We start from the raw sequence: 141,845 nt of genomic DNA on the forward strand, positions 1-141,845 counted from the left end.
TGCTGTGTTTTACTTGCATGTATTTGAAAGACTGAGTGTAAACACAAAAAATATTTTATTTTATGTGCTGGAATGTGCAGAAAATAGGTTTAAATGTTAACCTAATTTATTCAAGTCAGAGAATAGTGCATATAATTAAATTTTTGCTTGATGCATAAAGTTAAAAGATTAAAACTGATAAAACAAGTTAAAAAAAGAGACTTTTCCATTTGATTACATTTTGTATGATGGATTATGCAGAAAAAGTAGAATTGGGCTGAAAGATCTATCGCTTTATCACCTCTTCAGGTTGTAAATCGTGTTTTTAAAAAGTAACTAAGTATCTAAGTAATTAATTACTTTTGAAAATAAGTAATCAGTAAAGTAACGGGATTACTTTTTTGGGGAAGTAATCAGTAATTAGTTACTGATTACTTTTTTCAAGTAACTTGACCAACACTGGTGGTGACCATCTCCCACAAGGATCAAGGTTCAACAAGCCCCAGACTCATTCTTTCCTTTTTGTCACTATGTAACAAAACTTGGTTTATATCACTTTATGGAATTCCAGTTATTTTGACTGTTGTCGAAGTCTGATTACTGTGATTTTAAAATTGGGTATAACCATAATGACTGACAGAAACTTAAATAAAACCATCAGGCCCCACCTCTGACTTAGATACTGTACTTGTAGCTGCTGCCTTTTTCCCCCAAGGTACAGCCACAGCATCCAGCACAGATGGGTCACACACTTGATTTTGCGTAGTTTTTATATTGGATACCCTTCCTGACAAAATGCTCCCATTTATCAGGGTTTAGAACAAGCAGAAAGGGTACACTAGCTTATGACCCATGAAGCGTTTTTGTTTCTTGAATTATTATACTATGAAGCCACTAGGCCTTACCTCTGGAGTAAGGAAAGTCGGCAAGTTTTTACTTATTTCAGAGTAGCCTAGACTAACTGAGTTATTGTCAAAATTTAAGTTTATTAAATTAAATTTAAGTTCATAGCTAAAAATATACACATACAAGAAAAAATGCCACACTGACTCTGTTTTAAGAAATTTAATTAAATAATTAGTGACTTTCTTGTACTGTTGATATTTTGTGTTATATTTTTGTATTAAACTTTATTTACTATCAAACAGGAAACTGTATATCCACTGTAACCACTTTTTACTTTCATTATATTCGTGAAAATAATGTATTCATGTGGATTACAGAGAAACACATCAATATACTAAATAATATTAAAGAACACAACAACACAGACTAAAACCATTCATAGATGGGATTCATACTGTTTTCATCTCTAAAATAGCTTAATAATATACTTTTTAGTCTTTGCACATAAACTGGAAATACAGTGTCAAAAATATACAAATAATTACATTTCTAACAAAAGTGAAATATATGTCCACATCCATGATGCTATAGAGCTTAATCCAGCTCAAGAGCCTTGACATCAGTGTAGATGCTCTCTTCCTCTGCAGGTTTTGTATCCTTTGTCCCCGATTTGCTCGCTTTTTTAAAAGTTGGTGCCGAATAAACCAACAAGTCCTCATCTGTCTGAGGAAGCAGCACATGTTAATATTTACACAGGTAAACATGCTGGAAGCTTATGGCTCTGTTTGTCCTTATAATTACCTGCTGATTTTCCTGGTCACCACTTGAAATTACATTTGTTTGCAGGGCAACTGCATCTGTATTGTCATTAAAAAAAAAAGCAGTAAAATTAGGTTATATTTTCCTAGTATTGATTGCTTGATGTGATGGGAGTGACTTTGCTTACCATTAGAATATACATATGAGCTCTTCTTTAGCTTCTTGATTGAATAAACTAGACAGGCTATAACAATCAGGCTTATTGCCAAAGCGACACACAACAGATAGAGAATTGTATTGTCCTTCTTTGAGCAGCTTTTCTTGACTGCTGACATAAAAAAAAGAAATAATGAAAGTTAACAGTAATTAAAATTGTTACCAAAAGTATTTTTTTTAGGCATTATAGAATAGATAAAAAAACTAAAATGTAACAAAATGCACAAATCCTCTAATTGCTCCATTATATAAAAATACTACTCAATTACCTTCAGCATCGCCTGTTGTTTTATTTCGAGAAAAAGATTCCACACATGTGGCCACAGCACAGTAATACGTCTGAGAATCAGAAGAGCTGAAGTTTCTGAAGTAGCTGTAGAAACATGTTTTTGTGGAGAGTGCCTCTGAGTTCCTTTCATATTCATCTCCACCATTTACATGAGTATAATTAGAACCCGGGTTAGATTGATGTGGTTCTGCGCTCAAACAGAACACGTTGTCATCTACTGGACATGTTTTATTCTGGAAGTCATGGAGGACCAAACACTGAAGATTGACTGTGTGTTCCTGATGGACAGAATCAGGTGGAGGAGTTGTAGTGAAAGGAGGCTCGGGTCCTAAGTAATTATAAAGAATGTGCAAAATCACTTGTTATTTTAGCAAAATTCAATATTTATTTATATTAACTATTTGGTGTTCACATGGTGGTACGCCTATTCATACCTCCATGCACAAATGAGCAAACAATCAATGTAAATTTACAAATTTTACAGGAATCTACAAACATTCTTCAGGTTTTTGTCTACTTACCTTGAACTTTTAAGTAGGTTCCATTCAAAAATGTTAGTTCTCTATTTGCTGTTTTCATACAGATGTAAACTCCTGTATCACTCTGCTGTGCTTTTGTAATATACAGATCAAATATTCCAGGATCTGTTACAGTTCTAATGCGCTGATCAGCACTCTGAGAGCTAAATGATCTTCCTAAGATTTTAGGAAAGTCTCCAGAAACAAGCTTGATCCAAAACAAGGTTCCTACATCTCTACGGGGGCACGTCAGGTTAATATTCTCCCCAACGTAAACAGTCTTTGTCTCGAAAGTCTGTTCATCTGAGCAACCTGACCAAAAACAAAAAACAAAAAGGGAAAAAAATCAGTCCACTCAGTCATCATTAATTTTGTTTGTCCTTTTAAATTTCTTAAATTTCATTACTTTAAATATATATTTGCAGTAAATATTATCTCTCCATATACTTACGACCAACATTGAGCATCAGGAATAAATAAAACATAACCCTCATTTCTGGTGTTTTGACTTGATACTGCTGTAATAAAAACGTAATTTAAATGATCCATCTAAATATAATCATATGAAGTGGGAGGAAACACTCTCAGTGCAGTCTGATTGGCTTCTCGTTTCGTTGGTTTTTCACTGCATTACCGTAGTGGAAACAATATGAACCATCTTTCCAACCTAAGCACATGAAACAACACCAAATGTAGGTTGTGTCATTTCATATTTAAGACTTGTTGTGGGTTTCTCAAAATGAAACTTACAGAAAGAATACATGAAAGCATAATTTTGACTCTCAGCTGGAAAGAAATGTGCAAAAACATTTTTTATAACTTTCATATTGAAATTCACATTGATATTGAAACTAAAGAGCCACAATTATATTTCCAAGTGAAACACATGAACATTTTAAGACCCAAAGACTAAAAATTAACAACATTTTAAATCATTAATAAAAGTTATTGTTTGATTATTGATTACAGGTTTTGCAGATTGAAATTGTCTGCAAAAAACATGTTTTCTAGTCTAATTAAGGTTAACAATACATGTTGATTATGCCTAGCTAAACAGCCAAATAAAGTTGTGATCCATTGGAATTTGATCAATATTGCACCTGATTGTTGTGGTAATTAACATTCACATGTTATTTAAGAAACCAACAGAAGAAAACTAATTACAGAAAACGGTTTAGTCTACTTGCTAGATTGTTTGAGAGGTGTATCCCTGCTGCATAAAGAAATTGAAATATCACACAAATAACATGGAAAATAATTTCATGATGCAGGCTCGGTCATCCAGTTAAGGAAGTGGTAGTGAAGGACATAATGTTTTCAGTGGGAGAAACGGTGAAACATTTCTCATTTAAATTTAAAATATTTTGAAAATACTGCATAAGTGTAATTTTTGATCATATGAAAAATGACACTTAAAAAGGGAAACTACAAATTCCTACAAATTCCTGAGAACTCCCAAAGAAAAGACAGATCTAATGAACATTTTAAGCACCTATTTAAAGCTTAAAAAACTACTGAAAAGAGTTCGTGATAAGCTTGTTTTAATTTTCAGAACAAAAAAAGTTCTTTCCATTGTTGTAATGGAAAAAACATTAAGAAATATAACTTTATGTTTTCAACTATCATTGAACAGCATAACCAGAATCAGTGACACAGAATCTCATCTGCATCCTGATCGTCAAAGTTCATAGTTTATTGTAATGTGTGAACTACAGAAAGAACGCCCCGCCTTCCTAATGTGTGAGCCAACCAATAAGACCACACCCTCCACAATGATGACAGGATATAAGTGCAATGCAATGTGTGGTGTTACGTCTCATCTAGGGGGTTGTGACCCATGAAAAAGCATAAATTTTTCCCAAGTTTCAGGCAGCAATAGAACCAACTTATCAACAATAAATATATGTTATATTTATTATCAACAGATTTAAAACCACAGGCATTTAGCATAATGTTAGAGTGAACTAAGGCCAAACTTACAAACAAATACTGATATAAAAAATAAGATACTTATGAGAAATGGCCTAGTGAGCCGTGCCAAGCTTGAAGTCAAAGTTTTCTTTGCAACAAAAATATCTATATTTTATGGTTATGTTACAAGTTTTGATTCACATTGGCTGGACGTACCACATTTTCATTAATTTTCCTGTTTATTTACAGCATGTTTTAAACAAGATATAGATTCTCTGTTTGGGGAATATGTTATCTCCAACTGGGGTTTTCGATCTTGGCTCCTTATGTAGGGTATGGTCTTCAGGCTACACCCTACATAAGGAGCCTTTTAATAATCTGCAAGTTGTAGATTGACCACACCTCTTCACACACCCCCGTTCTCTGTTAGCTATTGTGGTGGAGGGGCTGGGAGGAGGAGTTGGCCATCCGATTGGGGTCTGGGATGCAGGGCCTTCGTGCTACTATCTGGTCTCCACCCCAGGGAAAAGGGTAACAACTCCTCGGTCTAGGTCTGGGGGTGGCCGTGCCTGGACCTGGGGTCTAGAGTAAGTTTGGGGACTGTGATTTTGTGTACAGTGTCCATTTGTGTCTGTCTCTACGTAGGGTGAGTGCCGAGTGTTTGTTTTCTGTGTGTGCCTGCTTGTCTGTGTCTGTATGTCAGGTCAGGTCTTAGACTCCTAGATCTCCCCTCACCACACTCCCTGTGTTGGTGGTTCTTGGTGTCCGGGGCTGGGCGCTCAGGTATGTACTGGCTCACTCCCGGTGGCTGCTTGGCAGGGCCAGGCACCTGTTGCTTGGTCAGTCCACTCTGGCACAGCTGGCTGCCAGCAGAGCCTGTGGGCACATCGCTGCAGTCCGCTCAGGCTTCTGCTCCATGGCTGCTGGCTGACCCATCGTCTGGGGCTCTCCTCAGCTCTTTCCAAGAGGGTGTCACGGAAGCCCCTCCGATGGTTGTCCTTGGGTTCTCGCACTCTGGGGTTCTGAATGTCTGGGGCTCCTCCATACCTGCTTCATGCCCTGGGGGACAAGGCCATTGCTCCCCACACCCTCAGACCATTACCTGAAGAAACCTTTTGAATGCAAGCACGCTCATCCACACAGGTGTGCACACAGGTGTACACATGCATGGGTGTTCACAAACACAAACTACACCTTTCTTGGCTGCTATCTCAAAGCACATTGTGCGCTGTCGGTCTTGCGTGCTGCACAAAAATGTTCAATATTTAGTATTTACTGTTATTTACACTTAGCTAGATTTTTGCAATGGTTTTGTGTTTATTATGTTGCTCTCTTCTTTGCTTGTTTTCTCTTTTTTTCTTCTTCTTCTCTCAACAGTTGATCCAGGTGATTTTTTTTGGTAAGTGCTTCTCACTGTCCCTCTTTCCCTCTGTCTTTCTTTCTCCCTTTCCTATACCCCAGTCATGTCTGGCCCGTCTGTAACAACTGAAAATAAAATAAAATAAACAAATAATAATAACAAAGGTCAAACAAAAGGACCAATACGGCAAGACTGTGATGATCCACTTGGTAAAGTAAATCTGTTGGGTATCTTTGTTGGCCTACAGATAATAATTCTGACTGCTAAAGAACCAAATGGGAAGGCAAAAAAAAAAAGATTGACAACACCAATCACAGCTGGGCAGCTGCACGTTTTATTTCTCTTACTACACAGGTCTTTGCGTAAAAGAAGGGAAACACCTGTTGCACAAAATGACAAATATGACAGCTGTGGCAAAGCAATATTTCAAGACATTACATTAATTTCATTTTGTGCCTAAAACAAGCTATAAACATCAAGAACAGGTAGGGAAGAGTAAGGGTTGACTTGGCTGCTAGGGGTCAGCTAATATGAGTAATACTGAAAAATATTGAATTGAACCTTTTGTTTTTAACTGAAAATAGACTGATGTTGCACTGGCTAACAACTCTGATTAGTGAGACTTTAACACAAGTCGCTTGTGTGTTAAACCAAAAATAAAAATTGTAAGACACCTGAACCCACTGTAGTCTGTCTTACCTTCTCTTTAATGTGTCAGAGAAATGAAAGCAACAGGGTTAAAACTACCACTGAAAAGCAGTCCACTATAAATAGCATTAAAATGACCCAAATTGTGTGTGTCAGTTTCAAGCAGAACTATTGTACACCTAGTGACAAAAAAAATGTCAAAATTGCTGCAGTCTGTGTCAGAGTAGGATATTGTGCTCAGTGTTCTGGTCTGTTAGTGGTCTAATCAGGGTCAACGTATTGTGGACCACAAGCCAATACATGTTGGTCTGACAAAGATGTTCTTAATATGGTAGCACAAAACCACAATGTCACTGGTTCAAGTTCAGCCTGGGCTAGAGATCAATGTGTTGCATGTCACAGCCCCCTCTCTGAGGCCACATTTCCTGTCTGTTGCTTCACTGTTCATGCCTGCAACGAGAGAAAAAAAACTGCACAGTGCAAGCAGCGCTGGAGTTTTGTCAAGCAATAAATGAGTAATTCCCTGAAACAATGCTGTGCCCAGCTTCTGTACATGTGATATATTCACGTGTATATACTAAAGGGTAAGGATTTGAGAAGTAAATATTACCTTTTAAAGTTAAATAGCTGTGTTTTTTTCTCTAGAAATGTTTTGTCGCTCTTTGCATAACCTGCATAACATAACCTGCCTGGTGTTTGCCTTTGTGTGCAAACACAAAGGCAAACACAAAGTCACAGTAGTTACTGACAAACAAACAAAGCATGGAAACTTGAGCATTTCTGTGGTCTGGCTTTCAAAGACAGGTGTGAATGCGAAGGGGCTTTTCTTCCTGTGTCACTCTCTTGGTTTTGCAGCACTGTTTTATCAATTTGATGGATAACAAAAGCAGCTCTTGTTGGAAGAGTTAAAGAGGAAAGGACACACACTTACCTGGTCAAACTATGACTGTTCTAATCACACTTTTGTGTTGTGTGTTTCTTAAGGCTATCAATGAACGATGGGAGGTGATAATGAATTGTCCCTGCCCTTTATAGCAAGGGCAGGACTTTTTAAATGTTTCGCAAATCATTACCTATAGGTTGAAACCCTTGATACATCATCAGAATCAGAATAATTTATTAATCCCAGAGGAAATTATGTAAACGTGTGTAAAGTGTGTATAAAGTGTGTACTACATGCATAGATGACAGCTTGTTCAAATTAATGATGAATGAAGTTAGTTAAACATTTAAATGCAGTTGTATGAACAGTGCATATAGATTGTATTTTATGATAGATCAGTAAGGTTGCAATTGTGTGTGGTTTTAAAGCACAAACAATGTTTGCAATTTAAAAGGCAAGAAAGAAAATAAAATCAAGTCAGATGTTTAAGCTAAGAGTACCCTGCTGAAGCCTTGCAGCTCTCCTCTCACTTCACATCCTGTTGAAACTCACATTGAGGGGATTGTTCTGAGTAAACAGCTTCAGGTTGGTCAAAGGGTGGAGAAATGGCCCACCACAACCTTTATCGGTGTAGCTGTTGCGTGGAGCTTTGCTTTGCTTGCTCTTCTCATGAGAAAAACGAAGGCTTTCTATCTTTATGCTGTTAGACCAGTGAGAACAACTGGATTGCTTCAACAATGTATAATACTGTGCTTTTATTTCCAATTTTTAGAAGGTTTTGGTGGACACATACATAACATTATGACAAAATCTATGTCTCTTTTCATTTGCATATGGCAAGAAACCAAAAATAAAAAAGGTTATTTTCATATTACTGGTGAGGCAGGTGTTACAAAGACCAAGTCTTTATTTTCCTTACAGTCTAACAATGGACGACACAAAAAGATCAGCACCACTTTGTAAAAAGAGAGAAGCAAGTATACACATTCACTGACGAGGTAAAGTTAAATTGTTGGAATTTTTATGGTATTGTCAAGGTTCTGGGTCATTTTGACCCAGCGTTTTCACTTTCCTTACCCGGACCATGACAGGTATACCACAAACAGAAAGAAGTGATAGCAGGATAGGGTTGCAAGTGGAGGAGTGAGCAGAGGAAAATCTCAGTTCTTATGCAAATTTTAAAAGGTTTTGCTTTGTATGTCAAATGTCTTTTATGAATTCATAGTTGATTTCTCTAGTAAAAGAAAAGGGTGAAATAGATTCAGAGTAGCAGCCGCCAGGCTTATCAGAGGTCCTGTTGTCAAGGCACCAATCAGCTCCTGAGTCAACCAATGTCAAGCACTCCCCAGAGACGTCTTTTCCTCTGCCTGAGCCTACCTTCTTGGTTACTGCCTCTTTTGCATGAGCTAGTCACCCCTGAAACTGGCTATCTTCCAGCCTGCTAGTGGAGCTCTGTATCTGCTGGTCTCCTGTCTAACCTCCAGAGAGGCCCTGCATCATTCATTGCTGGCCACCTTCTCGTCCACAAAAGGGTTTCTGCTGCCAGCTGTCCACCTTGCTTCATCGTCGGAAACCTCTTTAACCTCTTCAGGATTTAATTTATGTTAATATAAGTAAATATACTGTCCTAGGAAAAATGTGTGTAGGATAAGAAATACAGAAAGTGTTGTGTTTGCAACATTTCAGAGATGCATAAGGATAAAAGAGCCAATTCAGAAGATTAGTTCAACGTTATTGTCAAAGAACAGTTACAAACTTCATATTATCAATGATAACCCACCCAGTCTGCTTAAGCAGCAAGAAACACATGCAGCAACGTACAGAGTTGGGGAGGTGGTTGTGGTCTCCATCCACTATACTCACTTCACAACACTATTCTTAGTGTTACAAAACTACGTTTACTGAAAGTGATGAGAACTTTTGACTCAAGTGAGGCACATGTACCAGTGTACCACACAAATGTTATATGAACTTGGGTGAAAAAAACAAACAAACCTAAAGCATAGCACCAATAATCAATTATTATTTTGTTTTGTTAGCTAAGATAAGTAGATTTTATACATGGAAACTTAAGCACTGCTGTGGCTGGGCTTTCAAACAAGGTCATGAATGCAAAGGGGCTTTCCTTCCAGCTACTTGGGTAGCTGTTTTATCTATTTTAGGAAGCTGCCATAACACTACACCATGTATAACTCATATTCATATCAAAACAGGAGCTGTCAGATGTTATGAGATAAAGGGACATGTGCACACATTCAGATCTGCTTGGTCATTCTGTGATCTTAACTGTGGTAGGGTGTTTTTCATTGGCAGTTATAAAGAAGTGAGGAGAGGCGCTCATCATTCACTGGTCCCAGAGCAGGCTTTTCAAATGATTTGATAAATTAAAAACAAAAAAGTACGTTTGACATCCTTACCATAGTACCAATGCCCATCACGTAACACAGTGATGGACGTTCAGCCTGTCTAAATTAACAGCTACTGAAACAGTTATATTACATGAATAAAATTTGTATTAAAATCATACTATATATTACTTTATTACAGATGCAGCAGGTGCTGGTTTTGATTTTGTTTAATCATTAGAAAGACAGACACAGTTTTTCAGTGTACATAGGCAGGATAACAAGTTTAAACTAACATAACATAAAATCAGCCCTGCTTAAGTGCTTTGTAGCTCTTCTCTCACTTTAGAATACAATAGAATAGAATAGAATTCAACTTTATTGTCATTGCACATGCACAGGTACAGGGCAACGAAATGCAGTTTGCATCCATCCAGAAGTGCTTTAGTGATATAGATATATTACAATATATATTAGCAATAATATAGATATGTGAGTATATTACAGAAATGGGTCTATTATGGTATGTTATAATGTACACGGTATCAAGTATGTTGTGAATATTCTATAACTATAAGTATGTACAGGCTGTAGTGAGTACAAGCTATGTACAGGATATGAACAGGATATAAATATGAAAAACTATACAGAATATGAAATAACTTTATAGAAATCTGAGATATACAGCTATACAGAAATGGGAACTATGCAAGTTGTAAACAGTTGTAGGGTTAAAAATTATCGTATGTACAGAATGATTATTACAGAGCTATACAGTAGTGCAGTTAAGATAAGTGAGGGTGTGGATAATTTCTACAGAGGCTGCCCAGAGGGCAGGAGGGTGAAGAGTCCATGTGATGGGTGACTGGGGTCTCTGATGATTTTCCCAGCCCTTTTCAGACACCGCTTCCTGTAGATGTCTTTTATGGCAGGAAGTGGTGCTCCGGCGATGCGCTGGGCAGTTTTCACGACCCTCTGTAACGCCTTCCGGTCCGAGGCAGAGCAGTTCCCGTACCAGACTGTTATACAGTTGGTCAGGATGCTCTCGATGGTGCAACGATAGAAGTTCACCAGGATGTCTGAGGACAGGTGGTTCTTTATGTCTCATAGTGGCTCATAGAGAGATCTGTGCTGGGTAAACAGCTTCAGTGATTGGCCACTGAAGAAATGGCCTATCACAAGTGTTGTTTTTGTCAGTGAAGCTGTTGAATGTTACTTTGCTTTTTGTTGTCTTGACTTGTGGAGACAACTGAAGCCATAGCTGGAAAATATTGTCACAAAGAAATTCAGACTTAATACAAATTAGTCTTTAACATTAATTATAGTTAAAAGCTGAAAATGTGCCATGCTCTTGAATTTACTCACAAATTAGCAAGGGGACGTTGTGTCTCTGCATGAATTTCTTTTTTGCTGTTACCTTAAGATTTGACATGGGCATTTCAGAAAATAATGACGATATGAGAAAAAAGTTCTGATATGTACATATGACGCTCTAGCTCAGTGACTAATAACACTTTTATGTGTGCTTTTTTAATATGACAAAGAGCATTTTTTTTTCTAATAGTTAGCAGAATTAATTACAAAATTAAGAAATTAAAGAAATTACTTTGTTTAAAAGTCAGGCAAAATTACTCTATGGTTGATCTATGATTTAAGTAAATACTTACTTATTATATTCCAAGAAAACCATAAAGCATTATTTACGCTACCGTTTAGGTGTGCAGACCTGACAAAGTTTCTCGTTTGTCAGGTGTGGTTTAAAAACACCAAACTGCTGACAGCAATAACACTCCACTCATAGAATTTTAATGACACTTAAACAATCAAAACGCTAATGTTACAGTAGTTTGATCCATCTGTTGGGGTCATACTCAAAATAAAGTAATGTATTATATATTAATTGTTACTTTTATTAAAAGTAATGCAGTACTTTATTTAATATCTAATATAATATCTAAGAATGCTATTCATTACACATTACTTTTGTGTTACACCATAACATGTATATCAGGGGTCCCCAACCCCCGGCTACAGATGTGTCGTTTGGTACAGTTGAGGCTCGGGTGTGAAATTTATGGTTTTCAGGGTTTTTATCGTTAACTGGGTTTACCTGGGTCTTTTCACGTGCTGTAGTTGTGTGTCTTATTTTGAAAGAAACGTTTACGTGTTACCATGGTGACCAGAGAGCATTAAGAAACAGAGAGGAAATGCTTCTCCTGAAATGTGCCAACTCTCAATGTTGTTGGCGCAACATTTTAAAAAGGTTTTGCAGCTTGAATTCGTGTTTATTATAATATTTACAAAATACCACAGTTCTTGTCTTGGTCGTATCATTTTATTTTGTTGTATTTATCCGTGACACCTTAAAGGCCGGTCCATGAAAATACTGTTTGTCATTAAACCGGATCGGTGCCGCAAAAAGGACCGCTGATGTATATGACATGAAATACCACAGTCCCACCCATTAACAGCAGCAATAGGGTGAGGGATACCTCATAGGGACATAGATAGAATGTTTATTTTAGTGTTTATGTGGGAACAAGAAACTAAGAACACAAAGCAAAGTTGAAAACCAGTCCAAAAAGAAGAAAAAGAAGTGATCACCATAGTTACTCTATAATAGAAACATACAGGAGAAATGGAGGCTACAATTCTAGAAGCTTTACTGCTCACCACTGTTTCCTTTACCTGCTAGAGCGAATGACTGAGCTTAGTAATCCAAGAAGGCTCAAACCATTGATTTCAATCCAAGAAATCAGTGAAGTTTTGTTTAGAGAAGCAAGCATACTGTGAAAAAGTGGTTGCTCCTCACTTATTCACATAGGGCCAAGTAGATTTCGATTTTTTCCCCACTTTAATAATAAACGCCTTCATTTAGAAACTGCATTTTGTGTTTAATATCGTTGAATATTTCAAGTTTTTTTTACTGATCTGAAACACATAAGTTTGACAAACATAAAAACAATTGGAAATCCGGAAGGGTGACAAGAACTTTTTCCACCCTACTGTATCTCAGTTTGTGGTGTCTAATAAAATTGTTTGATCACAGGTGGATATCTGGCCTAATTGAGCAAATATAGTCAGAAAGCTTCCTGTTTAGGGCTTAACACAGGTACAGCAGGGTTGTGTGTACCTTAAGAAGTGAAACTAAAGTAAGAAAACTCACCGTGAACTAATTCTAATCTGTTTTTAAGTGATCATAAACAGTTTGCACGGTCAGACATGACCCTACATCAACTGCAGGTATATTCATGATTTTTATAGAAAAATCGTGAAATTAAAGAAGTGAAAATGATTTTGTGAAACTTTTGCATCTTTGTATCCTTATATTTGTGCTGGTAGACACAACATAAACCATCATTTAAATACTAATACAAAGTGGCAAAGTAGTATCTTCTGATGTTAAAGATTTACAGAGCTTGTGACTAACAATAATCAACTAATAATTACAAAAACAATAACTTCCTTTATAAGTGCCTTAATAAAGACACTGAGAACTGATAACACACTGCTACCAGAAGGTACTAAGAAAGACATACTTTTATGTCATTTGATATAAGACGTCTTTTATCAAATGAAAATTGATCAAAGGTTTGCTGAATGGGGGAGGGGTAATTTCCTACATTTCAGCCAATCACTGATTTCCTTTATAACCTTGTGACTAAACCTTCCATATGGGCAAGATGAGATCAGTAGCGTGAGACTAGAGTGCTGCACCACGATGATTGTGAGAATAACAGCTTTGGTTCTTCTTTGCGCACCAGGTAAGTGCAAAATATGATGGGAGACATCTGCTTGCACTACACTGTTCATGAAACCCATCGTGCATCTCAGTGATGGCTGTGTAACAACCTTTCTAATGTAATAGCATTGATTATGTCCATTTGTGTTGTAACTCTGTTGTTATTTGTCTTTCTTCTTCAGCTGTGATTCAAACTACAGAGGTTCCTCAGTTGATCTCTTTGACTGTTGTTGACCTTGGTGACAATGTTACTTTTGGCTGTGAGGTCTCTGAGAAGGAGTTCAAATCCTTACACTGGTATAAGCAGTCTCTGGGACACTTGCCCCAAAGTGTTGCTTCTGTTATTCTTGACAAAATAACTTTATCTGATGCATTTAAAGATTCACGTTTCACATTGAACAAAGATATATTTACTATCAGAAATGTCAGCAAAGAGGATGAAGCAACATATTTCTGTCAAACGCGGACCACATATACACAGATGTTCAGCAATGGCACATTCTTGGCTGTGAAAGGTAATATGTTTCCCTTTTTGTACCAATGTCTGAACAGTTCAGTGATACTGACGCAAATCAGTTTAATCAATTACAAAAAGTTTATATTACATCTGCCTTAATTCACAGATCACAATCATCAGAAATCGGTCTACGTGAAACAAAATCCAGAGAAAGAGTCTGTTCGTCTGGGAGACTCTGTGACACTCGAATGTTCAGTTCTCTCCAAGAACAAAGAAAAAGCACTCCAATGTCCAGATGACCACAGAGCGTACTGGTTCAGAGCTGGATCTGAAAGTTTTGCTCCAAACATCATTTACCCTCTCGTGAACAACAGTGATGAAGCTCTTAAGAGACGATGTGTCTACAGCCTGACCAAAACGATACAGAACTCCTCCGATATCGGGACTTACTACTGTGCTGTTGTGACATGTGGGGAGATCCTGCTGGGTGAAGGAACTAAGGTGGAGACACGTATGTATCTGTACTTGTCTTTAAATCTTAAATTATCTTGCATTAAAGTATAAAACACTTACTAAGAGATCAGAAACATCAGACTAAGTACTGTAATGCAATGTTATTAATTCCATGCAGCACAATGCTTGGGATAGTCTCTAAATATCACACTTTATTCAAGTTACATAGTACAGACAAATGTAATGCACCACTGCTCGTTTCATCTAGCCTTCCAGAACTCTAATCTTTGAGTTATCTAAGGTTAATGGTTTAATCTTAATAGTTATCATTTCACTTTAATTGCCACAGGTACATAAAACAAAAAAACAAAGCACACTCCATGCAGTCTGCCTTCACAAACATTTTTGAAACACCAGATTGTTCTTACAAACTTGTTGAATTCAAGCATGGTACTGTAATAGGATGCCACAGTGACAACAGTTTGTGAAATTTCTTTCCTCCTACATGCTCCAGTATAAATGTTTTTATTGCAGTGGAAGTAACAAAGCCTCAAAGTGGCAAACCACATAAAGTTACAGTGTGGGGTTGTTGAGTGTTGAGAAGCATAGTGCATAGTGCATAAAAGTCACCAATGCTTTGCAGACTCAATAGATGTTCCAAACTTCCGCAAGCATTAACAGTAGCACAAATACTGTGCTATGAATACAAATACTCATCATAAGCTGTCTCTACCTCTACAAAAATAGAATATTGATCATTATAAGAACATTTCTGCAACAACTGATGAATTCCATGATCACATATTAAATTAAACAGTCTCTCTCTCTCTCTTTTGACTAATGTAGGACCAGGACTAGGCCCTGTTGTCCTTATTCTTGGAGTTCTGCTAGGTTGTTGCATTTCTGTGATTGTGCTTCTTCTTTTGTACCCCAGAGGGATAAATGTTTGTCAGCATTGCAAAGGTGGGTTTATCATAACTCTGTGTGTGTGCGTGTGTGTGTGTGTGTGTGTGTGTGTGTGTGTGTGTGTGTGTGTGTGTGTGTGTGTGTGTGTGTGTAAAGATAGATTTTTAAACTAAAATTATGTTTAAGATCCAAATATTTGCTTCACTTTATCATACCAGGACAACAACAAAAACACAGGATTACAATAAAAATAAATCACTGCATTTATATAACCTTGTTACACAATTCTTGTGTGAGTAAACACTCAGTGGAACACTTGTAGTCATCTTCTTCCCTTTCCTATGTTTCACTTTGTAGAAGTAGATGTGTGTTTGAAAAGCAAAAGTTGTCATATCACAACATTGTATTGCAAAAATAAATACTAAAGATCCATCGCTTAAAACTTCTGTTTTAATGTTACCACACTATTATTCCAATCATATCCCCAAATCGTATTGCTTTAGGGGAAATACGTGGGACCAATCATGCTGGATGTGACGTGTCAAATGTGGGCCAATCAAATGATTTGGTAAATATGCTTTTACTATATATTCTGCAGCATGGTTTTGGAAAAGAGATTAGCAATTTCATACCCACAACATATAATAAAGATATCACAATGTCTTGTTAAATTTGTTACAATACAAAGTGCTGGAATAAAGTTAATTGGTGCACATACAGTTAGTTTTACAAATGAAATTGTAGAATTATTTACGGGATTAATAGAACAAACCAAACCCGTACCATTAGAGATGGAGGCTTTAGAACTGAACATCTTAACTGTGTTGACTGTATTTTTAATCTAGTGTCACCTGAAGACCTGAAAATCACCAGCCTCCAATATTGATTTTCTGACTTGTCCCTTTACATTGAGAAACATTATTTGGAAATTATTCCACAATTTGTAGACCTATTTCGTGAAACTGCCCATCTTTACTTCTGAGAGACTTTAATTAAAGCTGAAAATATGCACTTACTTGATTTAAAATCCACTTTGATAGAAGTAAAATTACTGAAAAATTTCATTGCGCAAAAACCTATCGACCCAACACATAGAAATGCTTATTAAAAATTCTTAGATATATTGCAAAATATTAGAATAATCTTGCAAGTTTTTTTAAAATAGTAGTAGATATATTGCACATATGTAATTTCTGACTATTCCAATAATCTTACTTGAGTTGAAGTTGATGACATAAATTCTAAAATACCTGTAATTTCAGATGATGACTGATGCTACAGTCCATTACTCCTCAGTGAGAGTAAACAGAGTGAACAGGAAGAGGAGAGAGTCAACACAAGACTGTGTGTATGCTGCTGTTAGACAAGATTCCCACACTCAGCGGCAACCATCAGCATAAGCCAAGAAGGGCAGGAGTTGTAGTCCTTTAATAGACGCTGTGGCCTTTCAAATATGTGTTAAAATAAACAATTCCAATAAAAGTGTTTTTTTTTTTCTAAAAAACAAACAAACATGTTGTTCAGCTGATTCTATGGAAACACAACCTCTGGTTACTTTTATTGACTGCAACATAAGCTATGGTAGTATTTTTGGGCCCAACAAAACATGTTGTATAATTCACATTTGGTATACCCAAATAATTGTGTAAAAATATCAAACTAAATAAATTCCATTGGCGCATTAAAGTGTTGAGTGGATTTCTATGATTCTGAAATCACGTTTTTTCTGATCGGGGGGCGGCCATCTGCTGCGACCGGTTGGGGTGACAGAAGGAAAACAGGATAAGACATGCTGTGGAAGAGAGACGGAGAATTATAACAGGTGTGATTCAATGCGGAGAGGTCTATTAACACATAGTGAGTGAGAAAGGTGACTGGAAGGAAAAACTCAATGCATCATGGCCAGTAGCAGCTTTTGATACGGGTGACACGGGCGGTTTCCCGGGGTGGCATCGTGGTTCGCTGCCCCGACATCAGCCAGCGCATTTTGGGAATGGCATAGGCACCGATCGGTTTTCTATCGCCCATGCTGGGAGTAAGGGCGCCCTCCGTTTGCCAAACTGAAAGCTGGTTCCACAGAAGAGGAGCCTGAAAACTGAAGGCTCTGCCTCCCATTCTACTTTTAAATACTCTAGGAACAACAAGTAGGCCTGCAGTGTGAGAGCGAAGTGCTCTAATAGGGTGATATGGTACCACAAGGTCATTAAGATAAGATGGGGCCTGATTATTTAAGACCTTGTATGTGAGGAGCAGGATTTTGAATTCAATTCTAGATTAAACAGGAAGCCAATGAAGAAGAAATATGCTCTCTCTTTCTAGTCTTTATCTGAATTAAGAAGCAGAAAGTTAGCGGCCATCCAGGTCTTTATGTCTTTAAGACATTCCTGCAGTTTAACTAATTGGTGTGTGTTATCTGGCTTCATAGACAGATAGAGTTGGGTGTCATCTGCATATCAGTGAAATTATACCTATACTATCAGTGAAATTGTATATGTCTTCTAATGATACTGCCTAAGGGAAGCATGTATAATGTAAACAGAATTGGTCCTAGCACTGAACCCTGTGGAACTCCATAATTAACCTCAGTGTGTGAAGAGGACTCTCCATTTACATGTACAAATTGGAGTCTATTAGATAGATATGATACAAACCACTGCAGCGCAGTACTTGTAATACCTACAGCATGTTCTAATCGCTCTAATAGGATATTATGGTCAACAGTATCGAATGCTGCGCTAAGGTCTAGCAGGACAAGCACAGAGATGAGTCCACTGTCAGAGGCCATAAGAAGATCATTTGTAACCTTCACTAAAGCTGTTTCTGTGCTGTGATGAGCTCTGAAACCTGACTGAAACTCTTCAAATAAGCCATTCCTCTGCAGATGATCTGTTCACTGTTTGACAACTATTCTTTCAAGGATGTTTGATATGAAAGGAAGGTTGGAGATTGGCCTATAATTAGCTAAGACAGCTGGGTCTAGAGATGCTTTTTGAGTAAAGGTTTAACTACAGCCAGCTTGAAGGCCTGTGGTACATAGCCGATTATTAGAGATAGGTTGATCATATTTAAGATCGAAGCATTAATTAATGGCAGGACTTCTTTGAGCAGTTTTGTAGGAATGGGGTCTAAAAGACACGTTGATGGTTTGGAGAGTGTTTTCACATGGACAGGTGTACAAACAGATACTCACAGACACGCACTAAGCAGATTCTTAGTGTTTCTTCTCTCTCTCCCTTTCTCTATCCCTCTCTTTCTCCTCTATTTTTCTCTCCCTCTCCTTTTGTTGACTGGCCTGCAGGATTCCCCAACCTTATAAACAATATTTTGGCATACTGACCGAAACTAGCACCATTGATTAACTGATTGACAATGAGCTATGAGATCAGTTTTAAGATTGCTGATATGCAAACTCATTATCATCGATCAGCTGTCGTGAGTACCATTCACAGAGTGTTGGGGAATGGCTACAGTCACAGCATTGTAAGATAGTGAAAGCTGTACCCTGGGCCTCCTCCTCCTGTTTCATAGGAATGAAACAAAAATCATGTCAGGGGTAACCAAATTGTTGTGTTCAGAATTTTTGGAAGGAATCTCAGGAGAAAGGTTGGTCTTTTAAAAAAATAATTTACTTTGCTTTTGGCAGTTGAAATTACAAGTTTACACGGCACTGTGGACCTCTATGTGAACCAGCAGCATGTTTTACAAAAAGGATGACCCTCAAGTGGGCTGTACAACATTATATAGTGAGACAAAAACATAGATTATAGCAGCCATCTTCCTCCCGCACGGAGATGGCAGTCTTGGTGTCTGCTCCAAATCATCCTCGTATTTCCGTGACCTCATCTGGTATCTGCTCTCTCGTCTGTAAGAGAAAGAAAAGCAAAACACCTCTCTGCCTAGCCTTGTTAATCTAATGTTAATATCCATTGTTCTTCTAGCGATTCAAAGTTGGTTTAGAATATCATGTTCGGGACTCTCTGACCCAGAGTCTTATTCTAATCATAATCTATGTGTGTAAGCATATTTGCAGTTACCTCTCCGCACTGTAAGTAATTTCCTACAATATATCAGTCCGGAAAGTCACGCCGTATGAAGATTTTGACCTTCAAAAGACTAACTGACACATTTAGAAATTCATTCCTTGCCTGTAGTGGCCCAACACACACACACACACACACACACACACACACACACACACACAAACAAAAAACACCTGCATCAATCAACATAGTATTTTAATCACAGAAAGCATGACTAGCTATTACAGTCAAAAATCACATATGCAAAGTAGAAATGAAAAAATAAAAACTAAATTTCCGGTCTTTAAAGGCCATATATTGTCACTGATGAAACAATTCAACTGTTCACAAGGAATATTTTGTAAGAAAAAAAAATAACAACACAAAAGAATCACAAATATAGGGTCTGATGTCAGGTTCAATTTAAATTTCGGGAAATCTTAAACATTGTCATTGGCATCAGCGTTTAACTTGAGAGTAAACACTATCCTCAGCAAACTCAGTCTTCCTCTTTCCCCTTGTTTTTCTTTCAGAGAAATGCAGTGCAGCATAGTTTAGTTCTTCATCAGCTTCACTCTGTGTATTATTTTAAAAAGTAGTGATATAGTGATATCAAGTTGTTTTTGACAAATATTAACTGAATAACAATAATTTTAATTACTTACACAATCATGTACTGCTCGCTTTGAGGTCTTTTTTGCAGTATCTGATATAGCAAAGCAAATTACATGTATTACATAAACAACAAAAAAATAGAGTAGTGAAGTGCACCTAATGTGGCATTTAACTCACAAATCATTGTCAATGATCACTGACAACAATTATTTATTCACATAAATTTGTTTTTATGAATGAAGTACACAAAGGAACACAAATCACAATGCTACACCTCAATCGTCATTGAAAACATGTACAGTAATTGACTCTTTATAGTTTTACAGTATAACGTCTGTTATGTTTGTATAATCCATAGATTTTGGGTCTGGAAAATGTGACTGAAATAATTTTAGCCTTTTAAATAATTTCAGCTTTTTATAACACTTACCTTGAAATGGTTTACATACTCTTCGGTTGCAGATCAGGACAACATTTCCAAAGAGAGAAATGGCCAAGCAAACTATTAATATTGCCGTTAAAATGAATCCTGATTGTGTTGGCTGCACTACAAAAAACAAACCAAGAATCAATTCTCAAAAACTGTTATCAGCTTGGAATATATATTATATACAGTATAGATTAAAGTACTTAAGACCAAATACCTTCGATGTCCAGTTTAGTTCCATTTCCAAATAATATCTCCCCACATGTGGCCACAGCACAGTAGTAAGTCCCAGCGTCAGAGGAGCTGACGTTCTTAGAGAAGCGATAAAGACACCTCTCCTCTGAGTCTGATATTATCTCACTTTCACTGTGTCTGTTTCCATCAGTGTAGATGATGCTTGGGTGTAATGGATCTGATCCAGCTCTGAACCAGAACACATTATAATCTCTGGGACACATCTTGTCAGAGTCAGAATAGACTGAACACTGGAGAGTCATTGAATTTCCTGAGCGCAGTGGATTTAACACTGTTGGCCATTGAACAACAGTATAATCTGATGCTGTCTCATTATTTCCTGCAGAATACAAAACACAAATACATTCTTTATAACATGACCTGAAACACCTTTAAAGTTTATAAAAGTAGGACAGTGTTGACTAACTTACCTTTTACTAACAAATATGTTCCAGTCCATTCAGGATTAATCCACTCTATGATTCCACAGTGATAGATTCCCTCATCGTCTTGGACTGCTTTCAAAATGGTCAGGTTGCTAAATTTCTTATCATAATTTGCTTGAAATCTTGATTTAAATATTTCTTGACCATACTGAGGTGTTTCAGTTTTTAACAGTGACATTATTAATTTGAGAGTATCTCCGACACTCTGCTTGTACCAGTGGACTCCTTTACTGCTGACCCCATCGGGCAAAGCACATGTTATGTTCGCTGGTTCACCAAGCTGAACAGTTTTCACTGGAACTAGAGTATCTGAATTAGAATATAGAAAAGTTATAGTTTTCTCTACACATCTATTTGACATTAAATTCTCAATTTAGAACATTTTTAGTAAAGTAAAATGCTCACTTACATCCTTGATGAAGTAAAAGCAATATAATCCATAACATGACCATCGTGACACTGCTCCTTGTTGAGGACTTTGCTGGTATTTCACAGAATGAAGGAGGTGAAATCACTGTATTCGGTAAGACAGTAAGATGCTTCTGATTGGTCAGTACGGAATAGATTCAAATGTAGACTTCCTGTCACATTTGCCTCCTCCTGGGCTTTGCAAAAGCTCTCATTTTCTTTCATCTTGTATTGTAACTGCTCATTTTGTTAACTCGAACACTGTTCCCTACATGTTATAGTTATTCTTGTTAAAAACTATTCTTGATAAAACTTAAGCCCTAAAAGTGTAATCAGCACAGTTCTAACTGCTGTTTGTAGTATTTACTGCAAGAAATACCTCAGAAAAACATCACTTTTTTCATTTCAAAGGAAAGTTGGTAAGTTTAATGTTCATTTTGACTTATCATTGCATTTTGTACCTTTAAAGAGCTGACGAGAAGGCCTGAACTCATGTTGCTTCACTGAAGCAAATGATTTAGCCTTTTCAAAAACCAAAGCTCATGGGCATTTTTGGGAGCAAATTACATAGCAAACAGCTTAGTAGTTATTTAAATACTTAAAACACACAAACACACACACACACACACGAACCCCATGGTGAAGTTAGAGGCTTGAAAACTTACAATGATTTCATGATTTCTGCAGTTTCACAACAGGTATCATGTCAATAGTTATGATATCACATCTATACATGTATGGCAAGAAAATTTTCCCTCTGTATAAGGCTCTGTATAAACTCTCATCAAGTGGGTGTTTGAGCATCAAATGAATTTTGTTCTGCATGATACATGCTTTATCCATGCCCCCATTTGAAGTAAGAAATGGAAAAAAAAAGTTAAAATTGTACAATGTGTCATTCATGAAGATTTCGCACACACACACACACATATATGCACACACACACACACACACACAGACACACACACACACACACATATATAAATATATATACACACACACAGATACATACACACACACACACATATATATATATATACAGGGAGTGCAGAATTATTAGGCAAGTTGTATTTTTGAGGAATAATTTTATTATTGAACAACAACCATGTTCTCAATGAACCCAAAAAACTCATTAATATCAAAGCTGAATGTTTTTGGAAGTAGTTTTTAGTTTGTTTGTAGTTTTAGCTATTTTAGGGGGATATCTGTGTGTGCAGGTGACTATTACTGTGCAGAATTATTAGGCAACTTAACAAAAAACAAATATATACCCATTTCAATTATTTATTTTTACCAGTGACACCAATATAACATCTCCACATTCACAAATATACATTTCTGACATTCAAAAACAAAACAAAAACAAATCAGCGACCAATATAGCCACCTTTCTTTGCAAGGACACTCAAAAGCCTGCCATCCATGGATTCTGTCAGTGTTTTGATCTGTTCACCATCAACATTGCGTGCAGCAGCAACCACAGCCTCCCAGACACTGTTCAGAGAGGTGTACTGTTTTCCCTCCTTGTAAATCTCACATTTGATGATGGACCACAGGTTCTCAATGGGGTTCAGATCAGGTGAACAAGGAGGCCATGTCATTAGTTTTTCTTCTTTTATACCCTTTCTTGCCAGCCACGCTGTGGAGTACTTGGACGCGTGTGATGGAGCATTGTCCTGCATGAAAATCATGTTTTTCTTGAAGGATGCAGACTTCTTCCTGTACCACTGCTTGAAGAAGGTGTCTTCCAGAAACTGGCAGTAGGACTGGGAGTTGAGCTTGACTCCATCCTCAACCCGAAAAGGCCCCACAAGCTCATCTTGGATGATACCAGCCCAAACCAGTACTCCACCTCCACCTTGCTGGCGTCTGAGTCGGACTGGAGCTCTCTGCCCTTTACCAATCCAGCCACGGGCCCATCCATCTGGCCCATCAAGACTCACTCTCATTTCATCAGTCCATAAAACCTTAGAAAAACCAGTCTTGAGATATTTCTTGGCCCAGTCTTGACGTTTCAGCTTGTGTGTCTTGTTCAGTGGTGGTCGTCTTTCAGCCTTTCTTACCTTGGCCATGTCTCTGAGTATTGCACACCTTGTGCTTTTGGGCACTCCAGTGATGTTGCAGCTCTGAAATATGGCCAAACTGGTGGCAAGTGGCATCTTGGCAGCTGCACGCTTGACTTTTCTCAGTTCATGGGCAGTTATTTGGCGCCTTGGTTTTTCCACACGCTTCTTGCGACCCTGTTGACTATTTTGAATGAAACGCTTGATTGTTCGATGATCACGCTTCAGAAGCTTTGCAATTTTGAGACTGCTGCATCCCTCTGCAAGATATCTCACTATTTTTGACTTTTCTGAGCCTGTCAAGTCCTTCTTTTGACCCGTTTTGCCAAAGGAAAGGACGTTGCCTAATAATTATGCACACCTGATATAGGGTGTTGATGTCATTAGACCACACCCCTTCTCATTACAGAGATGCACATCACCTAATATGCTTAATTGGTAGTAGGCTTTCGAGCCTATACAGCTTGGAGTAAGACAACATGCATGAAGAGGATGATGTGGACAAAATACTCATTTGCCTAATAATTCTGCACTCCCTGTATATATGAACACCCAGCACGCCCCTGCGGGCGGTTTATCCTTCAAGCTCGGGTCCTCTACCAGAGGCCTGGGAGCTTGAGGGTCCTGCGCAGTATCTTAGCTGTTCCCAGGACTGCGCTCTTCTGGACAGAGCTCTCCGATGTTATTCCCGGGATCTGCTGGAGCCACTCGCCTAGCTTGGGAGTCACCGCACCTAGTGCTCCGATTACCACGGGGACCACTGTTACCTTCACCCTCCACATCCTCTCGAGCTCTTCTCTGAGCCCTTGGTATTTCTCCAGCTTCTCGTGTTCCTTCTTCCTGATATTGCTGTCATTCGGAACCGCTACATCGATCACTACGGCCGTCTTCTTCTAGGATATACATATATATATACATATATATATATACATATATATATACATATATAAAAAAAAAAAAAAAACACCCAGCACGCCCCTGCGGGCGGTTTATCCTTCAAGCTCGGGTCCTCTACCAGAGGCCTGGGAGCTTGAGGGTCCTGCGCAGTATCTTAGCTGTTCCCAGGACTGCGCTCTTCTGGACAGAGATCTCCGATGTTTTTCCCGGGATCTGCTGGAGCCACTCGCCTAGCTTGGGAGTCACCGCACCTAGTGCTCCGATTACCACGGGGACCACCGTTACCTTCACCCTCCACATCCTCTCGAGCTCTTCTCTGAGCCCTTGGTATTTCTCCAGCTTCTCGTGTTCCTTCTTCCTGATATTGCTGTCATTGGGAACCGCTACATCGATCACTACGGCCGTCTTCTTCTGTTTGTCTACCACCACTATGTCCGGTTGGTTAGCCACCACCATTTTGTCCGTCTGTATCTGGAAGTCCCACAGGATCTTAGCTCGGTCATTCTCCACCACCCTTGGGGGCATCTCCCATTTTGACCTCGGGACTTCTAGGTTATACTCGGCACAGATGTTCCTGTACACTATGCCGGCCACTTGGTTATGGCGTTCCATGTATGCCTTGCCTGCTAGCATCTTGCACCCTGCTGTTATGTGCTGGATTGTCTCTGGGGCATCTTTACACAGCCTGCACCTGGGGTCTTGCCTGGTGTGATAGACCCCAGCCTCTATGGATCTTGTACTCAGAGCTTGTTCTTGTGCTGCCATGATTAGTGCCTCTGTGCTGTCTTTCAGTCCAGCTTTGTCCAGCCACTGGTAGGATTTCTGGATATCAGCCACCTCCTCTATCTGCCGGTGGTACATACCGTGCAGGGCCTGTCCTTCCATGATGGTTCCTCGTCTCCCTCCTCTTTCTTGGGTTTCTGCTGCCTGAGGTATTCACTGAGCACTCGGTCAGTTGGGGCCATCTTCCCAATGTATTCTTGGATGTTCCTTGTCTCATCCTGGACTGTGGTGCTGACACTCACCAGTCCCCGGCCCCCTTCCTTCCGCTTAGCGTACAGCCTCAGGGTGCTGGACTTGGGGTGAAACCCTCCATGCATGGTCAGGAGCTTTCTTGTCTTTATGTCAGTGGCTTCTATCTCCTCCTTTGGCCAGCCTATTACCCCAGCAGGGTACCTGATCACGGGCAGGGCGTATGTGTTGATGGCCCGGATCTTGTTCTTACCATTCAGCTGACTCCTCAGGACTTGCCTGACCCTCTGCAGGTACTTGGTGGTTGCAGCCTTTCTAGCGGCCTCTTCATGGTTCCCATTTGCCTGCGGGATCCCCAGGTACTTGTAACTGTCCTCTATGTCTGCAATGTTGCCTTCTGGTAGTTCAATCCCCTCAGTTCTGACTACCTTCCCTCTCTTTGTTACCATCCGACTACACTTCTCCAGTCCGAACGACATTCCAATGTCATTGCTGTATAGCCTGGTAGTGTGGATCAGTGAATCGATGTCTCGTTCACTCTTGGCATACAGCTTGATGTCATCCATGTACAGGAGGTGGCTGACAACTGCTCCGTTCCGTAGTCGGTATCCGTAGCCAGTCTTGTTAATGATCTCACTGAGGGGGTTCAGGCCTATGCAGAACAGCAGTGGGGACAGAGCATCTCCTTGGTAGATCCCGCACTTGATGGTAACTTGTGCTATGGGCTTGGAGTTGGCCTCTAGTGTTGTACGCCACATCCCCATTGAGTTCCTGATGAAGGCTCTTAGGGTCCCATTGATCTTGTACAATTCTAGGCATTCCAGTATCCAGCTGTGGGGCATTGAGTCATAGGCCTTCTTGTAATCAATCCAGGCAGTGCACAGGTTGGTCAGTCTGGTCTTGCAGTCTCGGCTGACTGTTCTGTCTACCAGTAGCTGGTGTTTTGCGCCTCTGGTATTCTTGCCAATTCCTTTCTGTGTCCCGCTCATGTATTGACCCATGTGCCTGTTCATCTTAGCCGATATGATGCCTGACAGGAGCTTCCATGTAGTACTGAGGCAGGTTATTGGTCGGTAGTTGGAGGGGACCGGTCCCTTCTTGGGGTCCTTGGGGATCAGGACCGTCCGGCCTTCAGTTAGCCATTCCGGGTGTCTTTCGTTAACTAGCAGCTGGTTCATTTGTGCTGCCAGACGCTCGTGGAGTGCAGTCAGCTTCTTCAGCCAGTAGGCGTGAACCATGTCGGGCCCTGGTGCTGTCCAACTCTTCATACTGGAGACCCTTTCTTGGATATCTGCCACTGTGATGGTTACTGGACCCTGTTCAGGGAGGTCGCTGTGGTCTGCCCTCAGATCCTCTAGCCACTGAGCATTGCCGTTATGGGTTGTTATGGCGTTATCCTTCTCCCATATGCTCTTCCAGTATTGCTCCGTCTCCAGCCTTGGTGGTGCTGTTCTCTTATTGTTCCCTTGCCACTGAGAGTACACCTTTGCTGGTTCTGTGGAGAACAGCTGGTTTATTCTCCTGCCTTCTATCTCTCTGGTGTACCTCCTCAAGCGGCTGGCCAAGGCTGTGAGTCTTTGCTTGGCAGTTTCCAAGGCCTCAGGTATGGACAACTTGCTGTATTTCTTAGGCACCTTATTTGCCTATATATATATATATATATATATATATATATATATATATATATATATATATATATATATATATATATATATATATATATATATATTAGGGGTGCAACGATACACAAAATCCACAGTTCGGTTCGATACTTTGGTGTCACGGTTCAATATTTTTTCGATACAAAAATAAATGTTCATGCCTTTTTAATTTGTCATTTATTAAAATTATAAATATATGTTTTAACTCAAAAGTACAGTTTTTAAATTTAACCCTAACTCTTGTGCGTGTTTTTTATTTTGACAGCGAATGCGCACCTGCGGACCACTTATGTGCAGCCCTGGTTATTTAGCTCGTCATATTGCATCCACAGAAATTCTTTTGTCCATGAAACCATAAAGCTGCACTTTCTTTTTGCCTTATAGTCTGATTTGTCATAACTTTTCCGTTTTGTGGTAAGCTTTTCTTTGGCTGTCACTTCTTCACCCTGACCTGTCTTATTTGGCTCAGCAGAACTGAAATATATATCCTGCTGCTTTTACACACACACACATAACGCTCAGCGATTCTCTGCGCGATCAACCTCTCACATGTTTAAGCTTGCTGCAGGAGATTTCACTTGTCATGTTTGCATAGTAAGCTAACGATTGATAAGACGATGTCAGAGCAATTGGTGCACAAATTATCGTCACTCACCAATCAGTGCTGATGCTCTCTATACACAGTTTGCGTGATTGCAAAGTGAAAGCAAAAAACAAGCACAAATTCAAACGCGATTTCAATATGTCACATATTGACAGTGGCTCACCGATGCCAATGACATAATTACCCAGCTACATTTCCGAAAGAATGCAAAAGCATTGACATATATTTTTCCTTCCTACGATAGGCCGACGGGCAGGGCAGAGATAGATTTTGGTAGCCCGACTGGAAAAATCGCTAGCCCCAGGACGTCACATGAAAACCAAAATAGTTCCAAACGCCAGATCTGAATGAGGGTGGGGGAGGTTCAATTTGCCATGTTGCAAGGAGAGCTTAACTTCTGTCTCGATAGCTTGCCCTGCGCTCTTCCTTCTGACAATGCTGTCTGTGTTGAGCGCTCAGTGGATCTGCGCTCGACAGTGCAGCCTAGGCGGAGTAGTCGAACGCAGATTCACTGAGCGCTCAACACAGACAGCATCGTCAGAAGGAAAGTTGATAAAATAACTTTCAAATTTTGTATTGTCCGATACATATGCATACCGAACCGAAAGCACTGTATCGAACGGTTCAATATCGATACGAATATCGTTGCACCCCTAATATATATATATATATATATATATATATAAATAAATGTACTTAATTATATTTTATTAGCCTTTTTCTGGGACTGTGTTGCCTTGACTGGAGTCCACCCCGGGGTAAAACATGTGTGAAACACCCCAAATAGAAGGTGTCAAACAGGCGTCCACGTCAGATACCCACACACAACCTTGTTGACTCCTTCTAATGTCGCAAAAGCAGAAATTGTACCTCTACTCTGATCCCCTATCGAATAATTCACTTCACACAGTCACTAAAACTTTAAAAGTCTTGAGATGTTTTTTTTATTTACTACTAGGATGTCATGGTCATAAATAAAGGAACAAATTTAGAAAGGTAATTCTCAGCTGTCTCTTCAACACAACACAACTGTCCAGGTTACCCTCCATGACACTGAGCCTTTTATGCAAATATCGACATGTGTTATATTGTAATTTGTAATTGTAACTGTTTTAAACAGTTTCCTGCAAAATTATTAGCTATTATTTCACATCTATTTGAAATTATATCCTAAGTACATTTCCTGTCGAGAACATTTTTAGACACTACACTAAAGACCATTTATATCCTAGGAGAAGAAAAGGCAATGTAATCCTTAGCTGCTTATTGATTGATGTGGTTATTTGAAATCTGTGAAAGACACTTATGATTGGAACATCAAATAGTACAAAAGTACAGTTATTTCATATGTCTAAGCGGCTAGTTACTAGTCTAGTAACTACTAGTTGTTATGTACTGCAAGAAATAATTAACATTCACATTACAGAGTAAACTTACAGGTTGAACCTGTTATTTGTCTGGGTGTGTGATATTTTGTCCTTCAAAGGTGTCAAAGAGCAGTCTGAATGACTGCCCTTCACAAAGTGAGCTACATTAGCCCCTTCATGAGCCAGAAAAAAATTTACATTTTGTTAAGCTAATTCTGTGTCTTTTAAGAACTTTTGAGTTAAGTTGACAGTTTTCAGTAAAATTAGGAATACGATCTTTATATTTTTCCATTTTCAATGAAAGAAATAAGTGTTAAAAGACACACTTTTAGTTTCCAGTGCGTTCTAATTTCTTCCTTCCTCCTGTAGTTTTACTTCCTGACAAATGCAGTGCAGCATAGTTCAGCTAATGTCCACCTTCCACCTTCAGTCTATGCAAAATAGTAAAAATCATACTGTTATATAAAGCTACTGGAAATCTTTTCCCTGAATTAACAAATATGATTTAGCCTTATCACTTACATGTTCATTGACAATTCTTTGCCTGACAATTTTACTTTCTTTAGTTTAAAATGAACTTTTTGACTTTTGTTTCTCTTTTAGGATGTGGGGAAAGAGACAAGGGGATCAACCACTGTAAGAGGTGAGCCCGGATAAATCTGAAAACGGCATTTGTGTATACACAATCACTTTCACAGAGTTTTGCATCCACACTGAAACTGTCAGGTGTTGCTGTGTGCAGGCAGGAATAGGACCCAAAGTGCAGACAGTCATAGGTTGTGTCCCAATTCAGGGTCTGCACGCTTGAAGTACGCATTTTAAGTGCGGTTACGTCACCGCCACGCGACGACGGCTGTCCCAATTCGAAGTGTACTTCAAATGCATACTCCAAATGCACCGTCGATTTCCCCAAATATCAAGCGTGGTCCGGTGCACGCTTCGTGGTCCCATATATCCCACAATTCATAGCGCGGCGGTGGGTGTGGATAATTTTGCCGCAAAATACGGCAGAAGGGAGCGGCCGAAGAGTTTTTTTTTTTTCCAAACTTTATTGAAATTATAAAGCGAACAGTCAGTCATTCTAGTTCAGTTTGCACAGTAGGCATACAAGGCAAATAAGAGTAACAATATACAGTACAATGAAATAAGGATAAATAAATAAAGGATAAAAAAAAGAAAAAAAAAAGGGGGGGGGGGGGATGTGACAGACTTCAAAACAACTTTGTACTTGAAAGTTGTGACAGCTCATTCCTTAAAATTTCTGAATGAATTTCAATCAATGATAAACCTTTTTTATTGGAAGTTAATTTAAGAGAGTTCGAGTAATATTCAATTTCAATCAAAAACAAATTAAATGATGGGGTTAAGTCTTGAAATTGACATGTATGTATATGGAATTTCCCTAATAAGATGGAGCGGCCGAAGAGTGAACTGTCAAAAGTACTGAATATGACGTCACTTATTTATGTGCGAATGTTTAATAATTAAAGTCAGTCATATATCCACAAACACAACAAGCTGAAAGTCAGTGATTGATATATATCTCTATATCTATCTATATCATAATAATCTGACAATACCATAATATTGGCCATATTATATTTACATTACCACAGTGAGATGATTTTAGTCTCATGAACAACATTAACTAATTGTTATTTACTAACTAATCTTAAAAGACTGTTCAGCACAGAAATGAAGCCCAACAATCATGTTTTACAGTCCCGTGGTCTCAGCCTCAGATACTCAACTAATCAAAGTGATGTCATGACAAAAATGTATGACTAACAAAACATTTTTCTCCTTCATTTCTGTCAAACAAAGCTGTATGTAACGTGTCTCGCGGTTAGTATTATGGTTGCTAGGCAACCTGAACAGCGCGACGAAGCGTATACCGTCCCATTTCACAAGCCTCTCACTTCCGCACTTCTCGTACAGATAGTACGCACCGTACGTAGTACGCGTACTTCAAGCGTGCAGACCCTGAATTGGGACACAGCCTTAGACAAAAGGTGAACTTAAACTCAGACTTATTGCTAGATGGCAAACAGGGCCCTGTTTCAGGAAGCCGGTTTGGAAAACTCAGAGTGAAAAACGACACTCACGGTTGAGTAACCCCGAACTGTCCAACTCGGAATATTCCGTTTCAGAAAGGCTGATAACAATTAGTTCAGTCAACGCGGAGTTGCTTTAACCCCAAGTGAAGCGCGCGGACGAGGATACATAAAGCCCTGATAAGCGGAGCACAGATTAAGCGAGTCACCATGGAGACGGAGGGAAAGAAGGCGCGGTCAATGTATTTCACAGCGCTTGAGGCCGAAATTCTGATGGCAGCATATGCCGATAACATGCAAATTCCGCGGAAAAAAGTAACACAGCGACAGCTGCAAAAGCATGCATGGCAAAACATAGCCGACAGAGTCAATGCGTGAGTGTTAATTTAAACATTGATCGAGGGATTTCCACCCATTTAACACGTTATTTTATCATATGTTATTTTATTTGTTATTTTATACATTTTATTTTGTGATGTGATGTGAGCGCAGGTGCAACCCAACAGGCCCCAAACGTGCCTGGCAGCAAGTAAAAATGAAATATAAAAATATAGTCCAAACAGGTAAGGTGTAATTGTATTATGAGCCATAGTGCTTGGTCTGTTTGTCCCATGTAAATCAATTGCAGTTAGAGGCTACATTAATTTTCTTTCTGTAAGCACTTATTGAAATTATCTGAGCACATTACAAGTACATATTTGCTTACTCTGTATGCTCAAATGTGGCCCGTTATAGCCAACAGAAAAAAAGCAGAGGCCCGAAAAACAGGTGGGGGTCCTCCACCACCACCACTCACAGAGGCTGAGCAGTTGGCCCTCAGCCAAAACAGTGGGCGCCCTGTGGCTGAAGGCATCTCTGCGGGGACATCCTCTGAGGCAATAACCCCGCAAGACACAAGTGCCTACATAAGGGGTAAATTCAAAATAATACATGATGTGCATACATCCTTTCTTCACAGTCACCTTTGCAGTGCGACACATTCATTTGATAAACTCTTTACCATAATGAATTATTTTGTAGTGAAGTTATTTTCCGACTGATTTTGCCTTCCCTCAGCCTTGGTTGTCTTTGAGAGCATAATGACAATGAAGTGTAAGGTGCTTGGTATGTTTGTTAATTGCCATTTGGTCCCTTGTAAGTTATAAGTGACCTGTATAAACCTCATATTCTATCAGTTGATGGTGATGGTGTACTGCATCTGGTGCAGCCTCCTGTTGAGCCAGACCAACATGCAGTTGTGAGTAATACTCCACAGATTATATGAGTTTACAGTAGAACAGCAATGTTGTCTATTTCTTTACTACAGGAAAATAATGAAGAAACATTGACAGCTGTTACAGAGGAGGAAGCAACAGAGACACTTTATGAGGTTTACATCTTTTAATACTTTGTGTACAGGAAATACAGGCGACCAATAAAGCCAGTTGAACAAAAATCTGTTTATTCTTCTTTCAACATGTTGAGGTGATGGGTCAAAAGAAATGATTGTGACATATGGTGTCTCTGACTGCTCTTCCATCTTGTATGTCCGTGGGAGGGTCAGGATGTTCATGGTTTGGATCACTGCTGATGTTTGGTTCAGAAGGACAGTGTTCTCCTCTAATTGTGGCAATGTTGTGAAGAATCACACATGCCACAATAATGTCACATGCCCTTTCTGGGGTGACCCTGAGTCTTTGCAGGCACTGGAACCGGGACTTAAGCATTCCGATAGTCATTTCAATTCTGGCTCTTGTCCTGCAATTAGCCAGATTATATCGCTGCTGTGGGCCCGGTTCAGGGTCAGGGTAAGGGGTAAGCAAATAGGGTAAACATGGATACCCCCTATCACCAAGCAAGTAGCCAGTGAACTCTCCTAAGACAGAAGGGTACACTTCAGTTCAAATGTCCCTGAAGCAATTGGTCTTTATATATTTTAAAGTATTCTCAACTCACCATGTCCAAATTTTGTGCTCAGTGTACATTCACGGAATATTTGTGAGTCATGGACAGAGCCTGGCCACTTGGCTTCCACATTTGTGATAATGTTGGCAGCATCACATATGATCTTCACAGTGCAGAGAACACAAATTAGCATCCATTACTATAATGAAATAATTTGTTAGTTTGACATGCTACAGGGAACTATGTACCTGTACATTAATGCTGTGGAAAGACTTCCTGTTCACATAGTCTCCTTCATTTACTGAAGGAGCAATGATTGGAATGTGAGTGCCATCTGTACAGCCAATCACGCCTGGGAACCCTGAAAATAAATGTGCAATTTAAGTAGTAGTCCAAGTATCACCACATCATACATTAAGTTTTGGTCATCCTGATACCTGCAATTTTGTGGCATCCCTCTTTGATAAATCTTGTGGGTCTACGACCGGGGAACACCACAGACGAGTACAGGAGACGTTTCAGTGCAACTGTAACATTCCTGACTGCCCGACAGACGGTAGCCTTGGAAACGTGCTCAGCGTCACCAATATTATACAGAAAGCTCCCGTTTGCAAGAAACCGAAGTGCAATACAAATAATATGCAATGAACTGAGAGCATGTCCGCGATGTGTCACATGCGTAATATATGGCCTGAGGATGTTATCCAAATAACTTATAGATTGTGCTGAGAAACGGTAACGTTCACACAGAAAATCATCAGGAAATGATAAAATGTCCAAACGCGCTCTGATCACTCTCTCCCGGCGGAGAGCTCTGCGGAGAATTTGGGCTTCACGATCTACTGGCTCTTCAAGGAAGTGGCACGCCATGTCCGACACTTCCTACTGTCAGGTTTCCGACAAAGGGGCGGAGACAGTCAGGGTTAGTTGTAGTAAACCTGCTAGGGGGCAGGTTAGCTTCACGGAGTGTGTCGTCATAGTGACTCACTCAGGCTGCAGCTGAACTCGCTTTGTGAAACCGAAAACCCAGAGTTTTCGTTAACTCAGGGTATACTTACTCAGTTTTTCCACTAAACCGGCTTCCTGAAACAGGGCCCAGAACTAGCAACACTGGGAATACAAATAATAAACTGAAGACAACAAATAATAAACTGAAGACAACAAATAATAAACTGAAGACAACAAATAAACTGAAGACAACAAATAAACTGAAGACAACAAATAAACTGAAGACAACAAATAAACTGAAACGGCAAACAGACAGACCACACAGCAAGATGAGCGTAGATCACGACACGGACACAGAGAAACACAGGGCTTAAATACACAGAGGGAGCAATCAGGGAATGGGTAACAGGAGGGAAACACAGCTGGGGCAAATCAGGCCTAACGAGACAAGGGGAAGCAAAACCAGATACATTAACATCAGACATGGACCTTCAAAATAAAACAGAAAACATAACACAGACTGAACTAAAGATACAGACTCACATGCAGGCACTGCAACAGAGGGAACAGAGACATGGGACCAGGGCAGACAGACACTGACTGGACACGGGGATATAGCAACTAAGGATTACACAGAGACATAAACCATAAGACATAAGTCTAACGAAGAAACCAAAGAATAGAAATGATAAATAATACAATAAACTCAAAACCCTGGGTCAACAACCCAGACATCCTAACAGAAACGGCCGAAAACACTTCCAGTACTGCGCATATGTGAAATGCAAGATGATTCGACCTGTGTCATTTCTGTCTGCCAAAATTAAGAGCAAACAAAACAACTACTGTATAATGCCTTCCGCTATCTTAGTTTAAGTGGTCACATGACTGCATCACATGACTAAAATGTGTCATCGTTTTTGAAAAGGCTCCGGGTTCGCTGTCCACACTGCGACACGAAAACGGCGTTTTCAAATGTATCAGCTTTGGAGAGCGTTTTCAAAACGCTGCGTTTTCCTTGACTGAAAACACCGTCTCAGTGTGGACAGAAGGCCAAAATGGAGAGAAAAAGATGCGTTTTCATACAAAAACGTATTAGTGTGGACACGGCCCTAGTCAGTGCCCCGCGATGGCTGCTCTCTCTCACTTAAGCTTGGGTTTTGTTAAAAGATGTTAGCTACTGCTCATCGTTGTCTGCAGGCTTTATTAGATGAAAATGTCCACAGCCTCTGCAAAAAACAAGGCTTATGAGCAGTTTCTTTGAGCAAATTACACCAGAAACAAGCCAGTAGTTGTTTAAACACTTTGAAAGAAAAAAAAGGCACACACACATATTAACCCCTTGGTGAAACTATAGGAAAAGCTACAATAATGCCAGATTTTGACTATATGATTTAAGCTTTGATTTACATTAGGTTGCTCTATCTGAATCTGTAGCACATTTTCTACCACTGATAGTGGTCTACAGTCCAGAGCAATCGATTTGCGGGAGAATTTGTAAGTTTGTCCGATGTTGACCTAATAATTTTGGTCCTGAAGCCAGTCATTTTATCAAGTTTGGGCAGCCAACATCTTTTGTTGGTACTCAAACTGCTAGCGCTAACAGCTCCCACAGTTTCTTTGCTCGCTGCAACATGTTTTGCATTTAGATGGTACCGTAAGGTTGAAGTGCTTCAGTGGTATGCAAACTCCTTTTTTCCACAGTTTGCACAAAACCACAATTTTTTTAATTGGGTAGTCTTTTGAATGGAATGCAAAGTGCAATTGAATGCGTAAATTTTTTTTAACGCATCATTTTTTCAAATTAATTAATCACAATTAATGCATTAAGTCCCATATGTGTGTGTGTGGGTGTGTAATTTACTTAATGCATGCTCAGTGCACATTGCTTATTCCTAACCTGTGAGCTGCTACCTATTCTTCTATCCAAACTTTCATCCATTTTTCTACCCTTTGTCTGTGTTGCACAGGCTGGAGTCTGCACTGGGGTAGGACATGTTAGAAACAAACAGTCATCCAACTAAGATACTCACACCACCTTTTGATGTTGCAAAAGCAGAAGTAGTAGCTCTACTCTGATCCCCTACTGAATGACTGTGCTCTTAACCTAGTTACTAACAGTCTTGAGTGGAAACAAATTTCTTCCACCTTTAATCTAAGTCTTTTTCTTTTAGTCGTTACTTACACCTCATGGTCATTATAGTAAAGGCACAAGACAAGTGAATCCCAGCTGTCCCATCAACTCAACACAACAGACAAGGACAGTGTCTGCATCACTACAGATGTTGACTAATCCCTATGATAGTGTCCTACTCTATTCATTTTCTGCACAATGTGCGTTTCTGAGATTTGCAAATCATTGTATGCTATTTTTATTTACAGTTCACAATCTGCACAAAGCTCAGTCATTTTTCACATATTTATTAACTCTCATTGTCGATACCCTGCTGCTAATCGCAGTAATTTTAAAAGTTTCTTCCTTTTCCTTTTCTGAAGTTTATGCCCTTCAGATGAAGTCAGTCATTAAAAGCTTACTGTTTTCTAAGTCTGATATGTAAGAATTTACTGTGGTGAAATATTTATTTATTATTCTTTGAAATTCACAGCATTTTGTGCTGTTGAAATTTTAGAGTAATTCAAATCAGATACTTCAGTCAAATAGCACTAATAGCCAAGTGGAAGGAGATTTAATTCTGGTGTGTTAAAACATGTATTTGGTTACATTTTATTGGACAATCTTAAGAATACGTCAAAATATTCTTTAAAGAATCTGGTTATATTTTGGCAAAGTCTTTCAGTGGACAACTGGTACATGAGCATTATCTCTACTGGACTGTGACTAGAGTTTATGTTAAAGCACAGAAGGGATGTCAGCAATGGGCAAGGAAGGGCTGCTAAATATTTACTAGATTTATGATGGCAGTGTGAAATCGCACTTGTTGTGTCCTTGAACCAGAGCTTTGGAGTGGCTGTTAGCAGGCAGGCTGGATTCCTAGTTACAACATAATTGATTAGAGAGAGGCCAGGTAGGTATTTTGCAGGTAAATTTATTTGCAGCAGGTAAATCCAGCTGTTATACTGTAGATTTGTTTGAGTCGTGATCGTTGTTGCCAACTCCCATGTTTTGGCCAAGCTCAAGCTGTTGGACAAACCCAAACCATTATATTTTCACCACTGTGCTTGACAGTTAGTGTTAGGTGTTTGTCTATAAGCTAATGATGGATGAGTGACGAAATGTTTCTCCCACTGAAAACGCTACGTCCAGATAAACAGAATCAACCTTTTGGGAAGTGCAGGTCAGGTCATCTCTCATTCAATTGTAGAATCCCCACCATAGTGTCTCCTATGTAGGAATGCGTGATATTTTTCCCCCCAAAAAAGTCAAAGAGCAATTTGGACAAGTGCCCCTTGCAACCTTGTTTGATTCTTTAGCCCTTTCCAAAGCCAGGAATAACATCTATTTTATGTCGCAAATTCAATGACAAATCATGTTGGTGCAAGACTAAAGTCAGAATAATTAAACTTATAGTGAAAAAAATTTCTAATCTCAATCAATTTGAAAGTGGATGCAGTCAGACTGACTTAAGCTAGTCACGATTAACACTGTGAGCCAATATTGATATCGTGAGTCATGTTGTTAATTTAAGCATTTGTAAAATCACACAGAAACAGGAAAACAAGAACAGGCAAACACAATAATATGTAAATAACAGTATATGCAAAACATCATGTTTTCAGCAAAATCAGGAATAAGTTCTTTGTATTTTCTATTTCCAATTAAACAAATCAGTATTAAAAGACAGGTTTTGTATAGACACACTTTCACACTCTGCTTTTGATATGAGAATACACCGTTTCCTCGGTTTCCAGTTCATTCTTCTTCTTCCTTCCTCTTGCACTTTTATTTCCAGAGAAATGCAGTGCAGCATAATTTAGATCATGTCCACTTTCAGTCTATGCAAAATAAAATTCATATTGTTATATAAAACTACAGTAAATCGTTCCCCTGAATTAACAATTATGACTTAGTCTTATTACTTACATGTTCATTCATTGTTTGGCTCAAGGCATCTTGTCTTGCTTGTGAAGAGCTGTTTTCTGGGCATAATGTTGATTTAAAAAAATAAAAATCCACATTACCTCATGCTTTCAATTGTGGACTTGACAATTTTACTTTTTTAAAAATTAAAATTATGTTCTTGAACTTGATGTGTTCAAATGTAATAGGGTGTGCACTCAGCAGCTAATATCAAGTGTAAAAGTGTATATAACATATGTACCAAATACAATTTATTGAAAATGATTTAGTATGATTTTTTAAGAGTCAGTGAATAACACTTACCTTTAAATTGTTTACATGCTACTCTTGGAGTTCGGCAACAGATGCAAACAATAGTGAGAATCACAGAAATAAACAAGCAGATTACTGCTATAACCAGCACAGTAAATTCAGAACCTGCCTTTTGCTCTAGAAAAAAAGGAAAGAAATGATTAATGATTCTGAAAGACACAGAAAACTAGCTGTCATATTATTCAAAGTCCTACCTATTTGAAGTTTAGTTCCATTTCCAAAGAATAATTCCCAACACGTGGCCACAGCACAGTAGTAAGTCCCTTCATCAGACGAGCTGACAATTTTAGAAAAAGTATAATTGCAACTCTTCTGGGGGTCAGATCTCTTATCACATTCTTTACTTTTGTTTCTGTCAGTGTAGATTAATTTTGGATAACTTTTATGTGATCCAGCTCTGAACCAGAGCACGGTGAGATCTCTGGGACATGTCTTTTTGTCAGAGTCAGAGAAGACTGAGCACAGAAAAGTCACTGAGTTTCCTGGTTCCTGGACTGTTATCAGCGGTGTCTGAACAACAGTATAGTCTGATGTTCTTTGAGTGCGTCCTGGATTAAATAAAACAGTGTTAGCAAATGTGACTTTAGGTGTTACACAGTTGTGTGCCTTGCATTGAAATATTTCACTTGGAATATATTATGAAATCACTAAAATTAGTTTAAAAAAATAGATAAAATGTATCTTAGATTTTATGAAATGTAAATTATTATGTCAGTTTTCAAAACATGTTTATTAATGATGTTATTTTTTCTTAACACTGCTGCTTTATTGGTTAAAGTTAGGGAAAACTTATAATTAGATCGCATTATTACCTTTGACTAACAAATATGTGCTGCTCCATTCAGTATTCTTGAACCACTCGGTGATTCCACAGTGGTAGATTCCCTCGTCCTCTTGGTTTGCCCTCAAAATGGTCAGATTGGTGGAATTTTCATTGTAATTAACCTTCCATCTTGATTGATTAAACTCAGCAGAAAACTCAGGTTGTGCAGATTCCTTCAGTGTCCATATTAATTTTAGAGAGTCCCCGGTACTCTGCTTGTACCAGTCGACTTCTCTACGGTTGAACTGTGAATTCTTACGCAGATCACATGTGAAGGTTACAGTTTCACCAAGTTGAACTGAAGTTATCGGGATAAGTGTATCTAAATTGAAAGAAAACATACAGAATCTACAATATTAAGTCACAATGATTATTAAAAACCATGAAAACAATATGAATATGAACATGAATACAGAATGCACGGAATACGAAATAAAATAAAGAAAAAACTTACATCCTTGATGGAGATAAAGCAGTGTAACCAATAACACAATCATCTTGACAGTGTCTCTTTCCTTGAGCTTGAAGATATTTCATTGACTGTAGGAGGTATTACAGCATGTCACACTGTCAAATGAATCTGATTGGTTACCACAGAATAAAGGTTCAAGTGCACTTCCTGTCACACATTTCTGTTGTCCAGGGCAGGTCATCTCTTCCTTATATATTTAGCCATTTTAATTATAAGGTAAATTCCTTTTCTAATTAATGTTAGGGGTTCATCTTGTAGTTGTTTCGTCTTTGCTTTCCAATATTTACTCTCTGTCCTCATTGTGTCTCAGCAGGTTCTTCTACGAAGTGATTGTATTGGTCAGTTGTTCATATCATTTCAAACAACCCTTTTAAGTGTTCAGTGTTTCTCAATAGACATGATGGATCCTTACCAGTTTAAAATGTTCATCTTTAAAATGTAAAAAAATAAAATAAAATGTTAATGTAATGATATAGGTGTGTTAGGGGTTTAAGTCCTGTCTGGGACCATGTTTAAACTTTCCTTTCAGTCATTGATTATTATCATTTTCACATCCTGCCTGGTTAGGTTTAGGCAATACATCTAGGTTAGATCTCGAGTGTTATCTGATTTACAGTGCTCTGTCATATCTAAGAGTGAAGACCCCAGCACACATTTTACATGCATTTATCTGTATGTCCAATAGAGGTTGCCTAAGTCTAAAACTTAAATAGTCATAATTGCAGCTTGCACAATGGACCTATGGGGTCCATTTGTGGTGTGTGGACCATTTTTGTGTTTGCTGCACAGCTATTTAGTGAGCCAAACACACTTCCAGCAACTTCAGATAGAAGAGTTATAATGTAAAGCCCCACCCCTTCCCAGACAACAAATACATCTTTTTTTCTTTTTTTTGGGGGGGGGGGGTTGCTTTCCCTTTTGCAAATTAGGGAAGATCATAATGTTTTAATGTAGCTTTGAAACAACCAACAGTTTCACCGTAGTTTACCACTTTAGAAACAGCTTTTCCCTATCGAAGAATTATTAAGTATCAGAAATGTATATCAACAAAGTCAATACAAAACCAATCTGGAAGACTGGCTCTGTGATCGGCTTGAAGCTGGACACTCTGGCAGAGAAGAGGACAATAAAAAAACTGATAGACAATATGGACAATGTTGGGCATCCTCTGCATATGTTCATAAATAACCAGCGGAGTCTGCTCAGCGACAGGTTGCTTCTCCCTACCTCTAGAACCAACAGACTGATCATTGTATTTAGATGCCATTATTTGCACTGTTTCATTCTAAATCCCATACTTTACGAGAGTATAACACTGAGCTACACATGGCAATAAAATAAGGTACTGTGCAAAATGTTGTGCCACCACCTTTAGTACCAAAATAGGAAATAGGAAAGTGATTTACTGAAAGTTGCACAAATAGAGGAAAACAGAGTACATAAGACAAAAAAATCTTATACAATTCTAATGACTTTCAAAGCCAATATTTGGTGTGTAAATAGTTTTTTTTAGGCGAACCACTTTTTTAGCATCCTCTGCTCCTGCAGTTTACTTAAGTTTCCAACACAGCATGCTACTATTCACCAAGTTTTCAGCTAATTGCTTTTTGGGAAATGCCTTGTTGCCCATCAAACTGCAACAGGCTGTTTGTAACAAAGCATTTCAAATTACAATTAAAAAGTGGTTCTGTGCTAATTCATCTGTTATGACTATAGATGAGTGAAAAAACATCCAAATGTCCAAAGTAAGACCTCTAGAAAGCCTGGGGAACTACTGCTCAAGAGCACTAAAAACTAAAACATTTATTGAAAACACTGCTTAAAATGAAACAGGCTGTTTTAGAGGTAATCAAAAGTTTATGACCACACCTCCACAAAAAAAGAAAAAAGAAAAAAAAGAAATCAAAGTTCCAAACATGAACTCAGTAATGAGTAGTTCCACCGTTATTGTTGATCACTTCAAAAATTTATTGGGGCATGCTTGATGCAAGCGTTTCCATGAGGTGAGTGGGAACATTTATCCAAGAGGTGAAGACGGCCGCACGAAGGGCATCTACTGTCTGGAACTGTTTTCTATTTTTGTAAACTTTCCTTGCCATCCATCCCCAAAGGTTCTCAACTGGATTTAGATCAGGGGAACACACAGGATGCTCCAAAAGAGGTGATGTCATTCTCCTGGAAGAAGTCGCTTGTCCTGCAGGCATTGTGTACTGTAGCGATGTCTTTTTGAAAACACTCAGTAGTTACCACACAGACGGGGGCCCTCAGTCATGAGGGATGCTCTCTGCAACATCTGGACATAGCCAGCGGCCATTTAATACCCCTGCACCTCCTGAAGCCCCATTTTTCCACTGAAGGAAAAAGCACCCCAGACCATTATGGCGCCCCCTCCACTGTGGCAAGTAGAAAACATTTCAGGTGGGATCTGCTTGTCATGCCAATAATGTTAGAAACCATCAGGACCATCAAGGTTACATTGTTTCTCATCAGAGAATAAAACTTTGTTCCACCTTTCAGTGTCCCATGTTTGGAACTCTCTTGCAAAGTCCAAACGGTCAGTTCGTTGCAGTTCAAGGAGACGAGGCCTTTGAAGATGTTTTTTTGTTTTTGAAGCCCTTCAGTCTCAGATGCCACCAGTAATGGCCTTAATTTGGGTCAAGGATCGTCCAGTGTCTTGACGGATAGCCAATTGGATCCTCCAGTTCAGTGCTGGTGAAATTTTTGGGGGTCTTCCACTAGACTTTTTTGTTTCATAACCCTCAGGATCATTTAGGAAATTGTCGTACTACGTCTTACTTCAGCATCGCTGCTAGAGTGAGACGCACTGCTTATGCAGTTCAACAACATGACCACGTTCAAAACGGGAACGTTTTTTTGCCTTTGCCATCAGAACGTCATGACTGTGTGACTACCGGACAGAAGATAACGAATAATCCACAATTTAACACAGAGTTGGCCTTTTAAAGGAATGTGGTCCTAAACTTTTGAGCAGCTGTAAAACAGCCTGATTCAGTCTAAGCATTGTTTTCAATAAATTGCACGGTAAAAAAACCCCGTTTTGTCTCACTCCAATTTCTTCTTGTTATCTGATGAAGCTCTACTTGGAACCTTGTTAGATAACAAGGTGTGTCAACACAGAGCAATTCGCTTGTTGTAGGAAGCAGTCCATTTAATAAACAAGACATAGTTCAGTAACTTTCTATTTATTTCAAACCAACCTACATTGACATAGATATTTACAAAACATGAAGGTCATAGCTAAATGAAATTAATGCAAAATAAAAAAAAAATACATCAACATAAGAAAAATGGGGCATGAAGAAATAGATACAGATACAAGAATATCTAGAAACATATCACAACATCAGAAAAAAGAAAAGTTCCACAATGAAAAAACGAATTCATAGATGAAAATCCTTTAGTGAGCTAAACACACTTCCAGCAACATCAGAAAGAACATATATATAGTGTAAAGCCCTACCCCACCCCCCTTCCAAGTCAACAAATACATTAATTTGTTTTGTTTGGTTTTTTTTACCAATTAAGATCCTCATGAGCCGTTAAGATGAATTGGTTACCGTGGCGGGGCGCGGCAGGGAAGGCGGAGGCACCTGCGCGGCATTGTAATAACGCCACGCCAGCTTAGTGATGTGTGTGGCTGGCAGCTGGGATGCTGCAGCCGTGAAAGTGTGTGAACAGCAACCGGTTAGTAAAGTAAGATGTCTCAGAATGCAGAATTATGGTCGGATCATGCCTACTGCCTGCCACAGTGGTGTCGAAACCAAGGAAGCGGCATGGCGGAACTGCGACCAGGCCAGTGGCTGGTCGCCCAAATGGTGGCTGAGCTGGCGGCCACATAGCGGGAGCAGGCGGTGGTGTCACGCCACCAGCAGAAAGAACTCTGGGACTGGATAAAGCACGGCACGCAAAGGATTGTGTTTCTGGCAGCTCTGATCCGGTCCTGCCTGCCACTACCACCACCCCCACCAGCGTTCCCCGGCAGCGGGCGAGTTGGTGGGGTCCAGACCAATCCGGCACCCATGATCTAAGTCTACCAAAACATCTTGACCGAGAATCTGTTCATGATCTCAAGCTGAACTACACTTCGTTTCTGCAGCATGACAGTGATTCAAAACACAGCAGCAAGGTGTGTTTGGAGCTCAGTCTGGGAGGACTTCTTTTTTTCTCCTTGTCTTTCCTCATGTTGTGCATTTTCCATTGTTATACCTCTCTGAACTGTATTCCCCATGTGATGTTTGTGTAATGTATGGTGGGTAAGATGGGTAATATGGGGCCAACCTTTGGGATCAATGAAGTTTTATTGAATTGAATTGAACAAGATCATAAGATAAACTAAAGACAAGACTTCGATTGCCTGGAGCAAGAGACAGGTATGTGGAATGGAGGAAGGAAGCAAGAGACAAAGCAAGATCTAAGATGATTTTTGGAGTGGCCTAGTCAAAGTCCTGACCTGAGTCCCATTGATATTTGGTTTCATGACCTTAAAAAGGTGCCTCCAATGTGGCTGATGTACAGCAATTCTGCAAAGATGAGTGGGCCAGAATTCCTCCACTGCACTGTCAAGATTCAGTCTCAGTTGCAAGTTTTCACAACTGGAACTGTTTCACACCACTATTTACAATAGTTACAGACTGGTGTCATCAAAGCTGCTTTGCATATTTTAGAACCTATAGATGGAAACTATATATGGTTGTGGGCTTCACTGAAGATGTATATTTGACCTGTTACTGTTCAGACATAAAGAAATATAGTAAGGAATTTATTAAAAGACATTTGGAGTAGTTATGTTTGGCAAATTGATATAAGACACACACACACATGCACATTACACACACACACACACACACACATTACACACACACACACACACACACACACACACATACACACACACACACACACCTATATATACATAGATAGCTAGATAAGACTTTTTTTCGTACTCAGGACAGTACATAGTTATTCAAATATTGATGATACAGAAAACTCAAATAGCTATCTCATAGAAATCCTCTGTTACCACAAATTCAAAGTAGGCAGTGAAGATGAGTGTCACTTATTTGAAAACTGATTTTTTTCATCCATCATTTCAGGTTATTCAATTGAGAACCTTAAGAATTATGAATCAGAACTAGCAAAGTAAAGAAAGCCACTCACACCACAGGGAGAACAAACAGAAAGGCCCCAGCAAGGGTTTGAACCAGGAACCTTTTTCATGTGAAATGACAGTGAACAGTGTGCCACCATGCTGCCCTTACTAATGCATGAACACTGCTGTCTAAACTTTAATTCTGCACTGTTCCTTAAAGCAGTCAGATAAACAGTGAGAACTTCATGGTCTGAAGTTCTACAGCTTATCGTGAACAAGTGTCACCATCACCTGACAAACTTACTTTACTGTGATTTTTAAAGTCACTCTAGATGTACCTGAAATTGATGACAGAGACCAAAACCTGCAGGCCGAGATCGACAACTTTTTATTCCTTTTAAACAAAACGTGACCAACACAATTATATCACATGAAATTAAAGAATTTGGCGTTTGAAGTACACTGTTCTACGTCTGTCTATTAAGAAGGGAGTAATACATATACTGTTTCCACCTGTTCCTTTCAATACATTACACTGAGATAAACATATTGATTTGGTCATATAGAAATATATACAGATACAACAATATGTAGGAACATATCACAACATCAGAAAAAAGAAAAGTTCCACAATAAAAAAACATTCATGGATAGGATTAATACTATGTACATCTATTAGAAAAACAAATTAAAAATTAGCATTGTAATTATTTATTTTTGTCTATATAACTATTAATAAAATGCGAGTACAAAAAAGTACATTTCTAACACAATTTAAAATGCAAGAGTCAAATGTCTCTAGCTATTAATCCACCTCAAGAGCCTTTAAATCAGTACAGATGTTTTCGTCCTCTGCAGGTTCTGTTGTCCTTGTTCCTGTATCCCATTTTTCCACAAGTGAAAATTACTACAGAATAAACCAATGAGTCTTCATCTGTCTGAGGAAACAGAAAAATGGTGAGACTTATTTACACAGGGAGACATTAAAACATACAAAAAGCTTGAAGAGATTTTTTTTTTCATAACTACCTGCAGAATTTCCTGATCTCCTTTTTCTGTCACATTTGTTCGTAAAGCGACTGCATCTGATAAATAAATCCACAACATTAATGTGAGTCCAATTTTGTTGAATATTGTTTGGTAAATTAATGTATGATTGACTTTGCATACCATTGCAACCCACACATGAGCTATTGTTCTTGACTGATTAGAGAGGCTATAACAATCAGGGTTACAGCCAAAGCAACACATAACAGATAGAGAAGTGCATTGTCCTTCATTGAATTAGTCTTGTTGACTGCTGAAATAAAACAAAAGAAAATGAATTATGTTAGCAATGATTAAGTGTTGTCAGATATATTTTTTATATAGATTGATTTAGCATTACAGAATATTAGGTAAAAAACTAGAATCTAATCAAATGGACAAATATTCCAATTTTCCCCATTGCATAAAAACATGATTCAGTTACCGTCAGTATCGGCTTTTGTTTTATTTCGAGAAAAAGACTCCACACATGTGGCCCCAGCACAGTAATACATCTGTGAATCAGAAGAGCTGGAGTTTCTGAAGTAGCTGTAGAAACATGTTTTTGTTGAGAGTCCCTCTGAGTTCCTTTCATATTCATCTCCACCATTTACATGAGCACAATTAGAATCCAAGTGAGATTGATGTGGTTCTGCACTCAAACAGAACACGTTGTCATCTACTGGACATGTTTTATTCAGGAAGTCATGAAAGACCGAACACTGGAGAGTTACTGTGTGTTCCTGATGGACAGGATCAGATGGAGGAGTTGTAGTGAAAGGAGGCTCTGGTCCTACAAAAATGAAACAAAATTATGTGAAAAATTCACTTGTTATTTTAAAGACCAATTTAAATAGAAAAGGGAAAAAGAAAGAAGGAAAGACAAAAAGAAAGAAAAGCTTGTGAAAACTTGACTTAAATAAATGCCATATATGCCTCTGTTCATCAATATAGAAACAACCTATGTAATTTCAGAAGAAAATGTTTTTCTATTCTTACCTTGAACTTTTAAGTAGGTTCCATTCAAAAATGTTAGTTCTCGATTTGCTGTTTTCATACAGATGTAAACTCCTGTATCACTCTGCTGTGCTTTTGTAATATACAGATCAAATATTCCAGGATCTGTTACAGTTCTAATGCGCTGATCAGCACTCTGAGAACTAAATGATCTTCCTAAGATTTTAGGAAAGTCTCCAGAAACAAGCTTGAGCCAAAACAAGGTTCCTACATCTCTACGGGGGCACGTCAGGTTAATATTCTCCCCAACGTAAACAGTCTTTGTCTCGAAAGTCTGTTCATCTGAGCAATCTGAAAAATATTATTCAAGTCAGAAATGAACAAGAGACAGAATCATTTACCTTGTCTTCTCTTCATTATCTATATAAAAATGGCAATAATTGAAATATATTATTATATATTTATATTTATAGTTAAATATATTTATATGTAAATCTGATGTCTCTACAAATACTTACATCCAAAACTGAGCGTCAGCAACAAATAAAATACAACCATTTCTGGATTTTGTTTGTTTGTTGTATTACCTTCCTGATACTGTTGTAAAAATAACTTAATATAAAAGAATCATCCAGATATAAGTATTGGTAGTGGGAGGGAACTATTTCAGAGCAGTCTGATTGGCTACTTGTTATGTTGGTGTATCACTCCATTACTGGAGTGGAAACAGTATCAACCATTGTTCCAACTAAAGCACATAAAGCAACACCAAATGTAAACCCTGTCGTCTCATATTTGATTCTTGTGGGTTTCTCGAACTGAAAGTTAAAAAAAAGAACACAACAAAGCTGAAGCACATTTTATATTAATGCCAATATGACAGTTATCGAGCCATTGTAAACAATTAACCCTTAATGATTTAAAAGAACTCAACTTGAAATTGTAATTCTGGTTAAATGTAGGGTTATTTAAGTGATATTTAATTCATTTTAATTGTTTAAAAGTTAAAATCTTATTGATCACTGAAGGCTGCAAAAACCATGTGTTTCAGTCTGGTTAAGGCATCGTCAAAGTTAGACAACAAGAATGTCTTTGCATAACCCTAGATAATGACTGTAGCCATTGTAAACAACTCATAATGACAGGATGCTACATGGCAGGGACTACTGCTATGCCACTGAACACCAGGAGGTTTGTTCAGTGTTTTAACATTTTCAATAGTTGTGAAACACACATTTTATCATAGTAATACGGGGGTTAAAACCGTTGCCTCACAGCAAGAAGGCCTGAGTTTGACTCCACAATCCAGGCTGTTGTCTTTCTCTGTGGCGTTTGCATGTTCTTCCCATGTTTGTGTGGGTTCTCTCTCCCTCCCACAGTCCATAGAAATGCAGTTAGTGGGTTTAGGTTAATTGGTGATTCTAAATTAGCCAAAGGTGTGAATGTGAGTGCAAATGGATATCTGACTCTCTGTGTTAGCCCTGTGAAAGACTGGTGACCTGTCCAGGGGCTAAATGGCCTCTGGCTCTACGGTTGCTGAAAAAAGCTCCAGCACCTTACAACCCTGATAAGTGAAAGAGAATGGATGGGTGGATATTTTATCTCATGTCATTATTTCATGTCAGTTATGTCATTAACATCCATTGGTATAAATTGAAGAACTCAACATGTTAACAGTAAACAGTTTAAAAGTAAACTTTGACTAGTTGCTAGATAATTTCACAAGTGTTTTGATTCCTAAGGCCCTTAAATAAACAGATCACATGCATAAAATGCAAAATCTGTTAACCTGTCATATGATCAATTAATTTACTTAATTCACTATTAATTTGCATATATTTAATTCAATTCTATTTATACAGCACCAAATCATGACAACTGTCACCTCAATGGGCTTTATATTGTAAGACAGACATTACAATAATAGAGAAAAACCCAATAATCATATGACCCCTATGAGCAAGTACTTTGACGACAGTGGGAAGGAAAAAAGGAAGGAACGAAGGAAAAAAGCCATCTCTAGGCGCAGCAGTCTTAGCTAATTACAGGCCAACCTCTAACCTTCCTTTCATATAAAAAAATCTTCAAAGTGTAGTTGTAAAACAGCTAACTGATCATCTGCAGAGGAATGTCTTATTTGAAGAGTCACAGTCAGGTTTCAGAGGCCGTCACAGTACAGGAACAGCTTTACAGTACAGGGTCACCTGGTCCAGCTCTAACTATATGCTTTAGCAAAAAGGAAAGCTTTAACCCTTGTGTGGTGTTCATATTTTTGTTACTCAGCCAGTGTTCATGGGTCTGGTGGACCCGCTAGAGTTTTGGCTTTCGAAATTAACACTATCAAACAATTTTATGTTAAATTACTCAACAGATGTTCACTTCATCCCAATTACAAACCATATGAACAGCAAACATGGTTATTTTTTTCCCTTTACCTTTGTTAGATCACATTTATGAATTAATGTGCTTCTCGTTTTTTTTATTTTTATAAAATGTTATAAAAAAAAATCAGTTATAATCAAGTGGAGTGAGTGGAAAGAATCAGAATCAGAATCAGAAAGGGGTTTATTGCCAAATGTTGAGCAGGTTTACAACATTAGGAAATTGCTGCGGTGCTTCAGTGCAAACATAGTGTCATAAATAGCACTTAAATAGACATGAAAAAAAAATAAAAGTAGGGATAAGAATTAAAAGTGCTACGTAGAAAGATATGTATGGAACGCCAGGACTGCCATAATGAATTAATTAAATACACCATTAAATAATTAATTAAATGTGGCAATAATTAATTAAAATTGGAATTAATTAATTAAATAAATAGTTATGATATATGTAATTAATTAATTATTGACACATTTAATTAATTATTTATGTATTTCACGTTTTAATTAATTATTGACACATTTAATTAATTAATTATTGACACATTTAATTAATTATTTATGTATTTCACATTTTAATTAATTATTGACACATTTAATTAATTATTGACACATTTAATTAATTATTTAATGATATATTTATTTATTTCATTTTGGCAGTCCTGGCGCCTGGCTCTCATCATGAAATAATTTTATCTGTCAGCCTCACCCATCAAACTCAGGGGGCGGGGTTAACGCTGATCGAGTCAAAACCATTGCTTTGGCCTGGTGGCCATTGTTTCTAGCACACAACAACCGGCATGTGGAAGCTAACAGAACTGAGCTTTGAAAAACCCTGTTTGTGTGTTACCAAATACCGTTTTAATATTTTTTTAGCCGAGAATGTAGTGGTTTAATCTTCATGTGTCTGGTCGGTTTGTCAAGATACAGCCTCTTTGCAAAAGTGTTTCGATGATTTCGGAGATGTCTGCCCAGTCTCACGGCAAAGCGTGGGATAGACCCGCTCGCCTCGCAAGCAATCCCACCGACAAAGCGCAGGCCCCGGTACACAGCTGTAGTAACCCCCGCTGACTTCTTTTACTGAGGTTATATTTATCGATGTTTTATTTCCTGATGTTCTTATGTGTCCTACGTGTTTCAGTCGCCAATTCTGAATTATAACTAACATTAAAAACATGTTTAAGGAGGAGAGAGAGCAAATAAATCTGTTTAACATCTGATCTTTGGGTTTTTGTTCAGTAATCAGCGTGACCTGTGTATAAACACATAAAAGAGATAACGTTGGTGTTTCCGTCATGTAGTAACTGCTGGCTTTAACTGTACAAAGGTTGTTCGACACTATGAAACACATACAGACTTCATGATGTTCGGCTAATATTTTTATTGTGAATATTAATCATGCTGACCTCGCTCTGTACACCACGCAGCGAGGTCAGCATATCCACGATATCCTCAGCTCCATGAGTTAACACAAAGTTTCCCAGCTGACTATCTAACTGCCAACTATTCCAGAGACGTGAAAATATACAGCATAAAGAAAAGTGTAAGAGACTCAGCAGCAGATTAGAATAACAGTTATACATTTAATAAATCACCAAATGAATCCAAGAAACGAGCAAACCTGTTCCGACAATTTGAATTTGTATTCCCTCAGCTGCAGACTCGCTGCTGTTTAAATGTTTGAAAAGGAAGATTAGATATAAACAAACGTCAAACATAGACTCAGTCTGCCTTCACATTTGATATGAGGCCAGCACGTATAGTGGCCTCAGCAGGCTATTACTGAAATACACATGCTATATCATAAACTATGATATAAACAGGGAGGTCCTATTAACATGTTTAGTTTTAAAGGACACCTTCCTGCCTTTAGTCTCATTCATGAGCAGTATTCGTTTTCTTCTAACATCCAGAAGTCTGCACAATGTGTTTCATAGTTTGTAACAAGCCTTTGACAGGTAAACATAACATGACCGAAAAAGCAAAAAAAAAGAAAAAAAGAGAGAGAGAGAGAGTGTTGACATAAGAAGAGAAAATGCTCTCAATTATGGAGACAGACAAATGGTTCATTTATGTTTGATGTGTGTTTATTCCTCCCTAAATATCGTCGGTGAAGTTTGCCATGCACGTCAGATTTTCCTGCGCATTTTTATACCTCTGCCAACAGAGAGAGAAAAAAAATCACATTCTAACAGACAGCTGGTGCTTAGAATACAGTTGAATAACTATTAAAAAACAGATGATATTTAGATGATAGTTCAGTCTAACACATGTGCCAGTGAACCATTAAACGTCTGTGAAACTATGCAGTTATGAAACGTAACTTTAACCTCAGCCAAACCGATTTGCTCAGTTGTAAATAAAACAGCGAAGTAAACGTGACCCGACAGACAGAACCTGAGTGAATGAAGTCCAGCGTTTAACCACTGAGAGCTAAAACTCAGCTGAGGTTTGAAAGCTGTGTGCCGGTGATTGGACATCAGCCGCTGATAAAGCTGGCTCGCCTATAAAGTGCTCTGTAAGGAAACAAGCTCCAGCAGCTCTGCGCTCGGGGAAAATACTATATTTACTTATCTTGTGCAGAAAAATGCGCTGACATTGCGTTATATCGAGCACCGGCTGCCCAGTTAAACTGTGACTATCACCAGGTAACTAGGCGTGTTTCTTGAATTAGCAGCAGGTGTTAAACAGCTGACAGATGAGGAGGAGGATGCATGCAGGTAAACTGAGGGTCTGCTAAGCTGATCGCTGGTTTCGTGAGAAAAATGTCAGCTCGTTCTTTATGTTACAGAAGCACAGAGACACAAGACCAGGCGGAAAGAGACGATCGTTCGGTGAAAATGAGAATCTGCGAATGCAACATGTGGAACACGGAGAGTGGAATATGTAAACAAACCGGTTAATGTACCCCCTCGGTGCGCTCTGCATGCTAACTGTTAGCAGAGCTAGTGAAATCTCTGAAAACATCTGAGCACTTTTGCAAGCATGTTCTATGTTGACAACCTGACCAGACATACGGCGCGACATTCGCGGCTAAAACACTGTTAAAAGTGTAGCTGGTGACAGAAAAACGGGGTATTTTAAAACTACACCACCACCATTGCTGCCTGTGATTTGATCTGCATTCTGGGATAACTGGCTGCCCCAAGTCTACACAAGCAATCGATTATCTAGGATCGACCTGTTTTGACTTACTTTGCACGGCAACCAATCAAATGTTAGAGAAGCTGCATGGGCAGCGTTAACCCCGCCCCCTGAGTTTGATGGGTGAGGCTGACAGATAAAATTATTTCATGACGAGAGCCAGGCGTCAGGACTGCCAAAATGAAATAAATAAATATATCATTAAATAATTAATTAAATGTGTCAATAATTAATTAAATGTGTCAATAATTAATTAAAATGTGAAATACATAAATAATTAATTAAATGTGTCAATAATTAATTAATTAAATGTGTCAATAATTAATTAAAATGTGAAATACATAAATAATTAATTAAATGTGTCAATAATTAATTAATTACATGTGTCATAACTATTTATTTAATTAATTAATTCCAATTTTAATTAATTATTGACACATTTAATTAATTATTTAATGGTGTATTTAATTAATTCATTATGGCAGTCCTGGCATTCCATAGATATGTGCATGAGCTATACATGAGATATATACATGAGAATAAGAATTAAGAGTGCTACGTTGAAAGATATATACATGAGTGCAGGTGGTGATCAGTGCCAAACATGGAATGATGCAGTGAACACAGCGTAGGGTCATAGACACAAAGACACAAAGACACAACACATTTACACGTGAAGCAATATGTTTCACAACTAAATGGGATCAGCTGCTCATCAATGGTGACATTAGGCCCAGGGTTGTAAAACAGGGGGAGGTGGTACACCCACTTATCCCACACTGTCCTGATGGCAGCTAGCTTGTCTCTCTGCCGTCGAGCTGGTCTGTCGTCTCGGTTATCAAAACGGATAATCCTGGAAATTTTGTGGAACTTTTCCAGAGACATTGATGCACGGAAAGGTTCGTGCCGGTTTCTGCATCCCACAGGGATTCTGTCGATTCCCCTTTGGACCTGAAAACTCCTGCAAGGATAAGAACCCCAAAGTAGGCCTTTGGGGTTCTTAGATGAATTTGGTCCATCTCCTTCCACCTCTCTCCAAAAACACACTCCTTCTAGATTACTGCAATCCAGAATAATTTTCTGGATGGAATCTGGGATGAAAAGCTCAAATGAAGACTTGATGTCCTGCACATGAGTAACTGTCAGCCGTGTTGGCCCTGGTTTATCATAGTAACAGCTCTGCATTTCTTGGGCAAGAAGACCATCCAATTTCACCAGTTATTGACATCCATATTTCTTCACTTGCTGTCTGGTGGGCTTGTTCTGGTCCTGGAGCTGGCTGCAGATGCGGTACTCGTCTTCGTTTTGTTACTAAATGGTGCTCAACCTCATCCTCTTCTTCAAAGTCACTGTCAGACTCTGAATTTTCAGAAATGTGAAATATTCTGAAACCTCTTTGTCAACATCATCATCCGAAGCTCCTCTGTCTTCCAAAATCAATTGGATGGCCCTCGCAGCAGATAATCTTTTGCCATCTTGATCAGTTGTGATAAAGAACCACACTGGCAAAGTCTTATTTATAGTATTATGCCCCTAATTAGCAGGAGGGACAGGGTATGAGAAAATTTGGATCCCTCAAGAAAGAGGGTAAAATGTGTGGGAATGTAAGAGCAGACAACAATGTTGCAACTTTGTGCGCGAGCAGGAGGGGAAGAAAACACTATCAGCAGCACCAGAAAGGAGGAAGACAGAGTGTGGGAACACAGGACCTTCACTTTCAACACTTTTATTAGACCTGGGTCCAGTGGACCCGAACACCTTGTATGTAATGTAAATGCGTGGGGGGAGGTACAGTATGAGGTCATTGAAAATTAGTTCGGATTTATGTTCTTCACAGAAAATAAGCCAAAGCCAATGAATTTCAGGTTGAAAAAATAATTAATTGTTTCATTTTTCTTTTGAAAAAAATTGAAAACGGGTCTCACAGACCCGAACACCATACAAGGGTTAAGCCTAATCTTAAAAGTAGAGATAGTGTCTGTCTCCTGTATCCAAACTGGAAGCTGGTTCCACAGAGGAGGAGCCTGAAAACTGAAGGTTCTGCCTCCCATTCTACTTTTAAATACTCTAGGAACAACAAGTAGGCCTGCAGCGCGAGAGCAAAGTGCTCTAATGGGGTGACAAAGTTGTTGAGATAAAATGGAGCCTGATTGTTCAAGGCCTTGTATGTGAGGAGCAGGATTGTGAATTCAATTCTATGGTAAATGGCCTGTATTTGTACAGCGCTTTACTTAGTCCCTAGGGACCCCAAAGCACTTTCCACGTTCAGTCATCCACACATTCACACACTGGTGATGGCAGCTACATTGTAGCCACAGCCACCCTGGGGCGCACTGGCAAGGCTGCCGGACACTGGCGCCACCGGGCCCTCTGACCACCACCAGTAGGCAACGGGTGAAGTGTCTTGCCCAAGGACACAACGACCGAGACTGTAAGAGCCGGGGCTCAAACCAGCAACCTTCCGATTACAAGACGAACCGCCAACTCTTGAGCCACGACCGACCCGTGGCTCAAGAGCCAATGACGGGAAACCAATTTAGGCGAAAAATGTTCTCTCTTTCGAGTACCTGTCAGTACTCTGGCTGCAGTATCTTGGATTAACTGAAGGCTTTTCAGGGAGTTTTTAGGACTTCCCGATAACAACAAATTAGAGTAGTCCAACCTAGAAGTTATAAATGCATGAACTAGTTTTTCAGCGCCACTCTGAGACAGGGTATTTCTAATTTTAGTTATGGAACAAAAAAGTCAAATGGAAGACCCAAAAACATTTCATCAGCACTGAGCTGGAGGATCCAATTGGCTGTCTGACACTGGATGATCCTCGACCCAGATTAAGGTCGTTACTGGTGCCGACTGCAACCCCATAACCATCAGACGGCATCTGAGACTGAACGGCTTCAAAAATGTAAAACTTCTTCAAAGGCCTCGTCTCCTTGAACATCACAGATCTGAGCTTTTGGACTAACATGAGACACTGAAAGGTGGAACAAAGTTTTATTCTCTGATGAGAAACAATGTAACCTTGATGGTTTCCAGCGCGACTGGCATGACAAGCAGATCCCACCTGAGATGTTTTCTACTCACCACAGTGGACGGAGAGCAATAATGGTCTGGGGTGCTTTTTCCTTCAGTGGAACAATGGGGCTTCAGGAGGTGCAGGGGTATTAAATGGCTGCTGGCTATGTCAAGATATTGTAGAGAGCATTCCTCATGACTGAGGGCCCCCGTCTGTGTGGTAACTACTGGGTTTCTCAACAGAACAATGCTATAGCACGCAATGCCCGCAGGACAAGGGACTTCTTCCAGGAGAATAACATCACCCCTTTTGGAGCATCCTGTGTGTTCACCTGATCTAAATCCAGTTGAGAACCTTTGGGGATGGATGGCAAGGGAAGTTAAAAATAGAAGAAAAATAGAAAAGTGTTCCAGACAGTAGATGTCCTTCGTGTGGCCATCTTCACCACTTGGAGAAATGTTCCCACTCACCTCATGGAAACACTTGCATCAAGCATGCTGCAACGCATTTTTGAAATGATCAACAATAAAATGATGGAACTACTCATTACTGAGTTCGTGTTTAGAATTTATTTTTGGGTGGGTTTATGGGTTTTTTTGGAAGTGCGGTCTTAAACTTTTGATCAGCTGTTTCAGTTTAAGCGTTGAATAAATTGCATGCTCTAAAAAAAATTTTTTCTTGCTGCATGTTGATGGAAAAATATTCATGATGATGTATAAGTCTCAACATCTCACTTCTGTATTAAATATGGCACAATAGATGTTTACAACAACAGTCCTTGTAGTGCATTTCTTATTCTGTGTTCTTATTCTTAGGATGTTAAATATTGCACTCTTGTTAAAGGCAAGGGCAACTAACAAAGGGAAGATTTTAGCTATGCACACATTCTTTGGTATCACTCTCACCTGAACTGAACTTTTCATGTTCACTCATGTTTGCTGTGTTTTATTATTTTTGTTTCTCACTGTTACACTCCAGCACTGCAAACTATTTTCCTCAGTATTACTTTTGTTTGCAGCTGTTCCAGACCTTGTGCTTACACAGAGTAGCACAGGTGACTGGAATCCCCTGCATAAAACGAAAATGTTTAGAGAATGTGCACAGGTGCGCAACTCAGCCTCTTCTGGCACTATTCCTCACTTTTTGCCTCAGCACAGGTTTTAAATGCTTGAATCAAGTCATTACCAAATCACGTGTGTCTGTTCCTGGCAGAAAAGTCTATTGTAGCACAAAACCACAATCTCAGTTTTGGTCAAGCTAGAGATCTGTGTGTTACATGACAGCCTCCCGTCTGAGACCACTTTCAGTTCTGCTTACAACAATAATAATAAAAGAAATTCTTCACATTAGTAATGTGCATGATGATTTACACATAACAATATACCATAGGTAAGCATTTAAGAAGTAAATGTGAAGTTTAGAGGGTGAACATGAAAAGCTTTTTCTTAAAAAGTTGTTTTACTTTGCATATTCTGCCTTTTCTTAATGTCTGCACACAAAGACAACTAAACCTAAAGTCAAAGTCATCGCTGACAAACAAACAGTGCATGGAAACTTAAGCATTTCTGTGGTTGGGCTTTCAAAGAAAGGTGTAAATACAAAGCGGCTTTTCTTCCTGTTTCACTCTATACTTCAGTTTCAGGAAGCTGCTCTTGTTTTTTTTCCATCCATTTGAGAAGTCTAGCAGATTAACACTATATAAAAGTAAAAATATTATCAGAACACATTTAAAAGAGTATTTGAAGGGTACAGCAACAAGGAAACAAACTAGACTATTTTTTTTTATTCTACACTTTTCTATGTTTTTATAGCTGCTTCCAGAAGAGGGGAGGTGCTAATCAATTGTCCCTCCCTGTCCTTTGTGGCAGTGAAATTATTTAATGGCAAATTATTGACTATAGGTTTGAAACCTTGGTAAAGTGTGTTCATATGTGCCTCTCTTAGCACAGTGATGGATAAGTACTTTAATTTGAAAGATCAAATTAAGTATGCATTTAAATACAGTTGTATGAATATTGCATACATGTAACACTTTATGAGAGATGCATAAAGTTGTAGACGCTTGGTGTTTGAAGGGAGCTTGCTGACGTCTTTGCTCACTTCATATCCTGTTAAAGCACACAGTGAGTTCTGTTCTGAGTAAACAGCTTCAGTAGTTGGTCAAGGGGTGGAGAAATGGCCCACCACAACTTTAGTTTGTCAGTATAGTTGTTGCTTGTGGCTTTGCTTGTTGTTCTCATGACTAAAACGCAGAAGGCCCTTTCAAAGTCATTTGAGAGTATAAAGAAAGTTTTTATCATATGTATAAATATTATTGCATATTTTTAAACATAGACATTGTTTTAACAATATAAAATAGTTGTGGAAAGGCTTGGTAGACAAATATCGCCATTCTAGCAAAACCACTGCCTCTCTGCAAGTTGTCTCACTCACTTTCTGTCACCATTTGCATACAGCAAGAAACCAAAGACAAGAACCTGGTTAAACACAGAATTTTCTTATTTCATTAGCAATCATAGTAATCCTTCCCCTGTTCTTTGTATGCTTTATAAAGGACTGAAAAAAGTGTTAGGACTTTTATTTTTTTGTTGATTCCAAGTAAATTACTGGGTTTTGCTTTTGGGTTAGTTATGATTATAACATGTGTCTTGTTTTCATGTGAAAACAGGCAGTCTGAAGATCTGGCTGACCCTTGGATCTCTTGGAGTGCATCGGTGACTCATCTAGGGGGTGGTAGTGGGAGGTGATTGGTTGATTGCACAAAAGACTGAATGATTCAATGATGACTCAGCAGATATGTCCTTGGACTGGAGCAGATGGGTCAAATGTCACACAGCAATGCTTGGTCAGCAGTTGTTCATCCAGTGTACCTCCTCGTTCAGCTGGATGAGTACACTGTTGCCTTTATGGAGCCTTTGGGGTTCCAGTCCCATCCAAAAAGGTGCCTACTGAGCTAAATTCTATTGACATATTTTCACAACTATATATAGTATACAGTAGAGTATTAAAAAAACGTCCTCATTTAAAAATAAATAAATAAATAGGAGGTAAGAGGTGAGACAAATGCCTCCCTGTCAAGTTGCCCATCCAGTCCATATGCTCTGGCTCAGACACTGAGGAAGTATCTCAACTGACAAAAGTCTGTCTAAGGCAGGGGTGTCACACTCATTTTACAAATGTAGTTGTAAAAAAACTGGCATTTCTGGAGTATAAAATGAAAAACAGAAACTTTTCTGTTTTTCAGAAAGTTACACACTAAGGTTTATTAGAGACATTGCCTAGAGACATTGTTTATTAGAGACATTGTGTCAGCAGTCATTGGGGGGGGACTAAATCAGCGGCTGACAACACTGTGCTCAACAGTTGACAGCTGCATAATAAGTGAGCAAATAAGGCAGAAAATAGAGTTTTGATGCGAAACTGGTCTCGAAGCATAATGAGACATAGTCGTGGTGGAAGTAAGACAGACAAGTAGGAATTCATTACTATGCTTTTGTTAAATGTGAAGTGTAGTTTTGGTCTTCTTTTGCTGTTGGTTCAGTGAATTTTGGTCAGAGAGAGACAAAACCTTCAGTTTCTGAATCTTTGAGATGTCTGTTTTCAGCATCCAATGGCATATTTGTGTACGTACTGTCAGGTGAACAGGATTTGCTGCTTTGTGTTTACATGTTTTTGTGGAAGCTGTTTGCCTGTGCTTTATCGTTTGTTGTTTTAGCAGTTTGGTGGTTGTTGAAATGGTTTTGTGAGTTTTAGCTGAGATTCTGACGTTTCACTAGTTTCCACACGTCTATGTATGAAAAAAGATCTGGGGATGCATCTGTTTTACTTTGTGTTGTATGAATGGTCATAAGGGGGCTTTTCAATAGGAAAAGCTATAAAACTTATAAAAAAAATACAGTTAAAAGTTCAAAAGTGATACTTGTGCTTGTTTTTGGTGAGCATCAGATCAAGCAAATTAAGAATTTACCATTCAAAGACACTTTCCTTATAGTTTCTTTTATGTAATATTCAGTACTGAACTGTAAACTTAGTCTTTTTCAAGAAAGCAATTTCTTTTTTCACTGTTTTCATAAAAGCCTTATTTTTATGCATTTTCTACTAGAGAAAACCTCCTTGAGGTTTGAGGCCCCGAGAGGTTTGAAACCTTTTGTCCACCACAATGGAAAATGGTTGAAAATTAGAACGGGTATCACTTTAGCCAGCTTCTAAGTTTATAAATTATGGACTCAGCTTTGGAGGCTCCAGTGTCACTGAAATGCAGCCAGATGCTGCTCATTTTGCTTGTATCTCCACTTTTTCCTGAGACGCTTGCATTTTAAACTATAGTATTTTATCTCTGTGTACACGGGCTGTACCACTACACTTGCTGTCTTGTCTGCCCCCTTCCTTCTCTCACATAATGTTATGATCCCAGTCTGTCTTTGCACGTGATTGGCTGCATGATGTGCCCATGACAATAAAAGTCCCATCCCTACCTGCATGGATTCTCAGCAGGGCTGAAGATTTGACTCCCTCATACTGATGGGCCATTAATAACTAACATATGAAATTATCTTGCAGGACAGATATAATGTGGCCCACAGGCTATACATTTGAAACACTTCATCTAAGGAGTCAAGTAACCACACAATTTTCCACAATTAGACAATTCTAGACTTAAATTTTTGACTGTGTACATGTGGTTGACTCTCTAATATACATGACTGTCTACCTTTTCTAAAACATCATCACAAAACAAAGTGGAAAATAACAGAATGACATTAAAATGTGATAACATTCAAATATATAATTTTATTATAATATGTTATTTATTTTTTCAATAAATATAACTGTATTTTTTGTTTCAGAATTTAAATAAAACCCACGATGGAGCTTGAAATGCATTTCACACTTGCATTTGTCATAAAAAATATAGTAAACCCTAATAACAGCAGTTACTCGACTGCAGAAGCACTGACATCAGTGTAGACTGTCCCCCCCTCTGCTGCTTTTTCACTCCTTTGTGGTAATTTGTTGCTTTTCCTCGAAGTGATGTTTGGTGCAGAGTAAACCACTACTGTCTGAGTAAAAAAAACAAAAAACAAACATTCAAGAGTAAAATGTACCATTGACTTTATATTTTTCTTTGTTTTCAGTTTACCTTACCTGCTGACTCTGCTGATCACCACTCCCTGTCCCAACATCTGTTTAAAAGACAGAGAAATTTACAATGACAGATACTTTCTTCATGGTTATTTTGCATCAAAGCTGATAGATACACTAATGTGAGTATAACTTTTATTACCACACCATCAACTGGATGTTTTCTTCTTGATGGTATAAATCAGGAAGGCTATAACGATCAGACTTGTAGCCAAAGCAGCACATAATATAAATAGAACTGTATTGGCCTTTTGCAAGTCCCACATGTTGAGTCCTGGAAAAATAAAAGCACCCAGTAATAATTATTACTTTTAGTGACATTATAAACTGGGAAAAAAAACTTTTACGCTGATGTTAAACTAGCCTATTCTAAATTAATATAGAATTCTTCAAATTTACCTTTAACATCCAGTTTTATTCCATTTCCAAAAATTATATGTCCACATGTGGCCACAGCGCAGTAGTACGACCCGGCATCAGAGGAGCTGACATTCTTGGAGAAGCTGTAGACACATTTCTGTGTGGAGGAAGCCTCTGGACTCCTCTCACATTTATCACTGTTTCCATCAGCATAAATCAAGTTGGGGTGAGAGTTATCCGATCTCGTGCTGAACCAAAATACACTGTCATTTCCAGGACATGCACTGTTCTCTGGGTTAGAGAGGACTGAACACTGCAGAGTCACTGGGTTTCCCGGATGGAGGGGACCAGATTGAGGCATCTGAATGATGTCAGTGATAGCTGTCTCTGGCCCTTAGAAAATAATTAAGTAACTGTTAATATAAATACATAAATCAGTAAAGTCATGTTTTACTCGTTTTAGTTAGCTATTGATTTGTAAACATGGGTAAGAAATAATCAGTTCTGTTTACCTTTAATTTTTAAAAATGTTGCATTTAAAAAGTCCATGTCCAGTTGGTCCACTTTTATGCAGTAATAAAGACCAGTGTCACTTAGCCTAGTTTGACTTATTTCCAGAATAAAGGTTCCAGGTTCTTGCTTTGCTGTAATGTGAGGAGTGGTGTTAACACCGTCATAATCAAAGGTAAATGTTCCTCCCAAGAATTCAGGCCAGCTTCCAGAAACAATCCTGATCCAATACAAGGTTGCTTCATATTCAGATGTCGGGCGTTCACATGTCAGGGTCACATTTTCTCCAACACCAGTAGTCTTCGTTCCAAAAAACACATAATCAGTGCATCCTGAAAGTCAAATTAAACAGAGCAGTTAGATATAGAGAGAGATATTCCACATGTTAAATTGGAGAAATATATATGGAAAAAAGCCGACTCTAAACTTACGACCAGCTCTGAAGCCCAGCAGCATATAAAATACAATCAGCATTTTCTGATGGATTTACTTGTGACTCATTTACATTTAGGCATACTAAGATGATGCTCCTTAATATAATCACATCAAGTGGGAGGGAACAATTTCAGAGCAATCTGATTGGCTGTTTGTTATGTTGGTGCTCCGTTCTACTACCACAATGGAAATTATATCAATCATCTTTCCGGCCTAAACAACCGAAACAACACCAAGAGCACAGTTTTCTTTTACAGTGGGTTTCTGTAACTCACAGAAAGTAAACAAAAGAGGCATTACGGTAAACCAAAACACTCTCACAAAAACACCTTTAAATTTCCATAATTGTCTTCATGCTAACTGGTCGTGCTGTTTATGCATCATACAAACAACATCTTTATCAACTACAATAACATAAAATGGGTGACACATATATACATATACATATATATGTCACCCATTTCAGTCAAGTTTGTGTGCCTGGGGCATTGCAGCACCTTTACTGCTGGTGTGCACGAGATCATTGTCCTGTAGGCTGTCTCACTTTTGTTCACACTTCAGCTGTCTTACAGATGGCTTCAAACTTTACACTATAATACTTTGATATTAAGAGGATTTCATAGTTGATTAAATGATGGAAAGGCGACAAAGCCTGTGACTGCAAAAACAGCCTAATTCATCCATTTCACCATCATGCTGAAAGTTTGGTATGAGGTGCTTTCAAACAAACCATACTTGATTAGTGTTTTAATAATTGAGCTATCACAAACATTAATATCGAGACCGATGTCTGCTGAGTGTGAGATATAGCTCTTTTTTTTGGTGGGGGTGGAGCACAACTATGCATAAAGATTTGAAGTTAGGTCATAGAGTGTATATAAAACATTAATGTAGCTTCCAATCCAGAAAATTGAAGCTAATGAACAAGTACCTTAGACCCAAAATATTTCCTTTGACAATCTGGGGGTGACTCAACATTTTTATGTTGAGTTGATTAACCTGTTTCAAGCCTAATTGTGTCAATGTTCTGGGCCATTTGACCCAGCCTTTTGAGTTTATGGCGCTTTTATGTGTGTTGTAATACCCACAAAACTGTGCTCTTGGTGTTGTTTCGGTTGTTTTTCTATTTTTTGAGTACTGAGTTCTCTCTATTGTTTAGTTATATTTCCGTTTCCCTGGTGTCTTGTTGAGATGTCTCGTCTCCCCTTCCTGTGTGTCATTCCATGTCTCCCCTGTCGGTCATGTTTATTCCATAATTCCCCAGCCCATCATGTCTCTCTCTCTGGTGCTCTCTTGTCCTCTCTCGCTCGTGATCCCTTGCTCCCTCTCCCATCTGCATTTCCTCCTGTGTCAAGCTCATGTGTCACTCTACGTCTCTGTGTTTCCTGTTTTATTTTAATAGTGTCGTGGTCCATGTTCAGTATGTTCAGTTCCCCTGTGGCGTCACATCCATTTGTATCAGTTTTGTTCCCCATGTGTTTCCACTTCCTTCACTGTCCTTCTATGGATTTAAGTCTTCTGTTTTCCTTGGTTTGTTCGCAGGTCGTCTGTTCGTCTCCCCCATGTTCTCGGTCCGTAGTTTTTCCATGTTCCCTGTGCTTTGCTGTTAGTTTAGTTTTTCCCAGTTTAGAGTCAGCCTTTGGTTTTGGTTTCTCCTATTTTGTGTCTTTGTGTTTCACCTTAATAAACGGCTCGTCTTTTGAAATATGATTTCTGTCCTCAGCGTTTGGGTCCTCTTAAATAAACCCTTTGACATACTGAATGCAATCTGATGTCTGTTGTGGAAGTTTTCCATTAAATAAAGCCTGCAGAAAAGCGGTGAGCGGTAGCTAACATTCTTTAATCAAATCACAAAGAACAGAAAACCCAAGCTTGGTGGAGAGCCTGCATGATCGTGGGACAGACAGTCAGCAGAGTCTCCCTGAGCCTAGCATGGCTCTCAGTTAAATACCTTCTCCAGGAACAAAAGGCAGTACACAGCTGTTTCACACCTTAAGGTTCACACTCCCTTGCTACCTCCCAGAGTCCCAGAAGACACAAAAGACTCTTCCTGTGGAGTTGTCTGCTTCCCCCAACTTCCTCACTAGACCCCCACCATTTGTCTTACTGTATGAGTGTGAGACTTGTTGAAATCCAGTGGCACCAAGGCATCATACAATAAAATAATGTGATTAATACATAAATAAAAGAAATTCCTATACACTTCTGATCCCTATTACAGTCTAAAATAACAAAAAGGAAATTGTGCTTTAGGGTCTGGTTACTTTGTAATTGACATGTTATAATCATATGGGTTTCCAGTATCCTTTGGTTTTTCTGCCAGCTCCACCACTCACTTATCATGTCTGGTTACATCAACATGGTAACACCTAAGACACTTCATAAATTCACAACAAGATTTCACAAAACAATTGCTGATCTTACGCTATGTTTTCCATCTTTTAAATACAGTCTGTGTCTGAGCTCAGCTTAACACGAGCAGAATTTTTTTTTAAAACGTGTTTACCCAAGTGTGTTTTAGTGCCCACTCCACCAGTACCTTTTATATATGTCTAAGATAGTCACTAATAAAGTCAAATAAATCAGTGCAATTTTGGTACAATACACTAGCATACATCCAGCTGACATCAGACTAGGCTTATGGTTAGGAAATGTGTCGATGTGCTTAGCAAATATGCTAAAAATGTTGCTTTTTGAGACAACATGGAGAAAATGCTGCGAGTGTAGGACTCAACACAATGATCGTATCAAAGATAGACAACGTGGCTCCAACGTGATTCCTCCCACTGTACAAAATGAAGCTCTGTTTATCAGGGCTACTGTGTTTTGCATGTTTGGAGCCTGAGTTGCACAGTAGTGACTCTGGGGTGGAGTTGCTGCTTTGAACTCCACCCACTCACCCGCTGGAGGTGACTGGGAACACGCCCCTCTGCACTTTTTACAGCTTTTAACAGTTGCTACAGTTTTAACAATGTCCGCTGGTGGTTTTACAGCAACTGACTATTAAACTAATGTAAATGCAGCCACATGACTGCTTTTAAAAAGCAACACAGCTCACATCATTCTGTAGCCTCTACTGATTAATTCATTAGCTAGAATAGCCGTTAGCATCTAGCTAGTGCTACACTGTGTTCGAGGCTTTTTAGCAATTCTACACACCTGTGTTGCTGTCATAGTTAATATGTTTGAATAATAATCCCTTATTATTTTTTGTTATTCTCAATTTAGACAAAGAGATTATATCAAGCATTACACATTACACAGGCCTATAGTGTTGTAATTATCACAACTTAAAATTAAATGCTGTCCTTTGACACTTTACCATATGAATGAGGATGATAGAAAACAAGCTCATTCAGTTTGACAGTTTGGCATCCATCACACACTCACAGAGCTCTCTCCTGCCTGATAGCATGTAGATAGAAAAGTTTAAATGGAAAGTTTTATAGGAATGTAATTTGTCCTTTTATTTAACAGCAGATTTCCCCCCAGACCCTGGGGGGAAATCTGCCCCAGGGAGATGGGGCAGATTTCCAAAATGTTGGAAGAAGACCATCAGAGCCAGGCTGGGTGTGGTTACCTGGGTCCAGAAATTTGGAGACAATTCCTCCCCTTCTTTCATCACCGCTGTCCTGTGCCAGATGTTCCGTTGACCCACTGAGGCCATGTCCACACTAATACGTTTTTTTGTTTGAAAATTCATCTTTTTCTTTCCGTTTTGGCGTTTTTGGTCAAGGAAAACTGAGCTTTTTGAAAATGATCTCCAAAGTGGATACATTTGAAAACGCTGTTTTCGTATCGCAGTGTGGACAGTGAAAACGGAGGCTTTTGAAAACGATTGCACATTTTAGTCATATGATGCAGTCATGTGATCAATTCTACTAAGCCTCTGGGCCTGCAGCTCGGTTCACTCTGGCACAGCTGGCTGCCGGCAGCCGGTGCAGCCCCCTATAGCTTCTGCTCGGTGGCTACTGGGTGATGCCTTGTCTGGGGATCCGCAGCCCTTCCCATGAGGGTGGCACGGATGCCCCTCCGGTGGTCCTCCTTGGGCTCTCGCACTCTGGGGCCTCTGGATGTCTGGGGCCTGGATCTCCTCCATGCCTGCTTCATGCCCTGGGGGACGGGGCTATGGCTCTCTACATCCTCTAGCAGACCATTACATGGGGAAACCTTTTGAATACAAGCGCACTGATCCACACAGGTGTGCACACGCGTGTTCACTGTTCGTAGACTTAAATTACACCTTTCTTGGCTGCTAATTTCAAAGCACATTGTGCGCTGTCTGTCCTGCGTGCTGCACAGCAACATTGAATATTTAGTATTTACAGCTGTTTACACTTAGCTAGATTAATGTGATGGTGTTGTGTTTAGTATGTTGCTTTGGGGGTTTTTTTTGCTTTTTTTCTATTCTTTCTCTCTCAACAGGTGATCCAGGAGATTTCTTTTTCCCCTTTCTCACTGTCCCTCTCCCCTTCTGTTTTTCTTTTCCTTCCTCTTTCTTTCTCCCTTTCCTATCCCTCACTCATGTCTGTCCCGTCTGTAACAACTGAAAATAAAATAAAATAAATAATAAAAACAAAGGTCGATCAAATGGACCAATACGGAAATGCCGTGATGATCCATTTGGCAAAATAAATCCATTGGGTATCCTTGTTGGTCTTCAGACAACAATTCTGACGGCTAAAGAACCAAATGGGACAGGCAAAAAAAATAAAAAATTCTACTAAGATGGCGGACAACATTGTACAGCAGTTGTTTTGTTTGCTGTCAATTTTGACAGCCCTATTAAAGATTATCAGTTTGTACATGCTAGCTCCAGATAAAACTCGGCACTTTTCCTCAACATTTTGCCGCAACAGAGCCGGAAAGTGAATAAACGGCAGACGGAAATGATGCAGGTCGAATGGTCTTGGGTTTCATGCATGCACAGAACGGGAACGTAGCATGTGTGTGGATGAAAACGATTGAAAACAATAGTGTGGATACGGAGCGTTTTTAGATGAAAACGCCGATTTGATAATAAATAATCAGATGATGTTTCTGACATATTTTCAGAAACATCATCAGCAGGAAAAACAACAGGACTCAAAAACTTCACCAGCAGCTCTTTCTGAGCTCTCAATGAGGGAAATATTCTTTGGACCTCCAGTTTAGGCAGATAAAGACAGATAAACCCAGCACTTTTTGAACAGTACAATAGCAAACTTTGTGTAGCGTTAGAAGCACTGCACAGAGGCTCTGGACTTTTATATGATGATGTTGTACTCAGTCTTGGAAAAAATTAAAAAAGCACTATAATTAAAATCTGGTTACTCTGATAGGAATGCCTCTCAATTGACTTATGGCAAATAACACACACTATTAGCAAAATCCATTTACACTCACATTTACAGGCAATTTATAATCTCTGATGTATCCCACTAAGTGCTTGTCTTTTGGACTGCAGGAGGAAGCTATAGTACCCATGTATACATGGGGAGAACATGCAAAGGTCTATCTAGCTATCAGATCTGCTTGCACCATTTGACCCATCTATTGCTGAGCTCTTTCACATGTTAAGGTCTCTAAGCTGTACTGTAGGTTTTTATTTTTTTTTCTGTGTACTCACTGAAAATAATGTTCTTGGCCATATGATTCTTTCTTTATTGCAAAAAGGAGAACAAACAGTTAATACAGTGAAAAAATTAAGGATGTAATACAACACAAGTATGTTGCTATGAGACATTGCCCGTGATGGTGTCTGTTGACTGTAAATATTAATTAAGATTTAAAAAAGACACAAAAATAAAGAAAAGACCAAAAAGTCCAATATACAGCATGTTTAACAAGGAAAAATCAGGATCAATATAAATTTGAGGAGATGCTTAAAATTATCATTGACATCAGCATTTAACTTGAGAGTAGACACTGTCTTCAGCACACTCTCTCTTCTTTCTTCCTCTCGTTTTTCTTTCAGAGAAATTCAGCGCAGCATAGTTTAGTTCTTCATCAACGACGGTCTGGGTAGTAATTAAAAAAATGTTATCTATGTAGCTATATAGATATATTCTGACATATTTTAAGTAAATAAGGATCCATTTTCATCACTTACTGGTTGGCGTGAGGCACCAGTTTGTGCATCTGATATAGCATTTTCTTTTCCTAAGAACAAGATAAATAATAAAGACAAATACGAAATATTTTCAGAACTTAATATTTATTGACTAATGAAGGCTACAAAAAATCATTACGGAGGCCTCAGTATTGCAAGAATTATTTATGATGTTGTGGAGCAGGGAAATTATTTTACTGCTATTGTTAAATAATTGTCATAGACAATACATGCTTACAAAACACTTATATATCAGATCATTTTATATTAAGCTTTTAAGTAGAGGTTCTTGGTTAAAACATTTATTTAGTGGAAGACATACACATAGTCTCAGTGAGTTTCTGGTCTAGTGAAAGGTCAGAAGTGCAACAGGTGAATTGAGAAAGAGCATTTGAGGACGAGACACAGACAGTAGGTGAAGAGGTGACACAAAGAGCATGTGAGGTCAACACATACACACACATTAGTCAGATTTATTTAGAGGAGAGATTAGTTATGTCTCGACAAGAAAGAGGAACAATTCACTTTAAGATAACGGAAAGTACCAGCCATGAAAATAGAAGATGATCTTCTAGGTGAAAAGTCATGGTGATGTTGATCTGATCTATGTATAAAATGTATCTGTGACGCATGAAGGGGCGTCAGTAAATCAAACCCTGATGCTATAAAATATCTGTTCATGCTTTGATTAAGTCGAGGACTACTGGCTGTCTGCGTACAGAGTGTCTTCCCACACGTGTGTTCATTAAAATCATTGTTTGACCAAAGAGCTTCTGGACCAAGAGTGGTTTGTACTCTCCCTCCTCAATTGTGAACCTTAACAATGTGTACAATGGTTACAGTAGTTCTTGTAATGTGATTATCTATATATAATAAATACATATTTAGTATTTCCATCATTTAAGCCCATATGGAAAAGATCTTATAATGTTTGTATCTGTCTTGTGCGAAACTTGTATGAAAAACATACAAGAGTGAAAACAGATATAAGATCCCTAGAAAAATTATATAAATGAAACTTGTATGTTTTGGATACTTCCTAAAACAATGTATGAAAGTAATGAGAAAGTGGCCACTTTCATGAGTAAATCATATAAGCCTTATATGAAGTAGGCCACATCTTATGCAAGTTTTTACTATTTCTCTTCCATATGGAGTATAACTGAAATACACTTAGCCTTTCAAATATTTGTAGATTCTTACATTTCTTACCTTTAAATTGTTTACCTGCTGTTCGGTTGCACATGAGGAAAACATTTCCAATGACAGAAATGCCCAAACAAACAATTAATACTCCCAGGTGAATAAATGCTGATTTTGTGGATGACTCTGCAAAAGATCAAAGAAAATGAATTCTGAAAAAAAAAAACATTATCATTGCTGATATTATTGGTTGTATAACTAAAGAATTGGACAGTAATGTCACGTAATAGCACATAAAATTACTAATAATTCTGACTGGCTGTTTAAAACTGAAACTCACATTTTTTCCAATTAATTTATAAATCATAAACTTACCTTGAATAACCAGTTTAGTTCCATTTCCAAATAATATCTCCCCACATGTGGCCACAGCACAGTAGTAAGTCCCAGCATCAGAGGAGCCGACGTTCTTAGAGAAGCGATAAACACATCCATCCTGAGGGTCAGATCTTTCATCACATATATTACTTCTGTTTCTGTCAGTGTAGATGATGTTTGGAAGAGATTTATCGGATCCCTCTCTGACCCAGAGAATATTGAGATCTCCTGGACACGTCTTGTTGTCAGAGTCAGAGAAGACTGAACACTGGAGCGTCATTGTGTCTCCTGGTCGGACTGGATTTGATTCTATCAGTAACTGACTGACTGCAAAGTTTGATGTCCTCTGAGCTTTTCCTGTGTAATACAAATCACATTTTTCCAAACATGCATAGAAAAATTTTCAAAGTTTGTAAAAGTAGGTTGGCTATTACCTTTTACTAACAAATATGTCCCACTCCATGTAGTTCCAATCCATTCTGTGTTTGCACAATGATAGTGACCCTCATCCTCTTGAACTGTCTTCAAAATGGTCAAGCTGGTAAAATTTGCATCATTATTTATCTGAAATCTTGAGCTCGAAAATCCAGGACTAAAATCAGCTTTAGACTGAATCAGAGTAACTATTAATTTAAGAGTATCCCCGATGCTCTGCTTGTACCATTTGAGTCCCCTAACGCTGAGCTCTTTGGGAATAGTGCATGTCAAGGTTGCTGGTTCACCAAGCTGAACAGTTTCAACTGGAACCAGAGAATCTGAAATAAGAGAAAACAGAAAAAATAAACTTTTTTTGCTGTGGTAACTTTCCATTGTAAAGCTAGTTTAGTCTGTGCAAATGTATTTGACATATAAATTCTTAACTGAGAACATTTTTAGACAATTTTTTTAAAGAGGCACTTACATCCTTTGTGAAGACAAAATAATGTAATCCATAGGACAAGCATTTTGACAGTGTTTCTTGTTCGGGACCTTACTGGTATTTTAGTGAGTGAAGGCGGTGAGATGTATTCAGATGACAAAAATGTATCTGATTGGCTGAGAGAATAGATTGAAATGTACACTTAAAGTACCTCCTCCTGCGCTTTGTAACACCACCTCTCTTTCATGTTCTATTGCAATTTTCCAAATTATTCAGTTTTTACTTTTGGCTACTTTTGAACGCTGTTTATTTGATGTTTTTTTCTTGTTCTTGGATCTTATGTAAAAAATACCTCAAACATTTCACACTCTGCATTTCAGAGGAAATGTGCAGGTTGGGTATTTTATAGTTCAGAGGTCATGACACCCCGAAGTGCTGAAGAGCAGGGTGAACCAATGTTTCTTGGCCTAAGGAGATGGTTTAAGCTCCTATAAAAAATAATAACCAATTGGTAATTTTTGTAGCGAATTTAATTAGCATTAATGAGATATGTCAAGTCTCACTCGATAACCCCACGGTGGAGCTAGAGGTAAATCCAGAATGATGCTGAGCATAAGCTACATGATTTTTTTAAATTAGAATATGGATGTTTTCTTTGCATCAGCTGGCTTGACAAAACCTATGAACCCAATAATGGGTATTATAACGAGATAATATCAACTCTTTATTGGTCAAGACAGCCTTTTTTCCTGACCTATTAAAAACATCCCATCTATTTCATGAGCTGAGATGATGAACAGGTAATGCAGACCAATGAAAGATTTTTTTAAAAATATATTTCAACTCATGGAGAGAAAGAGAAATATTAAAATAGTAAATATATATCAGTAAATCTCAATTTTTCACTCAGTGTATTGTCAATACCTGCTGTTCATTTCTAGGTGAGTAATTGGTCAGTAAGACAAGGAAGTGTCTTACTGAATCCCAGATTCATCCCAGATTAATACCGGATCTCCGAACCACCTCTGCTGTCTCCTTATGATGGAGAAAGGTTCTAGGATTGAGTTCTGATATGCTCTGGGAGCTCTTTTCTGCTCTCTATATCTGTGATCTAACTGTTTTAGTCATTACCCAAAATTTGTGCCAATAAATAATCCACAGAATCCAGAATCCACAGTTTTACTTTCATGGCCAGCTCTCTATTTAGAATCAGAATCAGATCAGAATCAGAAAGGGTTTATTGCCAAATGTTGAGCAGGTTTACAACATTAGGAAATTGCTGCGGTGCTTCGGTGCAAACATACGGTCATAAATTACGCTTAAATAGACATGAAAAAATAAATAAATAAAAATAAAAATAAGAATAAGAATTAAAAGTGCTAAGTAGATATATACATGAGTGCAGGTGGTGATCAGTGCCAAACATGGAATGATGCAGTGAACACAGCGTAGGGTCATGTGTTAGTGGTGGGAACAGTCATACGGTTATTGTTCATGTGTCCAACAGCAGAGGGGAAGAAACTGTTCTTATGGCGAGAGGTTCTGGTGCAAATGGACCGGAGCCTCCTGCCTGAGGGGAGCAGGTCAAACAGACTGTGTCCAGGGTGAGAAGGGTCAGCTGAGATCCGAGCTGCACGCCGCAATGTCCTGGAGGTGTACAGGTCCTGCAAAGATGGGAGTCTGCAGCCAATCACCTTCTCAGCAGAGCGCACAACACGCTGCAGTCTCTGTTTGTCCCTGATAGTGGCTCCAGCGTACCACACGGTGATGGAGGAGGTGAGGATGGACTCGATGATTGCAGTGTAGAACTGCATCATCGTCCGTGTTGGCAGGTTGAATTTCTTCAGCTGCCTCAGGAAGTACATCCTCTGCTGGGCTTTCTTGATGACGGAGGTGATGGTGGGCTCCCACTTCAGCTCCTGGGTGATGGTGGTACCCAGGAAGCGGAATGAGTCCACAGAGGTGATGGGGGTGTCAGTCAGGATGATGGGGGGGAGTGGGGCTGTGTGCTTCCTGAAGTCCACAATAATCTCCACTGTCTTCTGGGCATTCAGCACCAGGTTGTTGTGGCTGCACCAGGACACCAGACGTTCAACCTCCCTCCTGTAGGCAGACTCATCCCCGTCAGAGATGAGCCCAATGACGGTGGTGTCATCTGCAAACTTGATTAGCTTGACAGACTGGTGGGTGGAGGTGCAGCAGTTGGTGTACAGGGAGAAGAGCAGAGGAGAAAGAACACAGCCCTGAGGGGAGCCGGTGCTGATGGTCCGGGAGTCCGAGACATTCTTTCCCAGCCTCACGTGCTGCTTCCTGTCCGTCAGGAAGTCAGTGATCCACCGGCAGATGGGATCAGGCACATTCATCTGGGAAAGCTTGCCTCGGAGATGGTCTGGAAGGATGGTGTTGAAGGCAGAGCTGAAGTCCACAAACAGGATCCTGGCGTAGGTTCCTGGGGAGTCCAGATGCTGCAGGATGAAGTGTAGGGCCATGTTGATGGCGTCATCTACAGACCTGTTGGCTCTGTATGCAAACTGCAGGGGGTCCAGGAGGGGGCCCGTGAGGGTCTTGAGATAGGAGAGAACCAGGCGCTCAAATGACTTCATGACCACAGATGTCAGAACCACGGGTCTGTAGTCATTTAGTCCAGTGATCCTAGGTTTCTTGGGGACAGGGATTATGGTAGAGGACTTGAAGCAGGCAGGCACATGACATGCCTGCAGTGAGGAGTTGAAAATGCCAGAAAACACTGGGGCCAGCTCGTTTGCACAGTGTCTGAGGGTGGCAGGAGACACACCGTCTGGGCCGGGAGCTTTCCGAGCATTCAGACTCTTAAACTGCTTCCTCACACCTGCTTCATGAATATGAAGAGTTGTGGTGGGAGGAGGTGGTGTGAAATCCTCTTTTGTGTGGGGTGAGGAGGGGGGTGTTGTAGGTGAAGTGTTTGATGGGGGTGATGGCTCTATGGAGGGGGGAGAGGTGGGGGAATGAGTGTCCAAAGTGCCTCTATTGTTGGGGTCGTTGGAGGTGTGAAGGCTGCCTGATGGCTCGTCAAAACGACAGTAGAAGTCGTTGAGGGTGTTGGCCAAGAGCAAGTCATCAGTGGAGTGGGGGGTTTTAGGCTTGTAGTTGGTGATATTCCTAAAACCTTTCCACACAGAGGCCGAGTCATTCTCTGAGATCTGCTGCTGCATCTTCTCAGAGTGCTGATGTTTAGCAACGTTCACTTCTTTAGTGAACCTGTACTTGGCCTCTCTGTAGCAGTCCCTGTCTCCGCTTCTGAACGCCTTTCTCTTTTCCAGCCACAGCTTTTTGAGCTTAGGAGTAAACCAGGGTTTGTCATTGTTATAACTCACCCTGGTGCGTAATGGCACAATGCTCTCCTCACTGAAGTGGATATAGGAGGTGACAGTGTCCGTAAACTCATCCAAGCTGTTAGAAGCAGCCTTCATTTACCAAAAAGCTACTAACACAGGGTCACTGCAGGATCATCTCATCACTGCAGATGCTTCCCGTACTACTCCCCTACTGCTGAACTCTTTATTAGGTAAACTGTGAGATCATAATGATATTATGAGTGATGCTGTTAATTGCATAATCTACAACATCACACAAACAGGAACACAATAACAGGCAAACACAATCTTATTCAATTAAATTTTATTTATATAGCGCCAAATCACAACAACAGTTGCCTCAAGGCACTTCATACAGAAAAAACCCAACTATAATAAGACCCCCTTTGAGTAAACCCTTCTGCAACAGTGGGAAGGAAAAACTTCCTTTTAATAGAAAGAAACCTCCTGCAAATCTAGGCTCAAAGAGGAGCAGCCATCTGCCTTGACCAGTTAGGGGTGACGTGAAGGAGATAAGACAAATAGCACCATGTTTTACCAAGCTGTTTGTTGTGCCCTGTGTTACCTCTGCCCTCAGTCTCCTCGCGTTTCAGGTTTGGTTTCTTGTTTCTTAGTTTTCCCAGTTTAGGTTTTCCTTAGTTTTTGTTCATGCCATCCCCTCTTCTGTTTGTATCCCCACACCTGTAAATAAACTCACTCACAGTAACCAGTGCCTGCTCTTGGGTCCACTTCTCTTTCTTGCCGCACAATTTGCCTCTGCAAATCGGGACCAAATTTCAGGTAAGAAAGGCCATAGAATCAAATACATATGATATGGAAACAGTCTAATGCAAAATTATTTTATATTATTCTTCACATGACATGTTTTCTGCTTATACCAATTTTTTGACAACATATTTGAAGAGCACTTACATCCTTGATGAAGAAAATCCTTAAGACTGCTTGTTGTTGGTGATCTCGCTTGTATTTTAGTGATTAAAAGAGGTGAAATAATTGTATTACCTAAGACAGTAAAATGCATGTGATTGGTTAACACAGAATAGATGCTTAAGGTTGTGGATACAAGCACCTGAAATGAGCTTCCTCTAAAGGGTAGAGCCATGAGGAGCCAGTTGAGGTGGTTCAGGCATTTGATCAGGATGCTTCCTGGGAGAGGTATTTCAGGAATGTTCGACTAGGAGGAGGCATCAGGGCACACCTGTGCCTCTCCCCTTGACCAGTCTCTTCCAAGATGAGGCGGTTGGGGAGAAGATTGGGTTATATAAGATAAGGAGCAGAAGATGGATGGGGGGATGACAGATTCGAAATTCTTCTTCCTGGGCTTTGTAAAACCTTTCACTTCAATTTCATCTTCTCTTGCATTTGTCCAAATTATGAACTACAATTTTATCCGTCTCTAAGTGATTGTTATTTTTGCCCTTAAACCTTAAGCAAGCAGAAAGCTAACACTATAGTCACACTCTGCATTTTAGAGAACATTTGCAGGACTTTTTTGATACAATTTTTATGCTTTAAACACACCTTACATTTTCACTTTTTAATTTAATAGGTGTTCCACACTCAGCCCCATCTAAAAGTTTAGTCTCCATATGTGCTTAATTATATGTACATTAGAGGCCATGTACCTTGTAAACATAAATATAGCGCATAATAACAACTTGTACAAATTAATATCCAAATTAATGAGCTAAACATACTTACCGGAACCAGTTAAGCATTGCTCTACTCAAATGGTTGAAGAATTACAGTAATTTGATCAGGAAATTCCATGGTACACATGTCTTCTTTGTCCAGGAATGTAATTACTGTGCCCTTGATTTGTGGTCGTGATCACTACTTTTAAGACAGTTTGATGTTCATTTTGTAAATTATTTAGGTTGTGGTTGCTATATGCATGCAGTGTCTTCTCAGTCAGATTTAACCATCATCTGTTACACTCAGTTAAAAAAATCAAACAAAGAAGCCAAAAAAAACAAGTAAAGAAGACAGACAAAAACTGAACTGGAGGCTTTACCCTACAAACCAATGGTTCCATTTCATCACTGCAGTGGATGTTCATGACTCCATGTATCTGCTAAACCGGTCCACTTAGTATACTGAGTACTGAAATGATTGTTTTTGTTCTTTTAGGGTTCTTTTTTGCCTGCATTGTCTTGCTTTAAACATAAAAGACACTTTTGAGGCAAATGTATATTTATTTATTCCAGAAAGCATGACTACAAAACAGTTCATACAATTAAAACTCAAGAATGCCAGAAATGCAACACAACTAAGTTTAAGGTTTTGGCAGTCAAAGTATTTTCAGCAAGATTGAAAATTAACTGTCAACCTTTAAATATTAATAAAAAAACCCAAACAAAAACAAGATGTCAGGATCAATTTTAATTTCAGGAGATGCTAAACATCGTTATTAACATCAGCATTTAACATGAGAGTAGACACTGTCTTCAGCACACTCTCTCTTCCTTCTTCCTCTTGTTTTTCTTTCAGAGAAATTCAGTGCAGCGTAGTTTAGTTCTTCATCCACGACAGTCTGTGTGGTAACATAAAACATGTTATCTATGAAGTGTCATTTAACATTTTCTGACATATTTGAAGTGAATAACACTAATTTTCATCACTTACTGGTTGGCATGAGGTGTCAGTTTGTGCATATGCTATAGCACTTTCTTTTCCTAAGGATAAACAAAATAATAAATATATTTATATATTAGTGAAATTAACTTACTATTGCATGTCCCTGAGAACGTTTTGTCATTGATAAAAATCTCACTTAAAGAAATAAGTTATTTGCAGAACTTAAGCACTGCTAGGGCCTTTTACATTATATTTTACATTATAATTATAATATATAATATATATATAAGATGTATCAGTCTTTTCATCATTTCAATATAATTTGCACAAGTTTCATCTTTTAAATATTTTCAGTTTCTCGTAACACTTACTTTGAAGTTTTTTACATACTCTTCGGTTGCAGATGAGGAACACGTTTCCAATGACAGAAATTGCCAAAAATACTATTAATATTGTCAGCTGAATAAATGCTGACTGTGTGGGTAACACTACAAAAAACAAACAGAAAAATAATTTTCAGCCTTGCTCCTGTTGTTCACAATCTGTCACATTATTACATTACAAACAAAAGCCTGCCTTTATTTTTGGGTGACAGAAAAATATGTAAAAACAAAAAAAAAAAATTAAAAGTCCACATACAAAAGGCAAACAGAACTCCAACAGACAGTTTGACAAAGGACAAGAGAAGACATCACTATTTATACTCACAGACGCACCGAACACTAATCAGGGGAATGAGACACAGAAATGGAAAACAAGGAAGAGGTGAACGTAGCAAGACAGTAAATAACACTCAGCTATAACTACACAGTGGGAACACAAAGGGAACAAATAAACACTAACTATTAACAGAGAATATAAACAAAACATACAAAGAATAGACTAATCATGAAAAATTTAAAATATATACAATAAACACATCTCCTAAGTGTCAAAAATTAACAAAACATTAACAAATATTTACACATTACATTATCAACATATTTGGCATATAACTTCCACTACTCAACAGCAATGTCACCCAATAATGACATTGCTGTGAACGTTCACTAAAAATTGGTAATAGTTAATTATGATTGATTGATAGAGCTACCTTGGATATCTAGTTTAGCTCCATTTCCAAATAATATCTCCCCACATGTGGCCACAGCACAGTAGTAAGTCCCAGCATCAGAGGAGCTGACGTTCTTAGAGAAGCGATAAACACATGTCTTCTGAGTCTCTGATCGATTCTCACATCCATTACTTCTGTTTCTGTCAGTGTAGATGATGTTTGGTTGAGATTTATTTGATCCCTCTCTGACCCAGATAATATTGAGACCTCCTGGACATGTCTTGTTGTCAGAGTCAGAGAAGACTGAACACTGGAGCGTCATTGTGTCTCCTGGACGGACTGGATTTGATTCTATCAGCAACTGACTGACTGCATAGTTTGATGTCCTCTGAGTGTTTCCTGTGCAATTACAAAGACATTCTTCAAAACATGCTTGGACAAATTTTCAAAGTTTGTAAAAGTAGGTTGGCTTATTACCTTTTACTAACAAATACGTCCCACTCCATGTAGTTCCAATCCATTCTGTGTTTGCACAGTGATAGAGTCCCTCATCCTCTTGAACTGTCTTTAAAATGGTCAAGCTGGTGAAATTCTTACCATCGTATACTCCGAATCTTAAGCTCGAAAATCCAGGACCAAAATCAGCTGTAGATTTATACAGTGTAACTATTAATTTAAGAGTATCCCCGACACTCTGCTTGTACCAGTTGACTCCTCTAATGCTGAGCTCTTTGGGAATAGCACATGTTAAGGTTGCTGGTTCACCAAGCTGAACAGTTTCAACTGGAACCAGAGAATCTGAATTAAGGAAAAGAGATGGAAAAGTAAAACATTTTTTTACATGGTAACTGTCAATCGCAAATCTATTGGTGTGTAAATTGTTAACAGATACATTTTTAGATAAAATAAAAAAAAAACACTTACATCCTTCATGAAGACAAAACAATGTAACCCAGAAGACGATCATCCTGACACTGCTTCTTGTCGTGGACCTTACTGGTAATTCACTGAGTGAAGGAGGTGAGATGATTGTTTCAGGTCAGATGGAAAATTGTATCTGATTGGTTAAGCCAGAATACATTCAGATGTACACTTCCTGTCACATTTAACTCCTCTGGTGCTTTGTAAAATGTATTACCTCTCTTTCATCTTCTATTGCAATTGATTGTTCAATTTTTACTTTTCACTCAATTTATGTCAATAAAAAAGATATTATATTGGGTCTTATGTTACTAATACTTCAAATACATCATAATTTGCATTTCAGAGTCAGAACTCTACATTTTGTCTCCTGTAGAGCTCAAAAGCATCTTGAACCAATGCCCCTTACCCAAAGAAGATCAGAATGAATTAATATGGGTATTTTTATGTAGCAAATTTAATCAGCATTAATGACATATGTTAATAGAAATCACACATGTCAACTCCATAGTGCAGCCAGAGGTAAATCCAGAATGATGGCGAACTACAAAATTTTAGCCATGATTTGCTTTCTAATTAGAAATAGGCATTCTTTCTTTGCATCCGCTAGCTTGGCAAAACCTAAAATCCCAATCAGGGATAATGGGTATATATTTAATGGTCAAGACAGGCCTTCTTTATCTGACTTGTTGAAAAATTTGATGCATCGTTTTAAAATCTGAGTCACAGATTCAATGAAAGATTGAAATTTTGTTTTAAGATTTCTAAATACAAAGAAAAGAGAAATGCCATTTAAGCAGAGTGTGTACTATCTCACCGCTAGATGTCAATAGACTGCAGTGAATTGAATGTTGTTTTCTTACTCCTATGAATTCAAGTGCATAATCAAAGCTCCAGTGGCCACAATAGGACAAACACATTTTAGTGAGGCAATAAAGATCAAACTCTTAAACTGTTCTCCATAACACCCACACTTGGTAGGCCCCCCCTTTAGGTGTGGTGGTCCGCAATTGCCCCTGCCGACCTACATAAGGGGAATTGGGGTTGTTGTGAGTTAGTTTTGTGGTGTGATGTGGTGCGACTGACAGCCGAGAGCTGGAGCCAGAATAAATAAAATGGCTCTAACACCGAATCTGTGGTCCCGCCGTGTCTCAGTTACGCCACATTGGTGCTGAAATCCATGAGGCAGACGGCAGGCCCATGAGAGAGCCAGAAAAGGGAGGAGCTGGCTCAGCTGGTGGCCAATATGGCGGTCATGCGGGGGGAACAGGAGAGGTGCGCCGCCAGCGGGAAGAGCTGCGGCATCAAACTGAGCGAATCTGGTGGTGCTGCTGTGGACACCACCACCGCCATCACCACAGGCATATGCTGCGGATGGGGAAGCAGTGGAGGATCCGTGTGGGGCACCTCGGCAGCCGGAGGTGGTGGACCAGGTGTGTTATTGTAAATAAACATGTGTCTTGTATTCTGAATTCAGCTTGTCTGTTCTGGGTCTGTTCTGCCCTTGTGACAACAAATTTTTGATTTGATAAGAGTAAAGTGTGAATGAAACCTTATCCCAGCGCTTTTGTTATAGGCATTCGAATGCTGAGGTGGGGGGACTGATTGAACTATTAGGCTGAAATCACTGAATCATGTGATGAAACCATCATGATAATATTGCACTACTGTAATACTATGTATACCAGAGGTGGGTAGTAACGAATTACATTTACTCCGTTACATTTACTTGAGTAAGTTTTTGAAAAAAAATTACTTTTAAAGTACATTTTTTGCACGATCCTTTTTACTTTTACTTGAGCAGATTTGTGAAGAAGAAACGGTACTTTTACTCCGCTACATTTGCAAAATTCGATTTGTTACTTTTTAAAAAATAATTAGTTTAACACATTAGATAACATGCCGCCAGTGGAGTTTCCGGTAACTTTTTTACCAATCAGATGTGGTCATGCAGTCACATGACCAGTTTGTATCCCAATTCAGGGTCTGCAGCCTCAAAGTACGCAGCCTCAACGATCCTCAAGGGCCGCGTACTTTAGGCCACTAAGGCCAGAAGTGCGAGGCTTGTGAAATGGGACGGTCTAGCCTCCGTTGCGCTGCCCAGGTTGCCTAGCAACCATGATACTAACAGCTGGAAACGTGTCATACAGCTTTGTTTGACAGAAATGAAGGAGAAAATCTTTTGTTCATTTGTTTGTTTGTTTCAACATGAGCTTTGATCATTCTCTGTAAGATTAAGCTCAGCTATTGAACGGCGTATATTTTAAAGTAAAGGCTTTAAAACCAAGTTAGTACAAACGTCACTAATGTCACATAACTTTGCCAACATTTGGCCAACAGTCATGTTTTAATGTTCTTCGTTATTAAACATTTGCACATAAATAAGTGACAATATATTCAGTACTTACTTAAAGTTTACTCTTCGGGCGCCCCTCTTCCACCGTTTTTTTTCGGCAAAATTATCCACACCCACCGCCGCGCTATGCATTCTGGGATATGTTGGGCCACGAAGTCTACACCGCCACGTCCTTGAAATTCAGGGAAATGAAGGACGCATTTGAGGGCCGCATTTCGAGCAGCCTTCAAATTGGGACAGCCTTCGTCGCGTCGCTGTGACGTAATCGGCCTTAAAATGCGGCCTTTAAGGCTGCAGACCCTGAATTGGGATACAGCCTGTGGCGGACAGAGCGGCCCAAGCAGAGATGGGCAGTAACGCGTTACTGTAATCTGATTACTTTTTTCAAGTAACGAGTAAAGTAAGGGATTACTATTGCAAAATCGGTAATTAGATTACCGTTACTTTCCCGTAGGAACGCTGCGTTACTGCGTTACTAAAACCGTGATTTTTTTGCGAGAATGTCTCATGACAGTGACTTAAGCGAGTGCGCCGTTGGTGACAACAGCTGTGTGCAGATCAACAATGGATCACATATCGATTGTGGGAGAGAGTATGAGCGTGCAGCGTTTAAAGCGTGGAAGTACTGACCTTACTTTGAGTTTGATTCCATAAAAAGTGACAAAAACATTAGTGTCCGCTGTGCGTAGGAAGAAAACTTTTTACAGCGAAAAAAACCCCTAAACTTCCAACAAGCACCGAGTAGCTACGACGTAATGGGAAACTCACAGAGAAACTCGCGGATTCATCAACTGACCGCAGCACACCTGCACCAGGGTAAACCTCCGCCTACCGTAGTCCTGCTTTACAGGTGAAAATAGAGCAACAGGACCGCTGAGTCTTTGACTTTATTTATTTTCTACTGTGTTTTACTTGCATCTATTTGAAAGAGTGAGTGTAAACACAAAAAATATTTTATTTTATGTGCTGGAATGTGCAGAAAATAGGTTTAAATGTTAAACTAATTTATTCAAGTCAGAGAATGTTGCAGATAATTACATTTTTGCTTGATGCATAAAGTTAAAAGAATAAAACTAATAAAACAAGTAAAAAAAAGAGACTTTTCCATTTCATTACATTTTGTATGATGATTTATGCAGAAAAAGTAGAATTGGGCTGAAAGATCTATCGCTTTATCACCTCTTCAGGTTGTAAATCGTGTTTTTAAAAAGTAACTAAGTAACTAAGTAATTAATTACTTTTGAAAATAAGTAATCAGTAAAGTAACGGGATTACTTTTTGGGGGAAGTAATCAGTAATTAGTTACTGATTACTTTTTTCAAGTAACTTGACCAACACTGGGCCCAAGTGTTTCAAAGTAGCGGACACACGGAAAGAAGAAACACATGAAAACATGGCAGAGTCTACGCTAGAGCTGAAGAGGATGAACACCCTCGGACTCATATACTAAGAATGTTTCTCTTAAAAGCAGTACAAAAGAACAGTTATGTCATCAGCGTCGGTGTATTCAGCGTCGGTGTCTTCAGTGAGAGCCAAAACCAACCAACTTTTCAGCGTGAAACAACTCAACTCGTGTAACCTGAGGAAACAGTCTCTAAATATCTTTTTAGCTGTGGTTAGCTGGATGTCAGTCTTATGTTACAGACGCTGTGTCGAGCTCGAGCTGCAAGTCATATTTTCGGCGCTACGTTGTAGTGAGATAAGTTTGTGGGTGTTTTGTGCAGCTTCGGCTGACCTTTTAACTGCTCGCTGGTTAGCTAGCGTGAGCTATAAGCTAACAGCTAGCCTGGTTAAACAAGCTAGAGTTCCACGCACATGTAAACAGCTCGTCTCTACTGCTTTAACTGTTAAAACAGAAGGCAATACTGCGGCTGACAGGGTTTATTATGTGAAACAGCAGCTTGTTTAGTTTAAACAGTCTGCATTAAGCTGGGCAAACACTGCGATTTTTTTCAGTCACGTTATTCAGCTCCTGCTCAAACTGTACAATTAAATCTCAGGGGTTAGAAGTTCATAGGTCACGATGCAGGTCTCACACTATACGGCCTGATGCTCTGATGCGACCTGAGTGCTCAAACTGTGCGTCCGTAACATGAAGCTTATCATACAAAATCTCTCTCCCTCTCTATCTTTCACTCACACAGACACACACACACACACACCACCATCAACTTTGCTAAATTACTGATGAAAAACATTGACCAGGCAGCTGTGATTGAGCAGCAATGTCCATCCAACTCTTTTCATGGTTGTTGTAGTTGTGATAATTTTGTGAGGCCACATTGAAAAGCCTCGGATATGGAAGCGTAGAGCTGCCACCCAGGCAAAAGAAAAATAGAGCTATATCACTTTATAACATGAAAAGTATATTTTTCTAACAATATACTTTATTTTTTTGTGATCGACATTATATTGATTTAAAACGGGGGGGGGGTACAGACATATACAGCACAACTGTAAACTGCAGTAGCAAAGCAAACATTGGTCACAAGGCATAGGGACAGCAAAGAAAAAAACACAAAGTCAAAACCAGTTATTGCCTCTTCCAGGAGATAACTTTGGATGAGAAGATTTTCCAAGCTTCAACAGTCGTGGGTCGAGCTTTATTTAATTTTGCTGTGGTATGTTCAAAATGAATAACACGGATAAGACATCGTATCCAGAATGATTCCATACAAATGTCAGGACTGAACCATTGCTTTATAATAGTCTTCTTTGCGGATGTGAATCCAGCGAACTTTTTTACTCTTACTTGAGTAACTTTTTTGACGACTACTTTTCACTTTTACTTGAGTAATAATATTTTAAAGTAATGCTACTCTTACTTGAGTATAATTTTTGGATACTCGGCCCACCTCTCATGTATACTATGTATGTAATACAATGTATTACTATTTATTTAATTTGATTCATCATATTATAAATAAATAACCTGGAAAGCAAGAACAGGAAAACACAATAGGTACAATGAATGTAAATTATCATGTTTTTAGTAAAATTACTAACAAATTCTTTGTATTTGTTTATTTTCAATATAAAAGATGGTAAATGGCCTGCATTTGTATAGCGCTTTTCTAGTCCATAGGACCCCAAAGCGCTTTAAACTACATTCAGTCATTCACCCATTGGTGATGGCAGCTACATTGTAGCCACAGCTGCCCTGGGGCGCGCTGACAGAGGCGAGGCTGCCGGACACAGGCGCCACCGGGCCCTCTGACCACCACCAGTAGGCAAACATGGGGTTAGTATCTTGCACAAGGATATTTGGCATGCAGCCAGGAGGCAGCCTGGGATCGAACCACCGACCTTCTGATTAGTGGCTGACCTGCTCTGCCACCTGAGCTACAGCCACCAGTAAAGATCAGTACTATAACCCAACCGACACACTTTCACATTCTGCATTTTACTTGAGAGTACACACTTTCTTCAGTTTCCAGTTCATCCGTCTTCTTCTTTCCTCTTGTCGTTTTCCTTCCAGAGAATTGCAGTGCAGCATAGTTCAGTTCACCTTCAATCTATGCGAAATAATAAAATTCTTATAATTACATCAAGTTGTTAGAAATCACTAAAAATATGATGCCATATTATTACTTACACTGTCATCCACAGCTTGGCTCAAGTCATCTCGCCTTGCTTGTGACGAGCTGTTTTCTGTGCATAACGGTGATGAAAGGGGAATATTATCTACTTGATTTTTATTTTTTAAAATTGGGTTTCTAACCTGGCTAATTCAATAATAACTTATTGACCTTGATGGAATCATACATAATGAGATGTTCATGATGTCAGCAATATTAATAATAAAATGTATAGAAAGATATGTAAATTTACTTTTACTAATCCTATTTCTTTGAAAGTTACTTTTAATGTTAAGAAGAGCGATATTATTATGATTTTTCATTTATTTTAAACAACTTACTTTTAATTTGTTCACATGCTGCTCCTGGAGTTCGGCAACAGATGAAAATAACATTAAGAATTAGAGAAATAACCAAGCAGATTATTGCTATCACCAGTGCAATAAATGCAGAACCTGCTGTTTGCACTGCAAAAAAAAGAAAACATCTAAGGAGTGATTCTAAAAGAGATGAATATTTATCTGATATGATATATTTCATAGTCATACCCATTTCTTGTTTAGTTCCATTTCCAAATAATATCAGCCCACATGTGGCCACAGCACAATAGTAAGTCGCAGCGTTAGAGGAGCTGACATTTTTAGAAGAGCGAAAAACACAGCTCCGCTGAGCCTCAGATCTTTTCTCACATTCATGATGTCTGTTTCCTTCAGTGTAAATGATATCAGGATGAGATGCTTCTCTGAACCAGAACACGTGGTGACCTCCTGGACATGTCTTATTTTCAGCATCAGAAAATAGTGAACAGTGAAGAGTCACTGAATTTCCTGCATGGACTGTCTTCTCCTGAACAACAGTGTAGTTTGCTGTCTGGGTGTTTCCTGTTTAATACAAATGTGTTGACAAATGTGACAATAAAGCACCTTTTGAAAGCCTGAGAAAAATGGGTGTAATGCATGCTAGTCATAAAATTCTTAAGAATATATTTCACTTAAAACAACCATTAAGATCACTGCAAACATCTTCAATATAAATTGAAAGTTTAGTAGGTTTTCCAAAAATGCTTATTGACATTTTAATTGTTTTGTTTTTTTTTTTTTCACATTTACAAGAGACAGCTTTAGCTGCTGAGAAAAAAAAATCACAATATTACCTTTTACTAACAAATACGTTCCGCTCCATGTAGTATCTTGGAGCCACTCTGTAAACCCACAGTGATAGATTCCCTCGTCGTCTTGATTTGTTTTCAGAATGGTCAGGTTGCTGACATTTTTATCATAATTAGCTTCCCATCTTGAGTTATCAAATGCAGGTGCAAACTTAGGTGTTGCCGATTCTTTCAGTGTCCAGATAATTTTCAGTGTGTCACCAGCTCTCTGATGGTACCAGTGGATATCTCTTCGGCCGGTCTCAGTTTTGGGCAGAACACATGTAAAGTTGACAGGTCCCCCAAGTTGAGCTGTAGTTATTGGAATGAGTGCAGCTAAATTGAAACAAAAAATATAAAAACAGTCAATAACAATAAAAAAACTGAAAAAAGAAATGTAAGACCAACCGACATATATGGAAAAAATACTTGATAGAATAAGAAAGCACTTACATACTCGATGAAGAAGAATCAGTGTAACCCAGAACAAAAACATTTTGACAGTGTCCTCTGTTAGGGATCTAATAAGTATTTCATTGAGTGTGTAGGAGGTGGAGGAGGTAACATGGACCCTCCATGTCACACTGTCACATACATCTGATTGGTTATCACAAAACATAGACTCAGAAGGCCACTTCCTGTGACATTGATCTTGCACAACAAGTCCTCAAACTAAGCTGATGCATTGCCCATTTCTTCCTATTATTGGAAACAATTCATTAAAATGCTCCTGAATTGCCAGATTGAGCAAAAATGTTTACTTTAGAAAGTGAATGTAGGATGGTGGCACAAACATGCATAACTACACCAGGGATGGCAGTTTGAGTCTTCGTTGAATCAAATTTTATGCTTTAAACACATTTTGAAAAGTTCCACTTTCTAGGTCATTAGGTGTTCCACATCCTGCACAATCTCAAAGCAAAGACTCAATGTTTATTTACAATGGCATGAGAGGGCATTAACTTTCAAACATAAATGTAGCTCTCAATAACCACTTGTCCAAGCAGACAAGCAAATAGTGACTCATCACACACATAGCAAACAAACTAAAGTGACAAATCGGGATCTCTAACACGGGTAACTGGTTAAAACATTATTACTGAATTATTTCTTAAAGTTTTAATATATTTACCATTTATATTATATTTTGTTGTGGTCTTGGTTTGTGGAGATGTGTAGCGTGTCATTTGGTCTTGTTACCCCAAGAGTTAAGCTATTCCAGGTACTCACCCATGGCAGGTGTAAAAGAAGGTAGCTGATGAGTGTTGCTGTGTTCAGTCCTGCTGTAACAATTAAGGATGCAAATAGGTAGATTAATTTTAGGTTACCCTTATATCTTTTTGTTTAAACCTGATACCACCACCGGTCAAAGTGACATCTTGAAATGTGGTTTTTGGGAAAAGCTACAAATATTTTGCAGATTTGTCAAACACATCTTCAGCCCATCAGCACAGAACATCTAAATAATCAAATAATCAAATCAAAATATCCTTTTGGGGTTTTTAATTTTTGCCATTAAATAATGGCCACAAAAACATTTTTTAGACCTGTATAAATTGGCTCTTGACCTTATTAGTACAAACTCTCATATAATCCTATTATCCTATGAAACATTTGTGACACAGGGCAGGAAAAGCCAATCAAAGATACAGACTGAGAGTTCCAGCTGTAATGCCATAAAGAACAGCCTGTTTGGCAATGGTCATTTTATTTACTTATAATGAAATGTGCTATATAATCTCAATGTGCTTAACATAAAAGATGAAAAAATAAAAATCTATTTAGGTCACCAACTCTATGAAGCTAAAAAATAACAAAATAAACTTTACAAAGAAATAAAATTCAAGTTAACACACACGATAAGTGCAAGCCTTTGAGAATAAACAGGTTTTAAATATTTTTTTTAAATTAGATCCATTAAAAAACACCCTCAACAGACTCTTGGAAAACATCTCCCTGTTCTCTAAGGTGCCTCTCTGCTTCTTGCTACTCTGTCTTTCTTTTCCATTTTTGTGCAAGTGTTCAGCTGGGAGATATATGATTGGCTGGGTAGCTTTCTTTCATTAATGTAGCAGTGATGTCCATTTTCACATTTAAAATGAAGAAAACTGATATGATTGAGATGAGATGAGATGAGATAGCCTTTATTTGTCAGTTGCAGGTCTTTTGCCGACATCCGAGATGACAGACCTTGCCGACCGTACATACAATACACAAACATCACATTGGGGAGACAGGTCAGGCTAGGTAGCGAGGAAAAAAACATCAAAATGTGTAACACAGAAGGATAATACGGGAATGCACAGATATCAACACACCATAGCACAATAAACACAGACAGCAACATGGGAAAGAGTTCCAGTGTGTACATCTGATCTGGGACCGCTGCAATCTTCGACGGCGCCTCCAGCTGACCCGATGTCCACATCAGAGGGGAGGTAAGCATTGGAGGTGGCGTTGGATCCGGGGTAGGGAGGGTGATGTGTCAGGAGTGCTTATCAGTATCAGTGTATGTGTGCGTGTGCGTGTCCATAGTTCAGCTGAGACAGTGTCCTTCGCCCTGCCAGGCTAAGTAAACAGTCTACCAGCCAACCCAGGTGGCCTTGCATGGAATGGGAAGGAACAGACTCAACACAGTCGTTATCAGGGTGTTTTGTTCAGCTCCGGCCTTGCAGCTGGCGCCAAAGAGGTATCCGCATAACTGATGTTATTTTTTACTTTAGTGCGAACAGCTCATATGAATTTCAAAGCAGTTCTACAGTCCAACACTGGTCTCTCAATCTCCCGTTGGAGAGCCGCGAGCTTCGCCATACTTGCGTTCTATGATGTTGTCATTTCTTGTGCTCAAGGAGCCGATTCTGAGACCTCACGGCAGTGTGCCTCCCCGAGATGTCATCCGATTTGTGCCCAGAGATGTTATTCCGGGCTAGCCCTTCAGAGATGTATCCAGTCTGCAGTCAGAGATCTTATTCTGAGTATTCACAGCACCCGTAGCCTCTCCAAGATCTTATCCGTGCTGACTCAATGAGCCCATTTTGAGAAACTCACGCCTCTCCCACCATTCAGAATCAGAATCAGAATCAGAATCAGAAACTTTATTGTCATTGTCATGAGAACAACGAAATTAAGAATGGTCCCCGATCATTGCATCATCCCTAGCAATATCAAAATATAAATAAAACAATAAAATTCAATAAATAAAATAGATAGAATACTTAAAATACTAATAAGATATAACAGTAAAACATTCACATACATTCCCACACACATGCTTCAGACCGTGCATAGATTAACACAAGAGTGGCGTGATGGACATTTTTTTGTAGTATTCAGATGTGTTATTGCAGTTGGATAACAGCTGTGTTTGAGTCTATTAGTCCTTGCTCTGATTGCCCTGTACCGTCTGCCTGAGGGCAACAGTTCGAACAGGGAGTGGCCAGGATGTGAGGTGTCTTTTATGATGTTTTGGGCCTTTTTAAAACAGTGGGCGTTGTGTAGAACTTCCAGTGTGGGGAGAGGGCAGCCAGTGATCTTTTGGGCGGTGTTAATGATCCCTTGGAGTGCTTTCCTCTGAGCCCCTGTGCAGCTAGTGTACCAGATGCATATGCAGTAAGTTAGAACACTCTCAATGGTGGCTCTGTAGAAGGACACCAGCAGTCTCTGTGTGATGTTATTCCTCCTGAGAATTCTCAGGAAGTACAGTCTCTGTTGGGCCTTTTTCAGCAGCTCGGAGGTGTTCACACTCCAGGAAAGGTTCTCCTCTATATTGACTCCCAGGAAGCGGAAGCTTGCCACCCTTTCTACACAGTCCCCATTTATGAATAGCGGGCAGCCTTGTGGGGATTTGAACAGCCGGTTCCGCTTCCTTAATTCTTCGATAAGTCAGGGCCAAGCCAGCTCCGATCCGCCAGAACCCTGTTACCATGGTTCCGAATAGGTAGATATCTTCAGCACTCAGGCTCACCCGAGCCCAAACTTCTCGTTGAGAAGGGGTGTCGATTGCATTTAGGGACCAGTTGATCCAATCCATAATTCCTCTTTTAGGTTTTAGAGAACAGACTGTGAGTGAGTGTTCCAGGTAAAATACAAAAAAACCCCAGGAGACTAGACAAGGACATAAGCAGGGAAGATAAGGGAGAAGAGAAAAAGTCCGTCCGCCTCCTCCGAGAGCCAAAGAAGAAAAATTGGTCATTATTATACAGAATAGATATATAAAATGTAAACCAACACAGATGTACAACTAAATATGTTTTCATAACAACAGTGATCAGTGAAGTTTTACCAGAAGGTTAATCATTTATTAATAACATACATGTGTAAGTGGGAATTGATCTATATGCATACTAAATGAAAACAATTCAAAAATCCAACACGTTTTGACATCTTTACATTAAAAATTAACATTAGCAAAGATAAGTAAAAGAAATTATACTTGCATGTAAGTCTAAATGCTTTAACATTTTAGGAAACATAAAGTTACAAATGTAACTTTTGTGAATTTAGCTTGGTTTTTGCTGTGTCACATTTGTATTAAATTTGTCTGAATTTTTTTGTTGAAAGAAGTTTTAACTTTTCAACCGATGATTAAAAAAAATCACATTTCAGCTTCTTCTCAGCCAGTCTTATATTTTCAGTTCTTCCAGCTTCTTATAGTTCTTTAACTGCCTCTTTAAAGTTACAACAGCAATTCAGCCTCCAGCTGTCCATCAAACAGAGAGGTACATCTCTAAGCTATACAGGATATCAAGCAATATATTTCAGCAGTTTTGTTCACTTGTTGTATGTCTTCTTTGATCTGACCCAGCCATCAGGTGCATGGCAGTCTTGGCCACAGAATCTTCACCCTGAATCACGTGTCTGTACCATCAGAGTCTGGCTTTGCACTTTTGTGTATGAACCTGGATTCTGTGATACATAGGACTCTGGAAACTGTGGGTTTTATGAAAAAAGGGAACCTCAATTCAGAAAGGCCTGACTGGTATAAGTCACAAATGCACATTTCAGAACTGATAACCCATAAGCTGGACAGAAAATGAGGGAACACCAAAGTGTTTCCAGGCCAGTCGAGAGATATAATCTCTCCAGCATGTCCTGGGTCTGCCCCGGGGCCTCCTCCCGATGGGACATGCCCAGAACACCTCACCCAGGAGGCATCCTTATCAGATGCCCGAACCACCTCAACTGGCTCCTTTTGATGTGGAGGAGCAGCGGCTCTACTCTGAGCCCCTCCCGGATGGCTGAACTTCTCACCCTATTTCTAAGGGAGAGACCAGCCACCCTTCGGAGGAAGCCCATTTCCACTGCTTGTATCCGCGATCTCATTCTTTCACTACCCACAGCTCATGACGATAGGTGAGGGTAGGGAGGGTAAATTGAGAGCTTCGCTTTTACTCTCAGCTCTCTCTTCACTACAACAGACCAGTACAGCGTCCGCATGATGGCAGCCACAGCACCAATCTGTCTGTCCATCTCCGACTCCCTTCTCCCGTCACTCGTGAACAAGACCAAGATGCTTGAACTCCTCCACTTGGGGCAAGAACTCATCCCCAACCCGGAGTGAGCACTCCACCCTTTTCCGGCTGAGGACCATGGCCTCAGATTTGGAGGTGCTGATTCTCATTCCTTCACACTCAGCTGCAAACCGTTCCAAGGTGAGCTGGAGGCCCTCACCCAAGTGAAAGCCTTCTGCCGCTTGGCTGCGTCTAGAAATTCTGTCCATAAAAACCATACCATTTGTGTGGTTGTCAAACTTCACATAATCCATCCTTGTGATGACTTTTATGGCAAGTAATCAGAGTACTATAGAGTACAAGGGTGGGGCACCTGCAGGTCAGCCATTGCTGTATTGATGTACAGAAAGAACTGTAGGTAAAATCAGGCTGTTCCTTGGTGCACGCCTATGATAATGGGGAAAGCAGCAAGATCCCCACAGGAAATTTTACTGATTGGTAAATTAATTGTACTCACAGATATTTAGTCATAGCTGAAATTGTCAACACCCAGGGATTTTTCTAGAAAATGCACCTTTATGTGCAGTGTATCAACACAAAAACAGACAAAAAAAAGTTTCACACACAAACTAAAAAACTGGGCTGGACAAAATTATTGGCACCCTCAACTTAATATTTGGTTGGGTGCTCTTTGGAAAAAAATCAATCAATCACTTCCAATAACCATCAACAAGCTTACTCCATGTCTGAACTGGAATTTTCGACCATTCTTTTTTGCAAACTACTCAAGATCTCTCAGATTTGAAGGGTGCCTTCTCCCAACAGCATGTTTAAGATCTCTCCACACTGTAAAATCTAATATTGTGTTTAACCTCCTAGGACCTGGTGTCCACATATGTGGACATCACATTTTGGGTTATTTAGACCAAAATACTCAATTTTGCTCTATAATGGCTTGATATCCACTTACGAGGACATTATACAGCTACTGTTCTATTGAAATTTTAAACGAATATCCTCATATATGGCTCTTGTTTTTTCTTAAAAACAAAGATACGGTAAAAAAAAAAAAATGTTTTTACATTCATCGGGCCCCAATGTGACCAAATATCAAAGAGAAATTAAAAATGCATGCCGTGGAAAGGTTCGGGTCTTAGGAGGTTAATTAAAAATATTAAATAGGCTGAACTCAATTTTTATCCATTTGTTATTAGAACTAGATTTAAATAAGTTACCAGTACTTTTTAGGCAAAAACGCTGATAAACTCAATTTATTTGAGTTTTTTTAACTTAGAAAAACTAAGTAACCTGCCTGATTTTGTTTAAACAATTATTGCACACAATGAAATCCAATAAACTTCATTTCACTTCTTAAAAATCACTGTGTGTGTCTCCTATATGATATATTTAACTGACATTTTTTATTGTAACAACCAACGATTTATACAGAAAAATAATGACTATTAACAAGGTTGCCCAAACTTTTGCATCCCACTGTAGCTGCTTTGTTTCTGTTTCACTCTCTTCTGCAGGAAGTTGGTCTTGCAGTACTTTTTTTATCTACTTTAAAGAGACAAGTGGAATAAAACTATATAACTGTTGTAATAATATAACTGAACAGCTTATACACTCAAAAAAATGAATGAGGTGGATTGTTCAGTGTATATTAATTATTTATTTTCATTTTACTTAAAATATATGTTTTTGTTAAGTTAACATATGTTTTTCTAATCAAGTCTACGTAATTGTGTCTATTATTCAACGTACATAATACTAATGTGTTACTTGATCGCATAACATTTAAGTTAAGTCAATTAGGATCGATATACCTTGTATATCCACAAGGTGACAGTAATGCAAAAACAGTTGTAATGAAACCGCGCAGAACAAGAAGGTTTCACGGCTTGTGCCTGCTCATGCGCAAGACTTCAAATTTAACTGAAAAAGGCTGTTTTGGCGCCAAGCTGCTGTTTCTTTGAGAGGTAAGACCACTTTTTTCTTTGACTATGTTGTGTAGTATCTATATGTCCAGCATGGTTATATTTTGCGTTTGTCTTACAAGACATGTTATATCGTTTGCGTGTGCTTGTTTTACATTAGTTTTACTGGGTCCTGGACATGCTTATTTTGTGGACTGTGTAAGAAACATTTTTATTGTTTTTTGTTTTATTAAGGGATTAGCTACAGGGGTTCATGGGGTTATTCTTTCAAGGGGTTATTTTTCCATTTGCTTTCTTGGGATTCCTTTTCTGTAATCCGAGAGTCGGAAATATCGAATAGGATAGCAAGGATAGCATAAAGTGACATTTAAAATCCAAAAAGTCAAGGGCGAAAGCCACTGTGACACCATTGTTCTGCTCTATCAGTAATCTGTATTATGTAAAAATGGTCTGTAAATACAGCATGTTTCCTAGCGGAGTTATACATATCAATGTAGTTATAAATTACAGTTTGTGAAAGTACACACTTAATTTTTTTAATAAAATTATTCAAGACATATGAGTGGACAGACAATGGAGGTCGACAGACCTGGTGATAATTGCTTCTATAGAAAGTTAGCACATGGCAGTGTCAATCTCTTGCTTTTCTTCTGAGTAGTATTTTATTTAGTTGTAATTCAAACAATAATTTGCTTCTTGAAATTAAGTAATGAATTTCTTGTTTTACTTTATAAATCTCAGATCCTGCCTTTACCTGCTCCCTCCTATACTGATGTGGTGTATGTGGTATTGCTGAGCTTGTATGTGGTATGTGAACTGTTATACTTTTAAAAACAAAACTGTTTTATAAGTTAAGTTTTCTTTTGTGACCCATCCCATGCCCCTGTTATTTCTTCTCCACATCTGAACCATGGTTGCAGTTCAAGGGCCTGAGGCATGAAATTCTTTTCAGATCAGCTGTGATCAATATTTTTTGGAACTTGATAAATAACAATAAAAGCTGTAATGGCTCCATTAGCATTTTGTGTAAATGTTTGTGTTAAAATTATAGCTTTAATGAGGTCTTACTACATTAGTTTTAGTTTGTATATGTGTACATATAGTATGTATATTTACAGTACAGTATGTTGTGTTTGTTGACATATTTTCAGGTGGAAGCAGAATATGTGAGGATTACTACTGCTGCACATGTTCCAAGGCTTTTTACACAACTTGACCAATACACTGACCAGCTCATAAAAGTCTTCAAGAAAAAAGGAGGCGTTGCAGGGAAGAAAATTAGACAAACTTTGGCCCCAGCCACACAGGTGCGTTATTCTGTTGGTAGCAAAATATTATGGCTAATAAGATCATTTTCAAATTTAAACAGCTAGTGTATGGTAGCTGCACAGTGCACTTACATTTATATTAAGCAAGACAAAGTTTGGTACTCAAAACGTTGGAAAATTTAAATTACCTAAACATATGTAAAATCTGATCCCTTGATTTAGGTTAAACCAGAAGTGAATGTTTTTATGTTATGTTTTGAATGCAAAAAAGATGATGTATTAGTTTGTCTTTACCTCCATTATGGACATATATAATGTGGTGGAAACCCTGCCCAACAGGTTAACTATTCATGTCCATGTGATGATTAGTTGGTCTTGTGTACATGTCTATCTGTGCAGTGGATATGTCATTCATTTTGCGTATAATGTGAGTTTCTGTCATCCTAAAGTATATCTGTTTTCTCTTCCTGTATCTCTGCCACTCTCTACAGAAGGAAACCATTGAAAAGGGGAGGGAGTGTGTCCTCAGGGCACTACCTTTTTACCTGAATGAAGACCCAAGCATCCTCTTCAAAGAATAATTGGTTGGTAATTTTAGTTTAGTTTTTTATCTGTATTAAACCAAATTTTGAATAACTAATGTTGTTGCATGTTGTAATGTTGTTGTTGTTGTAATTTGCATGGAACCTGTTTAAATGTTTTGGGAAATCTTCTTGTATACCCAAACTATTTATATTTATCGTTGAATCTGTAGTCTAAAATAGTGGCGCACTGGGGTGCATATTCCTAATATTGTGTTTACGTCATTAAAGGGTAGCTTTGGCCCTTTTTCTTTCTTTTTTTAAAACTGGATGCCATTTTTCTATGTTTTTGTGTCTAAGCTACAGCTGTTCAGAGGGAGCTGGAACAAATTACCCTTGCTATCTTTACCATCGAAAGAGCTGATGCCAGCACTCCTCCAGCCGATGTGGGTATAACCATCTAGTGTGTCCTGCATGACCTGGAAGACCTGGCCTCTGCATGTGCACTCTTAATGGGTGGGATATATGCACTGAATCTCAGTTAACCTCAAGACTGAAAGCTAAGAGACAATCAAAAGCATTGAGATTTAAAGGATTTAATTGAGAGATGATACTGCACCAGAAATGTTGAAGGGTGGTGTGTATATTAGCGTTCAAGGCATATTGTTATGAGGTGGAAATATGTTCATATTCAGTTTGTGTTACATTGTGTGCATTGTAAAGGTAATTGCAATACATACTAAAAATAAGGGTAAGTTAGGAGGTTGATCTGATATCCTCGTGTTGGTGTTGTTCCCAGATCATCATACTAAATGTTGTTCCAGGATCAACATTGCAAGTGACCAATCAGAATGTTGTGACGTCATACTTTTGCGACTTCGGGAAAAACCGGCGTAAAACAAAAAACTGTACTTAAGCTGCGTGAAACCGCCTCTGTCCGCCGATCAACTGACCCTAACCCTAACCGTAACCCTTTAATAAACAGTAAGCAGAATTGATATTGTCCTTGCAACATTGGAATTTCATAAATGCACGAATGGCTTGGAATAGAATAACGTCACAACAATGTGATTGGTCACTTGCAATGTTGAACCTGGAACAACATTTTCATGATGGTCTGGGAACAACACCAACACGAGGATATCAGATCATCCAAGTTGGGAATGCAGGATGAATGTATATTTTGTGGACTTTTAAAGACGAACAATTGTTTCCATGTTAAAATGTTTACATCTGAAGTTTTTTGCCCAAACACTGGTAAAATAAATGTTGACAGTGGCGAGTGTTAAATGGTTACTGCTGTGCTGTTGCAAAAAAACTGAACGCTGACAAGCTGTTTTATTGTTAGACCATAATGTTGGCATGTTTTGTTAAAGTTTTATTTGGGATGGTGATGTAATTTTCTTTGATTGCTAATATCAGTGGACTATTTATTATTATTATTATTATTATTATTATTATTATTATTATTGTTGTTGTTGTTGTTACATTTTTTTTTTAAATTGTGGCTGTTGAGGTGGACACTTCACTTTGCATTGTTAAAGGAAAGCACTTCATTGGCATTGTGTTACTGGACTGACCCTAAGCAATCATTGCAAATAGCAACTTTGCTATCCATTTTAGACACTAAAAGAAAAAAACACTCACAGACCTTACTAGCATCACATGTGCATAACTCAAGTGTCATCTTATCAATGTGTTATGTGATCTTCAATGCGTTTTTTTTTTTCTTCTATTTCTGGTAGATACAGACATTTAATTTAAAGTCTTGATGTTGCATCTGTCTACATACTGTTAATTACTAACCCTAATGAGCTGTTGTGTTTTATTTTGGACTGGGTTTACACAAATGCTCACTGAATGTGTTGGCAATAAAATAAATTTTAAAAAATAAGTTGGATGTACTTAATTCATTTGTGTGGAACCTGTTGACAAAATAGATTTATGTAAAACTAATTAATAAAGCACAAGGTGGCTGAAAATATAATATTTGAATTAATCTAACTTAAATTTAACATTTTACTGCCACAAATAAGAAATGTGTTGAAGTAACTAATCTAAACTATCTAACCTGAAAATATATCATCTATGTTCATACAACATAACTTGATTTAGTTAGTCTTAAATATGTCTTGTTAATCTTAAGTAGTTTTTTTAAATTAGATGAACTAAAGATTTTTGCTTTAAACTAACATAATTCAATTTCGTGGAACCTGTTGACAAAATAATTTTAATTAAAGTCAACGTTTCATTTTTTTGAGTGATAAGAGCTGTGGAACAGGAAGGAACAAGTGCACATCACACTGTGACAGTTTTTCCTTTTCTTTGGTTTTTCTTAGCTGCTGGCAGAAGCAGGGAGATGCTAATCATGTATCCCTTCCTGGTATCCATGGCAATGTCTTCAAATGTTTGTTATATTATTAACCATACTTCTGAAGTCTTATTTTCCTACACACCTCACTTGTATAGTTGGTGATAGTTGGTTGTAAATGCTTGTTGCTTAAAATCGCAAAAAAGAAACAATGTTTGTGCTCTGCATTAAAGTAAAACTAAATCATTTTGGTTTGTCTATATAAAAAGAGTCTTGCAGCTGCTTTGTCATATCATATCCTGTTAAAGGGCACAGTGAGCTCTGTTCTCAGTAAACAGCTTCAGTGGTTGGTCAAAGAGTGGAGAAATGGCCCACCAAAGCCTTTGTCTGTCAGTGTAGTTGTTGCATGTGGCTTTGCTTGTTTTGTTTTTTTGTCAAGAGAACAATGCAGAGGGCCTTTAGAAAGTGCTTTTAGATAGATAAAAGATCAAATGTTATTCATTTGATTTTATATTTTTAAACATTTCTAAACAATGACATTAACTTTTTTAACCACATTAAATATCAAACTCAAAAATATCTCATGTGTGGAAAGTTGTGGCGGACCAAACACATTCGTCTGCCAGGAGCTGCACCCTGTTACTGCAACACTGCCACTTCATTAGGTACACTTGTTCACTCTAGCTGCGCTCCGAAAGAAATTTGTCATGCAGACTTAGGCAGCCAGGGATCTGATCACCAAGCTATTGATTATTAGATCTCCTGACTACAACCACCTCTAACAATTCCCACTTTGTGATAAGGCTTTTGGATGGTGGCGTCAGAATTTGTCTTTAAAAAAAAAAGCATGGATCCATCCTGCCTTGTATCATTGGTTCTGGTTGTTGGTGGTTGTGTAATGTTGTGAAGGATGTTTTCTTAGAACTCCTAGTAATAATTGAGCATTGCTTAAACACCACACAGCCTACTTAAATATCGTTGCTGATCATGTCCATCTCTTTATGACCAGCATATCCATTTTATGATGGATGCTTCTGGCAGAATAATCTCCTATATTCAAACAATCTCAATCCTGTCTCTTGAAACTGTCAATGAGTTTACTGTGCTCAGATGGCCGTGACTGTCACCAGATCTTAATCCAATGAGTACCTGTGGGATGGATATGGATGTACAGCTAACAAATCTCCAGGAACTGCTTCATGCTGTCATGTTAATAAGCACCAAAGTCTATGAGGAATGACTGCAACAGCATCTATACGGGGTAATTAATAATAATAACTGGAATAAAGACAGTCTGGAAAGCAACTTAGTGCTAGTAAGGTGTAACTATTTAAACTACTTAAGTCCTTTGGCAAAACGACTGTCTGTCTGCAAGTTTCTCTTACGTTGTCTCTAACTGGACATGGTATGATGCCCAAAATATAAAGGCTGTTCTCACAACAATTGGATCTCTTTAGCATCAGTTGTTGCACTGATATATCTCATGTGCTCTCTATACTGTGACAAAAGACAATGCACATGAGAATTAGTAAAACTGCTAAGATTTATGTTAAGATTAAGAAGGCTCTATGACTTCCACTATCGGCCATGCTTAAAGCTGTGGTTGAGAGGAAGTCACGTAACAGTCTGCTCATCTTCAATAATATATCAAAATAAAATCAAAGAAATTAAAACGGTGCTCTTTTAAGAGAGAGCGTGAGAGAGAGAATGAAAAACATGGAGGACAATGTGGAAATGACGAGAAGGAGCATAGTTTTATTATTCATTTTATTATTAAAATGACTGCCTAACTTTTCAGAGTTTTCTGAGATTAAAACTAAATTTAAATCACAATACTAAATACAAGGCAAAAACTGCATATTACACAATATATTGTTATAATATATTGTTCAGATATTACATGAACATTTTCAGAAGTGCAACAGAGGCCCTGTGGTGTTTATGGTGCTACATTGTCCCACATATTTTCAGCAATTTCCACAGGTGAATTGTTGATCTGCTACAAATCTCTCACACCAGTGTAGACTGTCTCCTCTGCTTTCCTGGAACTCATTTGCTCCACTTTGTCAGTTTTTCTCCAGGTGAAAGTTGTTGATGAATAAACCACTGAATCTTCAACTGTCTGTAGAAAAATCGAACATTCATCAACACTAAAGGTCTTGACTATAAATGATTAGAAGTATTTACCTATTAATTTCCCCATTACTTTTCTGACATACACCCTACCTGCTGACTCTGCTCCTCACCACTGACTGTTCCAACATCTGTTTGAAACACATAAGTTTTAGCTAAAAGATGCTTTAGGCTGACTGAAACAAACCAATGATATGAAACGTGACGTTAGCTTTTGCTAAATACCTTTAGATCTGACTGACGAAAGGGGAAAGTTGTATTACCTTTACAACAATTACATGTTTTCTTCTTGATGGTATAAATGAGGTAGGCGATAACAACCAGACTTGTAACCAAAACAGCACATAACAGAAAGATGGCTGTAGTGGCCTTCTGCAAATTCCATGTGGTGAGTTCTAGAAAAATACATGCACTATGGAATGTGAATTTTGGTATCATTAAAAACTGATATCAATGCATAATAATCTATTCTAAATAATAAATAATAAAATGTTAAAATTTACCTTTAACATCCAGTCTTATTCCATTACCAAAAATGATCTGTCCACATGTGGCCACAGCACAGTAGTACGACCCGGCATCAGAGGAGCTGACGTTCTTGGAGAAGCTGTAGACACATTTCTGTGTGGAGGAAGCCTCTTGAATCTTCTCACATTTATCACTGTTTTCATTTGGATAAATTGCATTAGGATGAGATTTATCAGATCTAACATTGAACCAAAACACACTGTGATTTCGAGGACATGTTTTGTTCTCGGAGTTAGAGAAAACTGAACACTGCAGAGTCACTGGGTTTCCTGGATGGACATGATCAGAAGGAAACACTTGAATGGTATCATTGATAGTTGGTTCTAGTCCTGGAAAATATAAAAGAAGAAATAATTAACATGTTCTACCCACTTTTTAACTAACAAAAAAAGAAAAACAAAATTTCACGTTGAAAAACCCCCCAAAGTAATTCAATTCACCTTTAATCCTCAGAAATGTTCCCTTTAAAAATGTCATAGCAAGCTGCCTGACTTTTATGCAGTAATAAAGACCAGTATCACTTTGATTAACTTCAATTATTTCCAGAATAAATGTTCCAGGTTCTTGTTTTGTCGTAATATGAGGAGTCTTGTTAACACCAGCATAATCAAAGGCAAATGTTCCTCCCAAGAATTCAGGCCAGCTTCCAGAAACAATCCTGATCCAATACAAGGTTGCATCATATTCAGACGTCGGGCGTGCACATGTCAGGGTCGCATTTTCTCCAACACCAATAGTCTTTGTTCCAAAGAACAGATCATCTGTGCATCCTGAAGATAAAATGAAGCAGATGAGTTAACAATAAATTTCTGGAGTTAAATTGGGAAAAAAAAAGCTGACTCTAAACTTACGACAAACTTTGAAGCTCAATAGTGTGCAAAATATGATCAGCATTTTCTGATTAATCCACTTCTAGTTCATTTCCATTTAAGCATACTATAGCAAGGGGTATCTTAATATAATCACATTAAATGGGAGGGAACAATTTCAGAACAATTTGATTGGCTGTTCGTCAAGTTGGTGCTTTGCTGTACTACCACAGTGGAAATAATATCAACCATCTTTCCGGTCTAAACAACTGAAACAACACCAACAGCACAGTTTTCTTCATGGTGGGTTTCTGTAACTCACACAAAGTGAACATGAGAGATGATATGGTGACTAAAACATTATAAAACTGCCTGTAAATTTCCAAAATACTAATATGGTTAAACTGTGTACCATAGATCACCTTTATTAACTTTGATAACATAAATTAGAGACCGTAGTGTTCTCAGCTTCCAAAATTTACTTTAAGGTTGAGTCGTGATTGGCATTAATCTTAAAGCTATGAAACTACTACTTACGGTACTTTTACATTTATCATAATTTTATTATTTATCATTGACTTCAGGACTTAGTCATGCAAAATAAGTCATAGAAATAATTGTCAAAAACACTGGATTACATATTTTCAAAAAACCATCTCAAATGCCAATTATGCTCATTTCTTTCATAAATTACATCCACATACGTATATATTTGAGTGCAATTAAGTTCAGTGTGAATGGATTACCAATGATTACCAGTTTAATTCCACTTACACATGTAGTGCAAAAGTAGATGTCCATGCTACAGTATTGCTTCATGCTGTTGTTAAAGCCATATGCTCAATCACCATGAGAAATGGCAAGAAACAGTGGTGGTGGATGGTCGTTATTTGATGAACATAAGTTACTCAGGTGGCATGTATAATTCAAATTTATGGCTATGAATGAGACTTTATCATTAAATAAAATTGACATGCTGTTTCATGAGGGGCATAAAGGCTGAAAACAGGTCAGTTTTGCCCTTTGGTAAGTGGTTTCCAAGCAAAGAGAGAGTTTCATAATATATCATGCATAATTTACCTTTAACAATGACAAATTAGATGTTATTTTTGTGAAAGAAAAATGATAGCATGCTTTAAATGGTACTAAAGGTGCATAAATGCTAAAACAATGGTCATCTTAACAAGTTGCTAGGTAAATGGCCTGTATCTGTATAGCGCTTTACTAGTCCGTAAGGACCCCAAAGTGCTTTACACATCCAGTCACCCACCCATTCACACACACATTCACACACTGCTGATGGCAGCTACATTGTAGCCACAGCCACCCTGGGGCGCACTGACAGAGGCGGTAGTTGCTAGGCAACATAATGATATCATAATTTCTGATATAGTTAGGAATCTTCATGGGCAAAAGATTGTGAAGTTTAATTGCTGAACTCTGGATGGTCTGAGAGAAGTTGCTTACCACTTATCCAGTTCACTTTGATAAAAATACAAATAATTATTACCTAAATATTAGGGGTGCAACGATACACAAAATTCACGGTTCGGTTCGGTTCGATACTTTGGTGTCACGGTTCGATATTTTTTCGATACAAAAAAATGTTCATGCCTTTTTAATTTGTCATTTATTAAAATTATAAATATATATTTTAACTCAAAAGTACAGTTTTTAAATTTAACCCTAACCCTTGTGCGTGTTTTTTATTTTGACAGCGAATGCGCACCTGCGGACCACTTATGTGCAGCCCTGGTTATTTAGCTCGTCATATTGCAGCCACAGAAATTATTTTGTCCATGAAACCATAAAGCTGCACTTTCTTTTTGCCTTATAGTCTGATTTGTCATAACTTCTCCGTTTTGTGGTAAGCTTTTCTTTGGCTGTCACTTCTTCACCCTGACCTGTCTTATTTGGCTCAGCAGAACTGAAATGCTTTTACACATGCACTCACATAAGCTCAGCGATTCTCTGCGCGATCAACCTCTCACATGTTTAAGCTTGCTGCGGGAGATTTCACTTGTCATGTCTGCATAGTAAGCTAACGATTAATAAGACGATGTCAGAGGAATTGGTGCGCAAATTATCATCACTCACAGATCAGTGCTGTCGCTCTCTATACACAGTTCACACGATTGCAAAGTGAAAGCAAAAAAACAAGCGCAAATTCAAACGCGACTTCAATATGTCACATATTGACAGTGGCTCACCGATGCCAATGACATAATTACCCAGCTACATTTCTGAAAGAATGCAAAAGCATTGACATATATTTTTCCTACGATAGCCCGACGGGCAGGGAAGAGATAGATTTTGGTAGCCGACTGAAAAAATCTCTAGCCCCGGGACATCGGGCTAGCGATATTGTGAGCCCTGTATCTGATTGAGGAATCGCTCATCTTTGGAAAAGAGAGTTTATTACAGAGAAATGTCTCTTTCCAAAATAAAAGCTATACTATCCGCTTCTTCTGGGCTATATTCTCAGCAGCATAAGGAGAATCACGTGCTAACAGCTGTCTAAATGACTCGGCTAAAGTTAGTAGCATGCTTGTTGTTTTTGTCTGCTTCCACTTGTCTTTGCACTAGGATGATGTCGGCGTAAATGTGCAGTCATATTCGTTGTGTTCCCACTAGTGCTTTCAAGTTAATCTCGTTGAAATGACCTTAACGCCACAACACGGCAAATCTCCGTTAACGAGCTACCGCCGATCGCTCCGTGCATGGGGCTAGACGGCCAACACGTTAACGAGCTAACTGCGCTAACACACTAGTTCACACCAATGTAATTGAGCATTGCATGGCACATCCAACATACTGTTTTACTTTAGTCCATGACTCGCTTACCTTCAGGGTCATACGTCACATGAAAACCAAAATAATTCCAAACGCCAGATCTGAATGAGGTTCAATTTGCCTGTTGCAAGGAGAGCTTAACTTCTGTCTCGCTAGCTTGCCCTGCGCTCTTCCTTCTGACTATGCTGTCTGTGTTGAACGCTCAGTGGATCTGCGCTGGACAGTGCAGCCTAGGCGGAGTAGTCGAACACAGATTCACTGAGCGCTCAACACAGACAGCATCGTCAGAAGGAAAATTGATAAAATAAATTAAAAATTTTGTATTGTTCGATACATATGCGTACCGAACCGAAAGCACTGTATCGAACGGTTCAATATCGATACGAATATCGTTGCACCCCTACTAAATACCTAAACTGCTATTTGATCTTTGGCACAAACAGTTCAGTCAGTTAGCTCCCTGTAATTTTCTGAGACAATCCTGTGGTCACATCTTCTATGTACACATAGTCATATGTATATTGACTGCTACAAACACATAAGGTAATAACTTACAATTATAGATTGTGACTTTTTCATGCCTTACATCTTTTGCATGTTCTCATAACAGTACTTGCACCGGAAACTCACAACGATACCAATAAACAGGAGTGCTGATGAAACACTTCTGTGTTTGAGAGTTCAAACAAGGCCATGAATACAAAGGGGTTTTTCATCTCATCTCTGTTTGAGTCTCAAGTAACTGATCTTGTACCACTGGTGGAAGGTTGAATACAACTGTATAATTAATATGAATAATTATTTCAAAACAAGCGGCCAAAGGGTATGTGAGAAAGGGAAATACACAGAGACCTGCTCAGTCATGCTGTGATCACTCTTAATCACATGTCACTGTGGGCAATGGGGAAGGTGTTCATCATTCACTTCTCTTAACTTTGTCTTTCCTTTTCTTTCTTTTAGAAATTGATTTTTAATTGGTTGCCAAACTGTAAACTATACAACTATAAAGCCTCACCAGAGATCATTGCAGTGTGTTTAACCCAGAGCTGTAACAGACATCCATCCAGTTTAAATCAATTATCAATTAAAAATAAAACTAACATCACATTTGGACAGTTGAATGTGTTTTTTAAACAATGTTCCAACTAAACAAACATGTACAGCTGAAATGATCTATTCCAACTGTTCAACTCAACCTGACCTGCTGAAGTGCAGCTCTTCCCTCACTTCATGTCTTGTGAAAGATCATACTGAGATCTGTTCTGAGTAAACAACTTCAGCAGTCAAAGAGCACAGAAACAGCCCACCACAACTTTTGTCTGTCAGTGTAGCTGCTGACTGTGTATCTGCTCATTGTTCTCTCAACTTGTAGGAGAGAAATCAAAGAAACCATAGCTGAACAATATTTATATGGAAGATATCAGATAGTGGCATTATTATAGAATAGAATAAATACAATAGAATAGCCCTTTATTGTCATTGTTAATGTACAACAAAATTGTGTGTGCAACTGTGCAAGAATAAAATATAAATAGTAAGCTGGCAGGAATGAATAACAAACGGGAGAAATACATACAATCAAGAGGAATATGCACAAAACAAGAAAGGCACACGAGAGACAGCAGGTTGCAAAGTGCTTGGAGGTAGTGCAAAGGACTAAAGGCTTTGTGTGAATGGCCTGAATGATGAGGTTACTTAGACCATGGCTCAGATTGGTCAGGTGGGTGGGAAGGGGTGGGGTGTATATGTGGAGGGAGGATGGGGTGGGTTGGGTGGATAGTGTTTGGTGGGTCTGAATGTTTGTAAATCTGGAGGTGTGGGACCTGATTGACCTTAGGTGCCTACCCAAAGGCACTTAGTCAAACAGGTGGTGAAGGATCACCTGTGATGGCTCAGGTTGTCCGGAGACAGATCTGAGCGTGTCCTCCAGGGAGACCAGTTCTCTATTGAGTGGCGTTAATTACCTTCTGCCAGGCTTCCTGGTCTCAGTTGCGGCCCTGTGTACCAAGCACCCAGGCAGAAGGAGAGCACGCTCTCCACCAGCGACTTCTGGGCCAGGTTATTCTTCCACAGGACAGGGAGGATGAGCAGCTGCTGCTGGGCCTTCTTAATTAGAGCTTTGGTTGTTGTGGGTCCAGGTGAAATAATTGGAGATGTGGTTGGATTGGTGTACAGTCATATGTGTACAACACGTAGAGGAGGGGGCTGAGAACAGAGCCGTGTGGTTATCCGGTGCTGAGTAACAGTGGGGCAAGAGATGTGGGGTCCTGGGAGTCTGACTGATTGAGACCAGTGAGTAGGAAATCTTTGACCCAGGAGGAGATGCAGGGAGAATCTGAAGCTGGTCCAGTTTGGTGGTAAGGAAGTCTGGGATTAAAGTGTTGAATGCTGAGCTGTCATCCATGAAGAGCATCCTTACATAGCTCTTCGTGTTCTCCAGATGGCTCAGTGATCTGTGAAGGGTGATGGAGACAGTGACAGCATCCTCTGTGGGCCCGTTTGCTCTGTAAGCAAACTGGTGGGGGTCGAGGGAGGGGGCTAGGCAGGCTCTGATGTGCTGAGCAGTATCCGTTTAAAACATTTCATAACTAATCTTCTCCAGACTTCATGTTTGTAGAGGGAGAGTGGGTTGAGCTGAAGGTGTGTGTGTGTGTGTGTGTGTGTGTGTGTGTGTGTGTGTGTGTGTGTGTGTGTGTGTGTGTGTGTGTTGGATGAATGTCTACACCTGATAGGCCTGGTTGTCTGTGAGGAAGCTCTCGATGCTCATCTCGTAGGCCTCTTTTAGTTAATTAAAGAAAATGCATCACACTTAAGTTGACAGTCAAAAACCTGCACTGTATGTTGCTCTGTCCATCACCATTACTCAGATTGTGAGAAAAATGTTTTAAGAAATTCACAAAAGTTGACACTCTGGACCTTTAGGAGGAGAACGCTACTCTTAATCGAGTGTAACTACTGGCAAGGATGACAACAAAAAAGCCAATGTAATGTAATGTAAATCATTTTTCTCCTGGTTTGCTGTTAATATTTAACTGTAAAATAGTTTTTAATAAACAAGACAATGTGTTATTTATTTCAAAGCAGCTTACATTGACTGAGAGGTTTCCAAAATGCAAACTTCATAGCTAATTAACATCAAAAATAACATCTATATCAACTTTTAAAAAATTAACCACAATCAATATTAAGTAAAATCTTCACGAAATAATTAGTGAGTTGAATTTTGGGTTTAATATGGCTTTAATATCATTGCATAACAGTATGTTTGTCTGTTAAGAAAGAATAGAAGCTTTCTAGTCACTAATTTCTAATCTGAAGAAGAAGCAAATTAGGAAAGACTTTTTTTCCATGGACAATAAGGAGATTAATCTGTGTCTGTGATTTTAACACAGACTATTTATAACTGTTTATTAATTTGTACAAAAACATGCATACATATAGAAATGATTATTGTGAAACATCACAATAAAAACATTTTATTTTTCAAACTTAAAAACATTCAGTGGTTTGCATCTGTTGTTTATTTATTATCTTTGCATGTAAGCTATGACAAAAACCTAAAAAATACAATTCATATTTTCTTTCAGTTTGTCCAAATGATAAATTAAATTTATACAAAACACTTTGTATAAACATTTGTATCCACATTGATGAGTTTGATAGATGTCAATCCAGTACAAGGGCCCTGGCATCGGTGTAGATGCACCCTGCAGGTTTTGTATCTGTTGTCCTTGATTTGCTCACTTTTTTAAAAGTTGCTAGAGAATAAACCACCGAGTCCTCATCCACCTGAGGAGGCATCACATATTAATATTTACACATACAGACATTAAAATATTCTTATAGCTCAGAGTTATATTTTATGTATCTTTACCTGCAGATTTTCTTGACCACCATTTCCAATGACATTTGTTTGCAGGCCAACAGCAGCTATATTGTCACATAAAAGCAGAGAACTGAAATTAGTTTACTTTTGCAAGTATTATTTGATACATTGATGCACAGTATGAGTGACTGCTTACCATTACAATCCATATATGGTTGCGTCTTCAGGTTCTTGATTGAATAAATTAGAGAGGCTATAACAATCAGACTTATAGCCAAAGCAGCACATAAAAGATAGAGAACGGTATTGTTCCTGTTGACTGCTGACACAAAATGAAAATAATTAGCCTTAAACATTATTAAAATGGTTGTTAAAAGTATTTTTTAGTTATTTGATTAATCATGTTTAGATTAATATTAGATTCAAAACTAAAATCAAATCAAATGCACAAATATTATAATTTTCTCCATTATATAAAAATATGATGTACTCGCCTTCAGTATCACCTTTTGTTGTATCTTCAGAAAATGACTCCACACATGTGGCCGTGGCACAGTAATACGTCTGAGAATCAAAGGTGCTGAAGTTTCTCAAGTAGCTGGAGAAGCATTTCGTTGTTGATAGTCCATCCAAGTTCTTTTCATATTCAGCTCCACCATTTGTATGAGTATGATTCAAACTGGAGTGAAATTTATGTGATTTAGCATTCAAACAAAACACAGTATCAGCTGCTGGACATGCTTTATCCTGGCAGTCATGGAGGACTGAACACTGCAGCGTGAATGTAGGTTTCTCATGGACGGGATCAGATGGAGGAGCTGTAGTGAAAGCTGGTTTTGGTCCTGACAAACACATCAATCATTCATGTTTATTAAAAAACAAATTACAAATTAAATTATGTAAACAGTCCTTTTATTTACACATGAATAAATGTGTAAACACAAGCAAAAACTTTATACATGTTTTTTAAATTAGTAAACTATGTAAAGTCCCAAATTTTTGTAGGACCTAAAGGTGTTTTTGTGTACTTGCCTTCAACTTTCAGGAATATTCCATTCAAAATTTTAAAGTCTTGTTTTCCTGTTTTCATACAGAAGTAAACCCCTGTATCACTTTGCCGTGCTTTTGTAATATAGAGAACAAATGCTCCAGGTTCTGTTGCAGTTCTAATGCGCTGATCAACACTCTCAAAGCTAAATGACCTTCCTAAGATTTTAGCAAAGTCTCCAGAAACAAGCTTAATCCAAAACAAGGTTCCTACTTCCCTACGGGGGCACGTCAGTTTCATCTCCTTTCCAACAGGAACAATCTTTGTCTCGAAAATCTGTTCATCTGAGCCACCTGAGGAAAAAAATCATACCTGTCAGTATGATCCAACACACAGAATCACCCGAATCCTCTTCTAAGTTTTCTGACTGTAAGACATTTTTAGTACAGGCAATCTACATATACTTACGTCCAATACTAAGCATCAGATATAAATAAAATATATTCCTCATTTCTGGTCTTTCCTCTTGGTACTGCTGTATTAAAAACCTGGTGAAATGATTTGTCTAAATATAATCACATGAAGTGGGAGGAAACTATTTCAGAAGAACCTGATTGGCTTCTCATTGTGTTGGTATTCCACTGCGTCGTGGAAACAACATCAACCACCTTTCCAACCTAAGCACATGAAACAACACCAATCGTAGGCTCTGTCATCTTATGTTTGGTTCTTGTTGCGGGTTTCTCAAACTGAAACTTATAGAAAGATAAGAGATAGCAGATTTGTTTATATTGTATCACCTGGAAAGAAATGTACAAAAAACAATTTTTTTAGGTCCTTTCTGCTGATCGACACAGTGGTGCAAGTGCAATGTTGACAGACTTCAAGGGGGAACTAGACCCTGTCTTAAAGAACTGCCTGTGTTCCCACCACATTTGTCCAGGTTTCCTCACAGACAGGTCGTGATGTTCTTTGAAAGACTGAAATGGTAAAATCACATACAAGTGATTATAAGGAACAGAGATCATACAAAACTCACAATGTATCCAGTCTGAGGGTACCTTAACACAGACAAATCTGCACCCACAACCACACTGCACTGTAATGCAACAAAATAATCTATAAGCTACCCTGATGGCCTGACCTTAATCCACGAGGCCTGGCTGGGCCTACACAACCTGGGCCTACAGCTTGCAGAGATGGTTAGGGGTCTGGTGCTTTGTAGATCAGGAAGGAGTCAAGGGCGGAGAACCTGGTGGTCCAATCCCCAATTGACAAATATGGCTATGCTGACAATAAACATAGATGAACAAGTTAGAATCCATTTATTCTAAAATAGATAACTCTAAACTAACTGCAAAGTTAACTAAAACAGATATCAATAGTTGGGTGCCATAAGCTTATAAAAGCACTGGGCGTGTCAATTCAGTGGGTGCAGAAAACACAGTCCAAGGTCCACGCACACCCACTTGATCATCTTAAGTTGTAAGGGTTAACCCTAAACAATAAATTCCAACATTCCAGAAAATTCCTGCCATTTTTAGTTTCAATAAAATATCATGAAATTGTGATGGCTGTAAGGTTCTCATGACGTAGATAAAAGAGGAGAAGATATTGTGCAATAGTAAATATTTCTCTCCAGAAATAAGTACTGTAAAACTTGAAAGAAGGCCCAGGTCTAAATTGACCTGCATCTTATTATGAAGGCATGGAATATGAATAGTATGTAATGTCTAATGGATTATTGCAAAAGTAAAAATTGGAAGTTTAACATCTCATTCACATATGCATCGTCTTCAGCAAGCTTCTTGCCATTTCTCATCCACTGTCCACTCTGCTCAGACTGCAGCTCTCTTCACCCCTGCTTCTTAGACCTGAAAGCCATTTCAGCTGCTCTGCTTCAGATTTGATTCTTTATTCATTTGGATTAGCAAGTCACACTCTGGACTCTATGCTCAACTTTCTTTTGAACAGCCAGAAAACTGCACTGATCTGCATGTCCAGCTACAAGCTCTGCTATGCTCAGCCCTATTCTGTCCTGGATAACATCACATTCAACACCAGCAACCCAGTAGAAGTTATTATCTTGTATGCAACTGCAGTCTCCCTTTTATTTATCTGCAAGTGCATTCACAACATTTTCAGAAAACCTGACCCCCAATCTTGAGGTCAAGGTCACTGAGATTTGAAGTCGTCCAAGATTTGTGGTAGAAAAATCTAAAGTATTAATTTGGAAATCCTACATCACTTCATTCTCGAGTCATCGCATTCACAAGATTTTCAAAATAATTTGACCTTTGACCTTGAGGTTGAGGTCGACATTTGAACTCATCCAAAATTTTCAGTAGATACACCTATGTTATCTATTGGTTCATTATTGAATTATCGCATTCTCAGACTTGGGTGTCTACATTGCCCGCTTGGACAGCAGGGTAATGTCAATACCCCATCAGCCTTTTGCAGCTGAGGGGTAAAAACAAAAAATACATTTTCCCTTTTTTTTTTTTTGCATAATTTGCCTTTTCTTTGTGTGACAAACACAATTCATAGTCTTCATAGTCTTGCAATACATGGAAACTTAAGCATTTCTGTGGTTGGGCTTTCAAATAAAGGTGTGAATAGAAAAGCGACTTTTCTTTTCTTTAATCTCAGGAAGCTGGGCCTGCAGTACCGTTTTATCAATTCATAGCATAACAAACAGCTTACAAGAGCATCAAGGAGGTAGAACAGGAAAGAAAACATCTCCTTGTCACATTCTTCACTGGTCTCTGTGGCAAGGTTTTAATTATTGCCAAAGAACTGGCTATGCTTTACTTAGCACAAATATGGATAGGAAGCTTGTCAAAATTAATGATCAGTGACCTAGTAATGCAGTTGCATGACTGCTGCATGCAACTGCATTACTTTGTGATATATATTGGTAAAAAAGACACCAGTGGTTTAAAAGAAGAAAAACAAATGTCTCCCTTAAATTGTAAGGGAGGCATTTTTCAAAGTTTTTTTTTAACAGGTTTGTAAGAAAGACTTTGACTTGGGAAATGGTGTTTGGGTGGATGTTTTTCATTTTTATTATAATGCACAAAGAATAGTCACCTGACATTGGATGGAAGACCAGGGCCCCATACTATGAAGCTTGTTCAGCATACCCAAGATGTCTTTTCATCATCTGGATTCACTTATCCTAACACTGGCTGTAATGATAATCGGTCACACGAAGCTGGTTATCAGCTCGCTAATCTAACCCAGGGTTTCCCTTGTGCATTCACGTGAAAGTGGTGGTGATGCTGCCAATAATCTATCAAAATTATGTTTCACAGGTTACATGACTTTTTTTAGAACAGCAATTTATCCTAATGCTTGCCACCTACTCAAGAGGCATTATCAGACAGTGATTAGTAGCTGCAATCCAGCAGTAGATTAGAATAAAGTATAAGACAAATAAAGTATAATAACATTAGTGGAATCTAAAGTATCTTTGCTGATCTTTGAAAAAATAATGTAAATCTGTTACATTATTCTATTAACACCCCCCAAACTCAATCTTAAATCCTTATTTTATGAAATATTGTGGTTACAAAAGCTGATAGCACTTTATATTAATGTCACACTATTAAGCATTGCTAAGGTATTAGTAAAGTATTAACAAGTGCTACATTCATCATTGATATAGTATTACCCCTCCTTACTATGTTATATATGAATACAAACACATTATTATGACTATGATGACAGTCAATAAACTTCTACTATTGACATCCATTGATGTGCCTTTTCAATGTCACACTAAGCCTTTTCATAGATGTTGATTTATTAATAATACCCCATGTTTTCAGAAGGTGGAGGGCACGTTTTCTCTACAGAAACAGTTATGTGTGAGGGAATGCAGAGTGGTCTGTCTCTCCTGCTGCTTTGAGCATGTACATGACAAAAGAATTTCCCTCGGGATAAATAAAGTTATTCTTATTCTTATCTTCAAGATGGTGTGGGTTCTTGAGCTAAAAAGTTAGCAGCTGAGTGATGGATTTAGAGTAGAAATGTCCCCAGCTTCTCACAGACAGTTTACAAAATTTGTACATCAACAAACACTGTCGAGCTGTCCAGTTCATTCATTCATACAAACTTGCACAAACCCTTGGTACTTTCTGTCACAACGTCTCTCAGAGCAGGCCATCGATCACAACCACATTCACTTCACCCTACAAAGTTCTTTACAATAAAACAGAAAATCAACCTCACTAACATAAAAACAAACCATATATAATGCAAATGCTTTTTTTAAACTTATTAAACACATTGCACTCCTTTTAACATGAGTTTTAAAACTTTCTCTAAATATAACCATTGTTATTTTACATTTTAACATGGATTTTAACATTTTTAATATTTCAACACATTTTAATAGTTTTCAGTTTTACCTGGTTTCAAACTAGTAAGTTGATTAATTAAAACAAATAAACCAGTTACAGAAAATCAGGAAAATATAAAATAACAAACAAAAAAAATCCACATGTACTAAATAAATCAATAGGCTAATGCATAATAAACCATGTTTGTTTATAAATAATCTATATTCATATGTATCATTTTGATAACAACAATGCTAATATTTGTATATAAAAAATATTACATTTATTAATTGTGTAAATTCCCTGCACCTCTCATGCGCGTCCACATGACGTCCAAAATATGTACTCAGTCCAAAGTTAAAATGTTGAACGTCAAATTGGGTCAGGGCTGGACGTCAAAATCATGGACCAAGTTTAGACGTCGTACAGATGTCCAGAATTGGTGATTGACCAATGGACCCAATATAGACATGAGCTATTGGACGTCTGTCTGACGTCCAATATTTTGTGGTTCACATAGGTCAATTTTGTTGAAGTGTTTTAAATTGCACTGATGCATTAAAGAATGGTTAAGATGATAAAATATGCATGTTAAACAAAAGAAAGATGGGAAGCCCCCTTTGCAAGTATGTAAGCATTTATTTAAATATATAGCGTCATAGTATATCAGCAAAATGTATATTTTACACTTCCAAAAGAGCATTAAAAATACAAACTGGACAATAACACAATGTGATGTTAAAATCATACATGTTATTATAATATAATTTGTGGGTTTCAAAAGTAAAATAGAAGACATATGTTGTATGACATTGTTGTTTGTCATACAAACATTTTGTCACGGTCCTGGGTCTCCTGACCCAGCGTTTTTAGTTCTTTGTGATTTTTCGTATTATTGTACTTGTGTGTGATTTATTCTATGGCCTCTAGTTTTGATCCCTTGCCCTTCATGTCTCCCTGTGTGCCCCTCTGTGTATCTGTGAGCCCTCGTCTCTCCTTATGTTTTATTCCATGCTTCCCCTGCCCATTATGTCTAAGTTCTCCCCGTGCTCTCTCTTCCCCCTGTGTGCCCTCTATGTATTTATGAGCCCTCGTCCCCTTTCGTGTTTATTCCGTGTCTCCCCTGCCTGTTACGTTGGTGTTCTACTCGTGCTCTCTCTCCTCCTGTACTTCCTGTTCCACCTCTCCCGTCAGTGTTCAGTTCACCCCCGCCCTGTCTCGTTATGATTATCAGTGTCACCTGTGTTCCCCGTGTGTTCCCACTTCCCTCGTTAACCCTCTGTGTATTTCTGTCTGCGTCTCCCTCTGTTCAGTGTGACGTCGTCCCTCATGCCGTGTGTGGATCTCCCTGTGTCTCTCTGTGAGTTCTTAGTTTGTGGTTTCCCAGTTCAGTTTGTATATTTGTTCTGCCAGCGAATAAAGCTGAGTTTTGAGTTCATTCCCTCGTGCCTGTGAGTCCTGCATTTTGGGTCCTACTCCTGCCTGCCGCACGGCGATTCATGACACATTTGTAATTGGTAATATCACTTAAAATTCAGTTTAAAAATAGTTATTTTACTGCAGAAGCACTGACATCAGAGTAGACTGTTGCTTCCTCTTCTGCTTTTTCATTTCTTCTCACTAGTTTGCCACTTTTCTTTATGGTGAAAGTTGCTACTGAATAAACCATCGAGTTCTCGCCTCTCTGAGCAAATACATACAATTTATGGAGATAAATAAAGTGAAAAAAAAAATTTCAAATGACATTAATTTATCTTTGTTTCTGATTTACACCTTACCTCCTGATTCTCGTGATTGCCGCTGGTTGTTCCAAGATCTGTGTCTGAAACAAAAAAAAATTAAGATGAAAGACACTCTTGGCTGATTTTAAAAAACAACTATGTAAATCAATTCAATTCAGTTTTATTTAAAATCACAACAACAGTCACCTCAAGCTTAATCAAGTGACGCTTTTGCAAAATAACGTTAGATAGAGAAGGGAGAACTTACCAGGGCAGCAAACACTTAATTTCTTGATGAGGTAGGCTATAACAAGTAGACTTGTAGCCAGTGCAGCAGATAACACAAAGAGAACTGTATTGGCCTTCTGCAAGTCCCATGTGCTGGGCCCTGGAAAAATATAAGAATCCCATCATTAGGATTTTTGTTGTTGTTGTTACATTAGAAATTTGACAAATGTATTCAGCTGATATTAATATATTCTGAATTGTTTGATAAACGTTGGACATTTTACCCTTAACGTTCAGCTTTGTTCCATTTCCAAAAACGATCTGTCCACATGTGGCCACAGCACAGTAGTAAGACCCAGCATCAGCAGTGTTGACGTTCTTGGAGAAGCTATAGTCACATTTGTATTGCGAAGGATCCTCGGCACTCTTGTTACATTCATCACCAGTATTTCCATGAGCATAGATTAGACTGGGTTGAGACTGGTCTGTTCCAGCTCTGAACCAAAACACACTGTGATTTCCAGAACAAGTTTTCTTCTCAGTGTTAGAGAGGAGTGAACACTGCAGAGCCACTGGATCTCCTTGATAGACATGATCAGATGGAGGCATTTGAAAAATGTCAGTGACATCAGGTTCTAGTTCTGGAAAATATAAAAGACGAAATAGTTAAAATATTTCATTCACTTCACCGAGAAAAATAAATATTAGATTTTTCGAAAAAATTAAACATATTGACCTTTAATTGTAAGAAACGTTCCTTTTAAAAATGTCATAGCAAGCTGCCTGACTTTTATACAGTAGTAAAGGCCAATGTCACTAAGATTAACTTTACTTATTTCAAGAGTAAAAGTTCCAGGCTCTTGTTTTGCTGTAATATGGGGAGTTTTGTTAACACCATTATAGTCAAAGGTAAATGTTCCTCCCAAGAATTCAACTGAGCTTCCAGAAACTATCCTTATCCAGTACATGGTTTCTTTGTACTCAGCTACTCGGCGTGGGCATTTCAGAGTCACATAATCTCCAACAACTAAACTCTTTGTTTCAAAGAATAGATCATCTGTGCATCCTGAAAATAAAATGTGAAAAAAGCAGTGAGAGATAGATTTGTAAGTGCTAAATTGTACAAATATATGAATAAATAAATAAATAAACTTACTACCAACTCTGACGCTCAGCAGTATGTAAAATATTATCAGCATTTTCTGATTAATCCACTTGCAGCTCATTTCTTAAAGCACACAGCATTTAAAACATATTATAAGATGATGCAACTTAATATAATCACATCAAGTGGGAGGGAACAATTTTAGAACAATCTGATTGGCTTTTTATTACGTTAGTGCTTCACTGCACTACCACAGTGGAAATAATATCAACCATCTTTCCAGTCTAAACATATGAAACAACACCATCAACATGCTTTTTTTTATGGTGGGTTTCTTCATTTATGAGGGCGTAAACGTAAGAGATGACACAGTAAACTAAAACACAAAAACAGAATTGTCTGGATATTTTCTAGAATATAGAGGCAACAGACTTTATCTTACCTAACATGGTCAAGCTATTTAGGACTCATAAAATTGTTACCATTATTAGCATGACCCACGATCATAACATAAATAAGTGAGGAACTTTTTAAAGCATTTATTGCTTTGAAAAGTATAATTTAACATTTAGGCTGGCCTTGGTTTATGGTTAACCTTAAGCTAAGGAGTACTTTCTTAAGGTTAGGAAACACATTGTAATGGTAAATTAACCGTTACAATATTGCTGTAACAATATCAATGATCTAATTCAACAATTTAATGTTGTAAAGAACGTGATATAAATACAGTGGGGCAAAAAAGTATTTAGTCAGCCACCGATTGTGCAAGTTCCCCCACTTAAAATGATGACAGAGGTCAGTAATTTGCACCAGAGGTACACTTCAACTGTGAGAGACAGAATGTGAAAAAAAAAATCCATGAATCCACATGGTAGGATTTGTAAAGAATTTATTCGTAAATCAGGGTGGAAAATAAGTATTTGGTCAATAACAAAAATACAACTCAATACTTTGTAACATAACCTTTGTTGGCAATAACAGAGGTCAAACGTTTACTATAGGTCTTTACCAGGTTTGCACACACAGTAGCTGGTATTTTGGCCCATTCCTCCATGCAGATCTTCTCGAGAGCAGTGATGTTTTGGGGCTGTCGCCGAGCAACACGGACTTTCAACTCCCGCCACAGATTTTCTATGGGGTTGAGGTCTGGAGACTGGCTAGGCCACTCCAGGACTTTCAAATGCTTCTTACGGAGCCACTCCTTTGTTGCCCGGGCGGTGTGTTTTGGATCATTGTCATGTTGGAAGACCCAGCCTCGTTTCATCTTCAAAGTTCTCACTGATGGAAGGAGGTTTTGGCTCAAAATCTCACGATACATGGCCCCATTCATTCTGTCCTTAACACGGATCAGTCGTCCTGTCCCCTTGGCAGAAAAACAGCCCCATAGCATGATGTTTCCACCCCCATGCTTCACAGTAGGTATGGTGTTCTTGGGATGCAACTCAGTATTCTTCTTCCTCCAAACACGACGAGTTGAGTTTATACCAAAAAGTTCTACTTTGGTTTCATCTGACCACATGACATTCTCCCAATCCTCTGCTGTATCATCCATGTGCTCTCTGGCAAACTTCAGACGGGCCTGGACATGCACTGGCTTCAGCAGCGGAACACGTCTGGCACTGCGGGATTTGATTCCCTGCCGTTGTAGTGTGTTACTGATTGTGACCTTTGTTATTTTGGTCCCAGCTCTCTGCAGGTCATTCACCAGGTCCCCCCGTGTGGTTCTGGGATCTTTGCTCACCGTTCTCATGATCATTTTGACCCCACGGAATGAAGTCTTGCGTGGAGCCCCAGATCAAGGGAGATTATCAGTGGTCTTGTATGTCTTCCATTTTCTGATGATTGCTCCCACAGTTGATTTTTTCACACCAAGCTGCTTGCCTATTGTAGATTCACTCTTCCCAGTCTGGTGCAGGTCTACAATACTTTTCCTGGTGTCCTTCGAAAGCTCTTTGGTCTTGGCCATGGCGGAGTTTGGAGTCTGACTGTTTGAGGCTGTGGACAGGTGTCTTTTATACAGATGATGAGTTCAAACAGGTGCCATTCATACAGGTAACGAGTGGGGGACAGAAAAGCTTCTTACAGAAGACGTTACAGGTCGTTGAGAGCCAGAGATTTTCCTTGTTTGAGGTGACCAAATACTTATTTTCCACTCTAATTTACGAATAAATTCTTTACAAATCCTACCATGTGGATTCATGGATTTTTTTTTCACATTCTGTCTCTCACAGTTGAAGTGTACCTCTGGTGCAAATTACTGACCTCTGTCATTATTTTAAGTGGGGGAACTTGCACAATCGGTGGCTGACTAAATAGTTTTTTGCCCCACTGTAATTATGTAAATTGAATTACTATGAGTCACACCCCCAAAACACTGGATCTCTCATTTTCCTTAATGCACCTGAAAGGCATTTTAGTAAAGTTTCCTTGACTAATCTGCCCAATACTCAGGCTTTTATAATGTAATTTTACACTTTGCTATCTCAAAACTGCAAAGATGTCCAAAATGAATGTATCACCAGAGATTACCAGGCTCAACTGCTGCCACTTATCTATTTATTACATTTTAAAAAATACATTTACATGTCTCAAAGCCTCAGTCTCAAAACCTCACACTACCAAGTCTGAAATACTTTGCTTAATGATGTCCAACCTTTCGCTACAACAATGCATAATCGGACAGTAGCTGCCCAAGATTCGATTCAGTAGTTTAGATTCAACTTTACTGCCTCTGTGCAAAATGCAGTTAATGACATGAACATTATTAATGATTACCAAAAAATTTCAACTGCTGCTTCACCTGAAACACACAAAGAGACACAGAAGCATGGAAGCATTGTTGTGTTTAGGCTTTCAAGCAAAGGCATGGATAGGACTTTACTTCCTGTCTCTGTTTTAATCTCAAGTAACTGGTCTGGCATCACTGTTTTTCAATCTATGCTAAAAAAGGAAAATGTAATGACACTATATTATTAGTGTGACTAACATTTATATTTAAACAATTTACAAGAGCTGTTAAAGTGTATATGAGAAAGGGACACATACAGAGATCTGCTTAGATTTGGTGTGATCAGTAAAAGCTACAATTTACTGTGGTCTGGCATCTTTCATTGGTAGTTACAGAGAAACAACAGAAAGTGCTTATCATTCACTCGTCTTACTCTGATCTTTTTTTCCTTTAAGGGCAGAATTTTAATTGGTTGGCAAACTATAAACTATAAAGTTGGTTTGGCAAGCCACCAAAGACTGTTACAATGTAGCACAAAATGAGCTCCTTTCTGAGTCAGCAGCTTCAGTGGTTGGTCAAAGTGCAGAGAAACACGCCACCACAACCTTCATCTGTCAGTTTAGTTGTTGAATGTGTGTTTGCTTTTTATATTCTTGAGATACTGAAACTTAAGCTTAGCTGAAGAATCTTTTCATTGAAGACAGACCCTTAAAGCCAATGTTCAATCAGTGGGTTTCATTTGCATTTGTATCACTGTGCTAAAAATGCTAAGCTCTACCTCAGTGGCTATCTCTTTTCTGTGTGTGTCTCTCTCTGTCAAAAGGACTTAGTAGTGAGTTTTCCCAAATTCATGAGGTTCTTTGTTTTTTTTCTTTGTTTTGTGGATTCACAATGACTTGAAAAACTTATAAATGATGAATCTAGCTAATGTGGTGCCATCCTTTAGTTTTTTTTTTTATGTAGTTTATGGTTGAGCTTAGCTACAGAAAAAAACTTTGATTAGAAATGCTACTGTGTTTAACCATTCCAATGGTAACGTTTATATATGATTTAGTCAACAGTATATTTGTTAAACAAACAAACATGAAGCAAATATCAGCCTGTGAATAAAACCGTTTCTTTCAGAACCAGTATATATAGAAAACCTACAGTTTAGAGCTTAACAGGTGTGTGTCAAAAACACAACAGGAATGAATGTAGATGTGAAAAGGAGATTTGTCGACATTGTATCTAAAATGCTGTCATGCTACTGACCTGTGGTCACTTATCAGGAGATGCTGTTTGGTGAAGGAACTAAAGTGCTGACAGGTTTGTATTTAAATTGTTAATTCATCTTAAGAGTTTGAATATGATTGAAAACATCAAACCAAGCACTGTGATACAGTTAGTAAATATTTAAGTACAACATAGGATTGCTACTGAGTGACAATTTGAAATGTTGTGTAAAACTGTGAATATGGAACTGATAAACAAATAAAAATCAAGATTTGACATTGTCACAGAAGCAGAATTTTTCATACATTTCCAGTAACTGCCTAATTCCATATTTCTAAAAAGCCTCTCCAACTCGTTTATTTATTTATTTATTTATTTTTTCAGAATTAGGCCTTTCTGTGATTGTTCTTAGAGTACTGGTGTCCTGCTGAGCTGTGATTTTCCTTCTATTAGCCACTTCATTAGTTACACGTTGCTTTTGGTTTGTTGGACAGTTGCTAACATATATTCAACAAGGTGCTGGAAAGATTCCTCAGAGACTTTGATCCATATTGACATCATGACATCAGATATTTGATGCAATGCAGGATGGATCCATGACTTCATGCTGCTCAGGCCAAATTCTAGAACTCACAGCAGAAAGGGAGAATCTTCAACAGACACATTTTGATATTGATGATGTTGCTGACATTACCTATCTGTCATTTGAGATTACGAACTGAAATGCAAAATACTTTCACTCAATATCATTTATCATCAGCTAAAAAATGTAGAATAAAAACAAAAAAAAAGTAGTAATTTAAAATACATAATTTATGCTTTAATTACTATCAGCAATGAAACATGTTGCTGATTTCTTCCATAAAGTATGAATAGAACCATGAAGGCTGTCCACTTTAACTTTTAGAGGACATTTGCAGGGCGTTTGAAACACAGCTGAAAGGTTTGCATGTTTTCTGCAGGATGTGGTGGGCTGTGAGACAAAAGGTGCAGTTGGCTGAACTTGTTGATGTGAAAACTCCTGTGGCCAGCCTGTTGTGGACAGTAATAAGTCACTATGGAAGAATCTGTGCTGTCATGTGCTGTCCATCTCTCTTGGAAGAGACGGAGGAGGAGTTGTACCTTCTTAAAGCAAACAATTTTACAACTTTTTGTTCTATAAGCAATAATATCTAATCCTAAAACTGGACACCTGCACTGTACTTGCTGACCTCATCTTTGCTCTCAAATTCTAAAACAGCACAGAGTCTAACTAAAACTGTTGGGAACAGGTTGTGTTCTGAGATTCAGTTTAAAACTGGCTTGGAGTGCCACGTTTTCATTTATTCTTTTATTTACAGCATGTAAAGTGTATTATAGATTCTCTGCAGGTAGAATATGTTTTCTATGTGACATTTGTTAAGCTGTGCAGTGGCACCAAGGCATTATACAATAAAATAATGTTATTAATACATAAGTAAAAGAAATTCCTATACACCCACACGGACATTTATTGTTCAAATAAATCCAATTTAAAGTTTCAGTTTTTTACTGATATATATTTACAGATGTTTAAGCGCCATCTGATAATATTTCTGTTGCAGGGATCATTTTCTTTGGAAGAAGAGTCATAATTTGTGAAATGTCCCTCTTCGATTGGTCAGATGCTGCCAACACCACCCCTTTTGTATAAATGTGTAGGGGAAAGCCTGGGTTAACTTTGCGAGTTGACAACCAGCATTGTTCGACCATTTATTGTGATCGACAATGTTATGGTAAGTGAATTCACACAACAGAAAGTTAACCTAGGTATGCTGATTAAGTTTTGTGGTATATTCCCCAGGTTAAACTAGTGCAGCTCATAAAGTGAGGTGGTGTAGCCTGTTAAAAAAACAAAATCTGAATGTGCAGTTTTTGGAGGAAATTCCATCATTCATTACATCATTTATAGCAATTTTTCTCATAATCACACTTCTTAACCCCATGGTGGTGCTAGAGGAAAAGTTAGAATATTGATCACCATCATTTTGCTATCTCAATCAGCCCCTCAGAAATGTGTGGAATAGAAAGCATGTTTGACATATCCAAGGACTGTTTCATTTTGCTGCCCCGAGTAAACTTCCATCAGAGATAATGCTTAGTACAGCAGTGGTGACTGACTGTTTTGTGTAATCACATGTTTTTAGGCTTTTCTTTCTTCCATTGAAAGATGATATTTCCCTTATTCATAATATATATGAAAGATTGTTTTGTAGTTCGAGCAGTTGAGTGATTTGATTTTGTGATATACACTTACCATAACTACAATTTTAGTTTTCCTCCTATGGGAATGATGAATGTGCAATTTTTTTGGAAAGAAGAATAAGTGAAAAGTTTGACCTCCTTATAGCATCAAGACAAACTACTAAATAAACAAAGTTTATAAGTTTCATCTGTTTTTCATTAGTTTATCTAAGTCTGTTTCAGTCTACCGAACCACAAAGAAAAAAAAATGTCTTGATTAGCATAAAACAGACTAACAAATGCATTTGAATAGAGGCAACACTTTTCACACAAAGCAGGACGATTCCAGGAAATGCAGGTTGACTGTAAAGACTGTGATAACCAATCAGATGTTGACCTGGATCACATCATCCTCCTCAGTCACTGAAATATCAACAAGTTTCCTAGTAAAGGCATTGTCACGATGATGCTGTTATTGGTAACATTTCTTCTACTTCACCATGGACGTGAGTTTTATCTAACTTTATAACCTACTATTTATTTTTGCCACAATCTGCAACCAAAGTAAACATGTGACGGTTAATAAGGATTTTTGTGTGTCCCGGTTATTTATATTCAAGACAAATTTCCCAGTTTTTTATGTGTTTTGTTTACACTCACTGCAGATATGCTGGAGCAAGTGACCACAGTTCAACTTGGTGAACCTGTAACTTTGACATGTGTTTTACCTCCTGGTGATTTAAGCAGTAAAATTCACTGGTACAAGCAGAGAGCAGGGGAAGCTCTGAAACTGATTGCGACACTGCGGCAAACTGCACATCCTGAGTATGGACAAGGGTTTAATGCCTCAAGACTGGAAGTAAAAGACAATAAAAACATCAGCAGTCTGACCATATTCAGGATAATCCCAGAAGATGAAGGAATGTATCACTGTGCAGTCATGGAATGGAATGTGAATGCTTGGAGTGGGACCTATTTGTTATTAAAAGGTAATTATGTGATTGCAGCCTTTTGGATTCACTGTAAATACTCAACCATCTGACAAAAACTTTTTCACATGGTGGGAAAAATAACTATAGATTATATATGAATTTAATAAATCATAGTTTAAACATTATATTAGGTATTTTAATGTGTTTGCAAATCGATTCCAAGTTTTCCTTTTCGAGACGCACCGTTATCATTCATTTTTCAATAAAAACTAAAACTGTGTTTAGAGGTAGTTTTTAAACACTGTTTTTTGTTATTACACAGGGAACACCCAGAGAAACGTTACTGTTCATCAGTGGCCAACGGTATTAGATTCAGTCCATGCAGGGGATTCTGTGACTCTCAACTGTTCAGTCCTGTCAGACTCTGATAACAAGATGTGTCCTGGAGATCTCAGAGTCCTCTGGTTCAGAGGACAAAACTCTCGTCCAAATATCATCTATGTTGATGGAAAGAATCAAACTGAATGTAAGAAGCAATCAGACACTCAGAAGAGCTGTGTTTATCGCTTCTCTAAGACGGTCAGCTCCTCTGATGCTGGGACTTACTACTGTGCTGTTGTCACATGTGGAACGATATTATTTGGAGATGGAACTCAACTGCAAATTGGTAACACAAAAGTACAAATGCGCATAACATGTTTACGCCATCATGGCTTCTTCTTTTTTTTATTCTTCAAGAAGTAATGACATACTTTTTTTTGTTTTTTTGAAGAAACAGGTTGGGAATTTATTGCGCTGGTAATAGCAATAATCTGCCTGGTCATTTCAGTGATTGTAAATATTGTTTTCACCTGTTTCGGAAGACCAAGACTAGCATGTAATAAATTTAAAGGTAAGTGTCATTCATTGAGTGAAATGTAGCAACAGAACAAATGTCAAACCTCAAGTTTCTGCTTATTCTGCATTAATTTATATTTCATTAAACAATTGTCGAGTTTGAGTATCCATATTGATATTTGTGCTTTCAAAAGCTTTAAATTTTAAAGGCACAATGTTAAAAACTCATCAAAGAAATAGTTTATTTTAAATTGATTGAAACGTTAAATTGATGAACTAGCAGGTCTAATTATTACTGGAGCATTATTGAGCACTGTAATGAAAAATCTGCTACATTTCATAATATATGTGTATTTGTTCATCATTCATTGGCAATAGACAGCACATCTTCACAAGGAAGAAATGACAACTTGACTCAACCACTGGATGATATTGTAAGTAATTATGTTAGCTCGTATTGCTTTTTGTTAATTCATTACCATGAATCTCTGTAGCAGCTACAATATTTTATGATCTTTTAATTTCAAACAGAATGAAGGTGAGCAGGATCTGAACTATGCAGCAATACATTTCCCTGGAAGGAAAGCTACAAAAGGAAGCAATAAAAAAGAACAGAAGACTGAAGAATGTGTTTATTCTCAAGTTAAGCGCTGATCTGAATGTGTTAACCAACCCTCTTACAAAGTGAATAAAATCATGTTGTGGGTTATTCCACTGTAGATAACTTTAATAATGTGTTGTGATGCAAATAAATAAGGATTTACAACCGCAATCAGTTCTATGTGGCTTACTTCTTGTTTCAGTAATTCCAGTAAAGTTTCAGGCTTCACTTAAATAAGTTATTGCACTATATATTTTGGTCTTAATTAAGATGGAAAATTATCACATTAATGTATGTTGCTTAACAAACTGTTCAATATTTGTTCCTATTAATTCAAAATTGTGTTCCTGCTTTTGTTTACGATGGGGCTCATTAGATTGTGACAAGCTTAAAGCTATGTGAGACCAAGTGAAGTGAGTAAAGTTTAGTGCACACTGTCCAAACTTTCTGTAATTTTTTTTTCAAGTCAAGTTGGCTTTATTGTCACTTCAACCATATACAGTTAGTACACAGTGAAGCGAAACAACGTTCCTCCAGGACCAAGGTGCTACATGCAACATAAATTTACAACATAAATTAACAGAAAACACTAAACTAGCTAACTAAGAAACCTAGTTAGCTGGCTAGCGGAGACAAGACAGACTGACCTAACATAAATTACAACATAAATTAACAAAAACTAACTATCTAACTATCTAAGGAAGACTTTTTTTTTTGTTATCAGACAGCAGACAACAAAGTGCACGTGCAAATGTGCAAACAAGAGCAGCAAGTGACAGTGTGACAAAAAAACACAACGTAACATAATGATAAGGTTTTGTGATGATGAGTTGAGGTAGTGGAGGAACAGTAAACATTCCTTAGTGCAGCAGCAAAAATTAGGAAGTACAGAAGTTAGTGCAAAAAGTCCAGTAATAATATTGTGCAAAAGAGCATTTACAGGTTGGTGTGTACGATAGATTGGTGGTGTAGGTCAGTGTGTTTGCGCTTGTGTTGATTAGTCAGTCCAGTCTCAATATTTTGAGGTAGTTGAGTTAAGCTGAGTGATAATGTTTGTGTGTGTGTGTGTGTGCGTGCGCGTGTGTGTTTATCAGTCCAGTCCCTTTTTGCTGAGGAGACGGATGGCTTGTGGAAAAAAGCTGTTGCACAGTCTGGATGTGCGTGCCCGAATGCTTCGGTACCTTTTTCCAGATGGCAGGAGTGTGAAGAGTGTGTGAGAGGGGTGTGTCCGATCAGCCACAATGCTGGTGGCTTTGCGAATGCAGCGTGTGGTGTAGATGTCCTCAATAGAGGGGAGAGAGACCCCGATGATCTTCTCTGCTGTTCCCACTATCCGCTGTAGGGTCTTGCGGTCCGATATGGCACAGTTCCCAAACCAGACAGTGATGCAGCCGCTCAGGATGCTCTCGATAGTTCCTCTATAGAAGGTGGTCAGGATTGGTGGTGGAAGCTGGGCCCTTCTCAGTCTTCTCAGAAAGAAGAGACGCTGTTGGGCTTTCTTGTGCAGGGAGCTGGTGTTGAGGGACCAGCCGAGGTCCTTCTCCAGGTGGACGCCCAGGAATTTGGTGCTGTCGACGATCTCCACAGAGGAGCCGTTGATGCTCAGCGGTGAGTGGTCGCCTCGTGTCTTCCTAAAGTCAACAACCATCTCTTTTGTCTTGTCAACATTCAGAGACAGGTTGTTGTCTTTACACCAGTCCGTTAGCCTCTGCACTTCCTCCCTGTACGCTGACTCGTGGTTCTTGCTAATGAGACCCACCACGGTCGTGTCATCAGCGAACTTAATGATGTGATTTGAACTGTGTGTTGCTACACAGTCATGAGTCAGCAGTGTGAACAGCAGAGGACTGAGCACACAGCCTTGTGGGGCCCCAGTGCTCAGTGTGGTGCTGGAGGTGCAGTTCCCGATCCGTACTGACTGAAGCCTTCCGGTCAGAAAGTCCAGGATCCAGTTGCAGAGGGAGGTGTTCAGGCCCAACAGGCTCAGCTTTCCGATCAGTTGTTGGGGGATGATCGTGTTGAATGCTGAGCTGAAATCTATGTACAGCATTCGAACGTGTGAGTCCTTCTTGTCCAAGTGTGTGAGGGCAAGATGGAGTGCAGTGGAAATGGCGTCGTCCGTTGAGCGGTTATGGCGGTACGCAAATTGCAGTGGGTCCACTGTAATTATTATAGAATATAATTATAACTGAAGGTGTAACAAGGCTTTTATCAACAGTGCGGAGAGTCTGGAGACCACTAACAGGCAAGATATCAGGCACTGCAAGATAACTGCATCGTCAAAGTGACACTAAATAAAGTTTGCCCAAACTTATAAGTTGTACATTTGTGCAATGACCAAAACTAGCACCACTGATTAGCAATGAGCTGTGCGGTCAGTTTTTTAATCATTAATATGCAAATTACATCAGTATTATGCTATTTTTTTCTGAGGCTGGTATATGTTATATTGCAGTTGATTAACTACTACATCTCCATAGAAATGAGGCAAATTTCCATCAAATAAACTTGGATACTGTGCATAGGGACCTCAGGAGCAGCGCTTTATCTTTTAAGTAAAACATTTGTCATATCTATACAAACAGCTAAGTCACCATGTTCAGTCTCATGCTCTTCAAAGTACTGTAGATGATTTTAGTTACAACATCAAGAACACAGTTAGTTTTCAGCACTACTTAAAGACTCCTTATTGTTTTCTATTTCACTAAGAAATTGCTGCGAGCTCACCTTTAAAGTGTACAGGAAACATTACATGTAAAAAGGCTAATTTACACCTGTCCTGCTATAAACATGTATTTCTTAAATCCAGAGACAATCTATTGTCTAGTTAAATCTATGACAGTTGTTTTAGCCCATTAAACCCATTTTAATTCAAATTTTTAGGTCAAATTAGCATGATCTGATATCGTCGTGTTGGTGTTGTTCCCAGATCATCATACTAAATGTTGTTCCAGGATCAACATTGCAAGTGACCAATCAGAATGTTGTGACGTCATACTTTTGCGACTTCGGGAAAAACCGCCGTAAAACAAAAAACTGTACTTAAGCTGCGAGAAACCGCCTCTGTCTGCCGATCAACGGACCCTGACCGTAACCCTTTAATAAACAGTAAGCAGAATTGATATTGTCCTTGCAACATTGGAATTTCATAAATGCACGATTGGCTTGGCGCGCAAAAGAATAACGTCACAACAATGTGATTGGTCACTTGCAATGTTGAACCTGGAACAACATTTTCATGATGGTCTGGGAACAACACCAACACGACGATATCAGATTATCCGTCAAATTACCACAACCCTTGAATCAATAGCGTATTTGACAAATTCCAATGGCTCCTAAAACCATCAACTCTGTGCTTTTTCAGTAATATAAGGGTAATCCCATGCAGGCTGCCACATCCAAACAGTGTTGGGAAGGTTACTTTTAAAATGTATTCCACTAGATTTTAAAATTCTAGTTTTAACTTTTAGAGCATTACAAAGACAGCCCCCCCATTGCCGATTTGATTTGTACACATACCTCCACTCGTAACCTGAGGTCATCAAACCAAAACCTTTTAGGGGTCCCCAACACTCGTTTTAAAACCCGAGGGGACCCAGTCTGTGGAATGCCCTATTTCTACAGGGTTTGGACTCAGTGGAGACCTTCAAAAAGCTTTTAATTAGACCAGGGTTTTTATGATGTATTTTGTGACTGTGTTATGTTTTTACCATGTAAAGCACTTTGTGACATATGTCTGTGAAAGGTGCTATATAAATAAACTTTACTTACTTACTTACTTACTTACTTACTTACAGATTACAGAATTGTTAAATACCCCAATTCTTTGATCTTTGGGCTGAAGGACGAACAACACTCGGTGGATAAATGCTCAATCAACAATCTCTTTAATCTCTCTACAATTTAATCTCAACAGACTACATGCCCCAAAATGTATTTTGTAATGTATTGCGTGTCCAGTGAGAGTAACATATTCTGAATTCTTTGGATTACTTAATATATTATCATGCTTTTTACAACTACATGATGTACTATTGCTGTGTGATTTATTACTATTACTGAAAGTTACTCACCATACCAATACCGACTAGATTTTTAAATCTTAATATAAAATGAGTAACAGTAGGTGGACATTAGGTAAGGCTGCATTTTTTGCAGCGATCTCGTATAGAAAACTATTCCTTGCGTATATAAAACAGGTCAGCGGCTCTGAACCGTAGTAAAGGGACCTCTGGCTAATACGTCGGGTTCGTGTCGGGCTCGTAGCTGAAAACTAGCTTTACTTTGTTGTCTGGGTCAACTTTGCTAGCAAGAGACAGAGAGAGGCGTTGAAAGGCTGCTCCAATGGAGCTTATTGTTTCAGAGGAAAACACGAACACAGTGTACAGTCGAGTCGTAACAGCTTAGATAAGATAAGATAAGATAGAACTTTATTAATCCCTCGGGTGGGTTCCTCTGGGAAATTCGATTTCCAAAAAAGCACAGCACCGACAGAAGTTACAGAGTTACAGAATATTATATATATATATATATATTTATATATATATATATATATATATATATATATATATATATATACACACACACACACACACACACACACACACACACACACACATACACACACATATATAAATACAGAGACAAATATAAATAAAATATACAAAGGGGATAAATAGAATAAATAGGAATAAAAAAAAAATACAAGTGAATTGCACATTTCAAGTATTGAGTCTATTGCACTGTTGACTATTTACAAAAAAGTATTGCACAAGGTATTGTACAGTGAGGTGAAGAGGCACTACAGCTTAGTTGTTCCCCCCTCCTTTGTCCTCCTGTTTCCCCTCCCTCTCCCCTCCAGAGAGGAGTTAAACAGTTTGATGGCGTGTGGGACAAAGGAGTTTTTAAGTCTGTTACTTACTTACATGGGCTACACTGCCCATGAGGCTACATTCTTTAGGGCTATGCCTGTAACACTCTGCCTATTGCTTTCATATTAAGTAATTTTTTGAATAATGATTTTTTAAAAATATTTCTTCACGTCATTATGTGGGCTGCAAGTAGAGGGGACATGGGCCGCGAGATTGAGACCCAGGCATTAGAGCCTCTTAAGGCGTGTTTTGTTTGGGTTTCCACCAGTGTGGAATTACCAAAAATAGAGAGGGGACAGCCTTACATATGAAACAGGAAAAGACCGCTGTGTAATCCCTTATTTCTACAAAGTAACTGTATTCTGAATACCACCTTTTTAAACGGTAACTGTAACGGAATAAAGTTACTAATATTTTGTGTTTTAAATACGTAACGCCGGTACAAGTATTCTATTACTCCCCAACACTGCATCCAAATAACGAATCACACAGAAAGCAACACAGCAAACAGCATTAACAAAACTATAGACAAAAACCATGGTAAAAATAGCCCTGATGCCTGATAAAATGTCTGTTTTCTGTGGTGCTCCATCACACTGTTGTGACGGTGTTCCTGCAATTAATGACCCTAATATCACTAAGAAGCACAGAATTCTTGCTTTATACAGATATTACAATTGAAAAAAATTGTCTGTCTGATGCCAGTGAGAGGTGGAGGGTGGAGGACCCGGCCTTCGTGGTCTATGTGGGCCGGGTCCTTCAAAGACAGAGAAGGCCAGAAGTGCGAGGCTGTGAAATGGGACGTTCTAGCCTTCAGATTTGCGTCACCGCTGTGTCGGTTGAGTTTAATAAACTCGGCCGTCTCCTCCTTGCTATCTAAAATATAACAGGACACTGGCGTAAATTCTCGACCGTCTCACACTTCTGTTTAATACGGAGCCCCGCAGGGGTTATGGGAGAAAAAAAAATTAAGATGGACTTTTGCGAGATCTTGCAAAACTAACTCGGGATCTCGCAAAACTTTTGCGAGATATCGCAAAAGTCCGTCTTAATTTTTTTTTTCTCCCATGTCCCCTGCGGGGCTCCGTAGTTTAATCAGTTTTCTGTTTGACGTTTATTCAACTGTGTGAAAATCCCGGAGGAACCCTCCCGATTGATTAATAAAGTTTTATTTAATCTAATAACTTTGATCTCAGCCAAACCGATTTACTCCGGAACAAATAAAATACCAAAAAAGGGTAAAAAATTACATTTTTAAGTTATCCGAGTGACTTATACATCATGTTTAACCTGAGTAGCGAAAGAGCGGGGGTCTGAAAACGATGAAGCCGGGAGTCCGCTGCTCTCGCCGGCTCAAGTGACCATTGAATCCCCCGGCTTGCTATCGAGCTGGTGGGTAACAGACGTCTCCGAAAACGTCGGCACACTTTTGCAAATATGCGAAGTCTTGATAAACCAAGCAGATATTTTAAATTTACGCAGCTACTTTCTCGCCTGAAAATATGTTAAAAGTTTATTTTGTGACCCAGAAAGATTAATAAGACTAATTTTAAAACTTAGTAGCGGCCGCCATTGTTGGCAGCTGAAATTTGGCTGTGAATTCTGGGATATGGTGGGCCACGAAGGACACACCCGACCCATCCTTAAAAATTCGGGGAAATGAAGGATGCATTTGAAGGAGTCGACGAATTGGGACAGCCTTCGTCGCCTGGCGTAATCGGCCTGCCTCCGAAGGATGCAGCCGACGTTTTCGGACACAGCTTATGTAATTTCTTCTTCAGTTGGCAACCCATTTAATTGGAGCAATAAGTTGTACTGCCCTCTAGTGGAAGAGAATGTAATTATTCTGCCTGATACTCATGCCGGTCGCTTAAAGTACCAATCAGGTGAAACCAGATAATCTTCCACGGCAGACCTGATCATTTCTCACAGCACACCTGTGTGCCGCGACACAGTGGTTGGGAAACAACGCTTTAGGGGGTTAAAGTTTTTAGACCACGTTTAGTGCCATCTTGTGCCCTTACAAAACGTGACATCACTGGATTGGCTGGTTAGTTTCTCGTAATAGACTTTCAATAGCTTATGTTAACTAACTAGTGACAGAAGTGATAATTCAGTAGAAAAATCTAAAACTGAAAAACAGTCTAAGGGGGTCACTTTTACTCTACCCCTGGCTGCAACAATGATTTTTTTTTTGTTTAAGGCTATGTTGTCCACTTTTACTCAGTCTCTTAGCAGTCAGTGATTGTCTGTTGTTTGGCTAACTGAACTGAAGCAAGAAAATCCCCCTATTAGTTGTAATGTCATTGTTTGTAGAGCACTTTATAAATGTGGACAGTGTGTACATGAATCACAAAAAATCAGCAAGCCTTTGATGGGGAGGTTATTAAAGAGTTTTTGGTGGCTGAAATGGGACAAACACTGATGTTTACTTATTTGTGTTTGAATCTTAATTTTCCACTGTCCTCATGCAAGCTGATCAGGGACGTTGAAATGGGTGTACAATACCCAGGTCTGATTGGAAACCTTACTTCCTTTGTCGCAGACATGTGAAAGCTAAGGTAGACTAAATCACAGTAATACTGTTCTATCTAATACTGTTCGATTTGAAAATTCATAAAGTCATACATTAATGAATACAAAAACAAGAATGGGGTAACAGAATATATAACGAACAACCTGATACATCATGTTTTCAGTAAAATTAAAAACAAGTTCTTTACTAGTTTATTTTCAGTGAATGACATTGGTACTCAAAGTCAACCCACAGTTTTTCATACACACTTTCACATTCTGCATTTAACTTGAGAATAAACACTTTCTTCAGTTTCCAGTTCATTCTTCCTCTTCTTTCCTCTTGTAGCTTTGCTTCCAGAGAAATGCAGTGCAGCGTAGTTCAGATCATATTCACCTTCAGGCTATGCAAAAAACACCATTAGTTCCATAAAAAAAAGGGGTGGGAAATCATTTAAATCAATTAACAGTATGTCTTATTACTTACACTACTGTCCACTGTTTGCCTCAAGTCATCTTGTCTTTCCTGTGAAGAGCTTTTTTCTGTGCATAATGGGGATACAAGAGGATTGTTATTATTATCTGTTTTTTTTTATTAATGTTTTAATCAGCAGTCAAACTGTTGGCAGTGACGTGGACAAAGTCAATAAGAGATGTATATATACATAACCAACTAATACTGAGACTCAAAATATTTAAACAAAAATGTTTGATTTTAGATTGATGAATTAATATATAACCTGCAAAGATTTGTTTATATTGGGGAAAATTTGAGTGTGATGTATACACAACACATGGTCAAATGTAGTGAGTTTTGCAAGGAGCAAGCACAATCAAGACTAACATATACATATACTTGATTTTACACAAATTAATAAAATTCTTTCTGAAAACATGTTTTGAAAGTGAGGAAAACTAAAGTGTTATTATAATTGTTACTTTAGTGAACAACACTTACTTTGAAATTGTTTACATGCTGCTCTTGGAGTTCGGCAGCAGATGAAAATAATATTGAGAATCACAGAAATTATCAAGCAGATTATTGCTATCATCAGAGCAATGAATTCCAAACCTGCTGCTTGCTCTACAAAAACAAGAAAAGAAAGTTTCTCAAACACACTGACACTGACATAATATTTTTAACATAATATATATATTTTTAAATCATACCCATTTGTTGTTTAGTTGCATTTCCAAATAATATTTCTCCACATGTGGCCACAGCACAGTAGTAAGTCCCAGAATCAGAGGAGCTGATGTTCTTAGACAAGCGATAAACACAACTCTGCTCAGTCTCAGATCTTTTCTCACATTCATGATGTCTGTTTCCAGCGGTGTATATGATGCTAGGATGAGATGTATTTGCTTCCCTGAACCAGAACACATTGTGACCTCCTGGACATGTCTTTCTGTTAGAGCTGGAGAGGACTGAACACTGAAGAGTAACAGAGTCTCCTGGATGGACTTTCTCCTTAACAAAAGTGTAGTTTGTTCTCTGGGTGTTTCCTGTTTAATATGTGTTAACAAAGCACAAGGTGAAGGATTGATGTACTGTGTCTATAAAATGTCTTTAAAATGAATTAAAGTAAATTTGTATTAGTATATTAACTGTTTTCTGATCATGCTTTTGACAATTAATAAGCCGACTGAAGCAAACCCCATGAAAATAGAGCACATCATTACCTTTTACTAACAAATACGTCCCGGTCCATTCAGTATTCTTACGCCACTCTGTGAATCCACAGTGATAAATTCCCTCGTCCTCTTGATTTGTCTTCAAAATGGTCAGGTTGGTAAAGTGTTTATTATGATTTACCTTCAATCTGGAGTTATTAAACTCAGGCGCAAACTCAGGTGTTGCAGATTCCCTCATTGTCCAAATTACTTTCAGAGTGTCCCCGGCACGCTGCTTGTACCAGTGGACTTCTTTACAAATGGTCTCAATCACAGGCAGTTGACATGGAATGGTTACAGTTTCCCCAAGTTGAACTGAAGTTACTGGAACAAGTGTATCTAATTTCATAGAAAACATGTAGACATACACAAATAAAAAGGAGTAAGTCGCAAGGAAAACCACCACACAAACAACAAACACATGAGAAAACCTACACAGAATAAGTAGATACTTACATCCTCGGTGAAGAACAAGCAGTGTAACCCATAACACGATCATCTTGCGAATGTCTTTTCTTATATACATTGTAGGTTTTTCACTGACTGTAGGAGGTATTATGACATGGGACTTCTATGTCACACTGTCAAATGGACCTGATTGGTTATGAAGTGCACTTCCTGTCACACTGGTCCCTTCCAGGTCTTTGAGGAGTATGTCGCCTCTTCTTTATCCAGTCGCTCACTTTTTTTTTCAATTTAAATCATTTTTCTAATGCTCATCTTGAAGTTTTTCATCTTTGCTAAAAAAAAAACATCCGCTCTTTGCTTTTATCATCATCTTTCAGCAAGTTTTCCAACTAAATGATTTCATTGGTTATTTGTTCTATGATTGACATTCCAGTTTTTTTAAAATCATTAGTCTTTCAACTTAAAAATAATAACATTGATAATAATAATTATCTTAAAATGGAGTTATGTTTGTGGGTTTAAGTCCTATCTTAGAACATCTTTGAGCTTTTTTTTTCACTCACTGATTGCTTTCGTTTTCACTTCCTGAATGGCTCGATTTAGCCAGTAAAACTAGGTTAGTTCACGGGTTAAATTAGATAACATCGACAAGTATAAAGACATCTTAGAAAGTTCTGTTTTATATTTACCTGGGTTTCCATGCACTGCCTTATCTAAAAGTGAAAATGCACTGTCAATGCATTTTTTACACAACCATTGGCAATCACTTTATTCTAAAAAATGGCCATAATTACCACAAATCACTTGTCATTTTCTCAGTGCATCTTTTAGATATAGTCTTAAATTTTATGTCTCCACAATCCAGTGAAGTTGCAGTTTATAGTTTTTCATGTTCAGACTTTTATAATAAATATACATGCAACACAGCTCCAAGCTATACAGTATTAGTAGCAATTACTCAGATTTTGGTTACAAAGGAGCATCTACACAGGAAGCAGCTAGCACTGATGTGGTGAGTGTCATAGAACTGACAATGAGTTCATCATCTCTCAAATTTAAGTCCAGTGACTGAAGAAGTGTCATGGTCCATGGGAGTGTCTGGGATTTTCCAGCTGGAGGCGATGAGTTTCCTGTGTTCATCTTCTTGAGCAGAGTGCCTCGCCAGAGTTCCATTCAGCAGGAGTGTTCTTAAAGCCAGCGCTCGCTAGCTTCCTGTAGTTTCTGCCATTTGTCTGCCAACTCTCAGTGGTAACTAGGTCTTCTAATAATTTTGCTTTTGTGATTTATTCCCTGTGTAAAAACTTGTTTCCTTGTGTCTCAGTTCCCGGTCATGTCCTCCAAGATCCGTCCACTGCTGCATTTGCACTCAGCCGCTGGTTTCACCTGCAATACTACCTATGCCTGCCTTTGTCTCCACTGTGCACCACCGGAACTCCTCCAGAACCGAGATATGGATTCCCTGCTACCTCCAGTGCTCGCTCCCTGCATAGACACTCCCTCGGTTATCCTTCCCAAAGGGTCTTGGGTGCAACCTGCAAGTACGCAAACATCCCTCAGCCCCATACTCACCTACAGAGCCCCTCCTCTACTATTTTAGTCAGTAACCACAATCTCCTCTGTTTGAAAACTGCTTATCAGAGATCCCACTTCACTCCCCTCTCCACTGGTGTTTCTCACATATGTTTACAGATAATTTTGGTTTTGGTGTGTAAAAAAAAGTCTGGTCAAGAAGTGAATCAGCTCTTGAGTCTGTTTTTGGGTCTGCCTTTCATACGAACCCTCTGGGTTCATGACAAGAGGTTAACAATGAAATCGGAGAAAGTCATTTAATGACATATGATAGGATGGTAAATAAATTACAGGATTACTTAGGTAACGGTAATCTGCTAGCAACAATCAGTGACAAAGGCATGGAAAAATTCCTGTGTGGATGCAACTCAAGATTTATCCGTTTTGTAAATACAAGATGTAGAGACTTGTTTCAAGGAACTATAAAGACTGATAATACTGACTAAAAAAAGCAGAACACACTTGTGTATTTAGTGAATGAAAATGATGCAGCAGTTCACCCATGCCCTAGTTTCCAATGGGGTAATATTTTTACAGCTGCTGCTATAAAGTCCAGATATAAGAGAACGAAAAAGCATTTACTTAAGAGGGGGAGGTGAAATGAAGTAATTGGGTGTCATTGTCATTGCTTTGCACAAATAGGTAGTAAGCTAAGGGTTGGCTCAGACTGGAGGAGCAAGCAGAATAAATTATTAGAACATATAATTCCAAATCTTTGTTACAAATCTTTGTGATATTTTATGTTTTTATAAAATGAAAAAGCTGTGACAAGGGTGTCATTTTGCATTCTCTTATGAAATTATATTTATTTCTCAACAAGACCAGTGCTGTCCATTTCTGGGTAAGTTGTCATCACAATTTCAGGTCATTCGATCTACAGAAATAGTGATGGGTGGGAGGAGTTAAGTCTGAAATGCCTTGCAGCGTTTTTCTTTTTCTTTTGATTACTTTCTGTGTACAAAGGACGTGGTGAAAACATTAATAGATTGTTTTCAACTTCATCGTTATTTGAATATTGTCAATGTGCAAAGCATAATTACAAACTCCACATTATCAGTGAAGACCCACCCAGTCAGCTTGCCATTCACTTAAGCACAAAGAGACACATGTACCAGCATACAGATCTCACAAGGTAGTTGTGGTCACACGCTCCATCCTCTGCGCTCACTTCAGAGCACCACTCAGTGTCAGAAAAAACACAGTGACCTGACAAGAACACCTGACAGTTCTGATTTAACTGAGATACATACACCAAAGTGATAGAAAAGTCTTATGTACTTAAGAGAAGGAAGTTGTTGGAAACTTAAACACTGCTGTGGTTGGGACTTCAAACAAGGCCGTAAATACAAAAGGTCTAAAGGACCGCATGTTTAGTATGGTAACTTGTGATTTTATAGTGAGATCTGTTCTGAGTAAACAGCTTCAGTGGTTGGTAAAAGCATGAAGAACGCACTCACAACAACCTTCATCCATGGATGTAGCTGTTAAATCTTGCCTTACCTGTTCTTCTGACAGTGAGAGTCACCTTTCACCATGACAGTGCCACGGTCCTGGGTCTTTTTGTTTTGGATTCATGATTAACTGTATTTCGGTTCAAGCTTTGTACAGTCTGGCCTTCCGTTTAGTTCTTAGTGTCTCTGAGTTTGTTATCTATATTTCTTATATTTCTATATTTCCCAACCATAGTTTCTTGTTTGATATTGTTAGTTTCCTTTTGTGGTTTTTCTTCGTCTCTATATTTTTGTGAGCGTCTTCCGTTGAAGCGAGTTCTGTCTATATGTTTATGTATCTGTTTCCCCATTCGTGTTCCTGTGTCTGTCTGCTCTGTCTGTGCTCTGTCTGTAGTTGTCTGGTCTCCCTGTTGTGTTTAGTGAGTCTTGATCTCACCAGTTAGTCACATCTCTGCATTTAAATAGCCTGGCTATTTATTGTTTGAGTACAGGTACTACACTGTGCTAAAGTCTTTAGCCAAGATTTATTTCTTTACATTTTGCTAGGAAAGTGGGATATAAGTAAAATGGTTCATCAAAAGATGTGCAAACATACATGGAAATAGACTATAGGTGTCATAAACGAAGTCTTGACCATTCTCACAAGCTTGACAGATAAAATTTGGTATGACCACCTTTACTCTTCAACACAACTCTCTTAGATGAACTTTCTGAGATATTTATCTTCAGTAATAGTTCTCAGGTTTCTTGAAGGACATTCAAAGCTCTTCTTTGGATCTTAGTTGTCTTTTTCATTTTCTGTCCAAGTGACCCCACATTGCTTCAGTAATGTTGACGCAAAGGCTTGTAGAAGGTCAATCCATGGCCATCAGGTTTGCTTTAACTGCACTGAGTGTTTAGGATCATTGCTGAAAAATGAGGCCACCAGAAATCAAATGTTTACAGATGGTATCGTGTGGGGGGTCAAAACCTGATGGTACTTCTCTGCATTCATAATTCCAACAGTTTTAAAAAGATCCCCCTCTGTTTACCTCTTCTGTGTGAAGATCAAATCAAGGGCCAAATCTTTTTCTCTTTACTGGATTTGTTTTTTTTTCCTTTTTCTTAAATAGGATCTGAGATTGATATCTTTATAATCTGTAGCTAGTGTTTGTGTGTTTGTTTTTAGACCATCCTTACTTGTGGATTGCTCAAAGAGTAGCATAAAAAGAGGAGAGAGTCACACCAACTGTGTTTACACTGCTGTTAGATCAGACTCCCACAACCAACCGCGACCATCTGTATAGGTCGTGATGGTCAGGCGAAGACATGCTTTAAAGGAGGCTCAGCGTCATTGTCTGTGTTTTGTTGGGTTGCTTTGATTGTGATAATAATGATTTCCAGCTATATCTGAATATAAAGGCAGATGTAGCTGGATATGATATTTGAAATTATTTTCAGACATTTTCCATTGTTGAGGACAAAAGGTTTATAATACAGAAAGCAATTAAGCATTAAGACCAGTTAAAATATGTAACTTCTTTATGCTGACAGAACAGGGAGTTCCACTCCTCCAGCCTACTTAAGCTCGAAGTGGGCTGTATGTAGCCCACGATGTAAAATGAGTTCAAAACCTGCTGTAGGCTTTTGCCTGCTGTGGTGATTTGATGCAACAAATTTGAGTTGAACTGAAAATTTTGAGATATTTATAAATCATGACAAACACAATAACAAGAAAAGTCTTAAGAGATTTTAATACAAGAAGAATACAACAATAATAAAGCTATGAAATAAGCCATTTTTAACAACGTATTGCTGTACATTTATTTCCTCTGATTGAATACATCATCTTGTCCATCTTTAGGTCTATAACAGATCATTAAAGTACAGTTAGTAGCAATACATAATCAAATTAAGCCAAGTAATAAAACTGCATAAATGTAAGCCGTTCATCAATGGGAATATCAACAGGAAGCTTGGTTAAACAATAAAAAAATCATAAACAACAAAAAATCTACTATTTTCACATTTTTTAAAGTTGGACAGAGAGAAAAACGACCAAGAAAAGCAACAAATGTTCCCAACCAGACTAGACTGGCAGTGTTGCAGGTCAGGGATTATACTGAGGCGTATGCATGTGTGCACATCTATATTAAAATGCAGTTAATCTCAATACATTTAAACCCACTGCTATGATAGGCAGTGACATGAATCATGACGACATGATGTATAAAGAAAGAAACATCCGCTAGATAATTTCACAAGGTGGGTAAATAGAACTAATCCAATCCAAAAGACTTGGCCATGTAGATCTGCTTCTCAACTGCTTTTGCATCCTCTATTTTCCCTCTGTCAGCCTTCATCATTGTAAAGACAACAGCAGAAAACATAGACGTGTCCTTATTCTGGGGAAATAGGTTACATAAAAATATTAGCAATATCAAAATGTAAACAATCTTAAAAAAATCACTTTAGATTTATGAAAATAATCTGACAAATAAATACTTTACCTTTTGTCTTTTCTGATCGCTACAATTTTTCTGCAGGACAGCGCCTTGATTATAGAACATACACATTGCAATTAATTCAAATGTAAGATTAATTAACATTTGTTTTTCATAGAGAACTGTGAGTAACTGAAGTTACCTTTGCAATGATTACTGCTGTTTTTTCTGATCGAATAAGTGAGGACAGCAGTAACAATGAGAACGAAGACAGCGCACAGCAGAAAAATAACTATGCTGGCCATCAGAGAGCAAATGCTGGTTTCTGGAATGAAAATAAAAGTCAAAAACAAAGTTAGAAATGACTAAAAATAAATGATTTTTTATTTCTCCTCATGATGAAATTACTCGGAGCATGAAATTAAATTTTGTAATGCCTATTTAATGAATTAATCACTTTTAATTAAACATACTCGCATTATGCCATGATTTTATTTTTTAGAAATCATACCTATTTGCACTTTAGTTCCATCTCCAAATGATATCGTTCCACATGTGACAACAGCACAGTAGTAAGTCCCAGCATCAGAGGAGCTGACCGTCTTAGAGAAGCGATAAACACAGCTCTTCTGAGTGTCTGATTGCTTCTTACATTCAGTTTGGTTCTTTCCATCAACATAGATGATATTTGGACGAGAGTTTTGTCCTCTGAACCAGAGGACTCTGAGATCTCCAGGACACATCTTGTTATCAGAGTCTGACAGGACTGAACAGTTGAGAGTCACAGAATCCCCTGCATGGACTGAATCTAATACCGTTGGCCACTGACGAACAGTAACATTTCTCTGGGTGTTCCCTGTGTAATAACAAAAAACAGTGTTTAAAAACTACCTCTAAACACAGTTTCAAATTTTGTTGAAAAATGAATGATAACAGTGCATCTCGAAAAGGAAAACTTGGAATCGATTTGCAAACACATTAAAATACCTAATATGATGTTTAAACTACGATTTATTAAATTCATATATAATCTATATTTGTTTTTCCCACCATGTGAAAAAGTTTTTGTCAGATGGTTGAGTATTTACAGTGAATCCAAAAGGCTGCAATCACATAATCACCTTTTAATAACAAATAGGTCCCACTCCAAGCATTCACATTCCATTCCATGACTGCACAGTGATACATTCCTTCATCTTCTGGGAGTGTCCTGAATATGGTCAGACTGCTGATGTTTTTATTGTCTTTTACTTCCAGTCTTGAGGCATTAAACCCTTGTCCATAGTCAGGATGTGCAGTTTGCCGCACTGTCGCAATCAGTTTCAGAGCTTCCCCTGCTCTCTGCTTGTACCAGTGAATTTTACTGCTTAAATCACCAGGAGGTAAAACACATGTCAAAGTTACAGGTTCACCAAGTTGAACTGTGGTCACTTGCTCCAGCATATCTGCAGTGAGTGTAAACAAAACACATGTTAAACACTATAGGGAAAAAAACATTAACCATTACACATCTAGGTGCATTGCAAATTCCTAAATGACAAAAAGAAAATAGATCATAATTAGACAGAACTCACCTCCTTGGTGAAGAAGAAAAACGAGTGTTACCCAAACCAGAGTCATCATCGCAATGTCTTTACTTGAAAACATTTCGATATTTCAGTGACAGAGGGAGATGATGCGACCCAGACCATCACTATCTGATTGGTTATCGCAGTCTTTACAGTCAAAGCCTATTTCCTGCCACACGGGTATTGTCCTGCATTGTGTGAAAAGACGGAGAGACTAAAAATCTGTGACAGCACAAAACTGTTTATTACTATTGTGGTAACACATTTTCTTTGATTCAAGTTTTGCAGAGCCAACTAAACCATCAAAAACCTAGTACTGTTGAGCATGCTTTGAAGTAGACCACTCTGGGGGGTTTCAGTGTAACATGAAAATCTTTCATTTTGAGTTTTGTCATTATTTTAACTTTGAACTTATAACCCAATATGAGCCAAATGTGATTTTTTAAACCAATGAGAGGTGTTAAAAGTCTTATCTAATACCATCATTTCACCTCTTTAACACAGTGAAATACTAATAAGGTGTCACATCGGCTGCAGCAGACGGTGGAGAATGGAGAGTGGAGACCCAATTGCAGACAATGGAGACGGAATTGAATAAAAACAAAAATGAGTCTTTATTTCTGGCTGCACAAAAATAAAAAAAAACAAAAGAAGACTAAGATTAAACTAACAAAACCTAAACTGGGAAAAGCTAAACCGAAAACACTAGGTACATAAAGAAAAGTACAAAAACCTTAAATGCAAAACCTGACACTTGGGAAACATGAAGAAAGATGAGCAGACTGTTCAACAATAGGCAGCAGAAAACAGAGGACTAAATATACAGAGGATAACGAGGGAATGGGAAACAGGAAGGAATCACAGCTGGAACTAATCTGACACAACGAGACAGGGAGGAAGTGTGGTCGCAAATTTTTTAGCCATCATGATAACCTTCTCCCACCAATGATGTGGAGATCCAACTTTTTTAGATCCAATTAAAATTAAGGCACTCAAAAAGATGCTCTCGAAAAGAGTAGAATTCTTGGAACAGAGTTTAATACACTGAATCATATGAACAGCAAGAAAACACATACAGAGTATAGCAAGACGATACATAGCAAAGCAACAACCTTAAGCACAGACAGCAGGGCAACACAGAGATGGACAGAAAGTAGCAGCAGGAAAAAAGAGTGCCGGGGTGTCCTCTGGTCCCCTAATATATAGGGACCAGTATCCCAAAAACAGCAGGTGCAGGTGCATAATGTGTGTGTGTGTGTGTGTGTGTGTGTGTGTGTGTGTGTGTGTGTGTGTGTGTGTGTGTGTGTGTGTATTATATCGTATGATCCTGATTTCATCATGATGTGTTCAGTATCTCTGTTACAATGTTACTGTTTTGGTTGTGCTGCATGAAAGACATTTTGTGTGTATTAGGGGGGAGTTAGTTACTGGAGCTGGAGAGTGAGTTATGAGTTCAGAATGAGAATGAGTTCAAGAGAGTTCAACAGCATTAATTGCCCTGTTATTGTACAACCTTAATAAACCATGGTGAAGCAAAATGTCTTGTGTGTAAGACTATGTGAAAGTTAAAATATATATGTTCAGTGCAGATAGATATATAGTGTATATAGTTACATAGGTATACATGTCCTCCAAAAATCCACTATCAAAATAAAGCAGGGAACATTAGACACACACTAAGACGTCGGCTTGACACATGACGCGGGGAAGAAACAGACATGGAAACATAACCGACTGGCAAGACAGAAAGGAAAAACAGAAAACAGACACAGGAGATAAACGAACAT

The 141,845-nt window shown here is 38.5% G+C and overlaps 14 protein-coding genes, 1 long non-coding RNA gene and 1 pseudogene across 15 annotated transcripts; 3 read left to right on the forward strand and 13 right to left on the reverse strand.

The window, feature by feature from the left end:
- Positions 1-1,419: 1,419 nt before the first annotated feature.
- LOC146638057 (uncharacterized) lies at positions 1,420-2,668 on the reverse strand. Its single transcript, XM_085360026.1, has 5 exons — positions 2,611-2,668; positions 2,070-2,417; positions 1,774-1,909; positions 1,627-1,696; positions 1,420-1,548 (listed from the first exon to the last, which is right to left on the reverse strand). The coding sequence occupies exons 1-5, from the start codon at positions 2,666-2,668 to the stop codon at positions 1,420-1,422; spliced, it is 741 nt and encodes a 246-aa protein (XP_085216152.1).
- Positions 2,669-13,475: 10,807 nt separating this feature from the next.
- LOC146638058 (uncharacterized) lies at positions 13,476-16,712 on the forward strand. The gene is made up of 6 exons (XM_085359952.1): positions 13,476-13,518; positions 13,679-14,011; positions 14,120-14,464; positions 15,253-15,369; positions 15,816-15,880; positions 16,575-16,712. Exons 1-6 carry the CDS (start codon positions 13,476-13,478, stop codon positions 16,710-16,712), a joined length of 1,041 nt encoding a protein of 346 aa, XP_085216078.1.
- Positions 16,713-19,790: 3,078 nt separating this feature from the next.
- On the reverse strand, positions 19,791-21,505 carry LOC146638059 (signal-regulatory protein beta-2-like). Its single transcript, XM_085374409.1, has 6 exons — positions 21,463-21,505; positions 21,039-21,362; positions 20,591-20,947; positions 20,377-20,493; positions 19,997-20,037; positions 19,791-19,907 (listed from the first exon to the last, which is right to left on the reverse strand). Exons 1-6 carry the CDS (start codon positions 21,503-21,505, stop codon positions 19,791-19,793), a joined length of 999 nt encoding a protein of 332 aa, XP_085230535.1.
- A 16,228-nt stretch (positions 21,506-37,733) lies between these two features.
- Positions 37,734-39,582, reverse strand: LOC146638060 (signal-regulatory protein beta-2-like). Its single transcript, XM_085359936.1, has 6 exons — positions 39,540-39,582; positions 39,075-39,407; positions 38,457-38,810; positions 38,254-38,379; positions 37,954-38,009; positions 37,734-37,865 (listed from the first exon to the last, which is right to left on the reverse strand). The coding sequence occupies exons 1-6, from the start codon at positions 39,580-39,582 to the stop codon at positions 37,734-37,736; spliced, it is 1,044 nt and encodes a 347-aa protein (XP_085216062.1).
- Positions 39,583-45,472: 5,890 nt separating this feature from the next.
- LOC146638061 (uncharacterized) lies at positions 45,473-46,750 on the reverse strand (annotated as a pseudogene).
- A 13,375-nt stretch (positions 46,751-60,125) lies between these two features.
- Positions 60,126-61,677, reverse strand: LOC146638062 (uncharacterized). Its single transcript, XM_085374422.1, has 6 exons — positions 61,635-61,677; positions 61,206-61,535; positions 60,733-61,086; positions 60,488-60,607; positions 60,337-60,374; positions 60,126-60,251 (listed from the first exon to the last, which is right to left on the reverse strand). The coding sequence occupies exons 1-6, from the start codon at positions 61,675-61,677 to the stop codon at positions 60,126-60,128; spliced, it is 1,011 nt and encodes a 336-aa protein (XP_085230548.1).
- Positions 61,678-67,520: 5,843 nt separating this feature from the next.
- Positions 67,521-70,194, reverse strand: LOC146638063 (signal-regulatory protein beta-2-like). Its single transcript, XM_085359977.1, has 6 exons — positions 70,152-70,194; positions 69,679-70,005; positions 69,248-69,601; positions 68,942-69,058; positions 67,730-67,779; positions 67,521-67,637 (listed from the first exon to the last, which is right to left on the reverse strand). The coding sequence occupies exons 1-6, from the start codon at positions 70,192-70,194 to the stop codon at positions 67,521-67,523; spliced, it is 1,008 nt and encodes a 335-aa protein (XP_085216103.1).
- A 5,684-nt stretch (positions 70,195-75,878) lies between these two features.
- LOC146638064 (uncharacterized) lies at positions 75,879-78,060 on the reverse strand. Its single transcript, XM_085359991.1, has 6 exons — positions 78,018-78,060; positions 77,571-77,891; positions 77,133-77,492; positions 76,411-76,527; positions 76,088-76,137; positions 75,879-75,995 (listed from the first exon to the last, which is right to left on the reverse strand). The coding sequence occupies exons 1-6, from the start codon at positions 78,058-78,060 to the stop codon at positions 75,879-75,881; spliced, it is 1,008 nt and encodes a 335-aa protein (XP_085216117.1).
- Positions 78,061-83,759: 5,699 nt separating this feature from the next.
- LOC146638065 (uncharacterized) lies at positions 83,760-85,591 on the reverse strand. Its single transcript, XM_085365817.1, has 6 exons — positions 85,549-85,591; positions 85,102-85,431; positions 84,497-84,829; positions 84,290-84,415; positions 83,966-84,021; positions 83,760-83,885 (listed from the first exon to the last, which is right to left on the reverse strand). The coding sequence occupies exons 1-6, from the start codon at positions 85,589-85,591 to the stop codon at positions 83,760-83,762; spliced, it is 1,014 nt and encodes a 337-aa protein (XP_085221943.1).
- A 6,825-nt stretch (positions 85,592-92,416) lies between these two features.
- LOC146638066 (uncharacterized) lies at positions 92,417-94,338 on the forward strand. Its single transcript, XR_014906424.1, has 4 exons — positions 92,417-92,527; positions 93,227-93,292; positions 93,637-93,792; positions 94,245-94,338. It is a non-coding gene; the product is annotated as an uncharacterized LOC146638066 (long non-coding RNA).
- Positions 94,339-94,543: 205 nt separating this feature from the next.
- On the reverse strand, positions 94,544-100,140 carry LOC146638067 (uncharacterized). The gene is made up of 7 exons (XM_085360039.1): positions 100,098-100,140; positions 99,687-100,016; positions 99,222-99,575; positions 98,982-99,113; positions 98,812-98,849; positions 98,602-98,707; positions 94,544-95,507 (listed from the first exon to the last, which is right to left on the reverse strand). Exons 1-7 carry the CDS (start codon positions 100,138-100,140, stop codon positions 95,350-95,352), a joined length of 1,161 nt encoding a protein of 386 aa, XP_085216165.1. The 3' UTR covers positions 94,544-95,349.
- A 6,374-nt stretch (positions 100,141-106,514) lies between these two features.
- LOC146638068 (uncharacterized) lies at positions 106,515-107,764 on the reverse strand. Its single transcript, XM_085374433.1, has 5 exons — positions 107,707-107,764; positions 107,169-107,516; positions 106,864-106,993; positions 106,723-106,804; positions 106,515-106,637 (listed from the first exon to the last, which is right to left on the reverse strand). Exons 1-5 carry the CDS (start codon positions 107,762-107,764, stop codon positions 106,515-106,517), a joined length of 741 nt encoding a protein of 246 aa, XP_085230559.1.
- A 728-nt stretch (positions 107,765-108,492) lies between these two features.
- On the reverse strand, positions 108,493-115,159 carry LOC146638069 (uncharacterized). The gene is made up of 7 exons (XM_085374445.1): positions 115,114-115,159; positions 114,694-115,023; positions 114,242-114,598; positions 113,998-114,117; positions 113,780-113,824; positions 113,582-113,688; positions 108,493-108,642 (listed from the first exon to the last, which is right to left on the reverse strand). Exons 1-7 carry the CDS (start codon positions 115,154-115,156, stop codon positions 108,493-108,495), a joined length of 1,152 nt encoding a protein of 383 aa, XP_085230571.1. The 5' UTR covers positions 115,157-115,159.
- A 6,511-nt stretch (positions 115,160-121,670) lies between these two features.
- On the forward strand, positions 121,671-123,630 carry LOC146638070 (signal-regulatory protein beta-2-like). Its single transcript, XM_085374457.1, has 6 exons — positions 121,671-121,713; positions 121,873-122,196; positions 122,462-122,806; positions 122,912-123,035; positions 123,359-123,410; positions 123,508-123,630. The coding sequence occupies exons 1-6, from the start codon at positions 121,671-121,673 to the stop codon at positions 123,628-123,630; spliced, it is 1,011 nt and encodes a 336-aa protein (XP_085230583.1).
- A 7,607-nt stretch (positions 123,631-131,237) lies between these two features.
- On the reverse strand, positions 131,238-133,138 carry LOC146638071 (signal-regulatory protein beta-2-like). Its single transcript, XM_085360051.1, has 6 exons — positions 133,096-133,138; positions 132,649-132,978; positions 132,136-132,471; positions 131,924-132,049; positions 131,453-131,508; positions 131,238-131,369 (listed from the first exon to the last, which is right to left on the reverse strand). Exons 1-6 carry the CDS (start codon positions 133,136-133,138, stop codon positions 131,238-131,240), a joined length of 1,023 nt encoding a protein of 340 aa, XP_085216177.1.
- A 5,187-nt stretch (positions 133,139-138,325) lies between these two features.
- Positions 138,326-140,110, reverse strand: LOC146638072 (uncharacterized). The gene is made up of 6 exons (XM_085360078.1): positions 140,065-140,110; positions 139,612-139,935; positions 139,002-139,346; positions 138,693-138,815; positions 138,557-138,600; positions 138,326-138,451 (listed from the first exon to the last, which is right to left on the reverse strand). The coding sequence occupies exons 1-6, from the start codon at positions 140,108-140,110 to the stop codon at positions 138,326-138,328; spliced, it is 1,008 nt and encodes a 335-aa protein (XP_085216204.1).
- Positions 140,111-141,845: the final 1,735 nt, after the last annotated feature.

This window comes from Diplotaxodon limnothrissa, linkage group LG2 (genome assembly GCF_057381915.1).
Source record: "Diplotaxodon limnothrissa isolate DT_005_m linkage group LG2, D_limnothrissa_male_GT1.1, whole genome shotgun sequence".
Classification (NCBI taxonomy): Eukaryota; Metazoa; Chordata; class Actinopteri; order Cichliformes; family Cichlidae; genus Diplotaxodon; species Diplotaxodon limnothrissa.

Bases quoted from the DNA above. Each gene is read 5' to 3' on its own strand.
- LOC146638057 (XM_085360026.1), bottom strand. From the start codon at position 2,668: ATGAAAACAGCAAATAGAGAACTAACATTTTTGAATGGAACCTACTTA. The intron at 2,418-2,610 runs GTAAGTAGACAA...ATAATTACTTAG, and splicing joins AACCTACTTAAAAGTTCAAG to GACCCGAGCCTCCTTTCACT. The intron at 1,910-2,069 runs GTAATTGAGTAG...TTATGTCAGCAG, and splicing joins AACAACAGGCGATGCTGAAG to TCAAGAAAAGCTGCTCAAAG.
- LOC146638058 (XM_085359952.1), top strand. From the start codon at position 13,476: ATGATTGTGAGAATAACAGCTTTGGTTCTTCTTTGCGCACCAG. The intron at 13,519-13,678 runs GTAAGTGCAAAA...TTTCTTCTTCAG, and splicing joins GGTTCTTCTTTGCGCACCAG to CTGTGATTCAAACTACAGAG. The intron at 15,370-15,815 runs GTGGGTTTATCA...GTATTGCTTTAG, and splicing joins TGTTTGTCAGCATTGCAAAG to GGGAAATACGTGGGACCAAT.
- LOC146638059 (XM_085374409.1), bottom strand. From the start codon at position 21,505: ATGGTCATGTTATGGATTATATTGCTTTTACTTCATCAAGGAT. The intron at 21,363-21,462 runs GTAAGTGAGCAT...ATTCTAATTCAG, and splicing joins GCTTTTACTTCATCAAGGAT to ATACTCTAGTTCCAGTGAAA. The intron at 19,908-19,996 runs GTAAGTAATTAA...AATAATACACAG, and splicing joins AGCGAGCAGTACATGATTGT to AGTGAAGCTGATGAAGAACT.
- LOC146638060 (XM_085359936.1), bottom strand. From the start codon at position 39,582: ATGATTGTGTTATTGGTTACACTGCTTTATCTCCATCAAGGAT. The intron at 38,811-39,074 runs GTAATAATGCGA...TATTTAATCCAG, and splicing joins CACATATTTGTTAGTCAAAG to GACGCACTCAAAGAACATCA. The intron at 38,380-38,456 runs GTAGGACTTTGA...CTTTTTTTCTAG, and splicing joins TGGAACTAAACTTCAAATAG to AGCAAAAGGCAGGTTCTGAA.
- LOC146638062 (XM_085374422.1), bottom strand. From the start codon at position 61,677: ATGCTGATTGTATTTTATATGCTGCTGGGCTTCAGAGCTGGTC. The intron at 60,608-60,732 runs GTAAATTTGAAG...TTATTTTTCCAG, and splicing joins AATAAAACTGGATGTTAAAG to GACTCAACATGTGGGACTTG. The intron at 60,375-60,487 runs GTTGATGGTGTG...TCTTTTAAACAG, and splicing joins CATCAAGAAGAAAACATCCA to ATGTTGGGACAGGGAGTGGT.
- LOC146638063 (XM_085359977.1), bottom strand. From the start codon at position 70,194: ATGCTTGTCCTATGGATTACATTATTTTGTCTTCACAAAGGAT. The intron at 70,006-70,151 runs GTAAGTGCCTCT...CTCTTATTTCAG, and splicing joins ATTTTGTCTTCACAAAGGAT to ATTCTCTGGTTCCAGTTGAA. The intron at 69,059-69,247 runs GTAAGTTTATGA...GATCTTTTGCAG, and splicing joins AACTAAACTGGTTATTCAAG to AGTCATCCACAAAATCAGCA.
- LOC146638064 (XM_085359991.1), bottom strand. From the start codon at position 78,060: ATGATCGTCTTCTGGGTTACATTGTTTTGTCTTCATGAAGGAT. The intron at 77,892-78,017 runs GTAAGTGTTTTT...TCCTTAATTCAG, and splicing joins GTTTTGTCTTCATGAAGGAT to ATTCTCTGGTTCCAGTTGAA. The intron at 76,528-77,132 runs GTAGCTCTATCA...TGTTTTTTGTAG, and splicing joins AGCTAAACTAGATATCCAAG to TGTTACCCACACAGTCAGCA.
- LOC146638065 (XM_085365817.1), bottom strand. From the start codon at position 85,591: ATGTTTTTGTTCTGGGTTACACTGATTCTTCTTCATCGAGTAT. The intron at 85,432-85,548 runs GTAAGTGCTTTC...GTTTCAATTTAG, and splicing joins GATTCTTCTTCATCGAGTAT to CTGCACTCATTCCAATAACT. The intron at 83,886-83,965 runs GTAAGTAATAAT...TATTTCGCATAG, and splicing joins GCCAAGCTGTGGATGACAGT to ATTGAAGGTGAACTGAACTA.
- LOC146638067 (XM_085360039.1), bottom strand. From the start codon at position 100,140: ATGCTGATCATATTTTGCACACTATTGAGCTTCAAAGTTTGTC. The intron at 99,114-99,221 runs GTAAATTTTAAC...GTATTTTTCTAG, and splicing joins AATAAGACTGGATGTTAAAG to AACTCACCACATGGAATTTG. The intron at 98,850-98,981 runs GTAATACAACTT...TGTTTCAAACAG, and splicing joins AACATGTAATTGTTGTAAAG to ATGTTGGAACAGTCAGTGGT.
- LOC146638068 (XM_085374433.1), bottom strand. From the start codon at position 107,764: ATGAAAACAGGAAAACAAGACTTTAAAATTTTGAATGGAATATTCCTG. The intron at 106,805-106,863 runs GTCACTCATACT...AACTAATTTCAG, and splicing joins ATGGATTGTAATGGTAAGCA to TTCTCTGCTTTTATGTGACA. The intron at 106,638-106,722 runs GTAAAGATACAT...ATGCCTCCTCAG, and splicing joins GTGGTCAAGAAAATCTGCAG to GTGGATGAGGACTCGGTGGT.
- LOC146638069 (XM_085374445.1), bottom strand. From the start codon at position 115,156: ATGCTGATAATATTTTACATACTGCTGAGCGTCAGAGTTGGTA. The intron at 114,599-114,693 runs GTCAATATGTTT...TATATTTTCCAG, and splicing joins AACGTTTCTTACAATTAAAG to AACTAGAACCTGATGTCACT. The intron at 114,118-114,241 runs GTAAAATGTCCA...ATATTTTTCCAG, and splicing joins AACAAAGCTGAACGTTAAGG to GGCCCAGCACATGGGACTTG.
- LOC146638070 (XM_085374457.1), top strand. From the start codon at position 121,671: ATGATGCTGTTATTGGTAACATTTCTTCTACTTCACCATGGAC. The intron at 123,036-123,358 runs GTGTCATTCATT...GGCAATAGACAG, and splicing joins TGTAATAAATTTAAAGGTAA to CACATCTTCACAAGGAAGAA. The intron at 123,411-123,507 runs GTAAGTAATTAT...AATTTCAAACAG, and splicing joins CTCAACCACTGGATGATATT to AATGAAGGTGAGCAGGATCT.
- LOC146638071 (XM_085360051.1), bottom strand. From the start codon at position 133,138: ATGATCGTGTTATGGGTTACACTGCTTGTTCTTCACCGAGGAT. The intron at 132,472-132,648 runs GTAATGATGTGC...CATATTAAACAG, and splicing joins GACGTATTTGTTAGTAAAAG to GAAACACCCAGAGAACAAAC. The intron at 131,509-131,923 runs GTAAGTGTTGTT...CATTATGCACAG, and splicing joins AGCATGTAAACAATTTCAAA to AAAAAAGCTCTTCACAGGAA.
- LOC146638072 (XM_085360078.1), bottom strand. From the start codon at position 140,110: ATGACTCTGGTTTGGGTAACACTCGTTTTTCTTCTTCACCAAGGAG. The intron at 138,816-139,001 runs GTATGATTTCTA...TTTTCATTCCAG, and splicing joins TGGAACTAAAGTGCAAATAG to AAACCAGCATTTGCTCTCTG. The intron at 138,601-138,692 runs GTAACTTCAGTT...TCTATAATCAAG, and splicing joins CAGCAGTAATCATTGCAAAG to GCGCTGTCCTGCAGAAAAAT.